The sequence below is a fragment of the Scyliorhinus canicula genome, chromosome 21 (assembly GCF_902713615.1).
Source record: "Scyliorhinus canicula chromosome 21, sScyCan1.1, whole genome shotgun sequence".
NCBI lineage: Eukaryota > Metazoa > Chordata > Chondrichthyes > Carcharhiniformes > Scyliorhinidae > Scyliorhinus > Scyliorhinus canicula.
In genome coordinates this window covers 8376722-8520900 of record NC_052166.1, presented here as the reverse complement: position 1 = coordinate 8520900, position 144179 = coordinate 8376722, and positions in this window count along the sequence as shown.

Below are 144179 nucleotides of genomic sequence, written 5' to 3'. Positions count from 1 at the left end.
ATAAAACTGAGTCTGCAGGCTTCGTCAAGTGGAGGTCATGTATTACTCATCTATTTATGTTCTTTGAGGAATTAATAAGGAGGTTAGAAAAAGGAGAATCAGTGGACGTGATTGATTTAGATTTACAGAAGGCCTATGACAAGGTGCCGCGGAGGAGATTGTTAAATAAATTAATAGTTCATTGGTTTTAATGGTAGGATCCTGGCATGGACAGAGGATTGGCTGAATGGCAGAAGGCAGAGAGTGGGCATAAAGGGGTATTTTAAGCATGACAGCCGGTGACTAGTGGTCTGCCTCAGGGGTCGTTTCTGGGACCACTGCTTTTCACAATATGAATTAATTATCTGGAAGAAGGAGCTGAAGGCACTGTTGTTCAGTTTGCCAATGATACAAAGATCTATGGAGGGACAGGTAGTATTCAGGAAGCAGGGGGCCGGCAGAAGGACTTGGACAGACTCGGAGAGTGGGCAAAGAAATTGCAGATGGAATGCAATGTGGGAAAGTGTGAGGTTATGCACTTTGGCGGGAGAAATGGAGGCATAGAATGTTTTCTAAATGAAGAGGTACATGGGAAATCAGAAGCACAAAGCGCCTTGGGAGACCTTGTTCGCAGTCCAAAAGTAGCGATTTAAATTGGCTGGCTGGCGCCCAACACAGCGCAGTTTCCAAAGACATAGGTCTTCTCGGAAAATGTCTGGTATCCCTAACGTGGGACATCCGGAGAGAGCCCATTGCATCATAGTGGTACATGAAACTCTCCATTATGCATCGGAGTCCACACTCCTACCAGGATCAAGAACTATGACAACAAATGTCAGAGAAACTGAATAGTTACTTTATATGAGTCTTCACGGTAGAAGGCATCAGTGGGATGCCAGTGCTCCAGGAGAATTAGGCGCAGAGGTGAGTGCAGTGACCATCACTGAAGAGACGGTTCTGAGGAAACTGGAATGTCTGCAGGTCGATGAATCAACTGGACCGGTTCGACTATAATCAAGAGTTAGAAAAGTGTGAGCTGAGGAGATGGTGGAGGCATTGATGGTGATCTTTCAGCATCACTGGAGGCAGGAAAGGTCGCAGAGGACTGGAAAGTGGATAATGTAACACCGCTGTTTAAGTTGGGAGGGAGGCAGAAGATGGGATATATTAGGCTGGTTAGCCTGACCAATCATTGGGAAGATTTTAGAGTCCGTTCTTAAATAGGAAATTGCGGAGTACTTGGAAGTGCATGATAATGCAGGACCGAGTCAGCATGGCTTCTTCAAGCGGCGGCCATGCCTTTCAGATCTGTTACTGTTCTTTGAGGAAGTAATAACGAAATTAAACAAAGTAGAACCAGTGTACATGATTTATTTAGATATCCAGAAGATCTATGACAAAGTGCCGCATATGAGACGGTGAAAGAAGTTGAATCCATGGTGCTATGGGTAAGATCCTGGCATGGATCGGGGATCGGCTGACTGGCAAAAGGGGATAAAGGGGTATGTTTTAACTTGCAGCTGGTGACAAGTGGTGTGCCTCAGGGGTCGGTGCTCGGACCACAACGCTTCACAATATACATTTATGATCTGTAAGAAGCAACTGAAGGCACTGCTGTTATGTCTGCAGATGATACAATGATCTGTGGAGGGTCAGAGAGTGCTGAATAACCAGGCGGGCTGCAAAAGGACTTGGGCCGGTTAGGACAGTGGGCAAAGAAATTGCATATTGAATGCAATGTGGAAAAGTCTGATCTTATGCACGTTGGAGAGAGAAATGGAGGCATCGAATATTTTCCAAATGGGGAGATGTTCAGGAAATCAGAAGCATAGAGGGACTTGGGAGTCATTGTCATTATTTTCTGAAGGTTAACGTGCAGGTTCAGTCGGCAGTTAGGAATAGAGATGGAATGTCTGTATTCATGTACAGTGAGCTAGAAAACAAGACCAGGGATGTAAGTCTGTTACTATATCAGGCTCGAGTCAAACCCCGTTTGCAGTATTGTGAGCAGTTCTGCGCCGCGGATGTAACGAAATATGTGTTGGCCTTGGAAAGGGTCCAGAGGAGGTTCACAAGAATGATCTCTGGAATGAAGAGCTTGTCGGATGAGGAAAAGTTAACAACTCTGGGTCTGCGCTCGTTGGAGTTTAGAAGGATGAGCGGGGATCTTACTGAAACTGACAGGATACTGCGAGGCCTGGATTTGGTGAGCGTGGAGAATGTTTCAACTTGTAGGAAAACCTCTCAGCAGAGGACACAATCTCAAACTGAAGGTATGATGCTTTAAAATAGAGATGAGGAGGACATTCTTCAATCGCAGGTTGGTGAATCTGTGGAACTCTGCCGCAGAAGGATGTGGAGGCGAAATCACTGATTGTATTTAAGACAGAGACAGATAGGTTCTTCACTAAAAAAGGGATCAGGGGTTAAGGGGAGAGGGCAGGAGATTGGGGATGAGAAATAGATCAGCCATCGAAGCAGATTCGATGGGTCGATTGGCCTTGTTATGCTCCTATATCTCATGGTCTTATGATGACACTGGGCAGGGGAATGGATCACTGGAGCCGAAAACTTCGGTTGGCCAATAAGCGGCAACGCACACAGTCACTGGTTAATGTTATTGCCATTAATCATAATCAAAGGCATTGCTCTGCTGAATACGGGACTCTCCCATTGGTTGTATTTGAAAGATGCATTGTCATTGTTCCTAGACTTTCCAGGGCGGTGGCAGCACTCTGGATGATCATAACAGCTGCCTGTCTCTCAGTACAAAAATCGAATTGATGCCTCCTCAGTTGATGGACACCTTACTTGCTTCATCAGCTGTCAGTCAAAAATCGCACACTATGAGTTGACCATTGGAAATTACTCTGGGAGTCATGCTAATTTAAGGACTTGTCACTCGTCGCTGTTAAATTACTGATTGGTGACTGGCTCTCTCAGTGTTTGGACTGAACTCCCTTTTCGTCACAAATAAAACACCGTAATTGGCGGAATCAAAGTAAAGCTCCGTGATTAGATCACCCAAAATCAGTTGGGAGAATTAATTGATTGGATACTCAGTTTCAGTCACAAGGCGGTTTCCTAATAGGCTGTAGTTGGTGTCCGCGGCTGGCTCTCCCTGCCTGGTTAAGGTGACATTCATTCACTTTATTAGCTCCTTCATTGAATTAATAATTAATGCAACCGGATATTTCACTGCATTCTTGATCTGTTCTCTGAACTTAGACTGAGTAACCACATAAATAAATGTGTTTGTGCAGCAATTTACATTTCGCAGCATCAATCCGACTCTTTGTACAGTATATTCAGCCACAGTGATCATAATTATTCCTGCAAATTTATTATAAAAGAATTCTAAAATATATACCGACCAGAGGAGTACAAAACTGCCAGATATGGCGAAGAGCAAAATTATCGACTTCCTTCTGCTCTCCATCTCTGGATCCATGCGATTTTCCCCGTTACTCTGAGCTCTCAGTCCCTTACGAACTCGACTAGTCACTAAAATATGCCTGACTGTCAGAGCGTTGATCAACAAAACTAAGCCAAACGGGAGCAATGGTGTTAAAACCTGGTCAAACCAGGAAAATCCAACCCATGCTGGGTTTATAAAATAGCTTGTCTTTGTGGAACAGAACCACTGAACACCGTTGAATATCACTGCTGGTTCCATTGTAAAATACAATGGAAGGTTTTTCAAAAAAAGCAGTGTGCTGATTGTTGCGAGGACAACACACGCAGTTTTCCCTGTGCAATATTTAAGTTTTAACTTCCGGCAAGTAATTGTCACAAAGCGATCAAAGGAGAAAGCGACGGTGAACCACACAGAACAGTCTGTGGCTGCATACAGCAGGACAGATTTAAAACTGCACACAGGGGTGAGGTTGAGGAAATTCACTGGGAAATAATAATTGAAGATATGTGACAGAATAATGTTAACGATGATGACCAGTAAATCTGCCATTGCCATGCCCACCAGGTAGCAAGTTGTGCAGGTAGAAAGGCCACACTTTCCCCGAGCAAGAATCACAATTCCCAGCAAATTAACTGTCAGCGTGAGAAAGGAGAGAAGACTTCAAATTACTGATCAAACATTATCTTTGTCTCGGGCGGCATGTGCCACAATAGTTAGCACTGGGACTGCGGTGCTGAGGACCTGGGTTCGACTGCCGGTCCTGGGTCACTGTCTGTGTGGGGCCCTGGGTCACTGTCCATGTGGAGTTTGTACATTCTCCACATGCCTGCGTGGGTTTTACCCCCACAACACAAATATGTGTAGGTTAGGTGGATTGGCCTCGCTAAATTGCCCCTTAATTGGAAAAAAAATAATTGAGTACTCTCAAGATATTAAAAATAAACATTATCTTTGTCTGTAATACAATGCACTGAAATTATTTGCGGATAAAGAAAAGTGTTGGCAGTGAGGGGTGGTGGTATTAGAGATTGAAATTGGCGGCTGGGACACAATAAAGGTAACACCACTGCCCGATTATAGAGAGGGAGGCAGTACAGTGGCACGCTGCTGCCTCTCGGCGACAAGATCCCAGGCTCGATCCTGGCTCTGGGTCACTGTACTTGTGAAGTTAACGCATTTTTCCCGTGATTGCGTGGGTCTCACCAGCACAAGTATGTGCAGGGTGGATTGGCCACGCTAAATTGCTCCTTAATTGGAAAAAATAAATTAAATTTAATTAAAAAAAAGAGAATGGAGAGTGAGAGAGGAGGAGAGAGAGAAAGAAAGAGGGAGAGAGAGAGAGAGAGGGAGAGACTGAGAAGCACAGATATGTTTGTTTTACGACAGCAGTTGGAAAATAATCATTATTTAATATTTTAGTGAGGTACGTTCTCTCCTACTTGACTTCTTAAAGAGCAAATAATCTGCACTGCCTGTTTTTCAGCAGAATACATATCTCACACAAACAAGCGTTGCATGGAATGGCGATCGGTAATATAATCACTCATCTCACAAAATCATTACACCCCACCTGCCATTGGACATTTCTGGACACAGATTTTTAGTGCATCTCAATGCCACAACCATAATAATGGACTCCCCAATGATTGCCACCTTCAATCTGTATTCAGCTCACTCTCCACCTTAACTAACAATGCATTTTCAGTCCCTCCCCACACATATCCAAGAAGTTCACTCTTGCCAAATTAGAAACATCCCCGGGCAGCATTCTTTTGAGAGTGGACTCTGTACAAATGATGAATATCCCAAGGTTTCAAATTTCAAAATAATAGTCTGTCCCCTTTCGAACGCCAAAGAAGCCCTGGAGTCATATAAAGTTGATGTGGAAATTTGCATTTTTCGTGATTGGGAAGGTGTTAGAATTCAGCCTGGGAAGACCAAGGGATTGTTAACACAGCGAGAATGGAATATGACAGTAAGATAACAAGGTATACATGAGTGAACAGCACCGGCTTATGTCAGCATGCAAAGAGACATCTTTGAGTTATTCCCTCTCGTTTATTGCCCATTCGAATGTGCTTGTGAGATTTATTCTTGAACTTCTGGAGTGCATTCGGTGCATTGAAAAGGACGGTCAGCACTTTGACGCGGTAACAGTGATAGCGTGTTAAGTCAGTATGGTGTGTGCTTTCAAGGGGAAAATCGAGGCCGCTGTTGGCTTAGTGTCGACCAGCTTTACAATATACCATCTCATTTAATACACTAGCCCTTAATATTCACAGATTATCAGAAATGCAGCATTAAATGATTGAAGTAGCGGCGTTGAAACTCATAAATGTAATAACCGAATGATACAAAATTAATATTGTACTTATAATATATGCGGATTGCATGAGGACTCTTGACTTTGCAGAATTTTACAAGAAATGCCATTTTGAAACATATTACGAACTTAATTGCTTGAACCAACGTACATTCTAATTTACTGAATACATAAAATAACATGAGAGGTCAAAGGTCTACGGATGGTTGGTGGAACAGAGGGGGAGGCGGTGACATTCGTAAAAAGAGTGGAGGATGATACATTTGGTAAGAAAGATGGCAGCGTGAAAGTTAAGGTTAAGGGTAAATTGTTATCCAGAAAGTTGAAGGATTGAAATACGTAATGTACGCAATGGAATGGACAAATGTCTGCATGTAATGGACGATGAAGTGAAATCTGGGATAACAAATAGTGCAGAATTTGCATCAGCACTGGTCTGGGAGGGAGCATCCACACAATCGGTGGAGGCGATGTGATATGGAACAGTTTCAGTATAGGAAGTAGGGTGGGAAGGCGTAAATTCGATGGAGCTTTTGTTGTCTGTGAGCCAATAGACTACTTCTCTTCAATTCAGGTAGCTGACTGGGACAAGGGGAGTGAAGAGCCAGATACCGACCGCGCGAACACGAAGTTTGGTTGAAATGGAAAGCAATGTTCATAGTATATTGCAAATCAAAGCAAAAGATGGAAATGGCATTGACAGTCATGAAAATGCCGGAGGACCATCATCCAGTCATAAATAATACCGAAAAACGTAAATAATATCAGATTAAAGAATGGTTCGCATATTCTGCACACAGACAGAATAGCTGGGCAGGGGTTAGATTCGTGGTATTGACGCTGGATTAGTAATTCAGAGACACAAAGTAATGATCTAAGGACCCTACTCGAATCCAACTACGCGGGTCTTGTATTTAAACTCAATAAAATGTCTGCAATTAAATATCTAATGATGACCACGGAAAGTGTCACTTAAAATATCATCTCGCTCCCAAACGTCGTTTAAGGAAGGAAATCTTCCATCCTAACCTGGTCTGGCCAACATCTGACTCCAGACCAACAAAGGCGGTTGATTCTTAAATTGGCTGTGAAAACAGAAAAATAATATAACTGTGTGGACCACGAGGTATCGACCCAGGTACTAGAAATGACAAAGGCAAACTTAGCCCGATCAACCCTGCTAAGTCTATCTTACTGGACGCTTATGCCAACATTGGAACTGTTGTCTCACAGGCTAGTCAACCTAAGGCCTGACATTGTCAAACTCACAGAATGATATCTTCCAGACAAGGTCCAAGATACCACGATCACCATTCTTCGGTATGTCCGCTTTCAGTGTAAGGATAGCACCGCTGAGGTGGCAGAACAATGGTATATAGTAGGGACGTACTTTCCCTGGGAGACAGAAATGGAAATCAGGGGAATAAACGCTCCATTGGTTTGATTCCCACCTGACACAAAGAAAGATTTGTGTAATGGTTTGAGGTCAATCGTCCCAGCTCCAGGCACCACTAAAATATGTTCTCAGAATAGTGAACGATGCCAAACCGTATTCAACAGCTTTATCAACGGCCTCCCTGCCATCATAAGTTACGAAGAGGGGATGTTCGCAGTTGACTACACAATGTTCATAGAATCATTCAATCTCTGCAGTGCAGAATGAACCAATTATTTCCAACGTGTCTGCACAAATTCTCCGAAAATGCACCCAGACAGTCCCACTCCTCCGCCCCATCCCCAGAGCCCTGTAATGCCACCTATCCTTTTGGACACGAAAGGAAAATTTAGATTGGCCAATACCTATCCTGCCCATGTCAAGACTCTGTGTGGAAACCGGAGTATCCGGAGGGGACCGACGCAAACACGACGAGAACGTGAAAACACTTCACAGGCAGTCACCAATCCTGGAACCAGTCCTGGTCCCTGACGCTCTGAGGCAGCCGTGCTAACACCTATGCTTTCCTGTCGGCCCTGTTTGTTTAGCACCATTCCGTATCATTCTTGACTCCTCAGATAAGGAAGCATTCCATGTCAAAATGCTGGAGGACCTGGCCAATGTCCAGGCTTAGGCTGACAAGTTGCAAGCTCCATATGCGCCACACAAATGTCAGGCAGTGACTATCTCCGAGAAGAGAAGGTCGAACCATCTCTTTGTGGCATTGAATGGCATTACTGACAATGAATCGCCAACAGTCAACATCCTGGGAGTAACTGTTCATCAGAATCTGAACGGGATGAGCTAAGTTAATACTGTGGCAACCAAAGCAAATCAAAGTCGAGGTATTATACGACGACATCCTCACGTCTCGACCTCCAAAGTCTTCCCACCATCTACAATGCACAGGTCAGCTGTATAATGGAATACGCTCCAGTTGCTTGACTGAATGCAGCTCCAACAACACTCAAGAAGCTCGACAACATTCCGAACAAGGCAGCCCGCTTGATTTCTACCACTTCAACAAACAGTGAAACCCTCCACCACCGACAAATAATAGCAGCAGTATGTACTATATTCAAGATGCACTGTTGTAACTCACCAAGGTCCCTGAAGCAGCACATTCCATACCCACGACCGCTACCATCTGCAAGGACAAGAGCAGAAGATACCTGGGAACCCCAACAGCTGGTGGTTCCCATCCAAGTCACTCACCATTCCAAATTGAAATGATATCGCCGCCCATTCACGGTCGCTGTGGCAAAATCCTGGAACTCACTCGTTCAGACAGTTTTGGCTGTATCCACACGTCAGTCGCTCATGGCGAGCTTCATGGAGGCATCTCACCAGCAACCTCTGACGGGCTACTCAGAATTGGCAATACATGCTCTACTAACCAGCGAGGCCCATACCCATAAATGTTTTTTGGAAACCGGGCGCACATAGAAGACTATTAATTGCGTGTGGAATAGCCCAATGTGCTTACGGCAGAAGTCCACCTGTCCATTCGTCCCAAAGGACGTCCTGAATCATGGGTTATTTCTAAGGAAAGTAACTGAATACTTTTAGAAAATCAAAGCTCTTAACATATATGTTATACTCAGCAAAACGACAGTTTTTGATAGTCATTCAAATCAGCAATACCTTATGACCGTACTTTTTGAAACAAGTGTTACCAATTTCGATTAACATAAATCACATGGGGTCCTCACATAGTGAGTTGCGATGGATGGAAGGTGTCTGGATAACAGCCTCAAGGGTAACAAGCAACATTAATTTCACTGTGACCATCAGGGAACCTGGCGTTCAAATGACTTCACAGAAGAGGACAGGCTGACGATAGAGACAGATATAGAAATAAAGTTCTGAAACGGAGTTTGAGCTCAGAAGGAAGCATTCTGTCTTGGCTTTGGTGAATGGAGGCAGAAGGAACCAATGGATGAGCATTTGGAGGTAGACGAACGGAAACAAAACTCTCAGAGCAGGAAATAGAAAAGACAAATAACAGTGAAAAAATCAAACGAAATACTTCCAGACCTCAAATCAAAATAAAAAAACCTCTGATTTGGACGCATTGAATTAATACATGTTTCAGCAGCTGAGATATTTGCATCTGGTCATTAATAATCATTAGAACATTAGAAAATACCAGAAACACAGCATTCATTTTGTGTTACTCCTATGTTTGAAACAGCAAGTAAAATACGTGCAAGAATACATACAAGTAACGATAGACCAGTTGCCACAGCATCAATGGTCAGAAACAGAATGGAATCAAAATATTACAGAAATAAGTCAGGAAACACACAAAATGCTAGAGATGAATGAGGAGAAATAGCAAATTCAAGACGATTTGTTCGATTAAATCGAATTATTTCAATAAACATCAGAAATTAAAGATGATGTTAGGGTGGTCAATATTAAGCACTTTATTTTCTCAAGACCCTTTGTTGTCTGATTCATAACAGATCTCATCATAAGTGGGGGTTAAGAAACTGCAGCAGAATAGAAAGCAAGTTTACAAAAAGAGGAAACAGCTATTTGCAATTAAAATGGTTTACTTAGATTGGTGGATATTGGGAATTGGTGTTCCACAAGAATGAGCGCTGGAATTACTGCTCTTTCACCAGAAACAGAAGCAATGTGGAATCGGGAAGCAAAAGTATACTTTTTAAAGTGATATATTAACCCAAATTGAGAGCACAGCGAATGCAGATGAACAACTTAAAAGCGTACCTGAACCCGTTAACAATCATTCACCCACTTAAACAGTGGGAAACACAATGTTAAAATAATTTCAGGATTGCTGAGCTCCAGGTGCCGTATTTTGAATGAATCAATAGGTTTCCCAAATACCTCTTTGAATTAAGAGTCTGAAAGCTGTCAAACAATTTAGGCGTTCAGGCAAAGAGACTGACTTATAATTTAAAGAAGCAACTCAGGTTCAGAAGACCATAAAAGTACATAAACTCGTTGGAGCTAATTTCGAAATGAAATAAGTAAGAAAAAAGTTGCAAACAAAATTAGAATGGTGGATTGGTTTAATGTCCGAATATTTTAACTGTGTTTCCGTTCGAACGGCACTATAGAGGACAGAGAGGTTTCGAAATATTTTACTTTATATTTTCATTGTTAAAGTCGTCACAAAACATCAAAACGCTTCCTGTTTTAAATCCATTTCTCTGGAAAAGCTCCTCAGCAGAGTCATGCTTTAAACAAATTACCCCGACACATGGTTCCAAAATACAACCAACTGACTTAATTCTTGTCCATGAAACGAAATGAAATGAAAATCGCTTATTGTCACGAGTAGGCTTCAATTAAGTTACTGTGAAAAGCCCGTAGTCGCCACATTCCGGCGCCTGTCCGGGGAGGCTGGTACGTGAATCGAACCGTGCTGCTGGCCCGCTTGGTCTGCTTTAAAAGCCAGCGATTTAGCTGAGTGAGCTAAACCAACTCCATTGTGACCCATGTTGTGTACAATTCTACAGTGACAGATACTCCTGATAACACATGGTCACTGTGGTCAGTGTTTTCCGTCTGGTTAGTGATCTAGATGCATTGCATTTCTACGCTGACAGATATTCCCTGTAATACAGGCTCACTAGAGTGTGGTATTCCATCCTGGTAATTGACGCACAGACAACTCAATTCTACGTTGACACAAACTTCCTGTAATTCATGTCCACTTGTTTCAGCTATAACATTCTAGTTCGTGACCCACAGTTAGCACGATACACATTGACAGATATATCCGCTAACAGATAACCACTGACGCCTGCTCTTCGACTCCGGTCAGTGTGATTTGTATTTTGAGTGTAATTTTAATTGATAACCACCTAAAATCTTCCTTCCGAAATCTTACCTTCAATGGGAACCAATCAAATATCACAGGAAACTCCACCAAACACAATAACTTAATTTGTTCACAGAGTTTGTGAGTTACTAACAAACCTTTGGTACCTGTTGTGGAAATATAAAAAGAAGGCAGAGAAATGTTTAACTATTTGACTTAAGCAATCTAGACTATTATACCAAGAAGAAGGTCAACTGTCTGGATGGGAGTAATCCCGACGTCATCTTGAAATATATTTCGGAATTTGGTTTTAAATCAGAGAATCTGTCACTCGTAGCTTTACAGAACGTCTGATCTTATCGTCTCTTACCAGGAACACCAATAGCAGCAAGGATTGGGTAGAATATTTTCTCCGCCATTTTTATTGTTTCATGCATTTTCGGCGTGGAGTGATGTGTCCCTTCGTACTGCTGGCAGAGTCTATGGCAGAAAAAATCCAATGTTGGATATTCACAAATGCTGTAATTTATACCCAGTGGAGGCACCTCAGGGATATTGAGATTACAATATCGTTTTTTTTTTTGTTTTTTGTTCTGTGAAAAAAACAGATGACGACATTAATTTCCATGGTAAAAAAATGAATGGATATTTTTAGTTTACTCTGCCACATTCCAATTTCTGGATAAGCCTGATCACATGAACTAACTAATTTAAAAAAAACAAGCTATATTCACTTGGAAAAGACTCGGTCCATTCACACACTACCGGTCCTGTTGTAGATTTCATATTGATTCAGTGATTTCCTTCACTCGAATTTGACGATTCCGTCGTTGAAGTTCAAATATGAACACTGGGATTTAGTTTTTGTTATTTTCTGTGGAGATTCAGTTATGGTTTAAAGTAACTTGGGTGACTGTTCATTGCAACATTCAGCAATTTAAATATCTGAAACAATTCCAATATCCAGAAACGTATAGCACGTCAGCATCGGAGAGAAATTCATACTTTAAAACATTTTAATGCAACAGAACACCTAATAAAAAAACAGATCGTACAACAGATTAAATTTTGAAAACAGCAACAAACGATGAAGCTGTGACAACTAATGGTGACTGTTTTTGTGGAGTTTACATTTTCTCCCCGTGTCTGCATGAATTTACTCCGGTAGTCCGGTTCAATTGTACAGTCCACATAGGTGCAGTGCAATTGGATTCGCCATGCCAAATTGCCCAGAAGTGTCCAACGGTTAGGTAGGATTTCAGGGATACGGACGTGATCGGTTCTGTATGGGCTTTTCTTTCAAACGGTCGGTTTAGTCTCGATTGGCCGAAAGGCTTCATTGTGTAATGTAGGGATTCTATCATTCTATGATTCTAAGACATCAACAGCTATATATACTGCACTTGATACATTTCCGTTACCTGATGCCGATGCACCATTTGATACATAAGAACATAAGAACATAAGATCTGGGAGCAGGAGTAGGCCATCTGGCCCCTGGAGCCTGCTCCGCCATTCAATGAGATCATGGCTGATCTTTTGTGGACTCAGCTCCACTTTCCGGCCCGAACACCATAATCCTTAATCACTTTATTCTTCAAAAAACTATCTATCTTTACCTTAAAAACATTTAATGAAGGAGCCTCAACTTCTTCACTGGGCAACGAATTCCATAGATTCACAACCCTTTGAGAGATGCAGTTCCTCCTAAACTCTGTCCTAAATCTGCTTCCCCTTATTTTGAGGCTATGCCCCCCTAGTTCTGCTTTCACTCGCCTGTGGAAACAACCCACCCGCATCTATCCTATCTATTTCCTTCATAATTTTAAATGTTTCTATAAGATCCCCCCTCATCCTTCTAAATTCCAACGAGTACAGTCCCAGTCTACTCAACCTGTCCTCGTAATCCAACCCCTTCAGCTCTGGGATTATCCTAATGAATCTCCGCTGCAGACCCTCCAGTGCCAGTACGTCCTTTCTCAAGTACGGAGACCAAAACTGAACGCAATACTCCAGGTGTGGCCTCACTAACACCTTATACAATTGCAGCATAACCTCCCTATTCTTAAACTCCATCCCTCTAGCAATGAAGGACAACATTCCATTTGCCTTCTTAATCACCTGTTGCACCTGTAAACAACCTTTCTGTGACTCATGCACCAGCACACCCAGGTCTCTCTGTACTGCAGCATGCTTTAATATTTTATCGTTTAAATAATAATCCCGTTTTCTGTTATCCTACAAAAATGGATAACCTCACATTTGTCAACATTGTATTCCATCTGCCAGACCGTAGCCCATTCACTTAACCTATCCAAATCCCTCCGCAGACTTCCAGTATCCTCTACACTTTTCGCTTTACCACTCATCTTAGTGTCATCTGCAAACTTGGACACAATGACCTTGGTCCCCAACTACAAATCGTCCATGTAAATTGTGAACAATACAGAGTCCACCTGAAAGAGAAACGCAACCTGATACATATCCTGCAACCTTTCGAGATCTTGATTTGTTGTCCAAGCTTTTCTCCAACAAAGCCTTCCAAAGTTAGAGTCAAAGAACAGAGCAGAACCTGCAACGGGCCCAATCGTTTCAACTAGTAGAGATCATCCAACAAGCACTGACCTCCAACCAATACTCTTCAACTGATACAAACTCTGCAATGGCTATAAACCTTTCATCTGAGTCACGATTTCCAACCAACTGATATGGACCCTCAACCTTCTCAGGACCCTCCTAAAGATAGGCACTCTGGAACCCCAGGGCGTTGCAGCTGAGACACGTGCCCTTAAAACAAGATGTGCCTCCCACTCAATGTAAACGCTGGAAGAGACATCGAATTTCCAAAAATACAACTTACCTGCTGCTCCAACCACCTCCCCACAATGTGGACAAACAATTTAACTGAGACAGGTGCTTTAACTGACATATTAGCTGTCTCATATACAGATACAGACGCTCAAACGGATGCAAACCATCCAGGCCACACAATATCTCCAGTTTATACATTCTGACTAATTGATTCATACAGACCATCACATGCATAACTTCCTGCCGGTCGAGAGCTTCAAAACGATACAGAGCCAGCATGGTATCCAGATCCTCCAATGGATGCAGACGATGGAAATCTTTCTCCCTCTCCAATTTACGGTAAAACGTTTTACAACACCAGGTTAAAGTCCTACTGATATGGACCCTCAACCTTCTCATGATCCTCCAAAAGATAGGCACTCTGGAACCCCAGGGCGTTCCACCTGAGACACATACTCTTGGAGATCAAACCCTTAAAACAAGATGTGTCTCTCACTCAATATAAACGCTGGAAGCGACATCGAATTTCCCAAAATACAACTTACCTGCTGCTCCAACCACCTCCCCCCCCCCCCCCAATTGTGGACAAACAATTTAACTGAGGCATGTGCTTTGACTGACATATTCGTTGCCTCATATACAGGGACAGGCGCTCAAACGGATGCAGACCGTCAGGCCACACAAAATCTCCAGCTTAACAATTCTGACTAATTGATTCATACAGACCATCACATACATAAGTTCTTGCCGGGCGAGAGCTTCAAAACGACACAGAGCCACCACGGTATCCAGATCCTCCAATGGCTGCAGACGTTGTAATTCTTTCTCCCTCTCCAATTTACAGTAAAACGTTTTACAAAACCAGGTTACAGTCCAACCGGTTTGTTTCAAATCACCAACTTTCGGAGCACAGCTCTTTCCTCAGGTGAATAAAGAGGTAGGTTCCAGAAGCATTTATATATACAGAGTCAAAGATGCAAGACGATACTTTGAATGTGAGCATTTGCATGTAATGAAATATTTCCAGAGCCAGAAAGAGGGGTAACCCCAGGTTAAAGAGGTGTGAATTGTCTGAAGCCAGGGCAGTTGGTAGGATTTCGCAAGCCCAGGTCAGATGGCGGGGGAAGAATGTAATGCAGCATGAATCCAAGGTCCCGTTTGAGGTTGTACTCGTGTATGCCGAAATTTGCTACATGTTTCAGCTCGGCAATGCTGCGTTGTCGCCCGTCCTCAAGGCTGCCTTAGTGAATGCTTACCCAAAGGTCAGAGGCTGTATGCCTTTGACTGCTGAAGTGTTCCCTGACCGGAAGGAAACATTACTGCTTGGTGATTGTCGTGCAATGTCCGTTCATCCATTGTCGCACTGACTCCATGGTCTCGCCACTGTACCGAGCTTCGGTACATCCTTTACTGCGTTGTATGAGGTAGACAATGTTGGTCCAGCCACACAAGTATGTACCGCATATTTGGAGAGTTGTTTTATTATGTGTAAGGGTGGTACCCATGTCGATGATCTGGCACGTTTTTCAGAGATTGCCATGGCAGGGTTGTGTGCTGAAGGCTGGGTACTTTGATGCAAACAATGTTCTGTTTGAGGTTGCGCGGTTGTTTGAAGGCAAGTAGTGGGGGTGTGGGGATGACCATGGCAAGATTTTTGTCTTCAGTGATGTCGTTTTGAATGCTTCGAAGAAGATGTTGTAGATTCTCTGCTCCAGGGAAATACTGGACAATGAAGGTTACACTGTTTGTTGTGTTCTGTATTTGTCTTCTGAGGGGGTACTGGCGTTTTTTTTAGCTGTTACGCATTAGAACTGTCGATCGATGAGTCGAGTACCATATCCCATTCGTACGAGGGCACCTTTCAGCGTCTGTGGATGTCGGTTACTCTCTTTCTCGCCTTAACATATCCTGTGTATACAGAGGGCTTGTCCAGAAGGGATGGCATGTTTAATGTGTTTAGGGTGGTAGCTGGAGAAGTACAGAATCTTGAGGTTATCTGTGAGCTTGCGGTAAAGGGAGGTGCTGAGGAGGCCGTACTTGATGGAGATGAGTGTGTCCACGAATGCAACAGATTTTGGAGAGTAGTCAATGGTGAATCTGATGGTGGGATGGAATGTATTGATGCCATTGTGTAGTCATTTCACTGATTCTTCGCTGTGGATCTAATGGACAAAAATGTCATCAATGTATGTGGAGTATAAAGTCGCTTGATGGTCCTGTGCGGTGAGCAGGTCTTGTTTAAACTTGCATATGATGATGTTGGCATATTGAGGTATGCATTTGGTTTCCATGGCTGTTCCGTGTGTCTGGATGAAGAAGTTATTGTCAAAGGTGAAGACGTTGTGGTACGGCCTCAACCAGAACCTTGGATTCATGTCACATTACATTCATCCGCCACCATCTGACCTGGGCTTGCGAAATCCTCCCAACTGCCCTGGCTTGAGACAATTCACACGTCTTTAACCTGTGGTTACCTCTATCTCTGGATTTGTAAATACATAAAGGCTCTGCAAATGATAGCATTCAATGCATTGTCTTGCATCTTCAACTTTGTCTTGATATATGTTTCTGGAAGATACCTCTTCATTCACCTCAGGAAGGAGCAGTGCTCCGAAAGCTAGTGTTTGAAAAACACCTGTCGGACTTTAACATGGTATTGGAAGCCTTCTTACGGTGTTAACCCCAGTCCAACGCCGGCATCTCCACATTTATTGTGAGGGAAAATTAGGGAGCTGCCGATTGAGTTGTAAAGAGCATTGGCGAAGGTATATGTTTGAATTGCATACACTTTTTTGCGCATATCAGTAAATATGTAACTCCATTAGCAGCTGTTCAGAAATGATATCCTGGAAAATTATCTGGAATCGCCCGCTTGTTTTAAGAGTTTCTCTGAAGCTACCAGATTGGACATCACTCCCATTACGAGGAGAAAGAACATGTAAGCTAAATTGGCTGTTGGTTTAAAATAGACGAAACTCGTAATGAACCATACTTACCATAAACTAGAGTGCTCGAGATAAAGAAGTCATAGTATGTGAACTCAAACGCCTGTGTCAGTACACCTGGTTACCATTTTGGTTATCTTCAGCATGCACAATTTCCAACGCACCATGTGAAATTTGTTACAAGAATTACCCCGTGTTTTTGGAATATTTGGATAATTTATTTACCAGCTCTACAGAAGAAAAGCGTTAAGCAAGTTAGGAAGAAGTGCAGAAAAGGTTTAGGATCTCTAGAGTGGGTTTCACAAGAGATAAATGTACGTTGTGGACACGCAAAATAATCTATTGGTGTCATAGAGTTGACGCAAAAGGGATGCATCCCAGGGAAGATTAAGCAGGAGCAAGATCCTAATGACACGACATAATTCTAATCTTCAGTTGAATAATGAACAGCTGAGTTATTCGATATTTGGCGACCTTGCTCGCTCCTCTGCACTCCTTACTGAGAAATCGCCAGAAGAGGATTTCCAAAACAACTGCCTTAGTCAACAGGTCTTCTGGTTCATTCCGACGCTAAAAAATAATTTGTTCTGACTGTGACACACGCCTCTATATGGAATTGAAGCCGTTCTTTGCTTTCGAGCGAATTATGGAGCTGAAAGTCCAATAGTTTACTCCTCGCGGATTCTCAATGTCGTGGAGAAGGCAACCACAAATCGAAAAAGAAGGGTTGACAATACTATAATAAGTGTATTGGAGGCATTCTGCACTATTAATAGAGTATAAACAAAAGGTTTAAAGAAGGTGAGATAATTCGAAGCATTGCCTCCGCTACGATAAAAGAATGGGTATTATTCTTCTCAACATATGAATACACCTTGCACCACAGACCTGGAACGCAAATAACAAATGCTGATGCTTTCAGTCATCTCCCATTGCCTGAAAGTGCTACACCCTCACCCGTACAATTATGATGCTTATGAACGTTTCAGCAAAGCTCTGGGTAAACGCACAATACAACTTGAAAGCAGAGGTACCCGATACAATCAAAAATCAAAAGAATGATATTTAATGCGGAATTTAATGATCCAGCTTCAGAGGCTGTGAAACCTTCCTTTTCTCAAAAGGATAAATTGACCGTCGTGGATGCTATGATCCTTTGTGGATCACAATTGTATTTTAGCAAATCTGGCAGTTAAATATTATTGGAAGAATTACAGCATGCCCACCCGGACACATGCAAGATTAAAGTCTTGGCGAGCAGTTCCGTGTCATGACCAGCATTGACGCCGATACAGTGGACATGATTAAACAATGTGACTTCTGTCTAGCACAGTACAATTTACATGCTTCTGTCTTCCTGCTGCCCCGCAAAATTCCAGGTTGAACATGCGTAACGTGCATTTTCACTATGTAGAACACAGAACAGAGAACATAGAAAAATACAGCACAGAACAGGGCCTTCGGGCCTCGATGTTGTGCCGAATTTTTGTCCAAGATTATAACAAATTAATCTACACCCCCTCATTCTACAGTAATCCATGTACCTATTCAATGGCCGTTTGAAGGTCCCTAATGTTTCCGACTCAACTACTTCCACAGGCAGTACATTCTATGCCCTCACTACTTTATGGGTAAAGAACCTACCTCTGACATCCCCCCTATATCTTACACCATTCACCTTAAATTTATGTCCCCTTGTAATGGTTTGTTCCACCCGGGGAAAAAGTAGCTGACTCTCTATTCTATCAATAACCCTATTCATCTTATAAACCTCTATCAAGTCGTGCATCATCCTTCTCCGTTCTAATGAGAAAAGACCTAGGACCCTCAACCTTTCCTCGTAAGACCTACTCTCCATTACAGGAAACATCCTGGTAAATCTCCTTTGCACCTTTTCCAAACCTTCCACATCCTTCCTAAAGTGAGGCGACCAGAACTGCACACAGTACTCCAAATGTGGCCTTACCAAAGTTTTTTAGAGCTGCATCATCACGTCACGGCTCTTAAATGGACTCCATCTGCTAATGAACGCTATTACGTCATAGGCCCTCTTCACAGCTCTATCCACTTGAGCGGCAATTTTCAAAGATCTCTGAACATAGACCCCAACACCTCTCTGCTCCTCCATATTGCCAAGGATCCTACCGTTAACCCTGCATTCCGCATTCATATTTGTCCTTCCAAAATGGACAACATCGCACTTTTCAGTGTTAAACCCCATCTGTCACTTCTCAGCTCCATCCTATCTATGTCTCTTTGCAGGCGACAACATTCCTCACTGTCCACAACTCCACAAATGTTCGTATCGACTGCAAATTTACTGACCCACCCTACAACAGCATGGTAGCATGGTGGTTAGCATAAATGCTTCACAGCTCCAGGGTCCCAGGTTCGATTCCTGGCTGGGTTACTGTCTGTGTGGTGTCTGCACGGCCTCCCCATGTGTGCATGGGTTTCCTCCGGGTGCTCCGGTTTCCTCCCACAGTCCAAAGATGTGCGGGTTAGGTGGATTGGCCATGCTAAATTGCCTGTCGTGTCCTAAAAAGTAAGGTTAAGGGGGAGGGGGGGTGTGTTGGGTTACGGGTATAGGGTGGGTTTGAGTAGGGTGATCATTGCTCGGCACAACATGGAGGGCCGAATGGCCTGTTCTGTGCTTTACTGTTCTATTCTATCTGACTCCCTTATCCAAGTCATTAATGATGATAACAAACAGCAGAGGACCCAGAAGTGATCCCTGCTGTCCGCCACTGGTAACATGGGCTCCAGGCTGAATATTTGCCATCACTTCGATCGGTTTGCCAGTTCGTTATCCAACTGGCCATATTTCCCACTATCACATGCCACCTTACTTTCTGCATAAGCCAACCATGGGAAACTTATCTATAACCTTAATAAAATCCATGTACACTACATCCACTGCTTTACCTTCATCCACTTGCTTGGTCACCTCCTCAAAGAATTCAATAAGACTTGTGACGCAAAACCTACCCTCACAAATCCGTGCTTATCACCAAGTAGTGTCTTTCCAGATGCTCTGAAATCCTATCCCTCAGTACCCTTTCCATTACTTTGCCTACCACTGATGTAAGACTAACTGGCCTGTAACTCCCAGGATTATTCCTCTTCCCTTTTTTGAACAGGGACACGTTTTTTTCGCCACTCTCCAATCCACTGGTACCACCCCTGTTGACAATGGAGTTCGCATATTCTCCCCCTGTCTTCGTGGATTCCACCGACCCTCCCACGGCCCAACCAGCAACCCAAATAATGTGCATGTAGATTAACCACGCTGAAAATACCCTTATTTGGAAAAACAAAGAATCGGACGCTCCAAATCTTTTATTCAAAAAAAGGAAACGTAAATCAAGCCTGGCAAAAATAAATAAATTCACGATATGTAAGATCAAACAGTGCTTTGAGGACGCACTTTGTCCGCATTTACTCTGTAAAACCTGCTCAGGGACGCTCAGTTCACTTTCGGCAGGCGTCACTCAGCTTCTGACCTCATTACAGCCTTGGTTTACGCATGAACAAACGAGCTGGATACCAGAGATCAGATTGACTGCCCTTGACATCAAGGCAGCCTTTGGGGATGGTGACAAAGATCTCCAGCTATACTGTGTAATCATGACGTTTCAGAACAGGTTTCCCTTTTTAATTTTCTCTGAGACAAATAGAAAATCATTACTTTCTTAAGGTAGGTTTCTCTATTTGAAGAATATCTTCATTCTGTTCTATCAGTTGGGCAGTTGAGCGTCCCTGGACAGTTCGTAACTCCATAAATGTGATTTACACATTTAGTGATCAGAGCCCAGAACCTTGTGCACACATACTTTGAGTTTCTCTATCAGTATCCCTCTGAGAACTCCCTAAACTCGCTTCTGCCTTTGTAGTCTGTCGAAGCTGAAAATCCTCCTGCCCCCATCCCTTTTCGGGAGCCTATGTATTCACCAACACATTCACATACTCCCCTATACCCCTTCACCGCCAGCAACAACCCTTAATCTCTAAAACTGTTCCATGTGCTACAGTTTTCCGTATTTCTGTAACGTGGGGACTAAAAGCTGTGTCCTCTCCATTTCGGTCTGCTCTGTGTCTAACAGTCATTCTGACCATCGTGTTGTTGTGCATACCGGTCTGTTTCCTCTCAGCTTGTCAATGAGTTCTTAGGAGAAGGAAATGTGTTCTCACTGCTGGCCCTGACGTAAAAACAATGCCCATAAAAAAACAAAGATTCTCGCTGGTGTCTCATTCTTTATCGTCAGCAGTCCTGGATTTGTGGGGGTGAGACCTACGCAGACGCAATTAAAATGGGCAAACTCCATATGGACAGCGACCCGGGGCCGGGGCGGGATCCTCAGCGGTGCCTGCCACTGCTCTACCGTGCCCCTCCTTCAAGATGATTTTTTCTCCCTTAAGGTTCACTTAAATATCGATCTTCGGGATATGCCTCGTCATTTCTAAACCCACTCTCCTCGATAAATCCTCCCAAATTGCCGCACACATCATAAGATGAGGCTTCGCTCGACACAACTGGAATTTCCTCATTCAAGTATCTCCCTTAACATCTCCACATAGTACGATTCCTCTGTCATTGCCTGCTTAAAGCCCATTCTGCACCCGAATTCACCTTCCTCGCATCCATAGTCACGTGGCGGAAGCCCCATTCCTTTCAGCCCTGCCTACCTCCCCGGACAGCAACTGGGTCCAGTAGATGTTGCTCATTTTGTCCTCAGTGACGAATGCAACAATTCCTTCTGCCGTTATTCGGTCTTAAATGGGAACATGAGTCGGCCGTTCAGCTCGTCAAGCCTATCCTTAAACTCACTGAGATACTGGATGATCTATGATTTAATTCCATACAACTGCTTTTGGTCCAATGTCCTTAATATCTGTCCTGAACAAAACTCTATGCAGCTCATATTCAAAATTAACAACGGTACGCCAAGTGGTGTCTAACTAGGGTTTTGGATAGCCGCAGCATAACCCCTTTGTCTTTCTCTAAGAATCGTCTCAACACCAAGTCGAGTATCCGTTCACCTTTTGGTTATTTTCTGCACTTATTCTTGGCATTTTGAGGACCTATTCACCTGAAATGTCAAATCGTTTTGGACATCTAATCTCTTTCATAGAACAGTACAGCACAGAACAGGCCCTTCGGCCCTCAATGTTGTGCCAAGCCATGATCACCCTACTCAAACCCACGTATCCACCCTATACCCGTAACCCAACAATCCCCCCCTTAACCTTACTTTTATTAGGACACTACGGGCAATTTAGCATGGCCAATCCACCTAACCCGCACATCTTTGGACTGTGGGAGGAAACCGGAGCACCCGGAGGAAACCCACGCACACAGGGGGAGGACGTGCAGACTCCGCACAGACAGTGACCCAGCCGGGAATCGAACCTGGGACCCTGGAGCTGTGAAGCATTTATGCTAACCACCATGCTACCCTGCTGCCCTTGCTACCCTGCTGCCCTAGGAGGTTCACTTTCAGAAGGTTCACTGCTCCATCATTCTCTGGTGCAAACTAGAAACTCATAATTGCTTCAATTAAATCCCTTCTGCCACAATGTTGTCCATTCAACTAGCCTGTCAACATCTACTTGCAATGTCATGCTGTTCACTGTGCCACTCACAATGCCACTTGACATTGTAACATCCGAAAATTGGACATCTTATTTTCTATGGCTGTATACAAGTCATTAATTAGTAGTATAAGTAATTGAGGCACGACCACATATCCCGATGGTACATCACCTGTCACCTACTGACAATTCGCGCGTCATGGATTGGGTTGGAATGGATTTGTTTATTGTCACGTGTACCGAGGTACAGTGAAAAGTATTTTTCTGCAAGCAGCTCAACAGATCATTCAGTACACGGGAAGAAAGGGAAATTAAACAAAATTCAAGAAAATACATAATAGAGCAACACAACATATAAAACATAACTACATAAGCATTGGCATGGGATGAAGCCTACAGGGTGTAGAGTTAACGAGGTCAGTCAATAAGAGGGTCATTCAGGAGTCTGGTGACAATGGAGAAGAAGCTGTTTTTGAGTCTGTTCCTGCCTGTTCTCGGACTTCTGTATCTCCTGCCCGATGGAAGAAGTTGGAAAAGTGAGTAAGCCGGGTGGGAGGGATCCTTGATTATGCTGCCCGCTTTCCCCAGGCAGCGGGAGGTGTAGATGGAGTCCAAGGATGGGAGGCAGGTACGTGTGATAGACTGGCCAATATTCACGACTCTCTGAAGTTCCTTGCGGTCATTACCCATTATCCTCACTCTGTCGTCTACCCGTCAACCAATTTTCTATGTCCTCAACTCCTTGCGTTTCCATCGTGGTTAGCATGCCCTTGTGATGGACTTCATCAAATGTCTTCTGGAACGGCATCCTTACACAGAGTTATCTCTGTCCACTACTTTATGCATGTCTTCAGAAAATGAGTAAGATTAGTCAAGACATGACGATCCCTTCACGCATTCATGCTGGCACTCGCTTATCGACCAAATGTTTTTCAGGTGTTCAGTTGTTTCATCCCTAGTGATAAACCTCAGTAATATACCCGCCACATATCTTACACCTTTCTTAAAAGGAGAGACATGTGCAATTTTCCACTCGTGGATTAATTAGTCCGACATCTGTTCGCCACATTACCAGAAGGATGTGCATGCTTTAGAGAGGGTGCAGAGGAGGTTCACCAGGATGTTGCCTGGTAAGGATGGTGCTAGCTATGAAGAAAGGTTGAGTAGATTAGGATTGCTTTCGTTGGAAACATGGAGGTTGAGGAGGGACCTGATTGAGGTCTACAAAGATATGAGAGGTATGGACAGGGTGGATAGCAACAAGCTTTTTCCAAGAGTGGGGGTGTCAATTACAAGGGGCCACGATTTCAAGGTCAGAGGTGGAAAGTTTAAGGGAGATGTGCGTGGAAAGAGTTTTACGCAGACGGTGGTGGGTGCCTGGAATGCTTTGCTAGCGGAGGTGGTAGAGGCGGGCACGATAGAATTATTTAAGATGCATCTGGACAGATATATGAACGGGCGGGGAACAGAGAGAAGTAGGTCATTGGAAAGTAGGCGAAAGGTTTACATAAAGGATCTGGATCGGCGCAGGCTGGGAGGGCCGAAGGGCCTGTTACTGTGCTGTAATTTTCTGTGTTCTTTGTTCTACTCCTGAATCTGGGAACTCTGGAAGATTATAGATAGGTCATCTATAATGTGCTCCTCTACGTTTTCTAACAGCCTAAGATGGAAAGCGTCAGGTTCTGGTGATTTGTTACTGTTTGATTCCACTCATTTCCTCGTTAGCAATGCTGCACGTCGGTCAATCGAGTATATATTTTTGGAATTTCCAACAAGTTATCCTCCTTTTCTACTCCAAATACAGAGGCAAAGTATTGTACACTGGCCAATAGCCTAACACACCTTCCAAACCCACAATATCCTGACTTACAGTGCATAAACTCCAGTTCACATCTGCGCAGCCGTAAGAGTCCGCATACATCTCCCACTTCCATTGGCTATTCATCATGCATACCCACCCGAATGCGACACAGTTGCTTCCCAAACACACGTAACCCCTATTTCCAATTTCCATTCTAACCTGCAGAATGTATTTCAAAATTTCGTTCAAACATGGTGAGCGTACCCATACCCATACAAGAAATGACAACCCCGTTCAAACAATTACGTTGCACACTGCATACCCCGCTACCACTACACAGCACACCCAAAATAGCCGATCGAATGTGCAGGAGCCCCACGTTCCCCATGCAGATGCACAACGGAAACATACCATCAAATTGTGCTACATACCTGCATGACCCACTGTCCATGCACACAAGCTCCCCGCGAATGACCATTCACATTTGCAGCCGACCAATGTCCATTGACATTTACACCCTGTGATTTCACATGCACATGCACAATGTATTTTGTCATACGCAACAGCACACAGTCATTGCCCCGACAGACCACGAGACCGCCAGTGCCTGTACAAAGCTGCAAACCGCTAATGCTCTTACACATGTGCACAACTTCAATGCCTGGACAGACATCCCCAAACCCCATGTTCGCCTACACCTACACACACATACCCGTGCACATACATATATGCACGACAGTTCAACTAATTTATGCACAAGAATATGAACTGGCGCTTACTTGCTAAATTTACTAAAATAACACCGCAGAAGAATATATCGGTATTTAATTGTTTTTTGGGACATAATTAATGATCACAGTTCAATATTTACATCTTATTTAAAAGAGTAAATGTGATAACCACTGACTGCGGGAGAAAACACTGTGTGTTGGAGGTGGTAAGAAATGCACAGCATTGAATTATACTATTGAACTGGAATTATTACAAAAGGGGTCATCAAGCGAATTCTGAACTGAACAACATAAGCAACAAAATCTGATGCATTATTCACTAGAGGAAGGATTGTATTTCATTGTTAACTCATTTTTACAGCAAGAGGGCTGCACTGTCTATGCCAGCGTTTATTGCCCAATTCTATTTGCCATGTGGAAGATGCTGGGGATATGCCTTTTTGAACACCTACAATTCATGTCGTGTACACCCACTGTTCTATAATAATAACGATATCTATTGTCACAAGATGGCTTACGTTAACACTGCAATGAATTTACTGCGAAAAGCCCCTAGTCGGCACACTCCGGCACCTGTTCGGTTACACAGAGGGAGAATTCAGAATGTTCAAATTACCTAACAGCAAGTATTTCCGGATTTGTGGGAGGAACGCGGATCACCCGGTCGAAATCCATACAGTGACCAAAGCTGTGAACCGAACCGGGACCCTGGAGCTGTGAAGCAACTGTGCCAACCACCGTGCTGCACATTAGGGGTGGAATTGTACCATTTTGGCAGAGGAGGCACGGCGATAGATTTCCAAGTCAGGATATTGAGTGACTTGGAGGGGAACTTCCACGTTGTTTGTCCCCCTATATCTACTACCGTGGACTTCGATGGTGCTTCGGAATGAGTCAATGTGTTTATGCAGGACATCGGAATAATGGTACACACTGCTGCGACTAGGCATGGTGTTAGAGGGTGTGAATGGTTTCGGAAGGGGAAGCATACAAGTGAGCTGCTTTTTTCCGAGACTGAGTCGAGATTATTGTGTTGTTGGAGCTCCTTTCATCCAGGCAAGTGGCGCGATTTCTATCACACTTCTGAATTACGCAATACATTCTCAAGTCAGGATTAAGAGTGACTTGAAGGAGGGGCTCCATGTACCGGATGCCCTTGTGCGTCAAGGTGGTCATGGCTGTGAGATGAGAAGATACTGCGTAAAAAATGAATAATTTCAGTGCACCTTGTAGATGTGACACACGGATGTTGCTCTGCGTCAGTGGTGCAGGTATTAAATGTTTGTGGAATGGACACGAAATAAGTGGGCTGCTTTGTCCCGGATGGTGTCGAGCACCTTGAGTTTTGTTGGATATGTACTCACCCAAGCAAGTGAGGAGTATGCCATCACCTTCGTAGCTTGTGACTTGTCACTATATGTAGGCTTTGGGGAGTAAAAATGTAAATTAGCAACTGCGTGATTCCCAGCACTTGACCCGTCCTTGTAGCCAGCGTATTTATGCGACGTCCAGTTCAGTTTATTTTCAATAGAAACCCACAGGATGTTGAGAGTTGGGTTACGGGTATAGGGTGGATACGCGGGTTTGAGTAGGGTGATCATGGCTCAGCACAACATCGAGGGCCGAAGGGCCTGTTCTGTGCTGTACTGTTCTATGTTCTATGTTCTATGATCCAATTACAATTCAATCACTCCTGGGTTTAATTTCCCAGTTTATTTGAGGGTTTGGAGGTGGTTTCACTTCTTCAGCCTTGATTGTTCATTTCACGGCTGGTCCATAACAGAAATTCAACCTTCAGAAATGGTTCATGCCGACCCTTACATTGGAGTCCTGCAATCAATTGCTAATAGCTTGCACAGAAAGATAGAGGTAATACAAAATGAAAGGTTCGGTTTAATGTTCACTCACACAAACACGCATACTCACACACAGTAATAAAAACAAATCGGAGGAGTGATTTGAAAAAGTTTGTTTTCCATTTTTGCAGTCATAGAATACAACGAGAGTTAAAGAAAGGTGTTCATGACTCAACCACGAAAAAAAGCACGGATTATTGTTTTCCATATGATTAGATTTTCAGAATCAAACGTGTAATTCCGTACACCTTCGGATTTTTTTGTCTGACTTTTGTCGGTTTACTTCCCTGTCTAAAAACGCATGTGAAATCTCCAAGCGGAGAGTCACGGCTAGATTTTAGTCACAGGCAAAATGGAGGCGCAGAGAGCAGTACCACGATTTTCGGGACGGGGAGCAAGAGACCTTCCTGGACACCGTGAACGATAAGAGGCTGATATTAGACCCGGAGTTGGTCTGCAGGACAGCACGCATCATCGTTCACCGTGCGCGGGCGGGGGTGGTCAACTCCATGAGATCCATTAGGGAGATGGCCCGGACAGCTCACCAGTGTCGAAAGAAGCTGCACGACCTCATCAGGGCAGCCAGGCTGAGTACCCAGCCCTGTCCACCTGGCCATAATCCCCCTCTCCCCCCCCCCCCCCACCGTTTACACACATGTGACCTCCCCTCCCCCACCCAGGGGGACGGTCGGACCCCCACTCTGACCCACATGGCTGCAGCCAACCATGCAAGCCACAACGGCCGGATGCCCTGTGCTCCAATGCCATCTGAGACCCAGGCCCTGGGGTGCATGCATTGGGTTGTCTAACACTGTTGCTGTAGTCCCAGCACAAGACTGCTCATAAACGTCCGAAGCGGGAGAACAACGGAGGGGGACCAGTGAACCTGCATCCCTTCACTGTAGGGCACTCAACATCATTGGTAGGCCAGAGGAGAGGGAGGTCGCCGAGGTGGAGGTCAGAAACGTGCCACCAAGTGAAACCTCCTATCTGGTTGCGGGTCCTGACCATACATTTGTGCAGAAACCTCAGCCCTCACCTCACATCCCCCCAGCCCAGCCCACACCACCCCTCCCCTTCACCCTTCCCCCTCAGCCCACACACCTCCACCCTCCATGCCACAGCTTCCACAATTACAGTCCTCACCACTCCACGCCTCACCGTTGTCTGCCTCTCTAACCATACATGCTGCCTTGTCGTATGCAGGAACGGCTGCCGATGGGCCGGCTCATCCGCCCCCACCACCGCCACATCCAGCACCAGGTCCGTTGCCTCCTAAGAAGTGAGGCACGGGCGACCAGAGCAGCCAGAACACCTGCCCAGCAGGAGACTACCCAGAACTCTACAACCCAGGTGACAGAAAGAAAGCACACCACGACCCAGGGGACCGACACATAGCACAGCAAAACCCAGGGGACAGATGCACAGCACACCACGACCCAGGGGACAGAAGCACAGCACACCACGACACAGGGGACAGAAACAAAGCACACCACGGCCCACGGAACGAACACACTGGTCACCACGAACCCGTAGACAGACACACAAGAAACCATGACCCAGGGGACAGATACACATCACACAACGTCTCAGGGGACAGACCTACAGAACACCACGACCCAAGGGATACAAACACAGGGGACAGACACACAGAGCATCACGATCCAAGGGACAGAAATGCTGGGGACAGACACTAAGTACACCAAGACGCAGGAGACCCAGTATTCCGGGTCCGATTATGACATTGATATTCCGGCACTGCTGTCTCCTACACCATCCACCATCTCAGAGACTATCAACTCGGTTGGGCACTTTATTTGAGAGGCTTCTGGGACACTCACTGGTGCGAATCAACAGCTGTACCAGTACAGCAGGTGGTGATAGGAGCACCCAGGTGCCAGACGGTCGGGGTAGCCTGCCTCCGCAAACAGCTGCCGCCCAGATGGGTCCCAGGCGCCTGGAAGATCTATTCCTACCCATAGTGCAGGTGCAGTCGGAGACCCAGGGGCTAGAGGAGGGGACGATGGCCGGCTATCAGCAACGTCCGGACACAAGTGGAGGAGTCCAACCATCTGCCGGAGCAGAGATTGGTGCCAGTCTGCGTGCCACCCAGGCCGAAACTGCACGGCTGGCGTATGCAGTGGAGGCAACGAGAGCGACGGTGTTGGACATGGTTCGGGTTTTGAAAGGCCTGGCGTATTCTACGCAGGCGGGAACCGTGGCCCAGGACAGTGCTACACACTCAGGCAGCTATGTGCCAGTGCAGATTGCAAAGACGCTCCACAGTGTGGCGCAGTCATAGTAGCCATGGCAGAGAGCATCAGTGCCATTGCTCAGGTGCTGGTTGGTGCCGCAAAACCCCAGGGGGAGATGGACCGATCCCAGAGGGAGGTGGCCCAATCCCAGAGGGAGGGGATCCAGTCCCAGATGGAGGTGGCTCAGTCCCAGATTTGGATGGGCCACTCCTGTGTTCCATGGCCACAAAAATACGTCGATGCCAGACCGGGAATCCAGGATTGGCAGCGCCAGGTGTCCGGGATACTCGTGGTTTGGCTCCGCACACACCCCGTTCCATGGGCCCGGGGCCATTGGCACCTCGAGGGAGGAGGAGATTCTGGGGCATGTGCCGGTGACTCCTGCACGGAAGGTGTCGGAACAGTGCAGCACCTCGGACTCCCTCCCCACTCCTGATCCCGATACATCTGATGGGCAGTGGGTAGAACACGCACGCACGAGACCATCCAGACGCGTGAGGAGAAGCCTGGCCCATCCAGGCCCAGCTATCACAGGAGACACGCGCCATCGGGCACCTAATTCGTGAGGCAGGAGTCACAGCATTCAACCTCAACTTCTGCTGAACCGCCTGGATAATCATCTAGATGTAGTGTTAGGGCCTGTGCGGCCATAATAGTAGACACACACTAAGTCGGCACGGGTGCAATGCACAATTTAGTTATAGGGGCTCGGGTGTAGTCAGTATATTCATCTTCATGTTAAATTCATATTCTCAACGTTAACGTCACGTCTGTGCTCTGTCTGATGGGCGTGGAGGTGTGGCCGTCGGTGATGGCCACTGAGGATGACGGGTGGTGGACGAGTGAGGCCCATCGGGTGGGTTGTGCAGCCGCTCCCCTCCCACGACAGTCACCTACACCCCGTCCCCATCTCTTCAACAGGCCCATGAGATGGAATCACCAGCCGGCATGCAGCGATCTCCCAGGTGGAGAGTCTTCCTTGAGCATAAGTCAGGCATTGTCTAATGATGTGGAGCACGGAGAACATCGCAGAGCGGGCTGTCATCATTCTCCATCCCAAGGACCAGACCCACTGCTGGTGTCAACCCAGTGCCCCCAGCTCTTTGTGCCGCAAGTATATATAATGGAAAGTGTCAGCATGCTGGCGGTTCAGTGGTGTGTGTGTGATGTGAGGGTGTTCGGAGGTGTGGGAGGTGAGAGTTTCTGGTGATGTAGGAGGTGCCGGTCTCTGGTATGTGTTGGAGGTGAGGGTGTCTGGTGGTGAGGAGGTGTGGTTTTGTGGCATGCGTGCTGAGCAACCCTATCCCCCTACCCCCCACCTCCCCCCCCCCACCCTAGGTGGTGAAACATGTGCCGACTAATGTGTCCCGTGCTCGCTGGCCCTGCTGTGGTATTGTGTGAAGCAAATAATGGCATGATGGGAAAACTAGTCAAGTCTTCTTGGTACAATTGAATTTAACCTAAGACACAGATACAGAATACACAGAGACAGCATGTCCTGAGAACTGGGTGACTCTGAGAGTCTAGATAAGGCTTGAACTTAGAAGCAGTCTCAATACATAACAAGCTGAACAACTATCTCTTCCTGTTCCTAAACAAATTCTTCCCTTTCTTAAAACAAAGACAAGATAATGATATGAAACTCCAGTCCCCTAAAGGTCAGCAAGGTGACGCCAATGTAACGATTATTACTTATGTTTTACTTTCAATCAAATTCCTGACCAAGCTGTATTCATGTTATCTTGATCCTATAATGTATAAAAATCGCCTTCTATTTCTGTAATATCGCAGACTTGGGACGGACTCAGCAGTTTGTACTCACTGCCTTCTGACTTCAAAAGTCTCAGCCATTTACTGCTAGCAGTCAGTTCTAATTCGGAAATAAAGTTCAGTTTTGCTTACCTAATGAATCATGTTTGTATTTCTCTATCACAGTCAAGACGCAGGGAAAATATTGAATACGACATTTGGCGCTGCGAGAAAAAATCCAATATCCTGAAGTGAGCTTCCATGAGGGACTGAGAAAAAGACCCGCACATCTTTGGACTGTGGGAGGAAGCCGGAGCACCCGGAGGAAACCCACGCACACACGGCGAGGACGTGCAGACTCCCGTTTCCTCTTCATCACCCCTGTGTGCAGTTTTAAATCTGTCTTGCTGTATGCAGCCATAGCTTGTTCTGTGCAGTTCACCATGACTTTCACCTTTGATCGCTTTGTAGCAATTCATTGCCAGAGGTTAAAAATTAAACATTGCACAGGGAAAACTGCATGTGTTGTCCTAGCAACAACCGGCATACTGATTTTTTGGCAAAACCTCCCCTTGTACTTTGCACGGGAACCAGAAGTGATCATCAACAATGTTCCATGGCTATGCTACACAAAGATAAGCTATTTTAAAAATCCAGTATGTGTTGGATTTTCCAGGATTGACCAGGTGTTGCCGGCACCATTGCTCCCGTCTGCGTAAGGGAGTGAGAGCCCACAGCAAGGGGGGAAATCGCATGGACCCAGAAATGGACCCAGGTGTACGCTTTTGAATTCATTTAATATAAATTCACAGGAGTACTTTTCATCTCAGAAGCTGAATATGTTGTACAAAAAGTCGGATTGATGCTGCAAAGTTTAAATTCCTGCACAAACACATTTAATTATGTGGTTACTCAGTCCAAGTTCAGAGAACAGATCAAGATTGCGTTGAAATATACGGTTGCATTAATTTTCATTTAACAAAGAAGCAAATCAGTTGAATGAATGCCACCACAACCCTCATGGAAAGTCACCCTCTTGATATCTACGACAGCCAATTAGGAAAGTCCGCATTGTGACTGACAGACTGAATATCCAATCAATTAATTCTCTCCACTGACTTTGGCTGATAGAATCATGGATCTTTACTCTGCAACCGCCAATTACGATGTTTTATTTCTGACCAGGAGGGAGTAGAGTTCGAACACTGAGAGCGCCAGTCGCCAGTCAGCAATTTATCAGCTGCGAGTGACATTTCCTGAAATTAGCATGAATCCCACTAAGAGACAGGTAGCTGTCATGTCCATCCAGACTGCTGCTACCGCCCTGGAAACTCTTGGGACAATGGCAATGCATCTTCAAAATACGACCAATGGCAGAGTGTCTTACTGTGCAGAGCAATACTTTTCCTCCCCCTTATTATTCATGACAATAACATTACCCATTCACGGAATGCATTGCCGTTTATTAGCCAACCGAAGTTCGGCTCCATTGATCCATTCCTTTGCCCATTCTCATGATGTCATGCTTCTTGAGCAGAAAGCAGAGTATCTGGTACCCCTCTGATGCAATGGGATCTATTTCGCCTGTTCCCACCTGAGAGAAAGAGGACAATTCCCAGAATAGCTTACTGCATCTGGCAACAGCGTTCGCTTGGGCGATATCCAGGCAATTTAACTCGCTAACCTTTAATGTGGTTTGCCACTTTTCACTGAATCGTCATTCTGAAATAGATAGGTGAAAGAAAACCTTAGAACTCCAGTTTAATTATTTCAACACCCAAGCCCTTCATCGCGCAGGGCACGACACTGCACACATGAACGAAAATATGATGAATAATCTGAACACACACAGAGCAACTAAACCAGCATTAATAAACTGTTCAAAAACTCGAAACTAAGGTAGCATCAAATCACTCACCAAACATGGAAAAACGAAAGAAAAATTGATTAACTGTTCGCACACAGAGACATTAAACCTGCATTAATAAACGACCCGAACATACGTAAATTAAAATAGATTAATAAACTGAACAAAAACACAGTTATGGAAGCAAAGTTGCTGACAGAGACAAAACATACAGACAAAGCAGCATTAATATATTGACCAAATAAAGAACTAAAACAACATTAATTATGTGATCAATTACGCATACATGAAAGCAGCATTCAAAGAACAGATAAAACAGACAGAAAAGCAGCATGAATACACTGAGAAGGCACACGCACACCAAATCAGCATTAACAAACTGCCCAAAGACATGGACACTGAAGCAGCATTAATGAACTAACCCTACGCACCGACACTATTTAGCTGTTCAGCTATTCAGCGCCTGTTTAGCACACTGGGTTAAATCACTGGCTTTGCAAGCAGACCAAGCAGGCCAGCAGCTCGATTTAGGCGCCGGAATGTGGCTTTTCACACTAACTTCATTGAAGTCTACTCGTGACACTAAGCGATTTTCATTTCATTTCATTTCACTAAAACAGCATTAATAAACAGAAAAAACGCACAGTTACGAAACCGACATGAATAAACAGGCCAAACATTCAGCAGAAAAGGCAGCATTAATGCAATATCCAAAAACAAAAACAAATAATTTAAGCCAGCATTAATAAAAGATCAACACACAGGAACTCAACCAGCTTTAATAAAGGGCTAAACACACAAAAAGTAAAGCAGCTTTAATAAACTGACCAAACACAAAGAAAGTAAAGCAGCATCAATAAACTTACCAAACACAGAGAAATGACAGCAGCGTTAATAAATTGACCAATCACACAGACACTAAAACATTAATAAACACAGAAACAAAACAAGTATTAATAAACTGAACAACCACATAGAAACGGTAGCAATATTTATTTTTAAACTCTCCCCGAATTACATTTGTTTGCACTCTGAGTGCTGAGCTTGTTGTATTTGAGTGCTGCAGTGAGAGTTTGGTGACTGAGGGAGTATAAAGGTTCATTTTTATTTAAAGTCTAGTATTTCTTTTATTTAGTTAATTAACATAAAAGTTGCTGTTTGGTCTTTCAGAAGGTGAATTTTGAATCAGCTTTAAACAAGGTTCTATTTCGATAGAAATAGGTTCGATTCCCGGCTGGGTCACTGTCTGTGTGGAGTCTGCACGTCCTCCCCCTGTGTGCGTGGGTTTCCTCCGGGTGCTCCGGTTTCCTCCCACAGTCCAAAGATGTGCGGGTTAGGTGGATTGGCCATGCTAAATTGCCCGTAGTGTCCTAATAAAAGTAGGGTTAAGGGGGAGGTTGTTGGGTTACGGGTATAGGGTGGATACGTGGGTTTGAGTAGGGTGATCATGGCTCGGCACAACATTGAGGGCCGAAGGGCCTGTTCTGTGCTGTACTGTTCTATGTATTTGTAGGTTCTTGCAGCTGGAGCTTGTTAATTAGTTAATTGGATAAGGCCAGTTTTCAGAGGCTTGAGTCACAGGATAAATCTGAGCTAATTATAGTGCAGACATAGTTTGCACTGGAGTACAGAGCTTGTTGCATTTGAGTGCTTCAGTTAGCGTTTGGTGACTGAAGGAGTTAGGTGAGGAGGGAGTAAGGTGCTCCTTACATTTCATTTTCTATATATTTTTTAAAATAAATTTAGAGTACCCAATTATCTTTTTCAATTAAGGGGCAATTTTAGTGTGGCCAATCCACCTAGCTTGCACATGTTTGGGTTGTGGGGGTGAAACCCAGGCAAACACGGGGAGAATGTGTAAACTCCACACGGACAGTGACCCAGAGCCTTGATCGAACCTGGGACCTCAGCGCCGGAGTCAGCAGTGCTAACAACTGTGCCACCGTGCTGCCCTCGTTTCCTATATTTATCAGAGCGTGAAGGGAGCCACGAGTTTAGAGTACAGCTGACTGGAAGTAGAGTCGGAGTGCGAAGGTCCAGTTGGACTACGGGGCAGCTAATTCTGTAAAGTAAGAGGGGATGGAGGCTAGGACAGTTCCATGCTCCTCCTGTAGAATGTGCGTGGTGAGGGATACCACTGGAGTCTCCGCTGACTATACCTGCGGGAAGTGCACCCAACTCCATCTCCTCAGAGACCGTTTGGAAACTGGAGCTGGAGCTGGATGAACTTCGGATCATCCGGGAGGCAGAGGGGGTTATCGAGAAGAGTTACAGGGAGGTAGCCTCAGCCAAGGTACTGGACAAGAGTTGATGGGTTCCAGTCAGCGGAAATAAAACTAACAGGCAGACAGTGCAGGGATCCCTCGTGGCCATTTCCCTTCAAAACAAGTATACCGTTTTGGATGCTGTTGGGAGGATGACCTACCGGGGGAAGGCCATAACGGCCATGTCTCTGGCACTCTGTCTGTCTCAGGGGCTCAGAAGGGAATGGGGCAGCATAGAAAAGCAATAGTAATAGGAGATTCAATGGTTAGGGGAATAGATATGAGATTCTGTGGTCGCGAGCGAGACTCCCGAAAGGTATGTTGCCTCCCGGGAGCCAGGGCAAGGGATGTCTCGGATCGTGTCTTCAGGATCCTGAAGGGGGAGGGTGAACAGCCAGAAGTCGTGATGCACATTGGTACCAATGACGTAGGTAGGACAAGGGGTGTGGAGGTAACAAAAAATTTAAGGGAGTTACGCTGGAAGTTAAAGGCCAAGACAGACAGAATTTTTATCTCTAGTTTGTTGCCTGTGCCACGTGATAGCGAAGCTAGGAATAGTGCAGTTGAACACGTGGCTGCAGGAATGGTGTAGGAGGGAGAGCTTCAGGTATTTGGAAAATTATAGCGCATTCTGGGGAAGGTGGGACCTGTGCAAGCAGGACGGGTTGCATCTGAACCGGAGGGGCACCAATATCCTGGGGGGGGGGGGGGGGGGAGGTTTTCTAGTAGTCTTCGGGAGGGTTTAAACTAATTTGGCAGGGGAATGGGAACCGGATATGTAGTCCAGCAATTAAGGAAGCCGATATTCAGGACGCCAAAGCACGTAGTGATGCAATGGGGAAGGTAACACTGACAAAGGAGAGTACTTGCATTCAAGGAGATAGGTTGAAGTGTGTATACTTCAATGTAATAAGCATCAGGAATAAGGTGGATGAACTTAAGGCATTGATCGGTACTTAGGACTTCGATGTGGTGGCCATCACGGAAACTTGGACAGAAGAGGGACAGAAATGGTTGTTGGAGGTCCTTGGCTATAGATGTTTCTACAAGATTAGGGAGGATGGTAAAAGAGGTGGGGGAGGGGGTGGCATTGTTGATTAGGGATAGTATAACAGCTGCAGAAAGGCAGTTCGAGGGGGATCTGCCCACTGAGGTAATATGGGTTGAAGCCAGAGATAGGAAGGGAGCAGTCACCTTGTTGGGAGTTTTCTATCGGCCCCCCAATAGCAGCAAAGATGTGGAGGAACAGATTGGGAAACAGATTTTGGAAAGGTGCAGGAGTCACAGGGTAGTAGTCATGGGTGACTTCAACTTCCCAAACATTGAGTGGAAACTCTTTAGATCAAATAGTTTGGATGGGGTAGTTTTTGTGCAGTGTGTCCAGGAGGATTTTCTAACACAGTATGTAGATTGTCCGACCAGAGGGGAGGCCATATAGGATTTGGTACTTGGTAATGAACCAGGGCAGGTGATAGATATGTTAGTGGGGGAGCATTTTGGAGGTAGTGACCACAATTCTGCTACTTTCACTTTAGTAATGGAGAGGATAGGTGCGTGCAACAGGGTAAGGTTTACAATTGGGGGGAGGGTAAATCCAATGCTGTCGGACACGAACTGAAGTGCAGACGTTGGGAAAATCGGCTGTCAGGGAAGGACACAAGTGAAATGTGGAACTTGTTCAAAGAACAGGTACTGCGTGTTTTTGATATGTATGTCCTTGTGAGGCGGGGAAGAGATGGTCGAGTGAGGGAACCATGGTTGACAAGAGAGGTTGAATGTCTTGTTAAGAGGAAGAAGGAGACTTACTTATGTAAGGCTGAGGAAACAAGGTTCAGACAGGGCGCTGGAGGGATACAAGATAGCCAGGAGGGAACTGAGGAAGAGGATTAGGAGAGCTAAGAGAGGGCATGAAAAATCTTTGGCGGGTAGGATCAAGGAAAATATGACAATGACTAGAGCGAGGGTAGGTCCGACCAAGGACAGTAGCGGAAGGTTGTGTATTGAGACTGAAGAGATAGGAGAGGTCTTGAAAAAGCACTTTTCTTCAGTATTTACATATGAGAGGGGCCATATTGTTGGAGAGGACAGTGTGAAACAGACAGGTAAGCTCGAGGAGATACTTGTTAGGAAAGGAGATCTGTTGGGAATTTTGAAAAACTTGAGGATAGACAAGTCCACCGGGCCTGACGGGATTTACCCAAGGATTCTACGGGAGGCATGAAATGTAATTGCAGAGCCGTTAACAATGATATTTTCATCCTCGCTGTCAACAGGGGTGGTACCAGAGGATTGGAGAGTGGCGAATGTCGTGCCCCTGTTCAAAAAAGGGAATTGGGATAACCCTGGGATTTAAAGGCCAGTTAGTCTTACTTCAGTGGTAGGCAAAGTAATGGAAAGGGTACTGAGGGATAGGATTTCTGAGCATCTGGAAAGACACTGCTTGATTAGGGATAGTCAGCACGGATTTGTGAGGGGTATGTCTTGCCTTACAAGTTTTATTGACTTCTTTGAGGGGGTGACCAAGCATGTGGATGAAGGTAAAGCAGTGGATGTAGTATACGTGGATTTTAGTAAGGCATTTGGTAAGGTTCCCAATGGTCGGCTTATGCAGAAAGTAAGGAGGTATGGGATAGTGGGAAATTTGGCCAGTTGGATAGCGAACTGGCTAACCGATAGAAGACAGAGATCTTCTATGGTGGATGGCAAATATTCAGCTGGAGCCCAGTTACCAGTGCATACCACAAGTATCAGTCCCAGGTCCTCTGCTGTTTGTGATTTTCATTAACGACTTGGATGAGGGAGTTGAAGGGTGGGTCATTAAATTTGCAGATGGTACGAAGATTGGTGTAGCTCTGGATAGTGAGGAGGGCTGTTGTCGGCTTCAAAGAGACATAGATAGGATGCAGAGCTGGGCTGAGAAGTGGCAGATGGAGTTTAACCCTGACAAGTGTGAGGTTGTCCATTTTGGAAGGACAAATATGAATGCGGAATACAGGGTTAACGGTAGGGTTGTGGGCAATGTGGAGGAGCAGAGAGCTCTTGGGGTCCATGTTCTTGGATCTTTGAAAGCTGCCACTCAAGCGGATAGAGGTGTGAAGAAGGCCTATGGTGTGCTAGCGTTCATTAGCAGAGGGATTGAATTTAAGAGCCGTGAGGTGTAGATGCAGACGTACACAACCTTGGTACAGCCACGTTTGGAGTATTGTGCGCAGTCCAGGTCGCCTCATTTTAGGAAGGATATGGAAGCTTTGGAAAAGGTGCAATGGAGATTTGCCAGGATGTTGCCTGGAATGGAGAGTAGGTCTTATGGGGAAAGGTTGAGGGTGCTAGCCCTTTTGTCATTAGAACGGAGAAAGATGAGGGGTGACTTGATAGCGGTTTATTAGATGATCAGGTGAATAGATAGAGCAGAGAGTCAGAGACTTTTTCCCAGAGTGGAACAAACCATTACAAGGGGACATAAATTTAAGGTGAATGGTGGAAGATATAGGAGTGATGTCAGAGGTATGTTCTTTACCCAGAGAGTAGTTGGGCCATGGAATTCACTCCCTGTGGAAGTAGTTGAGTCGGAAACATTAGGCACCTTCAAGCGGCTATTGGATAGGTACATGAATTATGGTAGAATAATTGAGTGTAGATTCATTTGTTATTGAAGTCAGCACGGTAGAATTGTGGATAGCACAATTGCATCACTGCTCCAGGGTCCCAGGTTTGATTCCGGATTGGGTCACTGTCTGTGCAGAGTCTGCACATACTCCCCGTGTCTGCGTGGGTTTCCTCCGGGTGCTCCGATTTCCTCCCACACTCCTATGACGTTCAGGTTAGGTGGATTGGCCATAAATTGCCCATAGTGTCCAAAATGGCCCTTAGTGTTGGGTGGGTTACCGGGTTATGTGGATAGGGTGGAGGTGTTGACCTCGGGTAGGTGCTCTTTCCAAGAGCCGGTGCAGACTCGATGGGCTGAGAGGCCTCCTTCTGCACTCTAAATTCTATGATAATCTATGATTAATCTAGGACAAAGTTTCGGCACAACATCGTGGGCCAAAGGGCCTGTTCTGTGCTGTATTTTTCGATGTTCTATGTTCTATCTTCGTGATGCTGGCAGCACCCTGTCTTTAATTAGACCGTTATATAATCACGAATACTGTAAGTTATATCCTGTGGCGGCAGCTCAGGGATATTGTGATTGCAATATCGTTTAATTGTTTTTTGTCCATGAAGAAACAGATGACGACAAATATATATATATTATAGTTTACTGTGCCACATTCCAAATGTTGGATGAGCCAGGTCACATAAGCTAAATAATAAAATCACAAGTTATATTCATCTGGATCTATCCACACACCATCAGTCCTGTTATAGATTTCAAATTGATTCAGTGATGTCCTTCATTAAACTCTGACGATTCTGTAGTTGCATTCCAAATATAAACTGTGGAATTCTGCTTTTCACGTTATCTGTGGACATCGAGTTACTGTTTCAAGTGACTTGGAGTGACTGTTCTATGCAACATTCAGCAACCTAAATATCTGAAATAATTCCAATAACAAGAAACATATAAAATGTCAGCCTCGGAGAGCAACTCATACTTTAAAACATTTAAATCCAAAAGAATACCTCATGAAATACAGATCTACATGAGATTAACTTGACGTTTCAACTGATATCAGCAACAGACTATAAAGCTGTGACAACTGATGTACGCACTCCAAGTAAATCAAGATGGCACGGTGTCTCACTGATTAATACTGCTGCCTCACAGCGTCCGGCACCCATTCTGACTTTGGGTGTCTGTCTTTGTTGTGTTTACAATTTCTTCACGTGCCTACGTGGATTTTCTCTGGTCGTCCGGTTCCATCGTATAATCCAAATAGGTGCAATGTAGGTGGATTCATCAGGCCAAATTGTCCTTGTGTCCAAAGGTTAGGTAGGGAGACAGGGATAGGGAGGTGATTGTGTCTGTCGTGGCTCGTCTTTCCAATGGTCGGTGTAGACTCGATGGGCCGATCGGCCTCATTGTGCACTATAGTTATTCAATGATTCTACTACATCAACAGCTTCATATTTATGGCCCTCGATACATATCCTGAACCATCTGATGCAAAGCCTCAACGTGAAAGAGAAACTCAACCTGATACATATCATGCAACCTTTAGAGATGCTGATTTGTTGTACAGGCTTTTCTCCGACAAAGCATCCAAAGATGGTGTCATAAAATAGGGAAGAATCTACAACAGGTCTGTACGTTTCAATAGAGACCATCCAACAGGCAGCGACCCTCCAACCAACACTCTTCAACTGATACAGAGTCCTCAATGAATACCAATCTTTCATCTGAGTCACGATTTCCAACCAACTGATATGGGTCCTCAACCAGCTCGGGACCCTCCTAAAGAGGGGCAATTTGCAGCCCCAGAGCGCTCAAGCTGAAACAAGCACTTCACGTGATTCAGCACTTAAAACAAGATGTGTCTCCCATTCAGCAAAAAGGTTGTATCCAACATCGATTTTCCCAAAATTACAGCTTATGAAATGAAATGAAAATGAAAATCGCTTATTGTCACGAGTAGGCTTCAATGAAGTTACTGTGAAAAGCCCCTAGTCGCCACATTCCGGTGCCTGTCCGGGGAGGCTGGTACGGGAATGAACTGCTACAACCCACTTCTCCCACTCCATGTGGACAGATCGTGTATTTTTTTCTTCCTCGACAATTTACAGACATGACGAATACTTGAACACGTGAGAGCGATAGCATCAATGCACTGCAAATATTGCAACTGAAGCAGGTCGTCCACTTGACACTTGCCCTGCAAATAGTATAGACATTCCAACAGAGACAGCCTCATTGATTGTTTCTGCACCTCTGGCTAATGCAGAACATCGAACATACCCTCACTGCCAAAAGAAACTTATCCTGAAAAGAAAGAGCCCTTTAACTCGTGGAAATTTTCCTTCTGCTGCAGGCTCTTCAAATTACACACGGCGTAAAAATGTGTCATGAGAATGTCATTTTAAGAAACTTTTGTTTTCTCAAGTGGCTGCAGTGATGTAATTGTATGGGTGGATGTGAGCTCTGGCTCTGCTTTTTACTTTCGTTTGGAGCTGGAAGCTGTTTTTGCCTCTGAGTTTTAGTTTCTTTTTCAGTTTGGAGAGCTGCATTCAAACCAAGGAGGTGTACATTGGTCTCTCTCTCCCGGCATGCTAAAGAATATCTCCAGATCACTTGATTATTTCAGAGGAATACCTTTTTCTGTAAGGCAAGCAAATCTACTGCATTTGTGAAAAAAGGTGAATGGATATTGTAAGCTCAGTTACTAAGGGTTACCTATCTTTGGAGTGGTTATCAGTGTTGGCAGTTGATAAAATGTTTACTGTGTATTTATAAAATGTTAACTGCATTAATAGAATGAACATTTTTTTTGTTTTAAAATACTTTTGATCCCTGTTGCGTCACGCCTATAAAGTGGGCCCTTGTTCTCCCCATAAGCAAAATCTATTAAAAGCTGTGGTTCGGGTGAACTCCATGATATACTTTGGTGTTCTCTAATCCTTGGCCCATGCTGAATTTAACTGATGCAGAAAACTGACATCGACCGACATTTCCGCCAACAGATTTCTCCAATTGATACTTAATCGTTCCATGATAGAAATGCGCTCACTGATGCCGTGTCAGCAATGGAGATATAATACCAACAGATAGAGGCACTCAAGAAAAATGTGTAAATTAATCAGTTGGTTAAGAGAGACTCTCAGGAACATTTTGATCACGTATAAAGTGGAAATGAGTAAAATGCTGGGAGTGCGAGCTCACAAATCAGCTGGCCCAGATGGATTACATCCTTAGGTTTTTAAATAAGCAATTGTCGAGAGAGTTAATGCATTTGTTTAAATTATCCAATATTCCGCAGATTGCTTCAGGTGCTGCATTTGAGTGGAAGGTGGCCAATGTAACTTCTTCATTCAAAAATGGAGAGAGATTAAAATTATAAATTCCAGGCCTTTTCCGAATATTTCTCTGAGAAAAGTGGAAACCATTATTAAACATATTATGGCAGAGCACGTTGACAAATTCCAACTTTTATGGCAGAGTCAACCTGTTTTTCTGAAAGGTAAAACATGTTTAATCAATTTATTGCAGTTTCCCTCTGGGATTTCATATGCTGTGGAAGAAGGGAAACAGGTCGATGTGCGGCGCTTCTCTTTCCAGTAGGCATTTAGAAAGGTGACACATCAAAGGTTGTTACGGAAAATAAAAGTTCGTGGTGTAGAGGATCAGTTTTTTTTCGATGGATTGAGGGTTGGCTGGCTTGCAGGAATGAGGTCGTTGACATGAATGAGACTGTTATTTCCATTAGATGGCCTTGACCAATATCGTGTCACTGGAACATTGCTGGGGCATCATATGTTTTATTTGGATGAAGGAGCTGAAGATATGAATGTTTGATGTACTGCCAGAACAGTGAGATGCCGGAAGGTAAGCTGTGAAAACGTTGAATGGAGCCTCCAAGGAATATAGATAGGGTAAAGGAGTTTAATATAATCTGGAAATTCGAATGTAATATCAGCAAATGTGGAAATGCATATTTTGGTATGACCAATAACAAAAACAGAGTCATACGCATGAATAGATTCAGACCTTCGGTGTCCAAGCGGTTTGGTTCACGACTGCATGCATCACAAAGCTCTGGTATGTAGGTACAGCAAGCAATTTCGGAAGCGGATAGTTTATTGTGAGGGAAAATTAGCGAGCTGCCGATTCAATTGCAAAGAGCATTGGCGAGAGCGCATAATGAATTGCATACACTTGTATGGGCATAGTAGTAAATAAGTAACTCCGTTAGAGGCTGTTCAGAAAAAGTATCCTGGAATATTACCAGGAATGGCTCGCTTGTCTTCAGAGATTCTCTGAAGTTACCAGATTGGACACCTGCCCCATTCCGTGGAGGAACAACATGTGAGCTCAATTGGCCGTTGGTTTAACAAAGACGAAATGAGCCATATTTTCCACAATCTAAAGGGCTCAAGTTAGCAAATTCAGAGTATGAACTCAAAGGCCTGTATCAGTACACGTGGTTACACATTTGGATATCTTCAACATGCACAATTTCCAACGCACCATTTTAAATTTGTTACACGAATTACCCTAAGTTTTGAAATGTTTGGACAATTTAATTACCAGCTCTGCAGAAGGGAAGCATTGAGCAAGTTTGGAATATGTGCAGAAAAGGTTTAGGATCTCTGGAGTGGATTTGAAAGGAGACAAATGTACGGTTCGGACACGCAAAATAATCTATCTGGGGTTCCGATTAGACGCAAAAGGGCTGAATCACATAGAGGATTAAAGTACTGCCATAAAGCAAGTGCAAGATCCCGATGACACGGCATAATCATAATCAGTGGAATGACGAAGTGTTACGGTTGGTTTATTCGATATTTTGCTACCTTGCTCCCTCCTCTGCACTGCTTACTGATAAAACACCAGAAGAGTATTTCTAAGGCACCCAGACAGAAGCGTTCAATAACGTGAAGCAACTGTCTTCGATCATTCCGACGCTAAAAACCAATTTGTTCACACTGAGACACGCGTCTTTTTACGTAATTAATTGTTTACTCTTCGGGGATCCTCAATGTAGCGGAGAAGGTTACCCCAAATGAAAAAAGAAGGATTAATAATACTATAATACGTGGAGGGGTGGCATTCCATACTATTAACATATTATACACAGGAGCTTGAATTATTGAAAGAAGACAAGCATCGCCTCCGCTACGACGAATGAATGGGCATCATTCTTCTCACATATGAGTACACCTTGCATCACAGACCTGGAAAGCAAGTATCAAATGCTGACAATTCCAGCCATCTGCCATTGGCTGAGAGTGCAACAACCCTCACCAGTACCCATGGAAATTGAGATATCTATGGATGTTTCAGAAACGCTCTGTGTAACCTCACAATAGAACTTGAAAGCAAAGATACCCGATACTATCGAAGATCAAGAGGATGACATTTAAAGCGGTTCAATGTTCCAGGTTCAGAGACTGTGAAACCTTCCTTTACTCAAAAGGACGAATTGAGCTTCGTGGATGTTATGAACCTTTGTGGATCACAATTTTGTTTTTAGACAACCTGGTAGCCAAATGTTATTGGAAGAATTACATCGTGCCCACCCGGGAACATACAAGATTAAAATGTTGGCGAGCAGTTCCGTGTCATGACCAGCATTGACGCCAATATAGTGGACACGATTAAAATATGGAACTTGAGTGCAGCACAGCACACTGTAGTCATACTGCTGGGCGGTAAAGGCCAGGTTGACCGTGCACAAAGTGGATTTAGACTGTGCGGCTCCTTTCGTGGGCTCAGTGTTCGTTTTCTTGGAGGACATGTGCCAGATGAATTGGACAATCACATTCAACGGTGAAACAATTCGTCACTGTTTCTGCATCAATGGAATGGCCTGTGATCTGATTTCGGATTATGGTATTGCAACCATCAGGATTAAATTTTTGAAATTCATGGCCTTTAATGGTATTAGGCATACTGTGACATGTCTATTATCTAATGCTTGTCTGAACAGATCGTAAAAACGTTCACATTTGGAAAGCAGGCACCAATGTCCACAGTTATAAAGTTTACATTATTTTTTGTGAAAGATAAATCATGGCCTCATGGTGGTGCATTCATTAGCACAGCATCCTCATGCGCTGACAAACCGCATCCGATCCCGACCGCGGTGTCACTGTTCACGTGGAGTTTGCTTATTCTCTCCCTGCCTGCTTGGACCTCAACATCCCGACCCCAGTAAAGCCACCAACCCATAACAACGTGCAGGTAGATGAATTAGCCACTATAAATTGACCCTTATTTGGAAACAAAAACAATCGGACGCTCAAAATCTGCTTTCAAAAAAGGGAAACGTAAATGAAACCTGGCAAAAAGAAAGAAATGCACAATATGTAAGACCAAACAGTGCTTTCAAGCGAAACGTACTTCGTACTTACGCTACAAAACCTGCTCAGGGACGCTGAGTTTTGTTTCGGCCAGCAGCACTCAGCTTCTGACCTCATTATAGCCTTGATTCACTAATGGACGAAAGTGTTGTATACCACAGGTGAGAGTAACTGCCCTTAACCTCATGGAAACATTTGTAGGCAACATCAAAGAACACTAGCCAAACTGTGTATTCGTAGGGTTTTAGAAGATGGTTCCTTATTTAGTTTTCTTTGCGACAAATACAAAATCATCACTTTCAGGGAAAATATCTTTTTCTATTTGAAGAATGTTTTTATTCCGTTCTATTACTTGGTTGCTTGAGCTTTCCTCCAGTGTATAAATTGTGCTGTGCAAGACACAAGTCATACACTTTAATCTCGTCCACAATATTGGCGTCAATGCTGGTCATGACACGGAACTACTCGCCAATATTTTAATCTCGTATATGCCCGGGTGGGCACGATGTAATTCTTCCACTTACATTTGGCTGCCAGGTTTTCTAAAAACATAATTGTGATCCACAAAGGTTCATTGCGTCCACGAAGCTCAATTCATCCTTTTGAGTAAGGAAGGTTTCGCAGCCATAGTCTACCATTGCGCTACCGTTCCGTCCCTTCGACAAGCTTATTTTTGCTCCCTTCAGTCTCACTCATTAAATTTCCCAGTTCTGGATACGTCTCGCCATTTCAAAAACCCGCACTGCGCGATAAATCCTCGCCAATTGCCACGCACATACCTAGATGAGGCCTCGCTCTGCACAGCTAGACTTGCCTCGTTCATGTTGCCCCCCTTCATATCTCCACACAGTACTCTCACTGTCGTCGCCTGCTAAAACCCCGTTCTGTTTCACAATTCACGTTCTTCGCATCTATAATCTTGTGGCAGAAGCCCCATTCAGGACAGAGACTGGGTCCAGGACATGTTGCTCATTTTGGCCTCAGCGACGAATGCAACAATCCCTTCTGTAGTCTTACATAGGAACAGGAAACGGCCATTCACTGAAATCATGCCTGGTGGATGATCTAATTGCTTATAACTGCCTTTGGCGTCACTTGACAACAGCTCCTCCACAAACCACCTTCAAGATACGGTGAACGCAATGCACTGATACAAATTTTCCCCAGAACAGCCAATCAGCAGCTCCGCTCTACTGCCCTCTGCTGGATGAAGGGAGAGGGAAGTATTACAAAAACAGATCTAACATCTCCCCCTCCCCTCAGTCTGAAAAAGCTGACCCGTGAATCAGTAGAAAATTGTACGCACACCATTTATTTTTCGCAAGTATATGAAACTATGCATTGAAACCTGCCCTGTCTTTGCTCTATTCTTTGTATGCTGGGATGTATATCACCTAGGTGAAATTTTATAAAGCTTCAAGTATTTCTGTAATACCATTCTTCCTGCGTGTGTTGAAAATCCAGCAGCAGATCTTCATTCTTGGTTATCCACAGCTGTCCTGGTGCTCCGGGTAGCCACACAAATCCCAACAGCCACTATGTTCCCCGCATTGGAATAGATAGTCATCCGAAATGTTAAAGAACAAGATCCTGGACGTCACCGAGTGTTAGGTTTTGCCCGTAAAACATTATTACTGTTTGAACAGAGCACGTCCTGTTATTTAGATGTTACTAGTTCCAATAGATTACAACCTTAAAATTTCTAATTCCTAGAGGCCGTGCACTTGAAACTGGCCCCAACTTGCTTGTGTCTGTTTAATTATCCACATTACTATGCAACAAATACATCTTCAGTTCTCTACGCAATGCATAACTTGGTCAGTGAAAGCTGCAGTTTATCAACCAATAACTTTGTTTCCCCTACCTTGAGTCTGTGATTGTCTGGGTATTCAATGCCCCAAATACTAGCTCTACTGCTGAGTACCTTTTCTTAATTGTGATTCATCCTACGTGTGGGTTCTAGACTCGCTTCACCTGTGTCACGGTAACGCACAAATCATTGAAAACAAATAACATTTGACGAGTTGTTATCTTGTTAATGTCTTGATTTTCATCATCTATCCTCAATTACTTAACCCTATCCCAATCCTGGAGATATTTTACAGTCCAATGATATATCTTAATAACATCTTTAAAACGGAAATCAAACATTTATGTCTGAAAAGCCACATAAGTTTTTGAGATTTGTTAAAATAACTAAGCCCCTCACCAGTGATTACACCAGATTCTTTGGAGTATTTTGTTATAAAGAGCTGTCCTTCTGAATAAGACAATTTTATGTTTGACGTTATCATACAATATTTCACCCTTATTAAAAAGTACGACCTCGTAATCCACTAATAATTGGGTGACATGGCATGGGTTTGGTCTCAATACTGTTGGCCCAGTAACGCAAAAGTAATAATTTCCAATATTATTGTGGAAGGGTCAAGTCAAATGGCAACCCTACTGCCGTGGCTGTTACTGGGACGTGTTTATCACTCGTGAATGCGAACACGATCTCCTCCATCTACCTATATGTTTGAAGCTTCTGCCGAGATGTCCGCCCCTTTCACGAAATTTTCAATCGGGCAAACTATTGTGGTAATATCGAAAGTGTAAAATAAATTCTTGAAGCGACCACAAATCTTGCAATTACTTGGAAAGCAAAATAAAATATATAAATTCGGGTTATCTTAAAGTGGGTAAATTAATATGAACAGGTATGACAATTCAATACTTATAGTTTATACTTACCAATAGAAAATAAAAACAAACAAAGGTTATTTTTCTGCTGCTTTGAAAAGGGATGGAATAAGAGTCCTCAATCGGATGTCATTTCATCTTCACCCTTCTATTGCTTCAACAGAAACATGTTTTGGAATACTTTTTGTTTACCCATCTTTCCTTCACATTTCGTTCAGCAATTTCAAAATTATTCCTTCTGCATTGCACGAGTTGTGTCAGGGACACCGCTTTGGATATGACGGATTTAACCCTGGGCCAATCAAACACCGGATTGCCCTGAAGCATTTCAAATCTCCCAAATTCCAATAAACCCTATCAAATTAATATTATATTATCCTGACATGTGTGAATTTGTCTCCAAATGAAAATATCGGGTGTTTATCAAAAACACCCGAAAATAATCGGTAAACATAGCTCTTGGTTGATAACTTTTGAAAAGAAGGATTCGTTAAATACGTTTCCCTTTGGTAGCTGTTTGCCTCAAATCACGTTAGCTCTGTGATATCAAAACCACAGGCCGAGAAAGTGGAACATTGCGCTTCAGTGCTTTGATCAAAATTAATTGTGTAAACGTCCTTGTGGTTTCTGTTCAATTAAAAACTCAAGGTTACTTCTCCGCAAAGATACAATTAGAAAATATACGGTCGCACAGTTGTTAGCTCAGTTCCTTCACAGCTCCAGGGTCCCATGTTCGATTCCCGGCTTGGGTTATTGTCTGTGCAGAGTCTGCACGTTCACCGCGTGTGTCCATGGGTTTCCTCCGGGCATTCCGGTTTCCTCCCAGAGACCAAATATGTGCTGGTTAGGTGGATTGGCCATGATCAATTGTTCTTGGTGTCCAAAAAATGTTTGGTGGCGTTCCAGGAATAGGTTGGATGCATGAGCTTAAGTAGGGTGCTCTTTCCAAGAACAGGTGAACACTCTATGGGCCGAATGGATCACAATCCTTCTGCATTTTAAATTCTATGCTTCTGTAATGCGAACACCCACGTAAAACAAATGAAACACACGGATTCTCACAGCTGGCAAATATAACAGTTAACCTTTAGTCTTCATTTATGGCTACAGATTCTTAAAGAGGCAGAGCAATTTCACAATCGCTTGATTGAAATACGAAAAAATATTTATTTCAACAATTGCATTCCATTTATGTCAATTTCCAATGGTTGATTTTATCGGCATCAGCCATTCTTGGTGGAATTCAAACCAATTGCCTCCAGATTATGTTTAACATTTCCACATTAACTAGCTGTGCTGAGCCCCCATCAATTCATAAATAAAGCTACATAAATTGATCATAGAAACATCATTTTTGGGCGGCAACTTAGAACAAATTAACTGTCTGCTTAAATGATTAATTTTCCTCCTGAACCGGAAGGGCCGGAGAGTGGGCGGAGAAACTTGGAACCCACTCCGTTCCTTTACGTTAAAAAAAAACGTATGTTGTTAAATTACTTTCTTTCTGTTCGAATTTCTTGCATTTACACTGATTTCAACTCCCGATCTTGAAAGATGCCTTACTCGATTATTTTTAACTCGAATTTTTGAGAAAATCAAATTCAAGAACTATCCTTCCCAGAAATACCAGCACAAAAGAAGAACAAGGTAGCTGCATCAACGACGATTGACCGGTGGCCCTGTAACACTATGCAAAACAGCTGTTCATCGATTACACCTTCAACACCATTATCCCGACAGGATTAATAACCAAACTCTGGAATTTTTACTTGACTCTTCCCTTTGCAATTGGATCCTTGACTTCCTCACCATCAGCATCACAGCAATCTGTCACGATAGGCAACAATACCCCCTCCACATTAGTCCAAAACAAGGATATCCCACAAGGATGTGTGCTGAGCCCTCTACTGCTCTCGCTACACACACGACTGTGTGGCAAGATTCAACTCCAACTCAATCAATAAATTTGTGGATGATACAACTGTGGTAGGCCGTGTCTCAATCAGACAAGAGGAGGGAGATAAATCACTTGGTTGCCACATGTACAGAAAACAACCTCTTTCTAAATGTCGGAAAGACCAAGGAACTGATAAGTGACTGCAGGAAGCGTAGCACGGCACACGCTCGCGTATGCATCAATGGCTCCGAAGAGGAGATGGTTGGTGGCTTTAAATTCCTGAGGGTCACTATCAGCAACTATCAGTCCTGGTCCACTCACGTTGACACAACAGTGATGAAAGCCCCAAAACGTCTCGACTTCCGACGGAAGCAAAATAAATTTGACATGTCTTAGAACATAAAACATTACAGCGCAGTACAGGCCTTCCGGGCCTCGAAGTTGCGCCGACACGTGAAACCATCTGAAGCCCATCTGACCTACACTATTCCATTTTCATCCATATGACTATCCAGTGACCACTTAAATGCCCTTAAAGTTGGCGAGTCTACTGCTGTTGCAGGCAGGGCGTTCCACACCCCTACTACTCTCGAAGTAAAGAAGCTGCCTCTGACATCTGTCCTATATCTACCACCCCTCAATTTAAAGATGTGTCCCCTCGTGTTTGTCATCCCCATCCGAGGAAAAAGACTCTCACTGTCGACCCTATCTAACTCTCTGACTATCTTATATGTCTCTATTAAGTCACCTCTCAGCCTTCTTCTCTCTGACGAAAACAACTTCAAGTCCCTAAGCCTTTCCTCGTAAGACCTTCCCTCCATACCAGGCAGCATCCTAGTAAATCTCCTCTGAACCCTTTCCAAAGCTTCGACATCCTTCCTATAATGTGGTGACCTGAACTGCACGCAGTACTCCAGGAGCGGCCGCACCAGAGTTATGTACAGCTGCATCATGACCTCGTGGCTCCGAAACTCAATCCCCCTACTGATAAAGGCTAGCACACCAAATGCCTTCGTAACAGTCCTATTAACCTGGGTGGCAACTTTCAGGGATTTATTACCTGGATGCCGAGATCTCTCTGTTCATCTACACTACCAAGAATCTTGCCATTAGCCCAGTACTCTGCATTCCTCTTACTCCTTCCAAAGTGAACCACCTCACACGTTTCCGCATTAAACTCCATCTGCCACCTCTCAGCCCAGCTCTGTAGCTTATGAATGTCCCTCTCTATCCTGTAACATCCGTCAGCACTATCCACAACTCCACCGACCTTCGTGTCATCTGAAAATTTACTAACCCATCCTTCTACACCCTCTTCCAGGTCATTTATAAAAATGACAAACAGCAGTGGCCCCAAAACAGATCCTTGCGGTACACCACTAGTAACTGAACTCCAGGATGAACATTTGCCATCAGTCACCACCCCTGTCTTCTTTCAGCTAGCCAATTACTGATCCAAACCGCTAAATCGCCTTCAATCCCATACTTCCGTATTTTCTGCAATAGCCTAACGTGGGGAATCTTATCAAACGCCTTACTGAAATCCATATACACCACATTAACCGCTTTACCCTCATCCACATGTTTGGTCATCTTCTCAAAAAAATCAACAAGGTTTGTGAGGCAGGACCTATCGTTCACAAAACCGTGATGACTATCGCTAATCAACTTGTTCTTTTCAAGATGATTATAAACCCCTATCTCTTCTAACCTTTTCCAACATTTTACCCACAACCGAAGTAAGGCTCACTGGTCTATAATTACCAGGGTTGTCTCTACTCCCCTTCTTGAACAAGGGGACAACATTTGCTATCCTCCAGTCTTCCGGCACTATTCCTTTCGACAAAGACGACATAAAGATCAAGGACAAAGGCATCTGCAATCTCCTCCCTGGCTTCGCAGAGAATCCTAGGATAAATCCCATCTGACCCAGGGGACTTATCTATTTTATCGAAGCAATTAATAATGATGGATGTCAGAGCCACTGGACGATATTCATTAAGGCACGGTGCTGTGCTTTTCATTTGTACAGGGATGATGGTCGTCTTCTTGAAGCAGATAGGGACCTCAGATTTTTGCATAGAGAGGTTGAGGATTTCTGCGAACAGGGGAATTCATTAAGGATTATACATGTCTTACAGCGTGTGGTCGATGTTTGTAATTGATAAAACATCTTGTTGTTTGTTTATATATAAATGTTAATTCAGTTATTCGAATAAAACTTGTTTGTTTCATTAAAAGCGCCGAATAAGTCCTTTGACAAACAGGCTCTAATGCTCATCCTAGCCAAATTCAACAAAAAGTTCGAGGTCAGGTGAATTCCACAATAAACTTTGGGTTTTTAAACCCCGACCCATAACATTGGTCAGTTAATTAATGTTGATTTAGTTTTTGCGTGTAGTCTGTAGATTAATCCTGTTTTAGTTGTTGTGCATTTCGTCAGTTTACTAATCCTAGTTTAGTTTGTGTCTGTTTGGTCAGATTATTAATACTGCATTAGTTGCTCTGTGGTTGGTCAGTTTATTGCGCTGTTTCAGTTGCTCTGTAATTGGTCAGTTTATTAGTGCTGATTTAGTTTCAGTGTATTTGATCAATTTATTCATGCTGCTGATTTGCTGTGTGTTTCATCAGTTTGTTAATGTTGCTTTAGTGTCTGTGTGTTTGGTCAGTTTATTAAAGCTGGTTTGTCTGTGTGTTTGGTCAGTTTAGTAATCCTGGTTTAGTTGCAGTGTACATGGTCATTTATTTAGGTGTGCTTTGTTATTTTAATAATGCTTCTTTAACTGTTGTGTTTTTGGTCAGTGTTTTAATGCTGATTTGCGTGTGTATGTCATCGGTTTATTAATGCTGGTTTAGCTGTTGTGCATATCGTTCGTTTGTTAATGCTGCATTATAGTCTTTGTGTTGTGTCAGTCTTTTCATGACCTTTGAGATGCTGTGTTGTTGAGTTTATTAATGATGCTTTATTTTCCGTCTGTTCGGTCAGTTTATAAATGCTGTTCAGTTGGTGTGAGTTTGGTCAGTATATTAATTCTGTTTTCGTTGGTGTGCATTTAGTCAGTTTTTAAATTATGGTTTAGTTACTGTGGTGGGAGACGCAGCATTGCAGCGACAATTGAATCTGTAATTGGTGCCCCAACGCGCTGAATCCCAAAAAAGACTCAATGTGGACACGGAGCAGCAGGGAATCGGCACTGCGCCTTCGTGCTCATCATACCTTGCTCAGCATCCATATTGAGCAGTTATGGTCGTCACTTGGTGGTCAACTACAGTTGCCATGGGAGATGGTCGGCGTCTATCTTGAGTTGCCAGGGGCAATATCATCGGTGAGGTGGTGCCCGTGCTGGGAGAGAGAGCATCAGCACATATGCACAGGCAACTATCTTTGAATATACATTTTATTAAATGGTTATTAGCAGCACTGTAGCAAAGTGGTTAGCATAGTTGCTTCACAGTTCCAGTTTCCCAGGTTCGATTCCCAGCTGTGTCACTCTGTGCGGGGTCTGCACATTCTCCCCGTGTTTGCGTGGGTTTCCTCTAGGTGCTTCAGTTTACTTCCTCAGTCCAAAGATGTGCGCGTTACTTGGATGGAGTTTGCTGAATTGGCCTTAGTATCCAAAAAATGGTAAGAGGGTCTTAATGGGTTACGGGGATGGGCTAATACGCGACCTCTGGTGGCCAGGAAGGGAACATTAGCATGTTTGGAGTGAGTGTGAGATGTGGGTCACATCTGTCTTTGTGTGATTCTGTCCTTCTCTCTGTGGGAGCTTCTGCTGGGGATTGTGTGTGTTTTAGTCCGAATCAAACAGATCCAGCTGATTAGATTTAGGGGCATCACAGAGAACCAGCGGATTGGCAATGGAAAATCACACACTTCTAGCTCATTGGCTGTCAAGGAGACACGACAATAATTTCTCTGGCTGCAGACCGGACAGATGGATGTTGTGTCACAACACTGTTTCCCGAGTTAATTGTGTCACTGAAAGGTTGCAGGCAACTAGAAGGGGTCGGGGAGCATTTAGATGCCGTGGTTCACGTTAGTGTCAATGATCTTCATTTAATAAATAGTGATGAGGTCATGCAACTGGTTCTGTCTTCACAAACGAGAACACAAATAAATTCCAATAAATATTGGAGAATGAAAGGTTTAGTGAGAGAGAAGAACGTGGGGCAGCACGGTAGCATTGTGGTTGGCACAAATGCTTCACAGCTCCAGGGTTCCAGGTTCGATTCCGGCTTGGGTCACTGTCTGTGCGGAGTCATCACATCCTCCCCGTGTGTGCGTTGGTTTCCTCCGGGTGCTCCGGTTTCCTCCCACAGTCCAAAGATGTGTGGGTAGGTGGATTGGCCGTGATAAATATCCCTTAGCCTCCAATATTGCCCTTCGTGTTGGGTGGGGTTACTGGGTTATGGGTATAGGGTGTTGACCTTGGGTAGGGTGCTCTTTCCAAGAGCCAGTGCAGACTCGATGGGCCGAATAGCCTCCTTCTGCACTGTAAATTGTATAATTCTATAAGAACTGAGGGATCAAAATTAGTAGAGTAATCGTGCTGGAACAACTTATGGCATTGAAGGCGGATAAATCCCTAGGGCCTGAGAATCAGCATCCGAGATAACGAGGTGACTCTGGGAATGGTGGATGCATTGGTTGTCATCTTCCGGGATCCTATAAACTCTGGAACTTTCCCTGCAGATTGGTGGACTTTTTAGCGGAACATTAAAGAAAGCAGCAGCAGAATCAGTCAGAGCCAGCATAGATTTATGAAGGGCGAATGAATTATGATGAGGATGCAGGCATCCTACAGCGAGATCAGACAGGTTGGGAGAGTAGGCAAATCAATGGCAGATGTAGAATAATTTGGATAAATGTGACGTTATTCACTTTCGAAGCAAAAACAGGAAGGCAAATTACTGCGTGAACAGTTGTAAATTGGGAGAGGGGAGTGTGCAGCGGGCTTGGGTGGCCTTGTGCACCATTCGCTGAAGGTAAGCATGCAGGTGCAGCAGGTGGTAAAGAAGGCTAATGGTATGTTGACCTTCATTGCGAGGGGTATCGCGTATAGAAGCAGGGATGTGTTGCTGCAATTTGACAGTGCCTTGGTGAGGCCACATTGTGTCTACTTTGGTCTCCTTCTCTGAGGAAGGATGTTCTTGCTCTCGAGGAAATGCAGCGAAGGTTTACCAGACTGATTCCAGGGATGGAAGGACTGTCATATGAGGAGAGATTGACTTGGTTGGGATTCTTCTCACTGGGGTTTAGAAGAATGAGGGGGGATCGCATAGAGACTTATAAAGTTGTACCAGTACTATGCAGGGTAGATAGAGGGATAATGGTGTCAAAGATGGGTGTGTCCAGAACCAGGTATCACAGTCTGAAGATTCAGGGTAAACCGTTTCGGACAGAGATAAGGAGACATTTCTTCACATAAAGAGTGGTGAGCCTGTGAAATTCATTACCATAAGAAGTAGTATAAAGTAAAATGGGAAAGATGTCATTTGAAACATGAAGCTCTAAAAAAACCCGAAAAAATATGAGAAAACACAAGCAAAAATCCCACAATGGGTTAACAGCATTCAGAAAAGAGGGTTTGAAATGCAAATACCCTTTATCAGCTTAACAGCCTGTTTGAGACAGTTTATGCTGTAATTTGATGCTGTCCTTTAAAATTTAAGAAATACTAGCGAATAACGTTTTTTGTTACATAGAGGAAACAATAGTTCACACTTTCACAGAAGTTAGTAATTTCAGGAAGTTGATTGAGAATTGCCAGAATCTTAAGTAAATTACGTGAAATAATGTGCATTTGTGAATAATACAAATTTCATGACAACACTTAGAAGTGGAAGTTTAGAGATAATGCTTGAGTCCACAAAGGCGTAAATTAGTACCAAGCAGGTCTCAGTTTAAACATGACGAGAACCGAATGAATCACTCCTTTAAGATTTGACAAGCATCAAAGCATTTTTCACCAATGCTTATAATTGAAACATATAATAAAATGTAACCAGCACGGCTGTGAGAAGGGTCATAAATGTCCTGCATCGCCAACAGCCATCCAGCTCTCAGTGCTGCTTTGGTAGATGGGAGTGACTGAATGCAGGAACCGAACAAGGGATCGAAGCTCTACTAAGAGCAGCCACAGACAAGAAGAGAGATTGTCAAGGGGGCCACGAAGGACCGAACAACCAGAACGGAAAATCCAGAAGCAAGATCTTTTTTCGTTGTTGAACAGACAGTGATATCTTTTGAAGTAAAATAAAGTAAATTAAAAATTACCCTTTGCCCGAAACAAAACATCCCTAAGTCTCCTACACTTTCTTAGCGAGGCGGGATCCAGGATCGAAGCTCCGAAGTGGTATGTAAATAAAACCTTATTTAAAGATATAGTTTATACCGGGGATAATTTGAAATGCTACATTGACCTGAATTAAAATGCTACATTGACACCTAGGATTGCAAAGGAGTCAAGGGGAGAAAATCTGGTTCACCATTTAGAACATATTTTTGACGCTTTTTGATTTAGTGGACGATTTCTAAGAATATGGTGATTTAACTTCAGTAGTGATTCTAAAACTTTGAATGTCTTCAAGAGGCAGCTGAATGCAGCACTTAGGGAGAATGGGATCAAAGGCATTGCGGAGAAAGCAGGATTAGGCAATTGTGTTGAAATGATCAGACATGATCGTGATGAATGGCAGAGCAGGCTCGAAGGACCAGAAGGCCTCCGCCTGTTCCGATCTTATATGTATCTATGTGATTGTGTAACAAGAATGTAGGCTGATTGCTAGCAGCTTAAAATCAGCACATCAAAAATTGTGATTACTGGATCACTCTCGGTGCCACATGTTAGTGAATTAAGCATTAAAAGGATGGAGCAGATGAAAATATGGTTCTCGAGTTTGTGCAGAAGTAAGGCCTTTCGTTTCCTGAACCACCTGTTCTCTCGTGGGAAAAGAGGGACCGGTAGGTTCGAGCAGCACGGTGGTGCAGTTATTAACACGGCAGTTATTTCCCCATAGCGCCAAGGTCCCAGGTTCGATCCCGGCTCTGGGTTACTTCCCTTGCGGCATTTGCCCACTCTCTCCGTGTTTGCATGGATTTCGCCCCACAGCCCAAAGATGTGGCAAGGTAGGTGAATTGGCCACGCTTAATTATACCTTAGTTGGAAAAAATGAATTGGGTGCTCTAAATTTATGTTTTTTAAACAACGGGTGGGTTACATTTGTCAGAAACGTGAGATTTGCGAGGCTTTTGTTGCATTGTAATGGGGAGGTAGTCTCCATCGGCATGGCAGCGGGATAAAGAATGGAGATAAATTAGGCAGCGACATATGGGCACGCATGAAATGAAAACCATATCAGGCTGAATGTCTGGGCGAAGGTACAAGAGAATATGACACAGATATATAGCAATGACTTCAATATAATGTGTCTTATGGGTAAGGCAGATGGATTAAAAGTGTTAATAACACATGGGAGCATGACGTTATTGCTCGGAAGGGAATACAGTTTCGGGAGGGGCAGAATTGGCAGCACAATCTTCTCGCGCAACGGGGTTGCGGGAGAGGGTTAGATACATGTCTAAAAGGGGTGTTTGGTCGCATTATTGAACAACGAGTCAGTTGCTGCAGCGCAGAGGACTGATATCTCAGCAGGCTCCTCACTGAAACCATATGGGGGACCTTAAATGCAAAAGGGGACAATCACTTTGCTTTCACTTTACAATAGAGTCCCAATCAAACAGAGATTGATTCAAAAGCACACAGGTCGGCAATTCCTAGAGTTGCCTAAAAACAATAGGCGAACATCCGTCGGGGAATTCAACACCAGATATTATTTAGGATTATCAACGACTGAAATGCCGCGAGGGAGACGATTTACTAAACTGCATCCAGAATAGATTTTTGAGCCAGGATGTAGACAGCGTGACAAGGGGAGGATACTGCACCTAATTTTATTGAAGGAATTGGACCCGGATGCAGAGGTGTCACTATCATTTCAGTGATAGCGAGCTCAACTGGTGCAGCATCTCAAATTATTGGATGCATTAAAAGTGCATGGAGGTGCACATTAAAATGATATTGTGAGAGCACAGAGAGAAGCATGACAAAGTACCGCCACGCAAACGTAAGGAAAGTAAAGGTGCATATATATATATATTAACTGGAATAGCGTGCCAGGGAAAATTTAGGGCCCATTAGGGACCGAGCGGCAATCTGTGTTCAGCCGAAAGACATTGGTGAGATTTTAAATTAGGTTTTGGTATTTGTGTTCACTGTGGAGCAGGACGATGTAGGTCTCGAAATCAATGAGTGGGTCTGTAATATAATTAAAGAAATTAGGTTTGGATGGGAGATCAGCTGTTTTAGCAGACTTCAATTATGTGTTCCCGGCATGTGGGAGGTAAGAGAAGTGATTTTGGAATATCTGATGATAATTTTTAAATCCTCTATTGCCACAGGAGAATGGCCAGAGGACTGGGCAAGATTTAATCATTCGACAGGGGACGTGGGGATAAATTATATAACTATAGGCCAATGAACCTAAAATCAGTGATAGTATGACTGGAATTATTGAATTATCTTCTCAGGGACCGATTGACATTCCATTTTGAAAGGCAAAATTTAATCCCGGCTGGTCAGCCATCGTTTGTGAGGAGGAGCTCATGTCTCACAAAATTGATTGAATATTTCGGTGTGTTTATAATGAAAATGCAATTTATGTAATCCACACTGACTTTAGTTTCTCAAGTTCCGCATCTTGCGCTCCACTGGTTTATTTACAATAATAATTAGAAAGACAGTCTTTAATTCAATACTCCATTTTGAACGTATTCAGTATTACATTCCCGAACAAGAACATTGCAAACTTTATATATTGGTGCACTTTATCAAACAATAAGTGGAATCTTGTAAACAATCTTGTAAACTAACCTTAATGAATATATATACATATAATATATATTGGGAAGTAATAAAATTTACCATATCCCCCTTTTTATCACACACACAACATGATATAACTACAGGTTACTGAATCTAAAATCAGTGAATTATTGGCATTATTGAAAAATCTTCTCAGGGACAGATTAACCTCAGTCCTGGGAGGGAGGTTTGCTAGTACTCTTCGGGAGGGTTCAAACTAATTTTTCAATGGAATGGGAACCGGACTTGCAGTTCAGCACCTAAGGCACCTGATGTTCAGCACGTCAAAGCGTCTAGTGAGGCAGTGGGGAAGGTAACACTGACAAAGGAGAGTACTTGCAGGCACGGAGATGGGTTGAAGTGTGTATACTTTAACGTAAGAAGTATCAGGAATAAGGTGGGTGAATTTAAGGCATGGATTGGTACTTGGGAGTCCGATGTGGTGGCCATCATGGAAACTTGGATAGAAGAGGGGCAGAAATGGTTGTCAGAGGTTCGTGGTTGTAGATGTTTCAATAAGATTAGGGAGTGTGTAAAAAGAGGTGGAGGGGGTTGCATTGTTTATTAAAGAAAGTATAACAGCTGCAGAAAGGCAGTTCTAAGAGGATCTGCGAACTGAAGTAGTATGGGTTGAAGTCAGAAATAGGAAAGGAGCAGTGAACTTCTTGGGAGTTTTCTATAGGCCCCCCAATAGCAGCAGAGATGCAGAGGAACAGGTTGGGAAACAGATTTTGGAAAGGTGCTGAAGTCACAGGGTAGTAGTCATTGGTGACTTCAACTTCCCAAATATTGTCTGGAAACTCTTTAGATCAAATAGTTTGAGTTGGTGGTGTTTGTGCAATGTGGCCAGGAAGCTTTTCTAACATAGTGTGTAGATTGTCCGACCAGAGGGGAGGCCATATTGGATTTGGTACTTGGTAATGAACCAGAGCAAGTGATAGACTTGTTGGTGGGGGAGCATTTTGGAGACAGTGACCAGAATTCTGTGACTTTCAGTTTAGTAATGGAGAGGGATATGTGCGTGCAACAGTCCAAGTTTTACATTGGGGTAGGGTAAATACGATGCTTTTAGACAAGAACTGAAGTGCATAAGTTGGGAACATAGGCTGTGAGAGAAGGGCACAATTAAAATGTGGAACTTGTTCAAGGATACGTGTCCTTGATATGTCAGGCAGGGAACAGATGGTCGAGTGAGGAAACCATGGTTGACAAGAGAGGTTGAATGTCTTGTTAAGAGGATGAAGGATACTTATGGAAGGCTGTGGAAACAACGTTCAGACAGGGCGTTGGATGAATACAAGATGGCTAGGCGGGAACAGAAGAAAGGGATTAGGAGAGCTAAGAGAGGGCATGAAGAATCATTGGCGGGTAGAATCAAGGTAACTCAAAGGCCTTTTTCACATATGTGGGAAATATGTGAATGATTAGAGCGAGATTGGGTCCGCTCAACGGCAGAAGGGGGAGATTGTGCATTGAGTCTGAAGAGATAGGAGAAGTCTTGAACGAGTACATTTCTTCAGTATTTACGAATGAGAGCGGCCATATTTTTGGACAGGACAGTGTGAAACAGACTGGTAAGCTCGAGGAGATACCTATTAAGAAGAAGATGTTTTGGGCAATTTGAAAAACATGAGGATAGGGAAGTCCCCCGGGCCTGACGGGATATATCCAAGGATTCTATGGGAAGCAAGAAACGAAATTGCAGAGCCGTTGGCAATTATCTTTTCGTCCACACTGACAATTGGGGCGTGAGCAGGAGATTGGAGAGTGGTGAATGCTGTGCCCGTGTTCAAAAAAGGTAATAGGGATAGCCCTGGGAATTACAGGCCAGTCCGTCTTACTTCAGTGGTACGCAAAGTAATGGAAAGAGTACGGAGGTATAGGATATCTGAGCATCTGGAAATACACTGCTTTATTAGAGACAGTCAGCACGGATTTGTGAGGGGTAGGTCTTGCCTCACAAGGCTTATTAAATTATTTGAGGAGGTGACCAAGATGAAGATAAACCAGTGCATGTAGTGTACATGGATTTTGGTAATGCATTTGATAAGGTTCCCCATGATACGCTTCTGCAGAACGTAAGGAGGCATGGGATAGTGGGAAACTTGGCCAGGTGGATAACGAACTGGCTAACGGATAGAAGCCAGAGAGTGGTGGTGGATGGCAAATATTCAGCCTGGAGCCCAGTTACCAGTGGCGTACCGCAGGGATCAGTTCAGGGCCCTCTGCTGTTTGTGATTTCCATTAATGACGGACGAGGGAGTTGTAGGGTGGGTCAGTAAATTCGCAGACGATCTGAACATTGGTAAATTGTAGACAGTGAGGAGGGCTGTTGCCGGCTGCAAGGAGACAGATTGGATGCAGAGCTGGGCTGAGAAGTGACAGATGGAGTTTAAACCTGGGAAGTGTGAGGTTGTCCATTTTGGAAGGACAGATATGAATGCGGAATACCGGGTTAACGGTAGTGTTCTGGTAATGTGGAGGAGCAGAGGAATCTTGTGGTCTATGTTCATAGACCTTTAAAAGTTGCCACTCAAATAGATAGAGCTGTGAAGAAGACCTGTGGTGTACTGGCGTTGATTAGCAGAGGGATTGAATTGAAGAGCCGTGAGGACATGATGCAGCTGGGCAAAACCTTGGTAATGCCACATTGGGACTGCTGCGGGCAGTTCTGGTCGCCTCATTTTAGGAAGGATGTGGAAGCTTTGGAAAAGATGCAAAGGAGATTTACAAGGATGTTTCCTGGAATGGAGAGTAGCTTGAGGGTGCTTGGCCTTTTCTCATTGGAACGGAGAAGGATGTGGGGCGACTTGATAGAGGTTTCTAAGATGATCAGGGCTATAGATAGTGGAGACAGTCAGAGACTTTTTCCCCGGGTGGAACAAACCATTGCAATGCGACATAAATTTAAGGTGAATGGTGGAAGATATAGGCTGGATGTCAGATGTAGATTCTTTACCCACAGAGTAGTGGGGACAAGGAATGCACTGCCTGTGGAAGTAGTTGAGTCGGAAATATTCGGGATCTTCAAGCGGCTATTGGATAGGTACATCGATTACAGTAGAATGATGGGGTGTAGATTAATTTGTACTTAATCTGGGACAAAGGTTCGGCACAACATCGTGGGCCGAAGAGCCTGTTTTGTGCTGTATTTCTCCATGTTCGATATTTTCGGAAGTGAAAAATGTCCTCTTTAACTTTTCCGATAACCTCTTCGAGCTAGCTGCCCTTTTTGTGGAACAGTCAGATAATTGGTAACCAATCGACCCGTGATTTTGTGAAACCCCCTATTCTCTAGCATTGTTTTAATGGTCGCTATGTCATCTATCAGCTCTTTTGCTCAATGGAGTTCGTAAAAAAACTCCAAAAATGACTCTGTGCCTCCCTGGCATGGTATGGAATCTAGTCCAGATTACTCGTCTCATTTAAAATTTATTCCCGATTCTGTATTTTAAAGAAAATATGACTTATGAAAGGTAACATTTTCCTTTCTCTGGCAGGAGAAATTTGCGGTGCTCTGTCTCGCTGTGACTTTTTCCGGTGGACTGTGATGCTCGTTCGAGGGTGCTTTTCCACTGATGTGGGACGACGTATGGGTTTCCGGTGGAATTGGGGAGGGGGAATGGTGGGGGAAGAGAAAGTGTTGGTTTGGATGCTGTTGGTTCCGTTACGTTATTGATTTTTTCTTGTTTTCTGTCATGAGCATGCCCTGTATCTTGTTTTGTCTCTATTGTAGAATGGACTGTTGTTAACCTAAAGCAAACTCAGCAATTCTCACCTGAACACGCTTCCTCCATGTCTGGTTGAGACAAACATCAGTCTTTTTCTAATTGTGGGGAGGGGGTGTTGTGTGTAATTACCAGCGAGATGTATTATCCCAGTGCTTTGTCTGCCTCTCTCTCCCTTCCCACAAATTAAACGTCCCCAATAATGGATATCAAAGGAAGTCCCATTAGAAACGGATCATGTAGCCATGGAAAGAGAGGAAGAGACCGGCTTTAACTGTGAATTCTTCATTTTACAGCATGTTCATTCTGGACTACGGCAGCTAGACCATATCATGATTTTCTGGTGTATTTTTCATTTACGTTAATGTGAAGAGATTCCAACTGTGTCGTTAGATTTTAATGATTAGAATTGAAAGGTAAAGTGTGAGGCTTTTATGAATAGTGCTGGACTGTACAATGTGAGGTTTTAGCGAACAGAGCTGGACTGCACAGGGAAACATTCTAGTGAATCGAGCTGGACTGTACAGTGTGATGTTTTAGTGAATAGCGCTGGAGTGTACAGTGTGAGGGCTCAGTCAAACGAGCTGGACTGTACAGTGGGAGGTTTTAGTGAATAAAGCTGGACTGTACAGTGTGAGGGTTTAGTGAATGGAGCAGGACTGTACAGTGAGAGGTTTTAGCGAATTGTGCTGAACGGCACAGTGAGAGGTTTTAATAAATAGAATTGGACTGTACGGTGTGAGGTGTTTGTGAATAAAGCTGGAATGTCTTACGCGGTTTCAGTGAATAGAGCTGGACTGTATTGTGTGAGGTTTTCGTGAATAGAGCAGGACTGTACAGTGTGATGTTTTACTGAATAGTGCGGCAATGCACAGTGTGCGTTTTCCTTGAGGAGACTTCGAGTGTCAGGAGTAAAATTTCGGAGAGAAGACTAGGAGCGTGCGGAATGAGTTGTCATTGAGGTAGGGAGTCTGTCAATGATAAACCTTCAGACATGTGACGATACATCCTAGAAATCATTGGTTTTTCAATTCTGCAGTGTCAATCTCCAGCGGTTTGCCAGAATCAGGCAGCAAGGCAAGCAATTCTGTTCCGGAAGGACTGAGGGGTGTCAGTCCAGTAGGTGGTGCTGGGTCGGACCTGGTATAGGGTTGGAGAGGAGGTCGAAGCAGGATAGAGGTCAGGTCGTCAGTCTTGGATTTTGGGGTGATACTCATGTCAGTTGACTGGAGTGGTGGAGACCAGCCTGGATTCCCTGCAGGGCGTTTCAAATGTGGAAGTGCTGTGTTTGGTTCCGTGAGAGTCGGCTTTTGTGCTTAGTGTCAGTGTGATGAACGGCTTGTATTTTTAAATAATTTTGCTGCAGTTATAAAGTTTTCCCCCTATCTCTTTCACAGTGACTGTCAAGTCAAACGTGGTAAAACCATCAAAAGGTAGCGATTTAAAGTTGCTGGATGGCGCCCAACACAGCTGATTTTCTAGAGGCAGTTAAGTCTTCAGGCAGCTGTCTGGTATCCCTAAAGTGGGAACATCAGAGAGGAATCTCACTGCAGCATAGGGGTTCATGAAACTCTGCGTTATGCATCGGAGTCCAAGGTCCTACCGAGATCAAGAAGCATGACATGAAATGTCAGAGAAACTGAATAGTTACTTTACATCAGTCCTCACGGCAGAAGACACCAATGGGATGCCAGTGCTCCAGGAGAATCAGGCGGCAGATGTACAGTTGCCATCACTAACGAAAAGGTTCTGGGGAAACTGGACGGTCTTAAGGTCGACAAATCACCTGGACCGGAGGGACTACACAGCAGGGTTCTAAAAGGGTTAGCGGAGGAGATTGTTGAGGCATTGGTGGTGATCTTTCAGGAATCACTGGAGGCAGGAAGGTCTCAAAGGACTGAAAAGTGGAAAATGTAACACCGCTGTTTAAGTTGGGAGGTAGACAGAAGACGGGATATTATAGGCTGGTTAGCCTGACTTCAGTCATTGGTAAGATTTTAGAGTCCGTTATTAAATATGAATTTGTGGAATACCTGGAAGTGCATGATAAAATAAAACTGAGTCTGCAGGCTTCGTCAAGTGGAGGTCATGTATTACTCATCTATTTATGTTCTTTGAGGAATTAATAAGGAGGTTAGACAAAGGAGAACCAGTGGACGTGATTGATTTAGATTTACAGAAGGCCTATGACAAGGTGCCGCGGAGGAAATTGTTAAATAAATTAATAGTCCATTGGTTTTAATGGTAGGATCCTGGCATGGACAGAGGATTGGCTGAATGGCAGAAGGCAGAGAGTGGGCATAAAGGGGTATTTTAAGCATGACAGCCGGTGACTAGTGGTCTGCCTCAGGGGTCGTTTCTGGGACCAAAGCTTTTCACAATATGAATTAATTATCTGGAAGAAGGAGCTGAAGGCACTGTTGTTCAGTTTGCCAATGATACAAAGATCTATGGAGGGACAGGTAGTATTCAGGAAGCAGGGGGCCTGCAGAAGGACTTGGACAGACTCGGAGAGTGGGCAAAGAAATTGCAGATGGAATGCAATGTGGGAAAGTGTGAGGTTATGCACTTTGGCGGGAGAAATGGAGGCATAGAATGTTTTCTAAATGAAGAGGTACATGGGAAATCAGAAGCACAAAGCGCCTTGGGAGACCTTGTTCGCAGTCCAAAAGTAGCGATTTAAATTGGATGGCTGGCGCCCAACACAGCGCAGTTTCCAAAGACATAGGTCTTCTCGGCAAATGTCTGGTATCCCTAACGTGGGACATCCGGGAGAGAGCCCATTGCATCATAGTTGTACATGAAACTCTCCATTATGCATCGGAGTCCACACTCCTACCAGGATCAAGAACTATGACAACAAATGTCAGAGAAACTGAATAGTTACTTTATATGAGTCTTCACGGTAGAAGGCATCAGTGGGATGCCAGTGCTCCAGGAGAATTAGGCGCAGAGGTGAGTGCAGTGACCATCACTTAAGAGACGGTTCTGAGGAAACTGGAATGTCTGCAGGTCGATGAATCAACTGGACCGGTTCGACTCTAATCAAGATTTAGAAAAGTGTGAGCTGAGGAGATGGTGGAGGCATCTTTCAGCATCACTGGAGGCAGGAAAGGTCGCAGAGGACTGGAAAGTGGATAATGTAACACCGCTATTTAAGTTGGGAGGGAGGCAGAAGATGGGATATATTAGGCTGGTTAGCCTGACTTCAATCATTGGGAAGATTTTAGAGTCCGTTATTAAATAGGAAATTGCGGAGTACTTGGAAGTGAATGATAATGCAGGACCGAGTCAGCATGGCTTCTTCAAGCGGCGGGCATGCCTTTCAGATCTGTTACTGTTCTTTGAGGAAGTAATAACGAAATTAAACAAAGTAGAACCAGTATACATGATTTATTTAGATATCCAGAAGATCTATGACAAAGTGCCGCATATGAGACGGTGAAAGAAGTTGAATCCATGGTGCTATGGGTAAGATCCTGGCATGGATCGGGGATCGGCTGACTGGCAAAAGGGGATAAAGGGGTATGTTTTAACTTGCAGCTGGTGACAAGTGGTGTGCCTCAGGGGTCGGTGCTCGGACCTCAACGCTTCACAATATACATTTATGATATGGAAGAAGGAACTGAAGGCACTGCTGTTATGTCTGCAGATGATACAATGATCTGTGGAGGGTCAGAGAGTGCTGAATAACCAGGCGGGCTGCAAAAGGACTTGGGCCGGTTAGGACAGTGGGCAAAGCAATTGCATATTGAATGCAATGTGGAAAAGTCTGATCTTATGCACGTTGGAGAGAGAAATGGAGGCATCGAATATTTTCCAAATGGGGAGATGTTCAGGAAATCAGAAGCACAGAGGGACTTGGGAGTCCTTGTCATTATTTTCTGAAGGTTAACGTGCAGGTTCAGTCGGCAGTTAGGAATAGAGATGGAATGTCTGTATTCATGTACAGTGAGCTAGAAAACAAGACCAGGGATGCAAGTCTGTTACTATATTCCCGGCTGGGTCACTGTCTGTGTGGAGTCTGCACGTCCTCCCCCTGTGTGCGTGGGTTTCCTCCGGGTGCTCCGGTTTCCTCCCACAGTCCAAAGATGTGCGGGTTAGGTGGATTGGCCATGCTAAATTGCCCGTAGTGTCCTAATTAAAAAGTAAGGTTAAGGGGGGGTTGTTGGGTTACGGTTATAGGGTGGATACGTGGGTTTGAGTAGGGTGATCATGGCTCGGCACAACATTGAGGGCCGAAGGGCCTGTTCTGTGCTGTACTGTTCTATGTTCTATGTTCTATATCAGGCTCGAGTCAAACCCCGTTTGGAGTATTGTGAGCAGTTCTGCGCCGCGGATGTAACGAAATATGTGTTGGCCTTTGAAAGGGTCCAGAGGAGGTTCACAAGAATGATCTCTGGAATGAAGAGCTTGTCGGATGAGGAAAAGTTAACAACTCTGGGTCTGCGCTCGTTGGAGTTTAGAAGGATGAGCGGGGATCTTACTGAAACTGACAGGATACTGCGAGGCCTGGATTTGGTGAGCGTGGAGGATGTTTCAACTTGTAGGAAAACCTCTCAGCAGAGGACATAATCTCAAACTGAAGGTATGATGCTTTAAAACAGAGATGAGGAGGACATTATTCAACCGCAGGTTGGTGAATCTGTGGAACTCTGCCGCAGAAGGATGTGGAGGCGAAATCACTGATTGTATTTAAGTCAGAGACAGATAGGTTCTTCACTAAAAAAGGGATCAGGGGTTAAGGGGAGAGGGCAGGAGATTGGGGATGAGAAATAGATCAGCCATCGAAGCAGATTCGATGGGTCGATTGGCCTTGTTATGCTCCTATATCTTATGGTCTTATGATGACACTGGGCAGGGGAATAGATCACTGGAGCCGAAAACTTCGGTTGGCCAATAAGCGGCAACGCACACAGTCACTGGTTAATGTTATTGCCATTAATCATAACGGGAAGCAAAGGCATTGCTCTGCTGAATACGGGACTCTGCCATTGGTCGTATTTGAAAGATGCATTGTCATTGTTCCTAGACTTTCCATGGCGGTGGTAGCACTCTGGATGATCATACCAGCTGCCTGTCTCTCAGTACAAAAATCGAATTGATGCCTCCTCAGTTGATGGACACCTTACTTGCTTCATCAGCTGTCAGTCAAAAATCGCACACTATGAGTTGACCATTGGAAATTACTCTGGGAGTCATGCTAATTTAAGGACTTGTCACTCGTCGCTGTTAAATTACTGATTGGTGACTGGCGCTCTCAGTGTTTGGACTGAACTCCCTCTTCGTCACAAATAAAACACCGTAATTGGCGGAATCAAAGTAAAGCTCCGTGATTAGATCACCCAAAGTCAGTTGGGAGAATTAATTGATTGGATACTCAGTTTCAGTCACAAGGCGGTTTCCTAATAGGCTGTAGTTGGTGTCCGCGGCTGGCTCTCCCTGCCTGGTTAAGGTGACATTCATTCACTTGATTTGCTCCTTCATTGAATTAATAATTAATGCAACCGGATATTTCACTGCGATCTTGATCTGTTCTCTGAACTTGGACTGAGTAACCACATAAATAAATGTGTTTGTGCAGCAATTTACATTTTGCAGCATCAATCCGACTCTTTGTACAGTATATTCAGCTACAGTGATCATAATTATTCCTGCAAATTTATAATAAAAGAATTCTAAAATATATACCGACCAGAGGAGTACAAAACTGCCAGATATGGCGAAGAGCAAAATTATCGACTTCCTTCTGCTCTCCATCTCTGGATCCATGCGATTTTCCCCGTTACTCTGAGCTCTCAGTCCCTTACGAACTCGACTAGTCACTAAAATATGCCTGACTGTCAGAGCGTTGATCAACAAAACTAAGCCAAACGGGAGCAATGGTGTTAAAACCTGGCCAAACCAGGAAAATCCAACCCATGCTGGGTTTATAAAATAGCTTGTCTTTGTGGAACAGAACCACTGAACACCGTTGAATATCACTCCTGGTTCCATTGTAAAATACAATGGAAGGTTTTTCAAAAAAAGCAGTGTGCTGATTGTTGCGAGGACAACACACGCAGTTTTCCCTGTGCAATATTTAAGTTTTAACTTCCGGCAAGTAATTGTCACAAAGCGATCAAAGGAGAAAGCGACGGTGAACCACACAGAACAGTCTGTGGCTGCATACAGCAGGACAGATTTAAAACTGCACACAGGGGTGAGGTTGAGGAAATTCACTGGGAAATAATAATTGACGATATGTGACAGAATAATGTTAACGATGATGACCAGTAAATCTGCCATTGCCATGCCCACCAGGTAGCAAGTTGTGCAGGTAGAAAGGCCACACTTTCCCCGAGCAAGAATCACAATTCCCAGCAAATTAACTGTCAGCGTGAGAAAGGAGAGAAGACTTCAAATTACTGATCAAACATTATCTTTGTCTCGGGCGGCATGTGCCACAATAGTTAGCACTGGGGCTGCGGTGCTGAGGACCTGGGTTCGACTGCCGGTCCTGGGTCACTGTCTGTGTGGGGCCCTGGGTCACTGTCCATGTGGAGTTTGTACATTCTCCACATGCCTGCGTGGGTTTTACCCCCACAACACAAATATGTGTAGGTTAGGTGGATTGGCCTCCCTAAATTGAACCTTAATTGGAAAAAAAATAATTGAGTACTCTCAAGATATTAAAAATAAACATTATCTTTGTCTGCAATACAATGCACTGAAATTATTTGCGGATAAAGAAAAGTGTTGGCAGTGAGGGGTGGTGGTATTAGAGATTGAAATTGGAGGCTGGGCCACAATAAAGGTAACACCACTGCCCGATTATAGAGAGGGAGGCAGTACGGTGGCACGCTGCTGCCTCTCGGCGACAAGATCCCAGGCTCGATCCTGGCTCTGGGTCACTGTACTTGTGAAGTTAACGCATTTTTCCCGTGATTGCGTGGGTCTCACCAGCAGAAGTATGTGCAGGGTGGATTGGCCACGCTAAATTGCTCCTTAATTGGAAAAAATAAATTTAATTTAATTTAAAAAAAAGAGAATGGAGAGTGAGAGAGAAGGAGAGAGAGAAAGAAAGAGGGAGAGAGAGAGCGAGAGGGAGAGACTGAGAAGCACAGATATGTTTGTTTTACGACAGCAGTTGGAAAATAATCATTATTTAATATTTTAGTGAGGTACGTTCTCTCCTACTTCACTTCTTAAAGAGCAAATAATCTCCACTGCCTGTTTTCCAGCAGAATACATATCTCACACAAACAAGCGTTGCATGGAATGGCGATCGGTAATATAATCACTCATCTCACAAAATCATTACACCCCACCTGCCATTGGACATTTCTGGACACAGATTTTTAGTGCATCTCAATGCCACAACCATAATAATGGACTCCCCAATGATTGCTACCTTCAATCTGTATTCAGCTCACTCTCCACCTTAACAAACAATGCATTTTCAGTCCCTCCCCACACATATCCAAGAAGTTCACTCTTGCCAAATTAGAAACATCCCCGGGCAGCATTCTTCTGAGAGTGGACTCTGTACAAATGATGAATATCCCAAGGTTTCAAATTTCAAAATAATAGTCTGTCCCCTTTCGAACGCCAACAAAGCCCTGGAGTCATATAAAGTTGATGTGGAAATTTGCATTTTTCGTGATTGGGAAGGTGTTAGAATTCAGCCTGGGAAGACCAAGGGATTGTTAACACAGCGAGAATGGAATATGACAGTAAGATAACAAGGTATACATGAGTGAACAGCACGGGCTTATGTCAGCATGCAAAGAGACATCTTTGAGTTATTCCCTCTCATTTATTGCCCATTCGAATGTGCTTGTGAGATTTATTCTTGAACTTCTGGAGTGCATTAGGTGCATTGAGAAGGACGGTCAGCACTTTGACGCGGTAACAGTGATAGCGTGTTAAGTCAGTATGGTGTGTGCTTTCAAGGGGAAAATCGAGGCCGCTGTTGTCTTAGTGTCGACCAGCTTTACAATATACCATCTCATTTAATACACTAGCCCTTAATATTCACAGATTATCAGAAATGCAGCATTAAATGATTGAAGTAGCGGCGTTGAAACTCATAAATGTAATAACCGAATGATACAAAATTAATAATGTACTTATAATATACGCGGATTGCGTGAGGACTCTTGACATTGCAGAATTTTACAAGAAATGCCATTTTGAAACATATTACGAACTTAATTGCTTGAACCAACGTACATTCTAATTTACTGAACACATAAAATAACATGAGAGGTCAAAGGTCTACGGATGGTTGGTGGAACAGAGGGGGAGGCGGTGACATTCGTAAAAAGAGTGGAGGATGATACATTTGGTAAGAAAGATGGCAGCGTGAAAGTTAAGGTTAAGGGTACATTGTTATCCCAAAAGTTGAAGGATTGAAATACGTAACATACGCAATGGAATGGACAAATGTCTGCATGTAATGGACGATGAAGTGAAATCTGGGATAACAAATAGTGCAGAATTTGCATCAGCACTGGTCTGGGAGGCAGCATCCACACAATCGGTGGAGGCGATGTGATATGGAACAGTTTCAGTATAGGAAGTAGGGTGGGAAGGCGTAAATTCGATGGAGCTTTTGTTGTCTGTGAGCCAATAGACTACTTCTCTTCAATTCAGGTAGCTGACTGGGACAAGGGGAGTGAAGAGCCAGATACCGACCGCGCGAACACAAAGTTTGGTTGAAATGGAAAGCAATGTTCATAGTATATTGCAAATCAAAGCAAAAGATGGAAATGGCATTGACCGTCATGAAAATGCCGGAGGACTATCATCCAGTCATAAATAATACCGAAAAACGTAAGTAATATCAGATTAAAGAATGGTTCGCATATTCTGCACACAGACAGAATAGCTGGGCAGGGGTTAGATTCGTGGTATTGACGCTGGATTAGTAATTCAGAGACACAAAGTAATGATCTAAGGACCTACTCGAATCCAACTACGCGGGTGTTGTATTTAAACTCAATAAAATGTCTGTAATTAAATATCTAATGATGACCACGGAAAGTGTCACTTAAAATATCATCTCGCTACCAAACGCCGTTTAAGGAAGGAAATCTTCCATCCTAACCTGGTCTGGCCAACATCTGACTCCAGACCAACAAAGGCGGTTGATTCTTAAATTGGCTGTGAAAACAGAAAAATAATATAACTGTGTGGACCACGAGGTATCGACCCAGGTACTAGAAATGACAAAGGCAAACTTAGCCCGATCAACCCTGCTAAGTCTTTCTTACTGGACGCTTATGTCAACATTGGAACTGTTGTCTCACAGGCTAGTCAACCTAAGGCCTGACATTGTCAAACTCACAGAATGATATCTTCCAGACAAGGTCCAAGACACTACGATCATCATTCTTCGGTATGTCCGCTTTCAGTGTAAGGATAGCACCGCTGAGGTGGCAGAACAATGGTATATAGTAGGGACGTACTTTCCCTGGGAGACAGAAATGGAAATCAGGGGAATAAACACTCCATTGGTTTGATTCCCACCTGACACTAAGAAAGATTTGTGTAATGGTTTGAGGTCAATCATCCCAGCTCCAGGCACCACTAAAATATGTTCTCAGAATAGTGAACGATGCCAAACCGTATTCAACAGCTTTATCAACGGCCTCCCTGCCATCATAAGTTACGAAGAGGGGATGTTCGCAGTTGACTACACAATGTTCATAGAATCATTCAATCTCTGCAGTGCAGGATGAACCAATTATTTCCAACGTGTCTGCACAAATCCTCCGAAAGTGCACCCAGACAGTCCCACTCCTCCGCCCCATCCCCAGAGCCCTGTAATGCCACCTATCCTTTTGGACACGAAAGGAAAATTTAGATTGGCCAATACCTATTCTGGCCATGTCAAGACTCTGTGTGGAAACCGGAGTATCCGGAGGGGACCGACGCAAACACGACGAGAACGTGAAAACACTTCACAGGCAGTCACCAATCCTGGAACCAGTCCTGGTCCCTGACGCTCTGAGGCAGCCGTGCTAACACCTATGCTTTCCTGTCGGCCCTGTTTGTTTAGCACCATTCCGTATCATTCTTGACTCCTCAGATAAGGAAGCATTCCATGTCAAAATGCTGGAGGACCTGGCCAATGTCCAGGCTTAGGCTGACAAGTTGCAAGCTCCATTTGCGCCACACAAATGTCAGGCAGTGACTATCTCCGAGAAGAGAAGGTCGAACCATCTCTTTGTGGCATTGAATGGCATTACTGACAATGAATCGCCAACAGTCAACATCCTGGGAGTAACTGTTCATCAGAATCTGAACGGGATGAGCTAAGTTAATACTGTGGCAACCAAAGCAAATCAAAGTCGAGGTATTATACGACTACATCCTCACGTCTCGACCTCCAAAGTCTTCCCACCATCTACAATGCACAGGTCAGCTGTCTAATGGAATACGCTCCAGTTGCTTGACTGAATGCAGCTCCAACAACACTCAAGAAGCTCGACAACATTCCGAACAAGGCAGCCCGCTTGATTTCTACCACTTCAACAAACAGTGAAACCCTCCACCACCGACAAATAATAGCAGCAGTATGTACTATATTCAAGATGCACTGTTGTAACTCACCAAGGTCCCTTAAGCAGCACATTCCATACCCACGACCGCTACCATCTGCAAGGACAAGAGCAGAAGATACCTGGGAACCCCAACAGCTGGTGGTTCCCATCCAAGTCACTCACCATTCCAAATTGACATGATATCGCCGCCCATTCACGGTCGCTGTGGCAAAATCTTGGAACTCACTCGTTCAGACAGTTTTGGCTGTATCCACACGTCAGTCGCTCATGGCGAGCTTCATGGAGGCATCTCACCAGCAACCTCTGACGGGCTACTCAGAATTGGCAATACATGCTCTACTAACCAGCGAGGCCCATACCCATAAATGTTTTTTGGAAACCGGGCGCACATAGAAGACTATTAATTGCGTGTGGAATAGCCCAATGTGCTTACGGCAGAAGTCCACCTGTCCATTCGTCCCAAAGGACGTCCTGAATCATGGGTTATTTCTAAGGAAAGTAACTGAATACTTTTAGAAAATCAAAGCTCTTAACATATATGTTATACTCAGCAAAACGACAGTTTTTGATAGTCATTCAAATCAGCAATACCTTATGACCGTACTTTTTGAAACAAGTGTTACCAATTTCGATTAACATAAATCACATGGAGTCCTCATAGTGAGTTGCGATGGATGGAAGGTGTCTGGATAACAGCCTCAAGGGTAACAAGCAACATTAATTTCACTGTGACCATCAGGGAACCTGGCGTTCAAATGACTTCACAGAAGAGGACAGGCTGACGATAGAGACAGATATAGAAATAAAGTTCTGAAACGGAGTTTGAGCTCAGAAGGAAGCATTCGGTCTTGGCTTTGGTGAATGGAGGCAGAAGGAACCAATGGATGAGCATTTGGAGGTAGACGAACGGAAACAAAACTCTCAGAGCAGGAAATAGAAAAGACAAATAACAGTGAAAAAATCAAACGAAATACTTCCAGACCTCAAATCAAAAATAAAAAAACCTCTGATTTGGACGCATTGAATTAATACATGTTTCGGCAGCTGAGATATTTGCATCTGGTCATTAATAATCATTAGAACATTAGAAAATACCAGAAACACAGCATTCATTTTGTGTTACTCCTATGTTTGAAACAGCAAGTAAAATACGTGCAAGAATACATACAAGTAACGATAGACCAGTTGCCACAGCATCAATGGTCAGAAACAGAATGTAATCAAAATATTACAGAAATAAGTCAGGAAACACACAAAATGCTAGAGATGAATGAGGAGAAATAGCAAATTCAAGACCATTTGTTCGATTAAATCGAATTATTTCAATAAACATCAGAAATTAAAGATGATGTTAGGGTGGTCGATATTAAGCACTTTATTTTCTCAAGACCCTTTGTTGTCTGATTCATAACAGATCTCATCATAAGTGTGGGTTAAGAAACTGCAGCAAAATAGAAAGCAAGTTTACAAAAAGAGGAAACAGCTATTTGCAATTAAAATGGTTAACTTAGATTGGTGGATATTGGGAATTGGTGTTCCACACGAATGAGCGCTGGAATTACTGCTCTTTCACCAGAAACAGAAGCAATGTGGAATCGGGAAGCAAAAGTATACTTTTTAAAGTGATATATTAACCCAAATTGAGAGCACAGCGAATGCAGATGAACAACTTAAAAGCGTACCTGAACCCGTTAACATCCATTCACCCACTTAAACAGTGGGAAGCACAATGTTAAAATAATTTCAGGATTGCTGAGCTCCAGGTGCCGTATTTTGAATGGATCAATAGGTTTCCCAAATACCTCTTTGAATTAAGAGTCTGAAAGCTGTCAAACAGTTTAGGCGTTCAGGCAAAGAGACTGACTTATAATTTAAAGAAGCAACTCAGGTTCAGAAGACCATAAAAGTACATAAACTCGTTGGAGCTAATTTCGAAATGAAATAAGTAAGAAAAAAGTTGCAAACAGAATTAGAATTGTGGATTGGTTTAATGTCCGAATATTTTAACTGTGTTTCCGTTCGAACGGCACTATAGAGAACAGACAGGTTTCGAAATATTTTACTTTATATTTTCATTGTTAAAGTCGTCAAAAAACATCAAAACGCTTCCTGTTTTAAATCCATTTCTCTGGAAAAGCTCCTCAGCAGAGTCATGCTTTAAACAAATTACCCCGACACATGGTTCCAAAATACAACCAACTGACTTAATTCTTGTCCATGAAACGAAATGAAATGAAAATCGCTTATTGTCACGAGTAGGCTTCAATTAAGTTACTGTGAAAAACCCGTAGTCGCCACATTCCAGCGCCTGTCCGGGGAGGCTGGTACGTGAATCGAACCGTGCTGCTGGCCCGCTTGGTCTGCTTTAAAAGCCAGCGATTTAGCTGAGTGAGCTAAACCAACTCTATTGTGACCCATGTTGTGTACAATTCTACAGTGACAGATACTCCTGATAACACATGGTCACTGTGGTCAGTGTTTTCCGTCTGGTTAGTGATCTAAATGCGTTGCATTTCTACGCTGACAGATATTCCCTGTAATACAGGCTCACTAGAGTGAGGTATTCCATCCTGGTAATTGACGCACAGACAACTCAATTCTACGTTGACACAAACTTCCTGTAATTCATGTCCACTTGTTTCAGCTATAACATTCTAGTTCGTGACCCACAGTTAGCACGATACACATTGACAGATATATCCGCTAACAGATAACCACTGACGCCTGCTCTTCGACTCCGGTCAGTGTGATTTGTATTTTGAGTGTAATTTTAATTGATAACCACCTAAAATCTTCCTTCCGAAATCTTACCTTCAATGGGAACCAATCAAATATCACAGGAAACTCCACCAAACACAATAACTTAATTTGTTCACAGAGTCTGTGAGTTACTAACAAACCTTTGGTACCTGTTGTGAAATATAAAAAGAAGGCAGAGAAATGTTTAACTATTTGACGTAAGCAATCTAGACTATTATACCAAGAAGAAGGTCAACTGTTTGGATGGGAGTAATCCCGACGTCATCTTGAAATATATTTCGGAATTTGGTTTTAAATCAGAGAATCTGTCACTCGTAGCTTTACAGAACGTCTGATCTTATCGTCTCTTACCAGGAACACCAATAACAGCAAGGATTGGGTAGAATATTTTCTCCGCCATTTTTATTGTTTCATGCATTTTCGGCGTGGAGTGATGTGTCCCTTCGTACTGCTGGCAGAGTCTATGGCAAAAAAAATCCAATGTTGGATATTCACAAATGCTGTAATTTATACGCAGTGGAGGCACCTCAGGGATATTGAGATTACAATATCGTTTTTTTTTTGTTTTTTGTTCTGTGAAAAAAACAGATGACGACATTAATTTCAATGGTAAAAAAAGAATGTATATTTTTAGTTTACTCTGCCACATTCCAAATTCTGGATAAGCCTGATCACATGAACTAACTAATTAAAAAAAAACAAGTTATATTCACTTGGAAAAGACTCGGTCCATTCACACACTACCGGTCCTGTTGTAGATTTCATATTGATTCAGTGATTTCCTTGACTCGAATTTGACGATTCCGTCGTTGAAGTTCAAATATGAACACTGGGATTTAGTTTTTGTTATTTTCTGTGGAGATTCAGTTATGGTTTAAAGTAACTTGGGTGACTGTTCATTGCAACATTCAGCAATTTAAATATCTGAAACAATTCCAATATCCAGAAACGTATAGCACGTCAGCATCGGAGAGAAATTCATACTTTAAAACATTTTAATGCAACAGAACACCTAATAAAAAAACAGATCATACAACAGATTAAATTTTGAAAGCAGCAACAAACGATGAATCTGTGACAACTAATGGTGACTGTCTTTGTGGAGTTTACATTTTCTCCCCGTGTCTGCATGAATTTACTCCGGTAGTCCGGTTCAATTGTACAGTCCACATAGGTGCAGTGTAATTGGATTCGCCATGCCAAATTGCCCAGAAGTGTCCAACGGTTAGGTAGGATTTCAGGGATACGGACGTGATCGGTTCTGTATGGGCTTTTCTTTCAAACGGTCGGTTTAGTCTCGATTGGCCGAAAGGCTTCATTGTGTAATGTAGGGATTCTATCATTCTATGATTCTAAGACATCAACAGCTATATATACTGCACTTGATACATATCCGTTACCTGATGCCGATGCACCATTTGATACATAAGAACATAAGAACATAAGATCTGGGAGCAGGAGTAGGCCATCTGGCCCCTGGAGCCTGCTCCGCCATTCAATGAGATCATGGCTGATCTTTTGTGGACTCAGCTCCACTTTCCGGCCCGAACACCATAATCCTTAATTACTTTATTCTTCAAAAAACTATCTATCTTTACCTTAAAAACATTTAATGAAGGAGCCTCAACTTCTGCACTGGGCAACGAAATCCATAGTTTCACAACCCTTTGAGAGATGAAGTTCCTCCTAAACTCTGTCCTTAATCTGCTTCCCCTTATTTTGAGGCTATGCCCCCCCTAGTTCTGCTTTCACTCACCTGTGGAAACAACCCACCCGCATCTATCCTATCTATTTCCTTCATAATTTTAAATGTTTCTATAAGATCCCCCCTCATCCTAAATTCCAACGAGTACAGTCCCAGTCTACTCAACCTGTCCTCGTAATCCAACCCCTTCAGCTCTGGGATTATCCTAATGAATCTCCGCTGCAGACCCTCCAGTGCCAGTACGTCCTTTCTCAAGTACGGGGACCAAAACTGAACACAATACTCCAGGTGTGGCCGCACTAACACCTTATACAATTGCAACATAACCTTCCTAGTCTTAAACTCCATCCCTCTAGCAATGAAGGACAAAATTCCATTTGCCTTCTTAATCACCTGTTGCACTTGTAAACCAACCTTCTGTGACTCATGCACCAGCACACCCAGGTCTCTCTGTACTGCAGCATGCTTTAATATTTTATCGTTTAAATAATAATCCCGTTTTCTGTTATCCTACAAAAATGGATAACCTCACATTTGTCAACATTGTATTCCATCTGCCAGACCGTAGCCCATTCACTTAACCTATCTAAATCCCTCCGCAGACTTCCAGTATCCTCTGCACTTTTCGCTTTACCACTCATCTTAGTGTCATCTGCAAACTTGGACACAATGACCTTGGTCCCCAACTACAAATCGTCCATGTAAATTGTGAACAATACAGAGTCCACCTGAAAGAGAAACGCAACCTGATACATATCCTGCAACCTTTCGAGATCTTGATTTGTTGTCCAAGCTTTTCTCCAACAAAGCCTTCCAAAGTTAGAGTCAAAGAACAGAGCAGAACCTGCAACGGGCCCAATCGTTTCAACTAGTAGAGATCATCCAACAGGCACTGACCTCCAACCAATACTCTTCAACTGATACAAACTCTGCAATGGCTATAAACCTTTCATCTGAGTCACGATTTCCAACCAACTGATATGGACCCTCAACCTTCTCAGGACCCTCCTAAAGATAGGCACTCTGGAACCCCAGGGCGTTGCAGCTGAGACACGTGCCCTTAAAACAAGATGTGTCTCCCACTCAATGTAAACGCTGGAAGAGACATCGAATTTCCAAAAATACAACTTACCTGCTGCTCCAACCACCTCCCCCCAATGTGGACAAACAATTTAACTGAGACAGGTGCTTTAACTGACATATTAGCTGCCTCACATACAGATAGAGACGCTCAAACGGATGCAAACCATCCAGGCCAATATCTCCAGTTTATACATTCTGACTAATTGATTCATACAGACCATCACATGCATAACTTCCTGCCGGTCGAGAGCTTCAAAACGATACAGAGCCAGCATGGTATCCAGATCCTCCAATGGATGCAGACGATGGAAATATTTCTCCCTCTCCAATTTACGGTAATACGTTTTACAACACCAGGTTAAAGTCCTACTGATATGGACCCTCAACCTTCTCATGATCCTCCTAAAGATAGGCACTCTGGAACCCCAGGGCATTCCACCTGAGACACATACTCTTGGAGATCAAACCCTTAAAACAAGATGTGTCTCTCACTCAATATAAACGCTGGAAGCGACATCGAATTTCCCAAAATACAACTTACCTGCTGCTCCAACCACCTCCCCCCCCCCCCCCCCTCAAATGTGGACAAACAATTTAACTGAAGCATGTGCTTTGACTGACATATTCGTTGCCTCATATACAGGGACAGGCGCTCAAACGGATGCAGACCGTCAGGCCACACAAAATCTCCAGCTTAACAATTCTGACTAATTGATTCATACAGACCATCACATACATAAGTTCCTGCCGGGCGAGAGCTTCAAAACGACACAGAGCCACCACGGTATCCAGATCCTCCAATGGCTGCAGACGTTGTAATTCTTTCTCCCTCTCCAATTCACAGTAATACGTTTTACAAAACCAGGTTAAAGTCCAACCGGTTTGTTTCAATTCACCAACTTTCGGAGCACAGCTCTTTCCTCAGGTGAATAAAGAGGTAGGTTCCAGAAGCATTTATATATACAAAGTCAAAGATGCAAGACGATACTTTGAATGTGAGCATTTGCATGTAATGAAATATTTCCAGAGCCAGAAAGAGGGGTAACCCCAGGTTAAAGAGGTGTGAATTGTCTGAAGCCAGGGCAGTTGGTAGGATTTCGCAAGCCCAGGTCAGATGGTGGGGGAAGAATGTAATGCAGCATGAATCCAAGGTCCCGTTTGAGGTTGTACTCATGTATGTCGAAATTTGCTACATGTTTCAGCTCGGCAATGCTGCGTTGTCGCCCGTCCTCAAGGCTGCCTTAGTGAATGCTTACCCAAAGGTCAGAGGCTGTATGCCTTTGACTGCTGAAGTGTTCCCTGACCGGAAGGAAACATTACTGCTTGGTGATTGTCGTGCAATGTCCGTTCATCCATTGTCGCACTGACTCCATGGTCTCGCCACTGTACCGAGCTTCGGTACATCCTTTACTGCGTTGCATGAGGTAGACAATGTTGGTCCAGCCACACAAGTATGTACCGCATATTTGGAGAGTTGTTTTATTAAGTGTAAGGGTGGTACCCATGTCGATGACCTGGCACGTTTTTCAGAGATTGCCATGGCAGGGTTGTGTGCTGAAGGCTGGGTACTTTGATGCAAACAATGTTCTGTTTGAGGTTGCGCGGTTGTTTGAAGGCAAGTAGTGGGGGTGTGGGGATGACCATGGCAAGATTTTTGTCTTCAGTGATGACGTTTTGAATGCTTCGAAGAAGATGTTGTAGATTCTCTGCTTAGGGAAATACTGGACAATGAAGGTTACACTGTTTGTTGTGTTCTGTATTTGTCTTCTGAGGGGGTACTGGCGTTTTTTTAGCTGTTACGCATTAGAACCGTCGATCGATGAGTCGAGTACCATATCCCATTCGTACGAGGGCACCTTTCAGCGAGTGTGGATGTCGGTTACTCTCTTTCTCGCCTTAGCATATCCTGTGTGTACAGAGGGCTTGTCCAGAAGGGATGGCATGTTTAATGTGTTTAGGGTGGGAGCTGGAGAAGTACAGAATCTTGAGGTTATCTGTGAGCTTGCGGTAAAGGGAGGTGCTGAGGAGGCCGTACTTGATGGAGATGAGTGTGTCCACGAATGCAACAGATTTTGGAGAGTAGTCAATGGTGAATCTGATGGTGGGATGGAATGTATTGATGCCATTGTGTAGTCATTTCACTGATTCTTCGCCGTGGATCTAATGGACAAAAATGTCATCAATGTATGTGGAGTATAACGTCGCTTGATGGTCCTGTGCGGTGAGCAGGTCTTGTTTAAACTTGCGTATGATAATGTTGGCATATTGAGGTATGCATTTGGTTTCCATGGTTGTTCCGTGTGTCTGGATGAAGAAGTTATTGTCAAAGGTGAAGACGTTGTGGTACGGCCTCAACCAAAACCTTGGATTCATGTCACATTACATTCATCCGCCACCATCTGACCTGGGCTTGCGAAATCCTCCCAACTGCCCTGGCTTGAGACAATTCACACGTCTTTAACCTGTGGTTACCTCTATCTCTGGATTTGTAAATACATAAAGGCTCTGCAAATGATAGCATTCAATGCATTGTCTTGCATCTTCAACTTTGTCTTGATATATGTTTCTGGAAGATACCTCTTCATTCACCTCAGGAAGGAGCAGTGCTCCGAAAGCTAGTGTTTGAAAAACACCTGTCGGACCTTAACATGGTATTGGATGCCTTCTTACGGTGTTCACCCCAGTCCAACGCCGGCATCTCCACATTTATTGTGAGGGAAAATTAGGGAGCTGCCGATTGAGTTGTAAAGAGCATTGGCGAAAGTATATGTTTGAATTGCATACACTTTTTTGCGCATATCAGTAAATATGTAACTCCATTAGCAGCTGTTCAGAAATGATATCCTGGAAAATTATCTGGAATCGCCCGCTTGTTTTAAGAGTTTCTCTGAAGCTACCAGATTGGACATCTGTCCCATTACGAGGAGAAAGAACATGTAAGCTAAATTGGCTGGTGGTTTAAAATAGACGAAACTCGTAATGAACCATACTTACCATAAACTAGAGTGCTCGAGATAAAGAAGTCATAGTATGTGAACTCAAAAGTATGTGAGCCTGTGTAAGTACACCTGGTTACCATTTTGGGTATCTTCAGCATGCACAATTTCCAACGCACCATGTGAAATTTGTTACAAGAATTACCCCGTGTTTTTGGAATATTTGGATAATTTATTTACCAGCTCTACAGAAGAGAAGCGTTAAACAAGTTAGGAAGAAGTGCAGAAAAGGTTTAGGATCTCTAGAGTGGGTTTCACAAGAGATAAATGTACGTTGTGGACACGCAAAATAATCTATTGGTGTCGTAGAGTTGACGCAAAAGGGATGCATTCCAGGGAAGATTAAGCAGGAGCAAGATCCTAATGACACGACATAATTCTAATCTTCAGTTGAATAATGAACAGCTGAGTTATTCGATATTTGGCGACCTTGCTCGCTCCTCTGCACTCCTTACTGAGAAATCGCCAGAAGAGGATTTCCAAAACAACTGCCTTAGTCAACAGGTCTTCTGGTTCATTCCGACGCTAAAAAATAATTGTTCTGACTGTGACACACGCCTCTATATGGAATTGAAGCCGTTCTTTGCTTTCGAGCGAATAATGGAGCTGAAAGTCCAATAGTTTACTCCTCGCGGATTCTCAATGTCGTGGAGAAGGCAACCACAAATCGAAAAAGAAGGGTCGACAATACTATAATAAGTGTATTGGAGGCATTCTGCACTATTAATAGAGTATAAACAAAAGGTTTAAAGAAGGTGAGATAATTCGAAGCATTGCCTCCGCTACGATAAAAGAATGGGTATTATTCTTCTCAACATATGAATACACCTTGCACCACAGACCTGGAACGCAAATAACAAATGCTGATGCTTTCAGTCATCTCCCATTGCCTGAAAGTGCTACACCCTCACCCGTACAATTATGATGCTTATGAACGTTTCAGCAAAGCTCTGTGTAACCGCACAATACAACTTGAAAGCAGAGGTACCCGATACAATCAAAAATCAAAAGAATGATATTTAATGCGGAATTTAATGATCCAGCTTCAGAGGCTGTGAAGCCTTCCTTTTCTCAAAAGGATAAATTGACCGTCGTGGATGTTATGATCCTTTGTGGATCACAATTGTATTTTAGCAAATCTGGCAGTTAAATATTATTGGAAGAATTACAGCATGCCCACCCGGACACATGCAAGATTAAAGTCTTGGCGAGCAGTTCCGTGTCATGACCAGCATTGACGCCGATATAGTGGACATGATTAAACAATGTGACTTCTGTCTAGCACAGTACAATTTACATGCTTCTGTCTTCCTGCTGCCCCGCAAAATTCCAGGTTGAACATGCGTAACGTGCATTTTCACTATGTAGAACACAGAACAGAGAACATAGAAAAATACAGCACAGAACAGGGCCTTCGGGCCACGATGTTGTGCCGAATTTTTGTCCAAGATTATAACAAATTAATCTACACCCCCTCATTCTACAGTAATCCATGTACCTATTCAATAGCCGTTTGAAGGTCCCTAATGTTTCCGACTCAACTACTTCCACAGGCAGTACATTCTATGCCCTCACTACTTTATGGGTAAAGAACCTACCTCTGACATCCCCCCTATATCTTACACCATTCACCTTAAATTTATGTCCCCTTGTAATGGTTTGTTCCACCCGGGGAAAAAGTAGCTGACTCTCTATTCTATCAATAACCCTATTCATCTTATAAACCTCTATCAAGTCGTGCATCATCCTTCTCCGTTCTAATGAGAAAAGACCTAGGACCCTCAACCTTTCCTCGTAAGACCTACTCTCCATTACAGGAAACATCCTGGTAAATCTCCTTTGCACCTTTTCCAAGCCTTCCACATCCTTCCTAAAGTGAGGCGACCAGAACTGCACACAGTACTCCAAATGTGGCCTTACCAAAGTTTTTTAGAGCTGCATCATCACGTCACGGCTCTTAAATGGACTCCATCTGCTAATGAACGCTATTACGTCATAGGCCCTCTTCACAGCTCTATCCACTTGAGCGGCAATTTTCAAAGATCTCTGAACATAGACCCCAACACCTCTCTGCTCCTCCATATTGCCAAGGATCCTACCGTTAACCCTGCATTCCGCATTCATATTTGTCCTTCCAAAATGGACAACATCGCACTTTTCAGTGTTAAACCCCATCTGTCACTTATCTATCCTGCTCCATCCTATCTATGTCTCTTTGCAGGCGACAACATTCCTCACTGTCCACAACTCCACAAATGTTCGTATCGACTGCAAATTTACTGACCCACCCTGCAACAGCATGGTAGCATGGTGGTTAGCATAAATGCTTCACAGCTCCAGGGTCCCAGGTTCGATTCCTGGCTGGGTTACTGTCTGTGTGGTGTCTGCACGTCCTCCCCATGTGTGCATGGGTTTCCTCCGGGTGCTCCGGTTTCCTCCCACAGTCCAAAGATGTGCGGGTTAGGTGGATTGGCCATGCTAAATTGCCTGTCGTGTCCTAAAAAGTAAGGTTAAGGGGGAGGGGGGTGTGTTGGGTTACGGGTATAGGGTGGGTTTGAGTAGGGTGATCATTGCTCGGCACAACATGGAGGGCCGAATGGCCTGTTCTCTGCTGTACTGTTCTATTCTATCTAACTCCCTTATCCAAGTCATTAATGATAATAACAAACAGCAGAGGACCCAGAAGTGATCCCTGCTGTCCGCCACTGGTAACATGGGCTCCAGGCTGAATATTTGCCATCACCACCACTCTCTGACTTCGATCGGTTTGCCAGTTCGTTATCCAACTGGCCATATTTCCCACTATCACATGCCACCTTACTTTCTGCATAAGCCTACCATGGGGAAACTTATCTATAACCTTAATAAAATCCATGTACACTACATCCACTGCTTTACCTTCATCCACTTGCTTGGTCACCTCCTCAAAGAATTCAATAAGACTTGTGACGCAAAACCTACCCTCACAAATCCGTGCTTATCACCAAGTAGTGTCTTTCCAGATGCTCTGAAATCCTATCCCTCAGTACCCTTTCCATTACTTTGCCTACCACTGATGTAAGACTAACTGGTCTGTAATTCCCAGGATTATTCCTCTTCCCTTTTTTGAACAGGGACACGTTTTTTTCGCCACTCTCCAATCCACTGGTACCACCCCTGTTGACAATGGAGTTCGCATATTCTCCCCCTGTCTTCGTGGATTCCACCGACCCTCCCACGGCCCAACCAGCAACCCAAATAATGTGCATGTAGATTAACCACGCTGAAAATACCCTTATTTGGAAAAACAAAGAATCGGACGCTCCAAATCTTTTATTCAAAAAAAGGAAACGTAAATCAAGCCTGGCAAAAATAAATAAATTCACGATATGTAAGATCAAACAGTGCTTTGAGGACGCACTTTGTCCGCATTTACTCTGTAAAACCTGCTCAGGGACGCTCAGTTCACTTTCGGCAGGCGTCACTTAGCTTCTAACCTCATTACAGCCTTGGTTTACGCATGAACGAACGAGCTGGATACCAGAGATCAGATTGACTGCCCTTGACATCAAGGCAGCCTTTGGGGATGGTGTCAAAGATCTCCAGCTATACTGTGTAATCATGGCGTTTCAGAACAGGTTTCCCTTTTTAATTTTCTCTGAGACAAATAGAAAATCATTACTTTCTTAAGGTAGGTTTCTCTATTTGAAGAATATCTTCATTCTGTTCTATCAGTTGGGCAGTTGAGCGTCCCTGGACAGTTCGTAACTCCATAAATGTGATTTACACATTTAGTGATCAGAGCCCAGAATCTTGTGCACACATACTTTGAGTTTCCCTATCAGTATCCCTCTGAGAACTCCCTAAACTCGCTTCTGCCTTTGTAGTCTGTCGAAGCTGAAAATCCTCCTGCCCCCATCCCTTTTCGGGAGCCTATGTATTCACCAACACATTCACATACTCCCCTATACCCCTTCACTGCCAGCAGCAACCCTTAATCTCTAAAACTGTTCTATGTGCTACAGTTTTCCGTATTTCTGTAACGTGGGGACTAAAAGCTGTGTCCTCTCCATTTCGGTCTGCTCTGTGTCTAACAGTCATTCTGACCATCGTGTTGTTGTGCATACCGGTCTGTTTCCTCTCAGTTTGTCAATGAGTTCTTAGGAGAAGGAAATGTGTTCTCACTGCTGGCCCTGACGTAAAAACAGAGTGAGATGGCCATAAAAAAACAAAGATTCTCGCTGGTGTCTCATTCTTTATCGTCAGCAGTCCTGGATTTGTGGGGGTGAGACCTACGCAGACGCATTTAAAATGGGCAAACTCCATATGGACAGCGACCCGGGGCCGGGGCGGGATCCTCAGCGGTGCCTGCCACTGCTCTACCGTGCCCCTCCAAGATGATTTTTTCTCGCTTAAGGTTCACTTAAATATCGATCTTCGGGATATGCCTCGTCATTTCTAAACCCAGTCTCCTCGATACATCCTCCCAAATTGCCGCACACATCCCAAGATGAGGCTTCGCTCGACACAACTGGACTTTCCTCATTCAGGTATCTCCCTTAACATCTCAACATAGTACGATTCCTCTGCCATTGCCTGCTTAAAGCCCATTCTGCACCCGAATTCACCTTCCTCGCATCCATAGTCACGTGGCGGAAGCCCCATTCCTTTCAGCCCTGCCTACCTCCCCGGACAGCAACTGGGTCCAGTAGATGTTGCTCATTTTGTCCTCAGTGACGAATGCAACAATTCCTTCTGCCGTTATTCGGTCTTAAATGGGAACATGAGTCGGCCGTTCAGCTCGTCAAGCCTATCCTTAAACTCACTGAGATACTGGATGATCTATGATTTAATTCCATACAACTGCTTTTGGTCCAATGTCCTTAATATCTGTCCTGAACAAAACTCTATGCAGCTCATATTCAAAATTAACAACGGTACGCCAAGTGGTGTCTAACTAGGGTTTTGGATAGCCGCAGCATAACCCCTTTGTCTTTCTCTAAGAATCGTCTCAACACCAAGTCGAGTATCCGTTCACCTTTTGGTTATTTTCTGCACTTATTCTTGGCATTTTGAGGACCTATTCACCTGAAATGTCAAATCGTTTTGGACATCTAATCTCTTTCCTTTCAGAAGGTTCACTGCTCCATCATTCTCTGGTGCAAACTAGAAACTCATAATTGCTTCAATTAAATCCCTTCTGCCACAATGTTGTCCATTCAACTAGCCTGTCAACATCTACTTGCAATGCCATGCTGTTCACTGTGCCATTCACAATGCCACTTGACATTGTAACATCCGAAAATTGGACATCTTATTTTCTATGGCTGTATACAAGTCATTAATTAGTAGTATAAGTAATTGAGGCACGACCACATATCCCGATGGTACATCACCTGTCACCTACTGACAATTCGCGTCATGGATTGGGTTGGAATGGATTTGTTTATTGTCACGTGTACCGAGGTACAGTGAAAAGTATTTTTCTGCAAGCAGCTCAACAGATCATTCAGTACACGGGAAGAAAGGGAAATTAAACAAAATTCAAGAAAATACATAATTGAGCAACACAACATATAAAACATAACTACATAAGCATTGGCATGGGATGAAGCATACAGGGTGTAGAGTTAACGAGGTCAGTCAATAAGAGGGTCATTCAGGAGTCTGGTGACAATGGAGAAGAAGCTGTTTTTGAGTCTGTTCCTGCCTGTTCTCGGACTTCTGTATCTCCTGCCCGATGGAAGAAGTTGGAAAAGTGAGTAAGCCGGGTGGGAGGGATCCTTGATTATGCTGCCCGCTTTCCCCAGGCAGCGGGAGGTGTAGATGGAGTCCAAGGATGGGAGGCAGGTGCGTGTGATAGACTGGCCAATATTCACGACTCTCTGAAGTTCCTTGCGGTCATTACCCATTATCCTCACTCTGTCGTCTACCCGTCAACCAATTTTCTATGTCCTCAACTCCTTGCGTTTCCATCGTGGTTAGCATGCCCTTGTGATGGACTTCATCAAATGTCTTCTGGAACGGCATCCTTACACAGAGTTATCTCTGTCCACTACTTTATGCATGTCTTCAGAAAATGAGTAAGATTAGTCAAGACATGACGATCCCTTCACGCATTCATGCTGGCACTCGCTTATCGACCAAAAGTTTTTCAGGTGTTCAGTTGTTTCATCCCTGGTGATAAACCTCAGTAATATACCCGCCACATATCATACACCTTTCTTAAAAGGAGAGACATGTGCAATTTTCCACTCGTGGATTAATTAGTCCGACATCTGTTCGCCACATTACCAGAAGGATGTGCATGCTTTAGAGAGGGTGCAGAGGAGGTTCACCAGGATGTTGCCTGGTAAGGATGGTGCTAGCTATGAAGAAAGGTTGTGTAGATTAGGATTGCTTTCGTTGGAAACATGGAGGTTGAGGAGGGACCTGATTGAGGTCTACAAAGATATGAGAGGTATGGACAGGGTGGATAGCAACAAGCTTTTTCCAAGAGTGGGGGTGTCAATTACAAGGGGTCACGATTTCAAGGTCAGAGGTGGAAAGTTTAAGGGAGATGTGCGTGGAAAGAGTTTTACGCAGACGGTGGTGGGTGCCTGGAATGCTTTGCTAGCGGAGGTGGTAGAGGCGGGCACGATAGAATTATTTAAGATGCATCTGGACAGATATATGAACGGGCGGGGAACAGAGAGAAGTAGGTCATTGGAAAGTAGGCGAAAGGTTTACATAAAGGATCTGGATCGGCGCAGGCTGGGAGGGCCGAAGAACATAGAACATAGAACAGTACAGCACAGAACAGGCCCTTCAGCCCTCGATGTTGTGCCGAGCAATGATCACCCTACGTAACCCGTATCCCAACAATCCCCCCATTAACCTTACACTACGGGCAATTTTAGCATGGCCAATCCACCTAACCTGCACATCTTTGGACTGTGGGAGGAAACCGGAGCACCCGGAGGAAACCCACGCACACACGGGGAGGACGTGCAGACTCCACACAGACAGTGACCCAGCCGGGAATCGAACCTGGGACCCTGGAGCTGTGAAGCATTGATGCTAACCACCATGCTACCGGTGCTACTGTTACTGTGCTGTAATTTTCTGTGTTCTTTGTTCTACTCCTGAATCTGGGAACTCTGGAAGATTATAGATAGGTCATCTATAATGTGCTCCTCTACGTTTTCTAACAGCCTAAGATGGAAAGCGTCAGGTTCTGGCGATTTGTTACTGTTTGATTCCACTCATTTCCTCGTTAGCAATGCTGCACGTCGGTCAATCGAGTATATATTTTTGGAATTTCCAACAAGTTATCCTCCTTTTCTACTCCAAATACAGAGGCAAAGTATTGTACACTGGCCAATAGCCTAACACACCTTCCAAACCCACAATATCCTGACTTAGAGTGCATAAACTCCAGTTCACATCTGCGCAGCCGTAAGAGTCCGCATACATCTCCCACTTCCATTGGCTATTCATCATGCATACCCACCCGAATGCGACACAGTTGCTTCCCAAACACACGTAACCCCTATTTCCAATTTCCATTCTAACCTGCAGAATGTATTTCAAAATTTCGTTCAAACATGGTGAGCGTACCCATACCCATACAAGAAATGACAACCCCGTTCAAACAATTACGTTGCACACTGCATACCCCGCTACCACTACACAGCACACCCAAAATAGCCGATCGAATATGCAGGAGCCCCACGTTCCCCATGCAGATGCACAACGGAAACATACCATCAAATTGTGCTACATACCTGCATGACCCACTGTCCATGCACACAAGCTCCCCGCGAATGACCATTCACATTTGCAGCCGACCAATGTCCATTGACATTTACACCCTGTGATTTCACATGCACATGCACAATGTATTTTGTCATACGCAACAGCACACAGTCATTGCCCCGACAGACCACGAGACCGCCAGTGCCTGTACAAAGCTGCAAACCGCTAATGCTCTTACACATGTGCACAACTTCAATGCCTGGACAGACATCCCCAAACCCCATGTTCGCCTACACCTACACACACATACCCGTGCACATACATATATGCACGACAGTTCAACTAATTTATGCACAAGAATATGAACTGGCGCTTACTTGCTAAATTTACTAAAATAACACCGCAGAAGAATATATCGGTATTTAATTGTTTTTTGGGACATAATTAATGATCACAGTTCAATATTTACATCTTATTTAAAAGAGTAAATGTGATAACCACTGACTGCGGGAGAAAACACTGTGAGTTGGAGGTGGTAAGAAATGCACAGCATTGAATTATACTATTGAACTGGAATTATTACAAAAGGGGTCATCAAGCGAATTCTGAACTAAACAACATAAGCAACAAAATCTGATGCATTATTCACTAGAGGAAGGATTGTATGTCATTGTTAACTCATTTTTACAGCAAGAGGGCTGCACTGTCTATGCCAGCGTTTATTGCCCAATTCTATTTGCCATGTGGAAGATGCTGGGGATATGCCTTTTTGAACACCTACAATTCATGTCGTGTACACCCACTGTTCTATAATAATAACGATATCTATTGTCACAAGATGGCTTACGTTAACACTGCAATGAATTTACTGCGAAAAGCCCCTAGTCGGCACACTCCGGCACCTGTTCGGTTACACAGAGGGAGAATTCAGAATGTTCAAATTACCTAACAGCAAGTATTTCCGGATTTGTGGGAGGAACGCGGATCACCCGGTCGAAATCCATACAGTGACCAAATCTGTGAACCGAACCGGGACCCTGGAGCTGTGAAGCAACTGTGCCAACCACCGTACTGCACATTAGGGGTGGAATTGTACCATTTTGGCAGAGGAGGCACGGCGATAGATTTCCAAGTCAGGATATTGAGTGACTTGGAGGGGAACTTCCACGTTGTTTGTCCCCCTATATCTACTGCCGTGGACTTCGATGGTGCTTCGGAATGAGTCAATGTGTTTATGCAGGACATCGGAATAATGGTACACACTGCTGCGACTAGGCATGGTGTTAGAGGGTGTGAATGGTTTCGGATGGGGAAGCATACAAGTGAGCTGCTTTTTCCGAGACTGAGTCGAGATTATTGTGTTGTTGGAGCTCCTTTCATCCAGGCAAGTGGCGCGATTTCTATCACACTTCTGAATTACGCAATACATTCTCAAGTCAGGATTATGAGTGACTTGAAGGAGGGGCTCCATGTACCGGATGCCCTTGTGCGTCTAGGTGGTCATGATTGTGAGATTAGAAGATACTGCGTAAAAAATGAATAATTTCAGTGCACCTTGTAGATGTTACACACGGATGTTGCTCTGCGTCAGTGGTGCAGGTATTAAATGTTTGTGGAATGGACACAAAATAAGTGGGCTGCTTTGTCCCGGATGGTGTCGAGCACCTTGAGTTTTGTTGGATATGTACTCACCCAAGCAAGTGAGGAGTATGCCATTTCCTTCGTAGCTTGTGACTTGTCACTATATGTAGGCTTTGGGGAGTAAAAATGTAAATTAGCAACTGCGTGATTACCAGCACTTGACCCGTCCTTGTAGCCAGCGTATTTATGCGACGTCCAGTTCAGTTTATTTTCAATAGAAACCCACAGGATGTTGAGAGTTGGGTTACGGGTATAGGGTGGATACGCGGGTTTGAGTAGGGTGATCATGGCTCAGCACAACATCGAGGGCCGAAGGGTCTGTTCTGTGCTGTACTGTTCTATGTTCTATGTTCTATGATCCAATTACAATTCAATCACTCCTGGGTTTAATTTCCCAGTTTATTTGAGGGCTTGGAGGTGGTTTCACTTCTTCAGCCTTGATTGTTAATTTCACGGCTGGTCCATAACAGAAATTCAACCTTCAGAAATGGTTCATGCCGACCCTTACATTGGAGTCCTGCAATCAATTGCTAATAGCTTGCACAGAAAGATAGAGGTAATACAAAATGAAAGGTTCGGTTTAATGTTCACTCACACAAACACGCATACTCACACACAGTAATAAAAACAAATCGGAGGAGTGATTTGAAAAAGTTTGTTTTCCATTTTTGCAGTCATAGAATACAACGAGAGTTAAAGAAAGGTGTTCATGACTCAACCACGAAAAAAAGCACGGATTATTGTTTTCCATATGATTAGATTTTCAGAATCAAACGTGTAATTCCGTACACCTTCGGATTTTTTTGTCTGACTTTTGTCGGTTTACTTCCCTGTCTAAAAACGCATGTGAAATCTCCAAGCGGAGAGTCACGGCTAGATTTTAGTCTGAAAGCACAAGTTCCAATGTTCCATTCATTCGCAGTTTTGATGAGAGTCCAGAGATCTTCCTCCTGTCACAGCTTGTTTTCATCGGACGTTCCACAGTAACTGCCTCAGCGCGTGTCCATCAGGCAATATTGCAAGTTCTAGTAGCTTGGGGAAGGTTATTTGCTGTACACTCCACCCCCCCAGCCTGCCCAGATGTTAGAAAATGGATCATTCTTTGCAAAGCTGGAAATGTAAGGGTCTGGATTCTTCAGAATTGCGGCTAATTGTTCAGCCACCGTGAAAACCGTAGAGTTGCACACCGGCGATATCAGGCCTACAGGTGGAGCCATTAAGCGGCCCTGAAAAGGCTTGCGGGGGCGCATTGTGCAAAGCCCGATGGATCGGCCGCTGATTCGCCTGTTCCGTCATTGACGCGCCAGAGCAGCTGGTATTAAGTATTCTATCCTAACCCACCCGCTCCCCCCCCCCCACCCCCCACCCCCAGAAAAAAAATGACAAAGTTTCACAGGCAAAATGGAGGCGCAGAGAGCAGTACCACGATTTTCGGGACGGGGAGCAAGAGATCTTCCTGGACACCGTGAACGATAAGAGGCTGATATTAGACCCGGAGTTGGTCTGCAGGACAGCACGCATCATCGTTCACCGTGCGCGGGCGGGGGTGGTCAACTCCATGAGATCCATTAGGGAGATGGCCCTGACAGCTCACCAGTGTCGAAAGAAGCTGCACGACCTCCTCAGGGCAGCCAGGCTGAGTACCCAGCCCTGTCCACCTGGCCATAACCCCCCCCTCCCCCCCCCACCGTTAACACACATGTGACCTCCCCTCCCCCACCCAGGGGGACGGTCGGACCCCCACTCTGACCCACATGGCTGCAGCCAACCATGCAAGCCACAACGGCCGGATGCCCTGTGCTCCAATGCCATCTGAGATCCAGGCCCTGGGGTGCATGCATTGGGTTGTCTAACACTGTTGCTGTAGTCCCAGCACAAGACTGCTCATAAACGTCGGAAGCGGGAGAACAACGGAGGGGGACCAGTGAACCTGCATCCCTTCACCGTAGGGCACTCAACATCATTGGTACGCCAGAGGAGAGGGAGGTCGCCGAGGTGGAGGTCAGAAACGTGCCACCAAGTGAAACCTCCTATCTGGTTGCGGGTCCTGACCATACATTTGTGCACAAACCTCAGCCCTCACCTCACATCCCCCCAGCCCAGCCCACACCACTCCTCCCCTTCACCCTTCCCCCTCAGCCCACACCCCTCCACCCTCCATGCCACAGCTTCCACAATTACAGTCCTCACCACTCCACGCCTCACCGTTGTCTGCCTCTCTAACCATACATGCTGTCTTGTCGTATGCAGGAACGGCTGCCGATGGGCCGGCTCATCCGCCCCCACCACCGCCACATCCAGCACCAGGTCCGTTGCCTCCTAAGAAGTGAGGCACGGGCGACCAGAGCAGCCAGAACACCTGCCCAGCAGGAGACTACCCAGAACTCTACAACCCAGGTGACAGAAAGAAAGCACACCACGACCCAGGGGACCGACACATAGCACAGCAAAACCCAGGGGACAGATGCACAGCACACCACGACCCAGGGGACAGAAGCACAGCACACCACGACACAGGGGACAGAAACAAAGCACACCACGGCCCACGGAACGAACACACTGGTCACCACGAGCCCGTAGACAGACACACAAGAAACCATGACCCAGGGGACAGATACACATCACACAACGTCTCAGGGGACAGACCTACAGAACACCACGACCCAAGGGACACAAACACAGGGGACAGACACACAGAGCATCACGATCCAAGGGACAGAAATGCTGGGGACAGACACTAAGTACACCAAGACGCAGGAGACCCAGTATTCCGGGTCCGATTATGACATTGATATTCCGGCACTACTGTCTCCTACACCATCCACCATCTCAGAGACTATCACCTCGGTTGGGCACTTTATTTGAGAGGCTTCTGGGACACTCACTGGTGCGAATCAACAGCTGTGTACCAGTACAGCAGGTGGTGATAGGAGCACCCAGGTGCCAGACGGTCGGGGTAGCCTGCCTCCGCAAACAGCTGCCGCCCAGATGGGTCCCAGGCGCCTGGAAGATCTATTCCTACCCATAGTGCAGGTGCAGTCGGAGACCCAGGGGCTAGAGGAGGGGACGATGGCCGGCTATCAGCAACGTCCGGACACAAGTGGAGGAGTCCAACCATCTGCCGGAGCAGAGATTGGTGCCAGTCTGCGTGCCACCCAGGCCGAAACTGCACGGCTGGCGTATGCAGTGGAGGCAACGAGAGCGACGGTGTTGGACATGGTTCGGGTTTTGAAAGGCCTGGCGCATTCTACGCAGGCGGGAACCGTGGCCCAGGACAGTGCTACACACTCAGGCAGCTATGTGCCAGTGCAGATTGCAAAGACGCTCCACAGTGTGGCGCAGTCATAGTAGCCATGGCAGAGAGCATCAGTGCCATTGCTCAGGTGCTGGCTGGTGCCGCAAAACCCCAGGGGGAGATGGACCAATCCCAGAGGGAGGTGGCCCAATCCCAGAGGGAGGGGATCCAGTCCCAGATGGAGGTGGCTCAGTCCCAGATTTGGATGGGCCACTCCTGTGTTCCATGGCCACAAAAATACGTCGATGCCAGACCGGGAATCCAGGATTGGCAGCGCCAGGTGTCCGGGATACTCGTGGTTTGGCTCCGCACACACCCCGTTCCATGGGCCCGGGGCCATTGGCACCTCGAGGGAGGAGGAGATTCTGGGGCATGTGCCGGTGACTCCTGCACGGAAGGTGTCGGAACAGTGCAGCACCTCGGACTCCCTCCCCACTCCTGACCCCGATACATCTGATGGACAGTGGGTAGAACACGCACGCACGAGACCATCCAGACGCGTGAGGAGCAGCCTGGCCCATCCAGGCCCAGCTATCACAGGAGACACGCGCCATCGGGCACCTAATTCGTGAGGCAGGAGTCACAGCATTCAACCTCAACTTCTGCTGAACCGCCTGGATAACCATCTAGATGTAGTGTTAGGGCCTGTGCGGCCATAATAGTAGACACACACTAAGTCGGCACGGGTGCAATGCACAATTTAGTTATAGGGGCTCGGGTGTAGTCAGTATATTCATCTTCATGTTAAATTCAGATTCTCAACGTGAACGTCACGTCTGTGCTCTGTCTGATGGGCGTGGAGGTGTGGCCGTCGGTGATGGCCACTGAGGATGACGGGTGGTGGACGAGTGAGGCCCATCGGGTGGGTTGTGCAGCCGCTCCCCTCCCACGACAGTCACCTACACCCCGTCCCCATCTCTTCAACAGGCCCATGAGATGGAATCACCAGCCGGCATGCAGCGATCTCCCAGGTGGAGAGTCTTCCTTGAGCATAAGTCAGGCATTGTCTAATGATGTGGAGCACGGAGAACATCGCAGAGCGGGCTGTCATCATTCTCCATCCCAAGGACCAGACCCACTGCTGGTGTCAACCCAGTGCCCCCAGCTCTTTGTGCCGCAAGTATATATAATGGAAAGTGTCAGCATGCTGGCGGTTCAGTGGTGTGTGTGTGATGTGAGGGTGTTCGGAGGTGTGGGAGGTGAGAGTTTCTGGTGATGTAGGAGGTGCCGGTCTCTGGTATGTGTTGGAGGTGAGGGTGTCTGGTGGTGAGGAGGTGTGGTTTTGTGGCATGCGTGCTGAGCAACCGTATCCCCCTACCCCCCACCTCCCCCCCCCCCATCCTAGGTGGTGAAACATGTGCCGACTAATGTGTCCCGTGCTCGCTGGCCTTTCTGTGGTATTGTGTGAAGCAAATAATGGCATGATGGGAAAACTAGTCAAGTCTTCTTGGTACAATTGAATTTAACCTAAGACACAGATACAGAATACACAGAGACAGCATGTCCTGAGAACTGGGTGACTCTGAGAGTCTAGATAAGGCTTGAACTTAGAAGCAGTCTCAATACATAACAAGCTGAACAACTATCTCTTCCTGTTCCTAAACAAATTCTTCCCTTTCTTAAAACAAAGACAAGATAATGATATGAAACTCCAGTCCCCTAAAGGTCAGCAAGGTGACGCCAATGTAACGATTATTACTTATGTTTTACTTTCAATCAAATTCCTGACCAAGCTGTATTCATGTTATCTTGATCCTATAATGTATAAAAATCGCCTTCTTTTTCTGTAATATCGCAGACTTGGGACGGACTCAGCAGTTTGTACTCACTGCCTTCTGACTTCAAAAGTCTCAGCCATTTACTGCTAGCAGTCAGTTCTAATTCGGAAATAAAGTTCAGTTTTGCTTACCTAATGAATCATGTTTGTATTTCTCTATCACAGTCAAGACGCAGGGAAAATATTGAATACGACATTTGGCGCTGCGAGAAAAAATCCAATATCCTGAAGTGAGCTTCCATGAGGGACTGAGAAAAAGACCCGCACATCTTTGGACTGTGGGAGGAAGCCGGAGCACCCGGAGGAAACCCACGCACACACGGCGAGGACGTGCAGACTCCCGTTTCCTCTTCATCACCCCTATGTGCAGTTTTAAATCTGTCTTGCTGTATGCAGCCATAGCTTGTTCTGTGTAGTTCACCATGACTTTCACCTTTGATCGCTTTGTAGCAATTCATTGCCAGAGGTTAAAAATTAAACATTGCACAGGGAAAACTGCATGTGTTGTCCTAGCAACAACCGGCATACTGATTTTTTGGCAAAACCTCCCCTTGTACTTTGCACGGGAACCAGAAGTGATCATCAACAATGTTCCATGGCTATGTTACACAAAGATAAGCTATTTTAAAAATCCAGTATGTGTTGGATTTTCCAGGATTGACCAGGTGTTGCCGGCACCATTGCTCCCGTCTGCGTAAGGGAGTGAGAGCCCACAGCAAGGGGGGAAATCGCATGGACCCAGAAATGGACCCAGGTGTACGCTTTTGAATTCATTTAATATAAATTCACAGGAGTACTTTTCATCTCAGAAGCTGAATATGTTGTACAAAAAGTCGGATTGATGCTGCAAAGTTTAAATTCCTGCACAAACACATTTAATTATGTGGTTACTCAGTCCAAGTTCAGAGAACAGATCAAGATTGCGTTGAAATATACGGTTGCATTAATTTTCATTTAACAAAGAAGCAAATCAGTTGAATGAATGCCACCACAACCCTCATGGAAAGTCACCCTCTTGATATCTACGACAGCCAATTAGGAAAGTCCGCATTGTGACTGACAGACTGAATATCCAATCAATTAATTCTCTCCACTGACTTTGGCTGATAGAATCATGGATCTTTACTCTGCAACCGCCAATTACGATGTTTTATTTCTGACCAGGAGGGAGTAGAGTTCGAACACTGAGAGCGCCAGTCGCCAGTCAGCAATTTATCAGCTGCGAGTGACATTTCCTGAAATTAGCATGAATCCCACTAAGAGACAGGTAGCTGTCATGTCCATCCAGACTGCTGCTACCGCCCTGGAAACTCTTGGGACAATGGCAATGCATCTTCAAAATACGACCAATGGCAGAGTGTCTTACTGTGCAGAGCAATACTTATCCTCCCCCTTATTATTCATGACAATAACATTACCCATTCACGGAATGCATTGCCGTTTATTAGCCAACCGAAGTTCGGCTCCATTGATCCATTCCTTTGCCCATTCTCATGATGTCATGCTTCTTGAGCAGAAAGCAGAGTATCTGGTACCCCTCTGATGCAATGGGATCTATTTCGCCTGTTCCCACCTGAGAGAAAGAGGACAATTCCCAGAATAGCTTACTGCATCTGGCAACAGCGTTCGCTTGGGCGATATCCAGGCAATTTAACTCGCTAACCTTTAATGTGGTTTGCCACTTTTCACTGAATCGTCATTCTGAAATAGATAGGTGAAAGAAAACCTTAGAACTCCAGTTTAATTATTTCAACACCCAAGCCCTTCATCGCGCAGGGCACGACACTGCACACATGAACGAAAATATGATGAATAATCTGAACACACACAGAGCAACTAAACCAGCATTAATAAACTGTTCAAAAACTCGAAACTAAGGTAGCATCAAATCAGTCACCAAACATGGAAAAACGAAAGAAAAATTGATTAACTGTTCGCACACAGAGACATTAAACCTGCATTAATAAACGACCCGAACATACGTAAATTAAAATATATGAATAAACTGAACAAAAACACAGTTATGGAAGCAAAGTTGCTGACAGAGACAAAACATACAGACAAAGCAGCATTAATATATTGACCAAATAAAGAACTAAAACAACATTAATTATGTGATCAATTACGCATACATGAAAGCAGCATTCAAAGAACAGATAAAACAGACAGAAAAGCAGCATGAATACACTGAGAAGGCACACGCACACCAAATCAGCATTAACAAACTGCCCAAAGACATGGACACTGAAGCAGCATTAATGAACTAACCCTACGCACCGACACTATTTAGCTGTTCAGCTATTCAGCGCCTGTTTAGCACACTGGGTTAAATCACTGGCTTTGCAAGCAGACCAAGCAGGCCAGCAGCTCGATTTAGGCGCCGGAATGTGGCTTTTCACACTAACTTCATTGAAGTCTACTCGTGACACTAAGCGATTTTCATTTCATTTCATTTCACTAAAACAGCATTAATAAACAGAAAAAACGCAGAGTTACGAAACCGACATGAATAAACAGGCCAAACATTCAGCAGAAAAGGCAGCATTAATGCAATATCCAAAAACAAAAACAAATAATCTAAGCCAGCATTAATAAAAGATCAACACACAGGAACTCAACCAGCTTTAATAAAGGGCTAAACACACAAAAAGTAAAGCAGCTTTAATAAACTGACCAAACACAAAGAAAGTAAAGCAGCATCAATAAACTTACCAAACACAGAGAAATGACAGCAGCGTTAATAAATTGACCAATCACACAGACACTAAAACATTAATAACACAGAAACAAAACAGTATTAATAAACTGAACAACCACATAGAAACGGTAGCAATATTTTTTTTTAAACTCTCCCCGAATTACATTTGTTTGCACTCTGAGTGCTGAGCTTGTTGCATTTGAGTGCTGCAGTGAGAATTTGGTGACTGAGGGAGTATAAAGTTTCATTTTTATTTAAAGTCTAGTATTTCTTTTATTTAGTTAATTAACTTAAAAGTTGCTGTTTGGTCTTTCAGAAGGTGAATTTTGAATCAGCTTTAAACAAGGTTCTATTTGTAGGTTCTTGCAGCTGGAGCTTGTTAATTAGTTAATTGGATAAGGCCAGTTTTCAGAGGCTTGAGTCACAGGATAAATCTGAGCTAATTATAGTGCAGACTTAGTTTGCACTGGAGTACAGAGCTTGTTGCATTTGAGTGCTTCAGTGAGCGTTTGGTGACTGAAGGAGTTATGTGAGGAGGGAGTAAGGTGCTCCTTACATTTCATTTTCTATATATTTTTTAAAATAAATTTAGAGTACCCAATTATCTTTTTCAATTAAGGGGCAATTTTAGTGTGGCCAATCCACCTAGCTTGCACATTTTTCGGTTGTGGGGGTGAAACCCAGGCAAACACGGGGAGAATGTGTAAACTCCACACGGACAGTGACCCAGAGCCTTGATCGAACCTGGGACCTCAGCGCCGGAGTCAGCAGTGCTAACAACTGTGCCACCGTGCTGCCCTCGTTTCCTATATTTATCAGAGCGTGAAGGGAGCCACGAGTTTAGAGTACAGCTGACTGGAAGTAGAGTCGGAGTGCGGAGGTCCAGTTGGTCTACGGGGCAGCTAATTCTGTAAAGTAAGAGGGGATGGAGGCTAGGACAGTTCCATGCTCCTCCTGTAGAATGTGCGTGGTGAGGGATACCACTGGAGTCTCCGCTGACTATACCTGCGGGAAGTGCACCCAACTCCATCTCCTCAGAGACCGTGTTTGGAAACTGGAGCTGGAGCTGGATGAACTTCGGATCATCCGGGAGGCAGAGGGGGTTATCGAGAAGTGTTACAGGGAGGTAGCCTCAGCCAAGGTACTGGACAAGAGTTGATGGGTTCCAGTCAGCGGAAATAAAACTAACAGGCAGACAGTGCAGGGTTCCCTCGTGGCCATTTCCCTTCAAAACAAGTATACCGTTTTGGATGCTGTTGGGAGGATGACCTACCGGGGGAAGGCCATAACGGCCATGTCTCTGGCACTCTGTCTGTCTCAGGGGCTCAGAAGGGAATGGGGCAGCATAGAAAAGCAATAGTAATAGGAGATTCAATGGTTAGGGGAATAGATATGAGATTCTGTGGTCGCGAGCGAGACTCCCGAAAGGTATGTTGCCTCCCGGGAGCCAGGGCAAGGGATGTCTCGGATCGTGTCTTCAGGATCCTGAAGGGGGAGGGTGAACAGCCAGAAGTCGTGATGCACATTGGTACCAATGACGTAGGTAGGACAAGGGGTGTGGAGGTAACAAAAAAGTTAAGGGAGTTACGCTGGAAGTTAAAGGCCAAGACAGACAGAGTTTTTATCTCTGGTTTGTTGCCTGTGCCACGTGATAGCGAAGCTAGGAATAGTGCAGTTGAACACGTGGCTGCAGGAATGGTGTAGGAGGGAGGGCTTCAGGTATTTGGAAAATTATAGCGCATTCTGGGGAAGGTGGGACCTGTGCAAGCAGGACGGGTTGCATCTGAACCGGAGGGGCACCAATATCCTGGGGGAGGGGAAGGTTTTCTAGTAGTCTTCGGGAGGGTTTAAACTAATTTGGCAGGGGAATGGGAACCGGATATGTAGTCCAGCAATTAAGGAAGCCGATATTCAGGACGCCAAAGCACGTAGTGATGCAATGGGGAAGGTAACATTGACAAAGGAGAGTACTTGCATTCAAGGAGATAGGTTGAAGTGTGTATACTTCAATGTAATAAGCATCAGGAATAAGGTGGATGAACTTAAGGCATTGATCGGTACTTAGGACTTCGATGTGGTGGCCATCACGGAAACTTGGACAGAAGAGGGACAGAAATGGTTGTTGGAGGTCCTTGGCTATAGATGTTTCTACAAGATTAGGGAGGATGGTAAAAGAGGTGGGGGAGGGGGTGGCATTGTTGATTAGGGATAGTATAACAGCTGCAGAAAGGCAGTTCGAGGGGGATCTGCCCACTGAGGTAATTGGGTTGAAGTTAGAAATAGGAAAGGAGCAGTCACCTTGTTGGGAGTTTTCTATCGGCCCCCCAATAGCAGCAGAGATGTGGAGGAACAGATTGGGAAACAGATTTTGGAAAGGTGCAGGAGTCACAGGGTAGTAGTCATTGGTGAGACTTAAACATCCCAAACATTAAGTGGAAACTCTTTAGATCAAATAGTTTGGATGGGGTAGTTTTTGTGCAGTGTGTCCAGGAAGATTTTCTAACACAGTATGTAGATTGTCCGACCAGAGGGGAGGCCATATTGGATTTAGTACTTGGTAATGAACCAGGGCAGGTGATAGATATGTTAGTGGGGGAGCATTTTGGAGGTAGTGACCACAATTCTGCTACTTTCACTTTAGTAATGGAGAGGATAGGTGCGTGCAACAGGGTAAGGTTTACAATTGGGGGGAGGGTAAATCCAATGCTGTCGGACACAAACTGAAGTGCAGACGTTGGGAAAATCGGCTGTCAGGGAAGGACACAAGTGAAATGTGGAACTTGTTCAAAGAACAGGTACTGCGTGTTTTTGATATGTATGTCCTTGTGAGGCAGGGAAGAGATGGTCGAGTGAGGGAACCATGGTTGACAAGAGAGGTTGAATGTCTTGTTAAGAGGAAGAAGGAGACTTACTTATGTAAGGCTGAGGAAACAAGGTTCAGACAAGGCGCTGGAGGGATACAAGATAGCCAGGAGGGAACTGAGGAAGAGGATTAGGAGAGCTAAGAGAGGGCATGAAAAATCTTTGGCGGGTAGGATCAAGGAAAACCCCAAGGCTTTTTACACATATGTGAGAAATATGACAATGACTAGAGCGAAGGTAGGTCCGATCAAGGACAGTAGCGGAAGGTTGTGTATTGAGACTGAAGAGATAGGAGAGGTCTTGAAAAAGCATTTTTCTTCAGTATTTACATATGAGAGGGGCCATATTGTTGGAGAGGACAGTGTGAAACAGACAGGTCAGCTCGAGGAGATACTTGTTAGGAAAGGAGATCTGTTGGGAATTTTGAAAAACTTGAGGATAGACAAGTCCACCGGGCCTGACGGGATTTACCCAAGGATTCTACGGGAGGAATGAAATGTAATTGCAGAGCCGTTAGCAAGTGATATTTTCATCCTCGCTGTCAACAGGGGTGGTACCAGAGGATTGGAGAGTGGCGAATGTCGTGCCCCTGTTCAAAAAGGGAATTGGGATAACCCTGGGATTTAAAGGCCAGTTAGTCTTACTTCAGTGGTAGGCAAAGTAATGGAAAGGGTACTGAGGGAAGGATTTCTGAGGCATCTGGAAAGACACTGCTTGATTAGGGATAGTCAGCACGGATTTGTGAGGGGTATGTCTTGCCTTACAAGTTTTATTGACTTCTTTGAGGGGTGACCAAGCATGTGGATGAAGGTAAAGCAGTGGATGTAGTATACGTGGATTTTAGTAAGGCATTTGGTAAGGTTCCCAATGGTCGGCTTATGCAGAAAGTAAGGAGGTATGGGATAGTGGGAAATTTGGCCAGTTGGATAGCGAACTGGCTAACCGATAGAAGACAGAGATCTTCTATGGTGGATGGCAAATATTCAGCTGGAGCCCAGTTACCAGTGCATACCACAAGTATCAGTCCCAGGTCCTCTGCTGTTTGTGATTTTCATTAACGACTTGGATGAGGGAGTTGAAGGGTGGGTCATTAAATTTGCAGATGGTACGAAGATTGGAGTAGCTCTGGATAGTGAGGAGGGCTGTTCTCGGCTTCAAAGAGACATAGATAGGATGCAGAGCTGGGCTGAGAAGTGGCAGATGGAGTTTAACCCTGACAAGTGTGAGGTTGTCCATTTTGGAAGGACAAATATGAATGCGGAATACAGGGTTAACGGTAGGGTTGTGGGCAATGTGGAGGAGCAGAGAGCTCTTGGGGTCCATGTTCTTGGATCTTTGAAAGCTGCCACTCAAGCGGATAGAGGTGTGAAGAAGGCCTATGGTGTGCTAGCGTTCATTAGCAGAGGGATTGAATTTAAGAGCCGTGAGGTGTAGATGCAGCTGTACAAAACCTTGGTACAGCCACGTTTGGAGTATTGTGCGCAGTCCAGGTCGCCTCATTTTAGGAAGGATATGGAAGCTTTGGAAAAGGTGCAATGGAGATTTGCCAGGATGTTGCCTGGAATGGAGAGTAGGTCTTATGGGGAAAGGTTGAGGGTGCTAGCCCTTTTGTCATTAGAACGGAGAAAGATGAGGGGTGACTTGATAGCGGTTTATTAGATGATCAGGTGAATAGATAGAGTAGAGAGTCAGAGACTTTTTCCCAGAGTGGAACAAACCATTACAAGGGGACATAAATTTAAGGTGAATGGTGGAAGATATAGGAGTGATGTCAGAGGTATGTTCTTTACCCAGAGAGTAGTTGGGCCATGGAATTCACTCCCTGTGGAAGTAGTTGAGTCGGAAACATTAGGCACCTTCAAGCGGCTATTGGATAGGTACATGAATTATGGTAGAATAATTGAGTGTAGATTCATTTGTTATTGAAGTCAGCACGGTAGAATTGTGGATAGCACAATTGCATCACTGCTCCAGGGTCCCAGGTTTGATTCCGGATTGGGTCACTGTCTGTGCAGAGTCTGCACATACTCCCCGTGTCTGCGTGGGTTTCCTCCGGGTGCTCCGATTTCCTCCCACACTCCTATGACGTTCAGGTTAGGTGGATTGGCCATAAATTGCCCATAGTGTCCAAAATGGCCCTTAGTGTTGGGTGGGTTACCGGGTTATGTGGATAGGGTGGAGGTGTTGACCTCGGGTAGGTGCTCTTTCCAAGAGCCGGTGCAGACTCGATGGGCTGAGAGGCCTCCTTCTGCACTCTAAATTCTATGATAATCTATGATTAATCTAGGACAAAGTTTCGGCACAACATCGTGGGCCAAAGGGCCTGTTCTGTGCTGTATTTTTCGATGTTCTATGTTCTATCTTCGTGATGCTGGCAGCACCCTGTCTTTAATTAGACCGTTATATAATCACGAATACTGTAAGTTATATCCTGTGGCGGCAGCTCAGGGATATTGTGATTGCAATATCGTTTAATTGTTTTTTGTCCATGAAGAAACAGATGACGACATCGAATTCTGCGGTAACAAATATATATATATTATAGTTTACTGTGCCACATTCCAAATGTTGGATGAGCCAGGTCACATAAGCTAAATAATAAAATCACAAGTTATATTCATCTGGATCTATCCACACACCATCAGTCCTGTTATAGATTTCAAATTGATTCAGTGATGTCCTTCATTAAACTCTGACGATTCTGTAGTTGCATTCCAAATATAAACTGTGGAATTCTGCTTTTCACGTTATCTGTGGACATCGAGTTACTGTTTCAAGTGACTTGGAGTGACTGTTCTATGCAACATTCAGCAACCTAAATATCTGAAATAATTCCAATAACAAGAAACATATAAAATGTCAGCCTCGGAGAGCAACTCATACTTTAAAACATTTAAATCCAAAAGAATACCTCATGAAATACAGATCTACATGAGATTAACTTGACGTTTCAACTGATATCAGCAACAGACTATAAAGCTGTGACAACTGATGTACGCACTCCAAGTAAAATCAAGATGGCACGGTGTCTCACTGATTAATACTGCTGCCTCACAGCGTCCGGCACCCATTCTGACTTTGGGTGTCTGTCTTTGTTGTGTTTACAATTTCTTCACGTGCCTACGTGGATTTTCTCTGGTCGTCCGGTTCCATCGTATAATCCAAATAGGTGCAATGTAGGTGGATTCATCAGGCCAAATTGTCCTTGTGTCCAAAGGTTAGGTAGGGAGACAGGGATAGGGAGGTGATTGTGTCTGTCGTGGCTCGTCTTTCCAATGGTCGGTGTAGACTCGATGGGCCGATCGGCCTCATTGTGCACTATAGTTATTCAATGATTCTACTACATCAACAGCTTCATATTTATGGCCCTCGATACATATCCTGAACCATCTGATGCAAAGCCTCAACGTGAAAGAGAAACTCAACCTGATACATATCATGCAACCTTTAGAGATGCTGATTTGTTGTACAGGCTTTTCTCCGACAAAGCATCCAAAGATAGTGTCATAAAATAGGGAAGAATCTACAACAGGTCTGTACGTTTCAATAGAGACCATCCAACAGGCAGCAACCCTCCAACCAACACTCTTCAACTGATACAGAGTCCTCAATGAATACCAATCTTTCATCTGAGTCACGATTTCCAACCAACTGATATGGGTCCTCAACCAGCTCGGGACCCTCCTAAAGAGGGGCAATTTGCAGCCCCAGAGCGCTCAAGCTGAAACAAGCACTTCACGTGATTCAGCACTTAAAACAAGATGTGTCTCCCATTCAGCAAAAAGGTTGTATCCAACATCGATTTTCCCAAAATTACAGCTTATGAAATGAAATGAAAATGAAAATCGCTTATTGTCACGAGTAGGCTTCAATGAAGTTACTGTGAAAAGCCCCTAGTCGCCACATTCCGGTGCCTGTCCGGGGAGGCTGGTATGGGAATGAACTGCTACAACCCACTTCTCCCACTCCATGTGGACAGATCGTGTATTTTTTTCTTCCTCGACAATTTACAGACATGACGAATACTTGAACACGTGAGAGCGATAGCATCAATGCACTGCAAATATTGCAACTGAAGCAGGTCGTCCACTTGACACTTGCCCTGCAAATAGTATAGACATTCCAACAGAGACAGCCTCATTGATTGTTTCTGCACCTCTGGCTAATGCAGAACATCGAACATACCCTCACTGCCAAAAGAAACTTATCCTGAAAAGAAAGAGCCCTTTAACTCGTGGAAATGTTCCTTCTGCTGCAGGCTCTTCAAATTACACACGGCGTAAAAATGTGTCATGAGAATGTCATTTTAAGAAACTTTTGTTTTCTCAAGTGGCTGCAGTGATGTAATTGTATGGGTGGATGTGAGCTCTGGCTCTGCTTTTTACTTTCGTTTGGAGCTGGAAGCTGTTTTTGCCTCTGAGTTTTAGTTTCTTTTTCAGTTTGGAGAGCTGCATTCAAACCAAGGAGGTGTACATTGGTCTCTCTCTCCCGGCATGCTAAAGAATATCTCCAGATCACTTGATTATTTCAGAGGAATACCTTTTTCTGTAAGGCAAGCAAATCTACTGCATTTGTGAAAAAAGGTGAATGGATATTGTAAGCTCAGTTACTAAGGGTTACCTACAAAGCACTCTATCTTTGGAGTGGTTATCAGTGTTGGCAGTTGATAAAATGTTTACTGTGTATTTATAAAATGTTAACTGCATTAATAGAATGAACATTTTTTTTGTTTTAAAATACTTTTGATCCCTGTTGCGTCACGCCTATAAAGTGGGCCCTTGTTCTCCCCATAAGCAAAATCTATTAAAAGCTGTGGTTCGGGTGAACTCCATGATATACTTTGGTGTTCTCTAATCCTTGGCCCATGCTGAATTTAACTGATGCAGAAAACTGACATCGACCGACATTTCCGCCAACAGATTTCTCCAATTGATACTTAATCGTTCCATGATAGAAATGCGCTCACTGATGCCGTGTCAGCAATGGAGATATAATACCAACAGATAGAGGCACTCAAGAAAAATGTGTAAATTAATCAGTTGGTTAAGAGAGACTCTCAGGAACATTTTGATCACGTATAAAGTGGAAATGAGTAAAATGCTGGGAGTGCGAGCTCACAAATCAGCTGGCCCAGATGGATTACATCCTTAGGTTTTTAAATAAGCAATTGTCGAGAGAGTTAATGCATTTGTTTAAATTATCCAATATTCCGCAGATTGCTTCAGGTGCTGCATTTGAGTGGAAGGTGGCCAATGTAACTTCTTCATTCAAAAATGGAGAGAGATTAAAATTATAAATTCCAGGCCTTTTCCGAATATTTCTCTGAGAAAAGTGGAAACCATTATTAAACATATTATGGCAGAGCACGTTGACAAATTCCAACTTTTATGGCAGAGTCAACCTGTTTTTCTGAAAGGTAAAACATGTTTAATCAATTTATTGCAGTTTCCCTCTGGGATTTCATATGCTGTGGAAGAAGGGAAACAGGTCGATGTGCGGCGCTTCTCTTTCCAGTAGGCATTTAGAAAGGTGACACATCAAAGGTTGTTACGGAAAATAAAAGTTCGTGGTGTAGGGGATCAGTTTTTTTTCGATGGATTGAGGGTTGGCTGGCTTGCAGGAATGAGGTCGTTGACATGAATGAGACTGTTATTTCCATTAGATGGCCTTGACCAATATCGTGTCACTGAAACATTGCTGGGGCATCATATGTTTTATTTAGATGAAGGAGCTGAAGATATGAATGTTTGATGTACTGCCAGAACAGTGAGATGCCGGAAGGTAAGCTGTGAAAACGTTGAATGGAGCCTCCAAGGAATATAGATAGGGTAAAGGAGTTTAATATAATCTGGAAATTCGAATGTAATATCAGCAAATGTGGAAATGCATATTTTGGTATGACCAATAACAAAAACAGAGTCATACGCATGAATAGATTCAGACCTTCGGTGTCCAAGCGGTTTGGTTCACAACTGCATGCATCACAAAGCTCTGGTATGTAGGTACAGCAAGCAATTTCGGAAGCGGATAGTTTATTGTGAGGGAAAATTAGCGAGCTGCCGATTCAATTGCAAAGAGCATTGGCGAGAGCGCATAATGAATTGCATACACTTGTATGGGCATAGTAGTAAATAAGTAACTCCGTTAGCGGCTGTTCAGAAAAAGTATCCTGGAATATTACCAGGAATGGCTCGCTTGTCTTCAGAGATTCTCTGAAGTTACCAGATTGGACACCTGCCCCATTCCGTGGAGGAACAACAGGTGAGCTCAATTGGCCGTTGGTTTAACAAAGACGAAATGAGCCATATTTTCCACAATCTAAAGGGCTCAAGTTAGCAAATTCAGAGTATGAACTCAAAGGCCTGTATCAGTACACGTGGTTACACATTTGGATATCTTCAACATGCACAATTTCCAACGCACCATTTTAAATTTGTTACACGAATTACCCTAAGTTTTGAAATGTTTGGACAATTTAATTACCAGCTCTGCAGAAGGGAAGCATTGAGCAAGTTTGGAATATGTGCAGAAAAGGTTTAGGATCTCTGGAGTGGATTTGAAAGGAGACAAATGTACGGTTCGGACACGCAAAATAATCTATCTGGGGTTCCGATTAGACGCAAAAGGGCTGAATCACATAGAGGATTAAAGTACTGCCATATAGCAAGTGCAAGATCCCGATGACACGGCATAATCATAATCAGTGGAATGACGAAGTGTTACGGTTGGTTTATTCGATATTTTGCTACCTTGCTCCCTCCTCTGCACTGCTTACTGAGAAAACACCAGAAGAGTATTTCTAAGGCACCCAGACAGAAGCGTTCAATAACGTGAAGCAACTGTCTTCGATCATTCCGACGCTAAAAACCAATTTGTTCACACTGAGACACGCGTCTTTTTACGTAATTAATTGTTTACTCTTCGGGGATCCTCAATGTAGCGGAGAAGGTTACCCCAAATGAAAAAGAAGGATTAATAATACTATAATACGTGGAGGGGTGGCATTCCATACTATTAACATATTATACACAGGAGCTTGAATTATTGAAAGAAGACAAGCATCGCCTCCGCTACGACGAATGAATGGGCATCATTCTTCTCACATATGAGTACACCTTGCATCACAGACCTGGAAAGCAAGTATCAAATGCTGACAATTCCAGCCATCTGCCATTGGCTGAGAGTGCAACACCCCTCACCAGTACCCATGGAAATTGAGATATCTATGGATGTTTCAGAAACGCTCTGTGTAACCTCACAATAGAACTTGAAAGCAAAGATACCCGATACTATCGAAGATCAAGAGGATGACATTTAAAGCGGTTCAATGTTCCAGGTTCAGAGACTGTGAAACCTTCCTTTACTCAAAAGGACGAATTGAGCTTCGTGGATGTTATGAACCTTTGTGGATCACAATTTTGTTTTTAGACAACCTGGTAGCCAAATGTTATTGGAAGAATTACATCGTGCCCACCCGGGAACATACAAGATTAAAATGTTGGCGAGCAGTTCCGTGTCATGACCAGCATTGACGCCAATATAGTGGACACGATTAAAATATGGAACTTGAGTCTAGCACAGCACACTGTAGTCATACTGCTGGGCGGTAAAGGCCAGGTTGACCTTGCACAAAGTGGATTTAGACTGTGCGGCTCCTTTCGTGGGCTCAGTGTTCGTTTTCTTGGAGGACATGTGCCAGATGAATTGGACAATCACATTCAACGGTGAAACAATTCGTCACTGTTTCTGCATCAATGGAATGGCCTGTGATCTGATTTCGGATTATGGTATTGCAACCATCAGGATTAAATTTTAGAAATTCATGGCCTTTAATGGTATTAGGCATACTGTGACATGTCGATTATCTAATGCGTGTCTGAACAGATCGTAAAAACGTTCACATTTGGAAAGCAGGCACCAATGTCCACAGTTATAAAGTTTACATTATTTTTTGGGAAAGATAAATCATGGCCTCATGGTGGTGCATTCATTAGCACAGCATCCTCACGGCGCTGACAAACCGCATCCGATCCCGACCGCGGTGTCACTGTTCACGTGGAGTTTGCGTATTCTCTCCCTGCCTGCTTGGACCTCAACATCCCGACCCCAGTAAAGCCACCAACCCATAACAACGTGCAGGTAGATGAATTAGCCAATATAAATTGACCCTTATTTGGAAACAAAAACAATCGGACGCTCAAAATCTGCTTTCAAAAAAGGGAAACGTAAATGAAACCTGGCAAAAAGAAAGAAATGCACAATATGTAAGACCAAACAGTGCTTTCAAGCGAAACGTACTCCGCACTTACGCTACAAAACCTGCTCAGGGACGCTGAGTTTTGTTTCGGCCAGCAGCACTCAGCTTCTGACCTCATTATAGCCTTGATTCACTAATGGACGAAAGTGTTGGATACCACAGGTGAGAGTAACTGCCCTTAACCTCATGGAAACATTTGTAGGCAACATCAAAGAACACTAGCCAAACTGTGTATTCGTAGGGTTTTAGAAGATGGTTCCTTATTTAGTTTTCTTTGCGACAAATACAAAATCATCACTTTCAAGGAAAATATCTTTTTCTATTTGAAGAATGTTTTTATTCAGTTCTATTACTTGGTTGCTTGAGCGTTCCTCCAGTGTATAAATTGTGCTGTGCAAGACACAAGTCATAAACTTTAATCTCGTCCACAATATTGGCGTCAATGCAGGTCATGACACGGAACTACTCGCCAATATTTTAATCTCGTATATGCCCGGGTGGGCACGATGTAATTCTTCCACTTACATTTGGCTGCCAGGTTTTCTAAAAACATAATTGTGATCCACAAAGGTTCATTGCATCCACGAAGCTCAGTTCATCCTTTTGAGTAAGGAAGGTTTTGCAGCCTTAGTCTACCATTGTGCTACCGTTCCGTCCCTTCGACAAGCTTATTTTTGCTCCCTTCAGTCTCACTCATTAAATTTCCCAGTCCTGGATACGTTTCGCCATTTCAAAAACCCGCACTTCGCGATAAATCCTCGCCAATTGCCACGCACATACCTAGATGAGGCCTCGCTCTGCACAGCGAGACTTGCCTCGTTCATGTTGCCCCCCTTCATATCTCGACATAGTACTCTCACTGTCGTCGCCTGCAAAAAACCCGTTCTGTTTCACAATTCACGTTCTTCGCATCTATAATCTTGTGGCAGAAGCCCCATTCAGGACAGAGACTGGGTCCAGGACATGTTGCTCATTTTGTCCTCAGCGACGAATGCAACAATCCCTTCTGTAGTCTTACATAGGAACAGGAAACGGCCATTCACTGAAATCATGCCTGGTGGATGATCTAATTGCTTATAACTGCCTTTGGCGTCACTTGACAACAGCTCCTCCACAAACCACCTTCAAGATACGGTGAACGCAATGCACTGATACAAATTTTCCCCAGAACAGCCAATCAGCAGCTCCGCTCTACTGCCCTATGCTGGATGCTAGCCTTCACTTGAACACGGAGGGTATCTTGGTCAGGTACACGTTATGGTGGCACTGGTTGCAAGGCACTGATGCAATTTTTTCCCGCAACAGCCAATCAGCAGCTCCGCTCTACTTCCTTCTGCTGGATGTTTGCCTTCACTTGAATACGGAGGGTGTCTTGCTCAGGTACACGTTATGGTTGAACTGACCGCAAGGTACTGCCGCATATTTTCCCCGCAACAGCCAATCAGCAGATCCGCTCTACTGCCCTCTGCTGGATGAAGGGGGAGGGAAGCATTACAAAAATAGATCCAACATCTCCCTCCCCTCAGTCTGAAAAAGCTGACCCGTGAATCAGTAGAAAATTGTACGCACACCCTTTATTTTTCGCAACAGTATATGAAACTATGCATTGAAACCTGCCCTGTCATTGCTCAACTAGAACATAGAACAGTACAGCACAGAACAGGCCCTTCGGCCCTCAATGTTGTGCCGAGCCATGATCACCCTACTCAAACCCACGTATCCACCCCATACCCGTAACCCAACAACCCCCCCTTAACCTTACTTTTATTAGGACACTACGGGCAATTTAGCATGGCCAATCCACCTAACCCGCACATCTTTGGACTGTGGGAGGAAACCGGAGCACCCGGAGGAAACACACGCACAGGGGGAGGACGTGCAGACTCCACACAGACAGCGACCCAGCCGGGAATCGAACCTGGGACCCTGGAGCTGTGAAGCATTTATGCTAACCACCATGCGACCCTGCTGCCCCAAATATTCTTTGTATGCTGGGATGTATATCACCTAGGTGAAATTTTATAAAGCTTCAAGTATTTCTGTAATACCATTCTTCCTGCGTGTGTTGAAAATCCAGCAGCAGATCTTCATTCTTGGTTATCCACAGCTGTCCTGGTGCCCCGGGTAGCCACACAAATCCCAACAGCCACTATGTTCCCCGCATTGGAATAGATAGTCATCCGAAATGTTAAAGAACAAGATCCTGGACGTCACCGAGTGTTAGATTTTGCCCGTAAAACATTATTACTGTTTGAACAGAGCACGTCCTGTTATTTAGATGTTACTAGTTCCAATAGATTACAACCTTATCATTTCTAATTCCTAGAGGCCGTGCACTTAAAACTGGCCCCAAATTGCTTGTGTCTGTTTAATTATCCACATTAATGTGCAACAAATACATCTTCAGTTCTCTACGCAATGCATAACTTGGTCAGTGAAAGCTGCAGCTTATCAACCAATAACTTTGTTTCCCCTACCTTGAGTCTGTGATTGTCTGGGTATTCAATGCCCCAAATACTAGCTCTACTGCTGAGTACCTTTTCTTAATTGTGATTCACCCGACGTGTGGGTTCTAGACTCGCTTCACCTGTGTCATGGTAACGCACAAATCATTGAACACAAATAACATTTGACGAGTTGCTATCTTGTTAATGTGTTGATTTTCATCATCTATCCTCAATTACTTAACCCTATCCCAATCCTGGAGATATTTTACAGTCCAATGATATATCTTAATAACATCCTTAAAACGGAAATCAAACATTTATGTCTGAAAAGCCACATAAGTTTTTGAGATTTGTTAAAATAACTAAGCCCCTCACCAGTGATTACACCAGATTCTTTGGAGTCTTTTGTTATAAAGAGCTGTCCTTCTGAATAAGACAATTTCATGTTTGACGTTATCAAACAATATTTCACCCTTATTAAAAAGTACGACCTCGTAATCCACTAATAATTGGGTGGGGATGGCATGGGTTTGGTCTCAATACTGTTGGCCCAGTAACGCAAAAGTAATAATTTCCAATATTATTGTGGAAGTGTCAAGTCAAATGGCAACCCTACTGCCGTGGCTGTTACTGGGACGTGTTTATCACTCGTGAATGCGAACACGATCTCCTCCATCTACCTATATTATTGAAGCTTCTGCCGCGATGTCCGCCCCTTTCACGAAATTTTCAATCGGGCAAACTATTGTGGTAATATCGAAAGTGTAAAATAAATTCTTGAAGCGACCACAAATCTTGCAATTACTTGGAAAGCAAAATAAAATATATAAATTCGGGTTATCTTAAAGTGGGTAAATTAATATGAACAGGTATGACAATTCAATACTTATAGTTTATACTTACCAGTAGAAAATAAAAACAAACAAAGGTTATTTTTCTGCTGCTTTGAAAAGGGATGGAATAAGAGTCCTCAATCGGATGTCATTTCATCTTCACCCTTCTATTGCTTCAACAAGAAACATGTTTTGGAATATTTTTTGTTTACCCATCTTTCCTTCACATTTCGTTCAGCAATTTCAAAATTATTCCTTCTGCATTGCACGAGTTGTGTCAGGGATACCGCTTTGGATATGACGGATTTAACCCTGGGCCAATCAAACACCGGATTGCCCTGAAGCATTTCAAATCTCCCAAATTCCAATAAACCCTATCAAATTAATATTATATTACCCTACACATGTGTGAATTTGTCTCCAAATGAAAATATCGGGTGTTTATCAAAAACACCCGAAAATAATCGGTAAACATAGCTCTTGGTTGATAACTTTTGAAAAGAAGGATTCGTTAAATACGTTTCCCTTTGGTAGCTGTTTGCCTCAAATCGCGTTAGCTCTGTGATATCAAAACCACAGGCCGAGAAAGTGGAACATTGCGCTTCAGTGCTTTGATCAAAATTAATTGTGTAAACGTCCTTGTGGTTTCTGTTCAATTAAAAACTCAAGGTTACTTCTCCGGAAAGATACAATTAGAAAATATACGGTCGCACAGTTGTTAGCTCAGTTCCTTCACAGCTCCAGGGTCCCATGTTCGATTCCCGGCTTGGGTTATTGTCTGTGCAGAGTCTGCACGTTCACCGCGTGTGTCCATGGGTTTCCTCCGGGCATTCCGGTTTCCTCCCAGAGACCAAAGATGTGCTGGTTAGGTGGATATGCCATGATCAATTGTTCTTGGTGTCCAAAAAATGTTTGGTGGCGTTCCAGGAATAGGTTGGATGCATGAGCTTAAGTAGGGTGCTCTTTCCAAGAACAGGTGAACACTCTATGGGCCGAATGGATCACAATCCTTCTGCATTTTAAATTCTATGCTTCTGTAATGCGAACACCCATGTAAAACAAATGAAACACACGGATTCTCACAGCTGGCAAATATAACAGTTAACCTTTAGTCTTCATTTATGGCTACAGATTCTTAAAGAGGCAGAGCAATTTCACAATCGCTTGATTGAAATACGAAAAAATATTTATTTCAACAATTTCATTCCATTTATGTCAATTTCCAATGATTGATTTTATCGGCATCAGCCATTCTTCGTGGAATTCAAACCAATTGCCTCCAGATTATGTTTAACATTTCCACATTAACTAGCTGTGCTGAGCCCCCATCAATTCATAAATAAAGCTACATAAATTGATCATAGGAACATCATTTTTGGGCGGCAACTTAGAACAAATTAACTGTCTGCTTAAATGATTAATTATCCTCCTGAACCGGAAGGGCCGGTGAGTGGGCGGAGAAACTTGGAACCCACTCCGTTCCTTTACGTTAAAAAAAAACGTATGTTGTTAGATTACTTTCTTTCTGTTCGAATTTCTTGCATTTACACTGATTTCAACTCCCGATCTTGAAAGACGCCTGACTCGATTATTTTTAACTCGAATTTTTGAGAAAATCAAATTCAAGAACTATCCTTCCCAGAAATACCAGGACAAAAGAAGAACAAGGTAGCTGCATCAACGACTATTGACCGGTGGCCCTGTAACACTATGCAAAACAGCTGTTCATCGATTACACCTTCAACACCATTATCCCGACAGGATTAATAACCAAACTCTGGAATTTGTACTTGACCCCTCCCTTTGCAATTGGATCCTTGACTTCCTCACCATCAGCATCACAGCAATCTGTCAGGATAGGCAACAATACCCCCACCACATTAGTCCAAAACAAGGATACCCCACAAGGATGTGCTGAGCCCTCTACTGCTCTCGCTACACACACGACTGTGTGGCAAGATTCATCTCCAACTCAATCAATAAATTTGCGGATGATACAACTGTGGTAGGCCGTGTGTCAATCAGACAAGAGGAGGGAGATAAATCACTTGGTTGCCACATGTACAGAAAACAACCTCTTTCTAAATGTCGGAAAGACCAAGGAACTGATAAGTGACTGCAGGAAGCGTAGCACGGCACACGCTCGCGTATGCATCAATGGCTCCGAAGAGGAGATGGTTGGTGGCTTTAAATTCCTGAGGGTCACCATCAGCAACTATCAGTCCTGGTCCACTCACGTTGACACAACAGTGATGAAAGCCCCAAAACGTCTCGACTTCCGACGGAAGCAAAATAAATTTGACATGTCTTAGAACATAAAACATTACAGCGCAGTACAGGCCCTCCGGGCCTCGAAGTTGCGCCGACACGTGAAACCATCTGAAGCCTATCTGACCTACACTATTCCATTTTCATCCTTAGGTCTATCCAGTGACCACTTAAATGCCCTTAAAGTTGGCGAGTCTACTGCTGTTGCAGGCAGGGCGTTCCACACCCCTACTACTCTCGAAGTAAAGAAGCTGCCTCTGACATCTGTCCTATATCTACCACCCCTCAATTTAAAGATGTGTCCCCTCGTGTTTGTCATCCCCATCCGAGGAAAAAGACTCTCACTGTCGACCCTATCTAACTCTCTGACTATCTTATATGTCTCTATTAAGTCACCTCTCAGCCTTCTTCTCTCTGACGAAAACAACTTCAAGTCCCAAAGCCTTTCCTCGTAAGACCTTCCCTCCATACCAGGCAGCATCCTAGTAAATCTCCTCTGAACCCTTTCCAAAGCTTCGACATCCTTCCTATAATGTGGTGACCTGAACTGCACGCAGTACTCCAGGAGCGGCCGCACCAGAGTTATGTACAGCTGCATCATGACCTCGTGGCTCCGAAACTCAATCCCCCTACTGATAAAGGCTAGCACACCAAATGCCTTCGTAACAGTCCTATTAACCTGGGTGGCAACTTTCAGGGATTTATGTACCTGGATGCCGAGATCTCTCTGTTCATCTACACTACCAAGAATCTTGCCATTAGCCCAGTACTCTGCATTCCTCTTACTCCTTCCAAAGTGAACCAACTCACACGTTTCCGCATTAAACTCCATCTGCCACCTCTCAGCCCAGCTCTGTAGCTTATGAATGTCCCTCTCTAACCTGTAACATCCGTCAGCACTATCCACAACTCCACCGACCTTCGTGTCATCTGAAAATTTACTAACCCATCCTTCTACACCCTCTTCCAGGTCATTTATAAAAATGACAAACAGCAGTGGCCCCAAAACAGATCCTTGCGGTACACCACTAGTAACTGAACTCCAGGATGAACATTTGCCATCAATCACCACCCCTGTCTTCTTTCAGCTAGCCAATTACTGATCCAAACCGCTAAATCGCCTTCAATCCCATACTTCCGTATTTTCTGCAATAGCCTAACGTGGGGAATCTTATCAAACGCCTTACTGAAATCTATATACACCACATTAACCGCTTTACCCTCATCCACATGTTTGGTCATCTTCTCAAAAAAATCAACAAGGTTTGTGAGGCATGACCTATCGTTCACAAAACCGTAATGACTATCGCTAATCAACTTGTTCTTTTCCAGATGATTATAAACCCCTATCTCTTCTAACCTTTTCCAACATTTTACCCACAACCGAAGTAAGGCTCACTGGTCTATAATTACCAGGGTTGTCTCTACTCCCCTTCTTGAACAAGGGGACAACATTTGCTATCCTCCAGTCTTCCGGCACTATTCCTTTCGACAAAGACGACATAAAGATCAAGGACAAAGGCTCTGCAATCTCCTCCCTGGCTTCGCAGAGAATCCTAGGATAAATCCCATCTGACCCAGGGGACTTATCTATTTTATCGAAGCAATTAATAATGATGGATGTCAGAGCCACTGGACGATATTCATTAAGGCACGGTGCTGTGCTTTTCATTTGTACAGGGATGATGGTCGTCTTCTTGAAGCAGATAGGGACCTCAGATTTTTGCATAGAGAGGTTGAGAATTTCTGCGAACAGGGGAATTCATTAAGGATTATACATGTCTTACAGCGTGTGGTCGATGTTTGTAATTGATAAAACATCTTGTTGTTTGTTTATATATAAATGTTAATTCAGTTATTCGAATAAAACTTGTTTGTTTCATTAAAAGCGCCGAATAAGTCCTTTGACAAACAGGCTCTAATGCTCATCCTAGCCAAATTCAACAAAAAGTTAGAGGTCAGGTGAATTCCACAATAAACTTTGGGTTTTTAAACCCCGACCCATAACATTGGTCAATTAATTAATGTTGATTTAGTTTTTGCGTGTAGTTTGTAGATTAATCCTGTTTTAGTTGTTGTGCATTTCGTCAGTTTACTAATCCTAGTTTAGTTTTTGTCTGTTTGGTCAGATTATTAATACTGCATTAGTTGCTCTGTGGTTGGTCAGTTTATTGCGCTGTTTCAGTTGCTCTGTAATTGGTCAGTTTATTAGTGCTGATTTAGTTTCAGTGTATTTGATCAATTTATTCATGCTGCTGATTTGCTGTGTGTTTCATCAGTTTGTTAATGTTGCTTTAGTGTCTGTGTGTTTGGTCAGTTTATTAAAGCTGGTTTGTCTGTGTGTTTGGTCAGTTTCGTAATCCTGGTTTAGTTGCAGTGTACATGGTCATTTATTTAGGTCAGTAAGAAGTCTTACAACACCAGGTTAAAGTCCAACAGGTTTGTTTCAAACACGAGCTTTCGGAGCACGGCTCCTTCTTCAGATTCACCTGAAGAAGGAGCCGTGCTCCGAAAGCTCGTGTTTGAAACAAACCTGTTGGACTTTAACCTGGTGTTGTAAGACTTCTTACTGTGCTCACCCCAGTCCAACGCCGGCATCTCCACATCATGGCTACCATTTATTTAGGTGTGCTTTGTTATTTTAATAATGCTTCTTTAACTGTTGTGTTTTTGGTCAGTGTATTAATGCTGATTTGCGTGTGTATGTCATCGGTTTATTAATGCTGGTTTAGCTGTTGTGCATATCGTTCGTTTGTTAATGCTGCATTATAGTCTTTGTGTTGTGTCAGTCTTTTCATGACCTTTGAGATGCTGTGTTGTTGAGTTTATTAATGATGCTTTATTTTCCGTCTGTTCGGTCAGTTTATAAATGCTGTTCAGTTGGTGTGAGTTTGGTCAGTATATTAATTCTGTTTTCGTTGGTGTGCATTTAGTCAGTTTATTAATTATGGTTTAGTTACTGTGGTGGGAGACGCAGCATTGCAGCGATAATTGAATCTGGAATTGGTGCCCCAACGCGCTGAATCCCAAAAAAGACTCAATGTGGACACGGAGCAGCAGGGAATCGGCACTGCGCCTTCGTGCTCATCATACCTTGCTCAGCATCCATATTGAGCAGTTATGGTCGTCACTTGGTGGTCAACTACAGTTGCCATGGGAGATGGTCGGCGTCTATCTTGAGTTGCCTGGGGCAATATCATCGGTGAGGTGGTGCACGTGCTGGGAGAGAGAGCATCAGCACATATGCACAGGCAACTATCTTTGAATATACATTTTATTAAATGGTTATTAGCAGCACTGTAGCAAAGTGGTTAGCATAGTTGCTTCACAGTTCCAGTTTCCCAGGTTCGATTCCCAGCTGTGTCACTCTGTGCGGGGTCTGCACATTCTCCCCGTGTTTGCGTGGGTTTCCTCCAGGTGCTTCAGTTTACTTCCTCAGTCCAAAGATGTGCGCGTTACTTGGATGGAGTTTGCTGAATTGGCCTTAGTATCCAAAAAATGGTAAGAGGGTCTTAATGGGTTACGGGGATGGGCTAATACGCGACCTCTGGTGGCCAGAAAGGGAACATTAGCATGTTTGGAGTGAGTGTGAGATGTGGGTCACATCTGTCTTTGTGTGATTCTGTCCTTCTCTCTGTGGGAGCTTCTGCTGGGGATTGTGTGTGATTTAGTCCGAATCAAACAGATCCAGCTGATTAGATTTAGGGGCATCACAGAGAACCAGCGGATTGGCAATGGAAAATCACACACTTCTAGCTCATTGGCTGTCAAGGAGACACGACAATAATTTCTCTGGCTGCAGACCGGACAGATGGATGTTGTGTCACAACACTGTTTCCCGAGTTAATTGTGTCACTGAAAGGTTGCAGGCAACTAGAAGAGGGCGGGGAGCATTTAGATGCCGTGGTTCACGTTACTGTCAATGATCTTCATTTAATAAATAGTGATGAGGTCATGCAACTGGTTCTGTCTTCACAAACGAGAACACAAATAAATTCCAAGAAATATTGGAGAATGAAAGGTTTAGTGAGAGAGAAGAACGTGGGGCAGCACGGTAGCATTGTGGTTGGCACAAATGCTTCGCAGCTCCAGGGTTCCAGGTTCGATTCCGGCTTGGGTCACTGTCTGTGCGGAGTCATCACATCCTCCCCGTGTGTGCGTTGGTTTCCTCCGGGTGCTCCGGTTTCCTCCCACAGTCCAAAGATGTGTGGGTAGGTGGATTGGCCGTGATAAATTTCCCTTAGCCTCCAAAATTGCCCTTCGTGTTGGGTGGGGTTACTGGGTTATGGGTATAGGGTGTTGACCTTGGGTAGGGTGCTCTTTCCAAGAGCCAGTGCAGACTCGATGGGCCGAATGGCCTCCTTCTGCACTGTAAATTGTATAATTCTATAAGAACTGAGGGATCAAAATTAGTAGAGTAATCGTGCTGGAACAACGTATGGCATTGAAGGCGGATAAATCCCTAGGGCCTGAGAATCTGCATCCGAGATAACGAGGTGGCTCTGGGAATGGTGGATGCATTGGTTGTCATCTTCCGGGATCCTATAAACTCTGGAACTTTCCCTGCAGATTGGAGGACTTTTTAGCGGAAAATTAATGAAAGCAGCAGCAGAATCAGTCAGAGCCAGCATAGATTTATGAAGGGCGGATGAATTATGATGAGGATGCAGGCATCCTACAGCGAGATCAGACAGGTTGGGAGAGTAGGCAAATCAATGGCAGATGTAGAATAATTTGGATAAATGTGACGTTATTCACTTTCGAAGCAAAAACAGGAAGGCAAATTACTGCGTGAACAGTTGTAAATTGGGAGAGGGGAGTGTGCAGCGGGCTTGGGTGGCCTTGTGCACCATTCGCTGAAGGTAAGCATGCAGGTGCAGCAGGTGGTAAAGAAGGCTAATGGTATGTTGACCTTCATTGCGAGGGGTATCGCGTACAGAAGCAGGGATGTGTTGCTGCAATTTGACAGTGCCTTGGTGAGGCCACATTGTGTCTACTTTGGTCTCCTTCTCTGAGGAAGGATGTTCTTGCTCTCGAGGGAATGCAGCGAAGGTTTACCAGACTGATTCCAGGGATGGAAGGACTGTCATATGAGGAGAGATTGACTAGGCTGGGATTCTTCTCACTGGGGTTTAGAAGAATGAGGGGGGATCGCATAGAGACTTATAAAGTTGTACCAGTACTAGGCAGATAGAGGGATGATGGTGTCAAAGATGTGTGTGTCCAGAACCAGGTATCACAGTCTGAAGATTCAGGGTAAACCGTTTCGGACAGAGATAAGGAGACATTTCTTCACATAAAGAGTGGTGAGCCTGTGAAATTCATTACCATAAGAAGTAGTATAAAGTAAAATGGGAAAGATGTCATTTGAAACATGAAGCTCTAAAAAAACCCGAAAAAATATGAGAAAACACAAGCAAAAATCCCACAATGGGTTAACAGCATTCAGAAAAGAGGGTTTGAAATGCAAATACCCTTTATCAGCTTAACAGCCTGTTTGAGACAGTTTATGCTGTAATTTGATGCTGTCCTTTAAAATTTAAGAAATACTAGCGAATAACGTTTTTTGTTACATAGAGGAAACAATAGTTCACACTTTCACAGAAGTTAGTAATTTCAGGAAGTTGATTGAGAATTGCCAGAATCTTAAGTAAATTACGTGAAATAATGTGCATTTGTGAGTAATACAAATTTCATGACAACACTTAGAAGTGGAAGTTTGGAGATAATGCTTGAGTCCACAAAGGCGTAAATTAGCACCAAGCAGTTCTCAGTTTAAACATGACGAGAACCGAATGAATCACTCCTTTAAGATTTGACAAGCATCAAAGCATTTTTCACCAATGCTTATAATTGAAACATATAATAAAATGTAACCAGCACGGCTGTGAGAAGGGTCATAAATGTCCTGCATCGCCAACAGCCATCCAGCTCTCAGTGCTGCTTTGGTAGATGGGAGTGACTGAATGCAGGAACCGAACAAGGGATCGAAGCTCTACTAAGAGCAGCCACAGACAAGAAGAGAGATTGTCAAGGGGGCCACGAAGGACCGAACAACCAGAACGGAAAATCCAGAAGCAAGATCTTTTTTCGTTGTTGAACAGACAGTGATATCTTTTGAAGTAAAATAAAGTAAATTAAAAATTACCCTTTGCCCGAAACAAAACATCCCTAAGTCTCCTACACTTTCTTAGCGAGGCGGGATCTAGGATCGAAGCTCCGAAGTGGTATGTAAATAAAACCTTATTTAAAGATATAGTTTATACCGGGGATAATTTGAAATGCTACATTGACCTGAATTAAAATGCTACATTGACACCTAGGATTGCAAAGGAGTCAAGGGGAGAAAATCTGGATCACCATTTAGAACATATTTTTGACGCTTTTTGATTTAGTGGACGATTTCTAAGAATATGGTGATTTAACTTCAGTAGTGATTCTAAAACTTTGAATGTCTTCAAGAGGCGGCTGAATGCAGCACTTAGGGAGAATGGGATCAAAGGCATTGCGGAGAAAGCAGGATTAGGCAATTGTGTTGAAATGATCAGACATGATCGTGATGAATGGCAGAACAGGCTCGAAGGACCAGAAGGCCTCCGCCTGTTCCGATCTTATATGTATCTATGTGATTGTGTAACAAGAATGTAGGCTGATTGCTAGCAGCTTAAAATCAGCACATCGAAAATTGTGATTACTGGATCACTCTCGGTGCCACATGTTAGTGAATTAAGCATTAGGAGGATGGAGCAGATGAAAATATGGTTCTCGAGTTTGTGCAGAAGTAAGGCCTTTCGTTTCCTGAACCACCTGTTCTCTCGTGGGAAAAGAGGGACCGGTAGGTTCGAGCAACACGGCAGTTATTTCCCCATAGCGCCACGGTCCCAGGTTCGATCCCGGCTCTGGGTTACTTCCCTTGCGGCATTTGCCCACTCTCACCGTGTTTGCATGGATTTCGCCCCACAGCCCAAAGATGTGGCAAGGTAGGTGAATTGGCCACGCTTAATTATACCTTAGTTGGAAAAAATGAATTGGGTGCTCTAAATTTATGTTTTTTAAACAACGGGTGGGTTACATTTGTCAGAAACGTGAGATTTGCGAGGCTTTTGTTGCATTGTAATGGGGAGGTAGTCTCCATCGGCATGGCAGCGGGATAAAGAATGGAGATAAATTAGGCAGCGACATATGGGCATGCATGAAATGAAAACCATATCAGGCTGAATGTCTGGGCGAAGGTACAAGAGAATATGACACAGATATATAGCAATGACTTCAATATAATGTGTCTTATGGGTAAGGCAGATGGATTAAAAGTGTTAATAACACATGGGAGCATGACGTTATTGCTCGGAAGGGAATACAGTTTCGGGAGGGGCAGAATTGGCAGCACAATCTTCTCGCGCAACGGGGTTGCGGGAGCGGGTTAGATATATGTCTAAAAGGGGTGTTTGGTCGCATTATTGAACAACGAGTCAGTTGCTGCAGCGCAGAGGACTGATTTCTCAGCAGGCTCCTCACTGAAACCATATGGGGGACCTTAAATGCAAAAGGGGACAATCACTTTGCTTTCACTTTACAATAGAGTCCCAATCAAACAGAGATTGATTCAAAAGCACACAGGTCGGCAATTCCCAGAGTTGCCTAAAAACAATAGGCGAACATCCGTCGGGGAATTCAACACCAGATATTATTTAGGATTATCAACGACTGAAATGCCGCGAGGGAGACGACTTACTAAACTGCATCCAGAATAGATTTTTGAGCCAGGATGTAGACAGCGTGACAAGGGGAGGATACTGCACCTAATTTTATTGAAGGAATTGGACCCGGATGCAGAGGTGTCACTATCATTTCAGTGATAGCGAGCTCAACTGGTGCAGCATCTCAAATTATTGGGTGCATTAAAAGTGCATGGAGGTGCACATTAAAATGATATTGTGAGAGCACAGAGAGAAGCATGACAAAGTACCGCCACTCAAACGTAAGGAAAGTAAAGGTGCATATATATATATTAACTGGAATAGCGTGCCAGGGAAAATTTAGGGCCCATTAGGGACCGAGCGGCAATCTGTGTTCAGCCGAAAGACATTGGTGAGATTTTAAATTAGGTTTTGGTATTTGTGTTCACTGTGGAGCAGGACGATGTAGGTCTCGAAATCAATGAGTGGGTCTGTAATATAATTAAAGAAATTAGGTTTGGATGGGAGATCAGCTGTTTTAGCAGACTTCAATTATGTGTTCCCGGCATGTGGGAGGTAAGAGAAGTGATTTTGGAATATCTGATGATAATTTTTAAATCCTCTATTGCCACAGGAGAATGGCCAGAGGACTGGGCAAGATTTAATCATTCGACAGGGGACGTGGGGATAAATTATATAACTATAGGCCAATGAACCTAAAATCAGTGATAGTATGACTGGAATTATTGAAAAATCTTCTCAGGGACCGATTGACATTCCATTTTGAAAGGCAAAATGTAATCCCGGCTGGTCAGCCATCGTTTGTGAGGAGGAGCTCATGTCTCACAAAATTGATTGAATATTTCGGTGTGTTTATAATGAAAATGCAATTTATGTAATCCACACTGACTTTAGTTTCTCAAGTTCCGCATCTTGCGCTCCACTGGTTTATTTACAATAATAATTAGAAAGACAGTCTTTAATTCAATACTCCATTTTGAACGTATTCAGTATTACGTCCTCCCCCTGTGTGCGTGGGTTTCCTCCGGGTGCTCCGGTTTCCTCCCACAGTCCAAAGATGTGCGGATTAGGTGGATTGGCCATGCTAAATTGCCCGTAGTGTCCTAATAAAAGTAAGGTTAAGGGGGGGGGGGTTGTTGGGTTACGGGTATAGGGTGGATACGTGGGTTTGAGTAGGGTGATCATGGCTCGGCACAACATTGAGGGCCGAAGGGCCTGTTCTGTGCTGTACTGTTCTATGTTCTATTCCCGAACAAGAACATTGCAAACTTTATATATTGGTGCACTTTATCAAACAATAAGTGGAATCTTGTAAACAATCTTGTAAACTAACCTTAATGAATATATATACATATAATATATATTGGGAAGTAGTAAAATTTACCATATCCCCCTTTTTATCACACACACATGATATAACTACAGGTTAATGAATCTAAAATCAGTGAATTATTGGCATTATTGAAAAATCTTCTCAGGGACAGATTAACCTCAGTCCTGGGAGGGAAGTTTGCTAGTACTCTTCGGGAGGGTTCAAACTAATTTTTCAATGGAATGGGAACCGGACTTGCAGTCCAGCACCTAAGGCACCTGATGTTCAGCACGTCAAAGGGTCTAGTGAGGCAGTGGGGAAGGTAACACTGACAAAGGAGAGTACTTGCAGGCACGGAGATGGGTTGAAGTGTGTATACTTTAACGTAAGAAGTATCAGGAATAAGGTGGGTGAATTTAAGGCATGGATTGGTACTTGGGACTCCGATGTGGTGGCCATCATGGGAACTTGGATAGAAGAGGGGCAGAAATGGTTGTCAGAGGTTCGTGGTTGTAGATGTTTCAATAAGATTAGGGAGTGTGTAAAAAGAGGTGGAGGGGGTTGCATTGTTTATTAAAGAAAGTATAACAGCTGCAGAAAGGCAGTTCTAAGAGGATCTGCGAACTGAAGTAGTAGGGGTTGAAGTCAGAAATAGGAAAGGAGCAGTCAACTTCTTGGGAGTTTTCTATAGGCCCCCCAATAGCACCTGAGATGCAGAGGAACAGGTTGGGAAACAGATTTTGGAAAGGTGCTGAAGTCACAGGGTAGTAGTCATTGGTGACTTCAACTTCCCAAATATTGTCTGGAAACTCTTTAGATCAAATAGTTTGAGTTGGTGGTGTTTGTGCAATGTGGCCAGGAAGCTTTTCTAACATAGTGTGTAGATTGTCCGACCAGAGGGGAGGCCATATTGGATTTGGTACTTGGTAATGAACCAGAGCAAGTGATAGGCTTGTTGGTGGGGGAACATTTTGGAGACAGTGACCAGAATTCTGTGACTTTCAGTTTAGTAATGGAGAGGGATATGTGCGTGCAACAGTCCAAGTTTTACATTGGGGGTAGGGTAAATACGATGCTTTTAAACAAGAACTGAAGTGCATATGTTGGGAACATAGGCTGTGAGAGAAGGGCACAATTAAAATGTGGAACTTGTTCAAGGATACGTGTCCTTGATATGTCAGGCAGGGAACAGATGGTCGAGTGAGGAAACCATGGTTGACAAGAGAGGTTGAATGTCTTGTTAAGAGGATGAAGGATACTTATGGAAGGCTGTGGAAACAAGGTTCAGACAGGGCGTTGGATGAATACAAGATGGCTAGGCGGGAACAGAAGAAAGGGATTAGGAGAGCTAAGAGAGGGCATGAAGAATCATTGGCGGGTAGAATCAAGGTAACTCAAAGGCCTTTTTCACATATGTGGGAAATATGTGAATGATTAGAGCGAGATTGGGTCCGCTCAACGGCAGAAGGGGGAGATTGTGCATTGAGTCTGAAGAGATAGGAGAAGTCTTGAACGAGTACTTTTCTTCAGTATTTACGAATGAGAGCGGCCATATTTTTGGACAGGACAGTGTGAAACAGACTGGTAAGCTCGAGGAGATACCTATTAAGAAGAAGATGTTTTGGGCAATTTGAAAAACATGAGGATAGACAAGTCCCCCGGGCCTGACGGGATATATCCAAGGATTCTATGGGAAGCAAGAAACGAAATTGCAGAGCCGTTGGCAATTATCTTTTCGTCCACACTGACAATTGGTGCGGGACCAGGAGATTGGAGAGTGGTGAATGCTGTGCCCGTGTTCAAAAAAGGGATAGCCCTGGGAATTACAGGCCAGTCCGTCTTACTTCAGTGGTACGCAAAGTAATGGAAAGAGTACGGAGGTACAGGATATCTGAGCATCTGGAAATACACTGCTTTATTAGAGACAGTCAGCACGGATTTGTGAGGGGTAGGTCTTGCCTCACAAGGCTTATTAAATTATTTGAGGAGGTGACCAAGATGAAGATAAACCAGTGCATGTAGTGTACATGGATTTTGGTAATGCATTTGATAAGGTTCCCCATGATACGCTTCTGCAGAACGTAAGGAGGCATGGGATAGTGGGAAACTTGGCCAGGTGGATAACGAACTGGTTAACGGATAGAAGCTAGAGCGTGGTGGTGGATGGCAAATATTCAGCCTGGAGCCCAGTTACCAGTGGCGTACCGCAGGGATCAGTTCAGGGCCCTCTGCTGTTTGTGATTTCCATTAATGACGGACGAGGGAGTTGTAGGGTGGGTCAGTCAATTCGCAGACGATCTGAACATTGGTAAATTGTAGACAGTGAGGAGGGCTGTTGCCGGCTGCAAGGAGACGGATTGGATGCAGAGCTGGGCTGAGAAGTGACAGATGGAGTTTAAACCTGGGAAGTGTGAGGTTGTCCATTTTGGAAGGACAGATATGAATGCGGAATACCGGGTTAACGGTAGTGTTCTGGTAATGTGGAGGAGCAGAGGAATCTTGTGGTCTATGTTCATAGACCTTTAAAAGTTGCCACTCAAATAGATAGAGCTGTGAAGAAGACCTGTGGTGTACTGGCGTTGATTAGCAGAGGGATTGAATTGAAGAGCCGTGAGGACATGATGCAGCTGGGCAAAACCTTGGTAATGCCACATTGGGACTGCTGCGGGCAGTTCTGGTCGCCTCATTTTAGGAAGGATGTGGAAGCTTTGGAAAAGATGCAAAGGAGATTTACAAGGATGTTTCCTGGAATGGAGAGTAGCTTGAGGGTGCTAGGCCTTTTCTCATTGGAACGGAGAAGGATGTGGGGCGACTTGATAGAGGTTTCTAAGATGATCAGGGCTATAGATAGTGCAGACAGTCAGAGACTTTTTCCCCGGGTGGAACAAACCATTGCAATGTGACATAAATTTAAGGTGAATGGTGGAAGATATAGGAGGGATGTCAGATGTAGATTCTTTACCCACAGAGTAGTGGGGACAAGGAATGCACTGCCTGTGGAAGTAGTTGAGTCGGAAATATTCGGGATCTTCAAGCGGCTATTGGATAGGTACATCGATTACGGTAGAATGATGGGGTGTAGATTAATTTGTACTTAATCTGGGACAAAGGTTCGGCACAACATCGTGGGCCGAAGGGCCTGTTTTGTGCTGTATTTCTCCATGTTCTATATTTTCGGAAGTGAAAAATGTCCTCTTTAACTTTTCCGATAACCTCTTCGAGCTAGCTGCCCTTTTTGTGGAACAGTCAGATAATTGGTAACCAATCGACCCGTGATTTTGTGAAACCCCCTATTCTCTAGCATTGTTTTAATGGTCGCTATGTCATCTATCAGCTCTTTTGCTCAATGGAGTTCGTAAAAAAACTCCAAAAATGACTCTGTGCCTCCCTGGCATGGTATGGAATCTAGTCCAGATTACTCGTCTCATTTAAAATTTATTCCCGATTCTGTATTTTAAAGAAAATATGACTTATGAAAGGTAACATTTTCCTTTCTCTGGCAGGAGAAATTTGCGGTGCTCTGTTTCGCTGTGACTTTTTCCGGTGGACTGTGATGCTCGTTCGAGGGTGCTTTTCCACTGATGTGGGACGACGTATGGGTTTCCGGTGGAATTGGGGAGGGGGAGTGGTGGGGGAAGAGCAAGTGTTGGTTTGGATGCTGTTGGTTCCGTTACGTTATTGATTTTTTCTTGTTTTCTGTCATGAGCATGCCCTGTATCTTGTTTTGTCTCTATTGTAGAATGGACTGTTGTTAACCTAAAGCAAACTCAGCTATTCTCACCTGAACACGCTTCCTCCATGTCTGGTTGAGACAAACATCAGTCTTTTTCTAATTGTGGGGAGGGGGTGTTGTGTGTAATTACCAGCGAGATGTATTATCCCAGTGCTTTGTCTGTCTCTCTCTCCCTTCCCACAAATTAAACGTCCCCAATAATGGATATCAAAGGAAGTCCCATTAGAAACGGATCATGTAGCCATGGAAAGAGAGGAAGAGACCGGCTTTAACTGTGAATTCTTCATTTTACAGCATGTTCATTCTGGACTACGGCAGCTAGACCATATCATGATTTTCTGGTGTATTTTTCATTTACGTTAATGTGAAGAGATTCCAACTGTGTCGTTAGATTTTAATGATTAGAATTGAAATGTAAAGTGTGAGGCTTTTGTGAATAGTGCTGGACTGTACAATGTGAGGTTTTAGTGAACAGAGCTGGACTGCACAGGGAAACATTCCAGTGAATCGAGCTGGACTGTACAGTGTGATGTTTTAGTGAATAGCGCTGGAGTGTACAGTGTGAGGGCTCAGTCAAACGAGCTGGACTGTACAGTGAGAGGTTTTAGTGAATAAAGCTGGACTGTACAGTGTGAGGGTTTAGTGAATGGAGCAGGACTGTACAGTGAGAGGTTTTAGTGAATAGTGCTGAACGGCACAGTGAGAAGTTTTAATAAATAGAATTGGACTGTACGGTGTGAGGTGTTAGTGAATAAAGCTGGAATGTCTTACGCGGTTTCAGTGAATAGAGCTGGACTGTATAGTGTGAGGTTTTCGTGAATAGAGCAGGACTGTACAGTGTGATGTTTTACTGAATAGTGCGGCAATGCACAGTGTGCGTTTTCCTTGAGGAGACTTCGAGTGTCAGGAGTAAAATTTCGGAGAGAAGACTAGGAGCGTGCGGAATGAGTTGTCATTGAGGTAGGGAGTCTGTCAATGATAAACCTTCAGACATGTGACGATACATCCTAGAAATCATTGGTTTTTCAATTCTGCAGTGTCAATCTCCAGCGGTTTGCCAGAATCAGGCAGCAAGGCAAGCAATTCTGTTCCGGAAGGACTGAGGGGTGTCAGTCCAGTAGGTGGTGCTGGGTCGGACCTGGGATAGGGTTGGAGAGGAGGTCGAAGCAGGATAGAGGTCAGGTCGTCAGTCTTGGATTTTGGGGTGATACTCATGTCAGTTGACTGGAGTGGTGGAGACCAGCCTGGATTCCCTGCAGGGCGTTTCAAATGTGGAAGTGCTGTGTTTGGTTCCGTGAGAGTCGGCTTTTGTGCTTAGTGTCAGTGTGATGAACGGCTTGTATTTTTAAATAATTTTCCTGCAGTTATAAAGTTTCCCCCCTATCTCCTTCACAGTGACTGTCAAGTCAAACGTGGTAAAACCATCAAAAGGTAGCGATTTAAAGTTGCTGGATGGCGCCCAACACAGCGCATTTGCTAGAGGCAGTTAAGTCTTCAGGCAGCTGTCTGGTATCCCTAAAGTGGGAACATCAGAGAGGAATCTCACTGCAGCATAGGGGTTCATGAAACTCTGCGTTATGCATCGGAGTCCAAGGTCCTACTGAGATCAAGAAGCATGACATGAAATGTCAGAGAAACTGAATAGTTACTTTACATCAGTCCTCACGGCAGAAGACACCAATGGGATGCCAGTGCTCCAGGAGAATCAGGCGGCAGATGTACAGTTGCCATCGCTAACGAAAAGGTTCTGGGGAAACTGGACGGTCTTAAGGTCGACAAATCACCTGGACCGGAGGGACTACACAGCAGGGTTCTAAAAGGGTTAGCGGAGGAGATTGTTGAGGCATTGGTGGTGATCTTTCAGGAATCACTGGAGGCAGAAAGGTCTCAAAGGACTGAAAAGTGGAAAATGTAACACCGCTGTTTAAGTTGGGAGGTGGACAGAATGCGGGATATTATAGGCTGGTTAGCCTGACTTCAATCATTGGTAAGATTTTAGAGTCCGTTATTAAATATGAATTTGTGGAATACCTGGAAGTGCATGATAAAATAAAACTGAGTCTGCAGGCTTCGTCAAGTGGAGGTCATGTATTACTCATCTATTTATGTTCTTTGAGGAATTAATAAGGAGGTTAGAAAAAGGAGAACCAGTGGACGTGATTGATTTAGATTTACAGAAGGCCTATGACAAGGTGCCGCGGAGGAGATTGTTAAATAAATTAATAGTCCATTGGTTTTAATGGTAGGATCCTGGCATGGACAGAGGATTGGCTGAATGGCAGAAGGCAGAGAGTGGGCATAAAGGGGTATTTTAAGCATGACAGCCGGTGACTAGTGGTCTGCCTCAGGGGTCGTTTCTGGGACCACTGCTTTTCACAATATGAATTAATTATCTGGAAGAAGGAGCTGAAGGCACTGTTGTTCAGTTTGCCAATGATACAAAGATCTATGGAGGGACAGGTAGTATTCAGGAAGCAGGGGGCCGGCAGAAGGACTTGGACAGACTCGGAGAGTGGGCAAAGAAATTGCAGATGGAATGCAATGTGGGAAAGTGTGAGGTTATGCACTTTGGCGGGAGAAATGGAGGCATAGAATGTTTTCTAAATGAAGAGGTACATGGGAAATCAGAAGCACAAAGCGCCTTGGGAGACCTTGTTCGCAGTCCAAAAGTAGCGATTTAAATTGGCTGGCTGGCGCCCAACACAGCGCAGTTACCAAAGATATAGGTCTTCTCGGAAAATGTCTGGTATCCCTAACGTGGGACATCCGGGAGAGAGCCCATTGCATCATAGTGGTACATGAAACTCTCCATTATACATCGGAGTCCACACTCCTACCAGGATCAAGAACTATGACAACAAATGTCAGAGAAACTGAATAGTTACTTTATATGAGTCTTCACGGTAGAAGGCATCAGTGGGATGCCAGTGCTCCAGGAGAATTAGGCGCAGAGGTGAGTGCAGTGACCATCACTGAAGAGACGGTTCTGAGGAAACTGGAATGTCTGCAGGTCGATGAATCAACTGGACCGGTTCGACTATAATCAAGAGTTAGAAAAGTGTGAGCTGAGGAGATGGTGGAGGCATTGGTGGTGATCTTTCAGCATCACTGGAGGCAGGAAAGGTCGCAGAGGACTGGAAAGTGGATAATGTAACACCGCTGTTTAAGTTGGGAGGGAGGCAGAAGATGGGATATATTAGGCTGGTTAGCCTGACCAATCATTGGGAAGATTTTAGAGTCCGTTCTTAAATAGGAAATTGCGGAGTACTTGGAAGTGCATGATAATGCAGGACCGAGTCAGCATGGCTTCTTCAAGCGGCGGCCATGCCTTTCAGATCTGTTACTGTTCTTTGAGGAAGTAATAACGAAATTAAACAAAGTAGAACCAGTGTACATGATTTATTTAGATATCCAGAAGATCTATGACAAAGTGCCGCATATGAGACGGTGAAAGAAGTTGAATCCATGGTGCTATGGGTAAGATCCTGGCATGGATCGGGGATCGGCTGACTGGCAAAAGGGGATAAAGGGGTATGTTTTAACTTGCAGCTGGTGACAAGTGGTGTGCCTCAGGGGTCGGTGCTCGGACCACAACGCTTCACAATATACATTTATGATCTGGAAGAAGCAACTGAAGGCACTGCTGTTATGTCTGCAGATGATACAATGATCTGTGGAGGGTCAGAGAGTGCTGAATAACCAGGCGGGCTGCAAAAGGACTTGGGCCGGTTAGGACAGTGGGCAAAGAAATTGCATATTGAATGCAATGTGGAAAATTCTGATCTTACGCACGTTGGAGAGAGAAATGGAGGCATCGAATATTTTCCAAATGGGGAGATGTTCAGGAAATCAGAAGCATAGAGGGACTTGGGAGTCTTTGTCATTATTTTCTGAAGGTTAACGTGCAGGTTCAGTCGGCAGATAGGAATAGAGATGGAATGTCTGTATTCATGTACAGTGAGCTAGAAAACAAGACCAGGGATGTAAGTCTGTTACTATATCAGGCTCGAGTCAAACCCCGTTTGCAGTATTGTGAGCAGTTCTGCGCCGCGGATGTAACGAAATATGTGTTGGCCTTGGAAAGGGTCCAGAGGAGGTTCACAAGAATGATCTCTGGAATGAAGAGCTTGTCGGATGAGGAAAAGTTAACAACTCTGGGTCTGCGCTCGTTGGAGTTTAGAAGGATGAGCGGGGATCTTACTGAAACTGACAGGATACTGCGAGGCCTGGATTTGGTGAGCGTGGAGAATGTTTCAACTTGTAGGAAAACCTCTCAGCAGAGGACACAATCTCAAACTGAAGGTATGATGCTTTAAAATAGAGATGAGGAGGACATTCTTCAATCGCAGGTTGGTGAATCTGTGGAACTCTGCCGCAGAAGGATGTGGAGGCGAAATCACTGATTGTATTTAAGACAGAGACAGATAGGTTCTTCACTAAAAAAGGGATCAGGGGTTAAGGGGAGAGGGCAGGAGATTGGGGATGAGAAATAGATCAGCCATCGAAGCAGATTCGATGGGTCGATTGGCCTTGTTATGCTCCTATATCTCATGGTCTTATGATGACACTGGGCAGGGGAATGGATCACTGGAGCCGAAAACTTCGGTTGGCCAATAAGCGGCAACGCACACAGTCACTGGTTAATGTTATTGCCATTAATCATAATCAAAGGCATTGCTCTGCTGAATACGGGACTCTGTCATTGGTTGTATTTGAAAGATGCATTGTCATTGTTCCTAGACTTTCCAGGGCGGTGGCAGCACTCTGGATGATCATAACAGCTGCCTGTCTCTCAGTACAAAAATCGAATTGATGCCTCCTCAGTTGATGGACACCTTACTTGCTTCATCAGCTGTCAGTCAAAAATCGCACACTATGAGTTGACCATTGGAAATTACTCTGGGAGTCATGCTAATTTAAGGACTTGTCACTCGTCGCTGTTAAATTACTGATTGGTGACTGGCGCTCTCAGTGTTTGGACTGAACTCCCTTTTCTTCACAAATAAAACACCGTAATTGGCGGAATCAAAGTAAAGCTCCGTGATTAGATCACCCAAAGTCAGTTGGGAGAATTAATTGATTGGATACTCAGTTTCAGTCACAAGGCGGTTTCCTAATAGGCTGTAGTTGGTGTCCGCGGCTGGCTCTCCCTGCCTGGTTAAGGTGACATTCATTCACTTTATTAGCTCCTTCATTGAATTAATAATTAATGCAACCGGATATTTCACTGCATTCTTGATCTGTTCTCTGAACTTAGACTGAGTAACCACATAAATAAATGTGTTTGTGCAGCAATTTACATTTCGCAGCATCAATCCGACTCTTTGTACAGTATATTCAGCCACAGTGATCATAATTATTCCTGCAAATTTCTTATAAAAGAATTCTAAAATATATACCGACCAGAGGAGTACAAAACTGCCAGATATGGCGAAGAGCAAAATTATCGACTTCCTTCTGCTCTCCATCTCTGGATCCATGCGATTTTCCCCGTTACTCTGAGCTCTCAGTCCCTTACGAACTCGACTAGTCACTAAAATATGCCTGACTGTCAGAGCGTTGATCAACAAAACTAAGCCAAACGGGAGCAATGGTGTTAAAACCTGGTCAAACCAGGAAAATCCAACCCATGCTGGGTTTATAAAATAGCTTGTCTTTGTGGAACAGAACCACTGAACACCGTTGAATATCACTGCCTGGTTCCATTGTAAAATACAATGGAAGGTTTTTCAAAAAAAGCAGTGTGCTGATTGTTGCGAGGACAACACACGCAGTTTTCCCTGTGCAATATTTAAGTTTTAACTTCCGGCAAGTAATTGTCACAAAGCGATCAAAGGAGAAAGCGACGGTGAACCACACAGAACAGTCTGTGGCTGCATACAGCAGGACAGATTTAAAACTGCACACAGGGGTGAGGTTGAGGAAATTCACTGGGAAATAATAATTGAAGATATGTGACAGAATAATGTTAACGATGATGACCAGTAAATCTGCCATTGCCATGCCCACCAGGTAGCAAGTTGTGCAGGTAGAAAGGCCACACTTTCCCCGAGCAAGAATCACAATTCCCAGCAAATTAACTGTCAGCGTGAGAAAGGAGAGAAGACTTCAAATTACTGATCAAACATTATCTTTGTCTCGGGCGGCATGTGCCACAATAGTTAGCACTGGGACTGTGGTGCTGAGGACCTGGGTTCGACTGCCGGTCCTGGGTCACTGTCTGTGTGGGGCCCTGGGTCACTGTCCATGTGGAGTTTGTACATTCTCCACATGCCTGCGTGGGTTTTACCCCCACAACACAAATATGTGTAGGTTAGGTGGATTGGCCTCGCTAAATTGCCCCTTAATTGGAAAAAAAATAATTGAGTACTCTCAAGATATTAAAAATAAACATTATCTTTGTCTGTAATACAATGCACTGAAATTATTTGCGGATAAAGAAAAGTGTTGGCAGTGAGGGGTGGTGGTATTAGAGATTGAAATTGGCGGCTGGGACACAATAAAGGTAACACCACTGCCCGATTATAGAGAGGGAGGCAGTACAGTGGCACGCTGCTGCCTCTCGGCGACAAGATCCCAGGCTCGATCCTGGCTCTGGGTCACTGTACTTGTGAAGTTAACGCATTTTTCCCGTGATTGCGTGGGTCTCACCAGCACAAGTATGTGCAGGGTGGATTGGCCACGCTAAATTGCTCCTTAATTGGAAAAAATAAATTTAATTTAATTTAAAAAAAAGAGAATGGAGAGTGAGAGAGGAGGAGAGAGAGAAAGAAAGAGGGAGAGAGAGAGCGAGGGGGAGAGACTGAGAAGCACAGATATGTTTGTTTTACGACAGCAGTTGGAAAATAATCATTATTTAATATTTTAGTGAGGTACGTTCTCTCCTACTTGACTTCTTAAAGAGCAAATAATCTGCACTGCCTGTTTTTCAGCAGAATACATATCTCACACAAACAAGCGTTGCATGGAATGGCGATCGGTAATATAATCACTCATCTCACAAAATCATTACACCCCACCTGCCATTGGACATTTCTGGACACAGATTTTTAGTGCATCTCAATGCCACAACCATAATAATGGACTCCCCAATGATTGCCACCTTCAATCTGTATTCAGCTCACTCTCCACCTTAACAAACAATGCATTTTCAGTCCCTCCCCACACATATCCAAGAAGTTCACTCTTGCCAAATTAGAAACATCCCCGGGCAGCATTCTTTTGAGAGTGGACTCTGTACAAATGATGAATATCCCAAGGTTTCAAATTTCAAAATAATAGTCTGTCCCCTTTCGAACGCCAACGAAGCCCTTGAGTCATATAAAGTTGATGTGGAAATTTGCATTTTTCGTGATTGGGAAGGTGTTAGAATTCAGCCTGGGAAGACCAAGGGATTGTTAACACAGCGAGAATGGAATATGACAGTAAGATAACAAGGTATACATGAGTGAACAGCACCGGCTTATGTCAGCATGCAAAGAGACATCTTTGAGTTATTCCCTCTCGTTTATTGCCCATTCGAATGTGCTTGTGAGATTTATTCTTGAACTTCTGGAGTGCATTCGGTGCATTGAAAAGGACGGTCAGCACTTTGACGCGGTAACAGTGATAGCGTGTTAAGTCAGTATGGTGTGTGCTTTCAAGGGGAAAATCGAGGCCGCTGTTGTCTTAGTGTCGACCAGCTTTACAATATACCATCTCATTTAATACACTAGCCCTTAATATTCACAGATTATCAGAAATGCAGCATTAAATGATTGAAGTAGCGGCGTTGAAACTCATAAATGTAATAACCGAATGATACAAAATTAATATTGTACTTATAATATATGCGGATTGCATGAGGACTCTTGACTTTGCAGAATTTTACAAGAAATGCCATTTTGAAACATATTACGAACTTAATTGCTTGAACCAACGTACATTCTAATTTACTGAATACATAAAATAACATGAGAGGTCAAAGGTCTACGGGTGGTTGGTGGAACAGAGGGGGAGGCGGTGACATTCGTAAAAAGAGTGGAGGATGATACATTTGGTAAGAAAGATGGCAGCGTGAAAGTTAAGGTTAAGGGTAAATTGTTATCCAGAAAGTTGAAGGATTGAAATACGTAATGTACGCAATGGAATGGACAAATGTCTGCATGTAATGGACGATGAAGTGAAATCTGGGATAACAAATAGTGCAGAATTTGCATCAGCACTGGTCTGGGAGGGAGCATCCACACAATCGGTGGAGGCGATGTGATATGGAACAGTTTCAGTATAGGAAGTAGGGTGGGAAGGCGTAAATTCGATGGAGCTTTTGTTGTCTGTGAGCCAATAGACTACTTCTCTTCAATTCAGGTAGCTGACTGGGACAAGGGGAGTGAAGAGCCAGATACCGACCGCGCGAACACGAAGTTTGGTTGAAATGGAAAGCAATGTTCATAGTATATTGCAAATCAAAGCAAAAGATGAAAATGGCATTGACAGTCATGAAAATGCCGGAGGACCATCATCCAGTCATAAATAATACCGAAAAACGTAAGTAATATCAGATTAAAGAATGGTTCGCATATTCTGCACACAGACAGAATAGCTCGGCAGGGGTTAGATTCGTGGTATTGACGCTGGATTAGTAATTCAGAGACACAAAGTAATGATCTAAGGACCCTACTCGAATCCAACTACGCGGGTGTTGTATTTAAACTCAATAAAATGTCTGCAATTAAATATCTAATGATGACCACGGAAAGTGTCACTTAAAATATCATCTCGCTCCCAAACGTCGTTTAAGGAAGGAAATCTTCCATCCTAACCTGGTCTGGCCAACATCTGACTCCAGACCAACAAAGGCGGTTGATTCTTAAATTGGCTGTGAAAACAGAAAAATAATATAACTGTGTGGACCACGAGGTATCGACCCAGGTACTAGAAATGACAAAGGCAAACTTAGCCCGATCAACCCTGCTAAGTCTTTCTTACTGGACGCTTATGCCAACATTGGAACTGTTGTCTCACAGGCTAGTCAACCTAAGGCCTGACATTGTCAAACTCACAGAATGATATCTTCCAGACAAGGTCCAAGATACCACGATCACCATTCTTCGGTATGTCCGCTTTCAGTGTAAGGATAGCACCGCTGAGGTGGCAGAACAATGGTATATAGTAGGGACGTACTTTCCCTGGGAGACAGAAATGGAAATCAGGGGAATAAACGCTCCATTGGTTTGATTCCCACCTGACACAAAGAAAGATTTGTGTAATGGTTTGAGGTCAATCGTCCCAGCTCCAGGCACCACTAAAATATGTTCTCAGAATAGTGAACGATGCCAAACCGTATTCAACAGCTTTATCAACGGCCTCCCTGCAATCATAAGTTACGAAGAGGGGATGTTCGCAGTTGACTACACAATGTTCATAGAATCATTCAATCTCTGCAGTGCAGAATGAACCAATTATTTCCAACGTGTCTGCACAAATCCTCCGAAAATGCACCCAGACAGTCCCACTCCTCCGCCCCATCCCCAGAGCCCTGTAATGCCACCTATCCTTTTGGACACGAAAGGAAAATTTAAATTGGCCAATACCTATCCTGCCCATGTCAAGACTCTGTGTGGAAACCGGAGTATCCGGAGGGGACCGACGCAAACACGACGAGAACGTGAAAACACTTCACAGGCAGTCACCAATCCTGGAACCAGTCCTGGTCCCTGACGCTCTGAGGCAGCCGTGCTAACACCTATGCTTTCCTGTCGGCCCTGTTTGTTTAGCACCATTCCGTATCATTCTTGACTCCTCAGATAAGGAAGCATTCCATGTCAAAATGCTGGAGGACCTGGCCAATGTCCAGGCTTAGGCTGACAAGTTGCAAGCTCCATTTGCGCCACACAAATGTCAGGCAGTGACTATCTCCGAGAAGAGAAGGTCGAACCATCTCTTTGTGGCATTGAATGGCATTACTGACAATGAATCGCCAACAGTCAACATCCTGGGAGTAACTGTTCATCAGAATCTGAACGGGATGAGCTAAGTTAATACTGTGGCAACCAAAGCAAATCAAAGTCGAGAATTATACGACGACATCCTCACGTCTCGACCTCCAAAGTCTTCCCACCATCTACAATGCACAGGTCAGCTGTATAATGGAATACGCTCCAGTTGCTTGACTGAATGCAGCTCCAACAACACTCAAGAAGCTCGACAGCATTCCGAACAAGGCAGCCCGCTTGATTTCTACCACTTCAACAAACAGTGAAACCCTCCACCACCGACAAATAATAGCAGCAGTATGTACTATATTCAAGATGCACTGTTGTAACTCACCAAGGTCCCTTAAGCAGCACATTCCATACCCACGACCGCTACCATCTGCAAGGACAAGAGCAGAAGATACCTGGGAACCCCAACAGCTGGTGGTTCCCATCCAAGTCACTCACCATTCCAAATTGAAATGATATCGCCGCCCATTCACGGTCGCTGTGGCAAAATCCTGGAACTCACTCGTTCAGACAGTTTTGGCATATCCACACGTCAGTCGCTCATGGCGAGCTTCATGAAGGCATCTCACCAGCAACCTCTGACGGGCTACTCAGAATTGGCAATACATGCTCTACTAACCAGCGAGGCCCATACCCATAAATGTTTTTTGGAAACCGGGCGCACATAGAAGACTATTAATTGCGTGTGGAATAGCCCAATGTGCTTACGGCAGAAGTCCACCTGTCCATTCGTCCCAAAGGACGTCCTGAATCATGGGTTATTTCTAAGGAAAGTAACTGAATACTTTTAGAAAATCAAAGCTCTTAACATATATGTTATACTCAGCAAAACGACAGTTTTTGATCGTCATTCAAATCAGCAATACCTAATGACCGTACTTTTTGAAACAAGTGTTACCAATTTCGATTAACATAAATCACATGGGGTCCTCACATAGTGAGTTGCGATGGATGGAAGGTGTCTGGATAACAGCCTCAAGGGTAACAAGCAACATTAATTTCACTGTGACCATCAGGGAACCTGGCGTTCAAATGACTTCACAGAAGAGGACAGGCTGACGATAGAGACAGATATAGAAATAAAGTTCTGAAACGGAGTTTGAGCTCAGAAGGAAGCATTCTGTCTTGGCTTTGGTGAATGGAGGCAGAAGGAACCAATGGATGAGCATTTGGAGGTAGACGAACGGAAACAAAACTCTCAGAGCAGGAAATAGAAAAGACAAATAACAGTGAAAAAATCAAACGAAATACTTCCAGACCTCAAATCAAAAATAAAAAAACCTCTGATTTGGACGCATTGAATTAATACATGTTTCAGCAGCTGAGATATTTGCATCTGGTAATTAATAATCATTAGAACATTAGAAAATACCAGAAACACAGCATTCATTTTGTGTTACTCCTATGTTTGAAACAGCAAGTAAAATACGTGCAAGAATACATACAAGTAACGATAGACCAGTTGCCACAGCATCAATGGTCAGAAACAGAATGGAATCAAAATATTACAGAAATAAGTCAGGAAACACACAAAATGCTAGAGATGAATGAGGAGAAATAGCAAATTCAAGACCATTTGTTCGATTAAATCGAATTATTTCAATAAACATCAGAAATTAAAGATGATGTTAGGGTGGTCGATATTAAGCACTTTATTTTCTCAAGACCCTTTGTTGTCTGATTCATAACAGATCTCATCATAAGTGGGGGTTAAGAAACTGCAGCAGAATAGAAAGCAAGTTCACAAAAAGAGGAAACAGCTATTTGCAATTAAAATGGTTTACTTAGATTGGTGGATATTGGGAATTGGTGTTCCACAAGAATGAGCGCTGGAATTACTGCTCTTTCACCAGAAACAGAAGCAATGTGGAATCGGGAAGCAAAAGTATACTTTTTAAAGTGATATATTAACCCAAATTGAGAGCACAGCGAATGCAGATGAACAACTTAAAAGCGTACCTGAACCCGTTAACTATCATTCACCCACTTAAACAGTGGGAAGCACAATGTTAAAATAATTTCAGGATTGCTGAGCTCCAGGTGCCGTATTTTGAATGGATCAATAGGTTTCCCAAATACCTCTTTCAATTAAGAGTCTGAAAGCTGTCAAACAATTTAGGCGTTCAGGCAAAGAGACTGACTTATAATTTAAAGAAGCAACTCAGGTTCAGAAGACCATAAAAGTACATGAACTCGTTGGAGCTAATTTCGAAATGAAATAAGTAAGAAAAAAGTTGCAAACAAAATTAGAATGGTGGATTGGTTTAATGTCCGAATATTTTAACTGTGTTTCCGTTCGAACGGCACTATAGAGGACAGAGAGGTTTCGAAATATTTTACTTTATATTTTCATTGTTAAAGTCGTCAAAAAACATCAAAACGCTTCTTGTTTTAAATCCATTTCTCTGGAAAAGCTCCTCAGCAGAGTCATGCTTTAAACAAATTACCCCGACACATGGTTCCAAAATACAACCAACTGACTTAATTCTTGTCCATGAAACGAAATGAAATGAAAATCGCTTATTGTCACGAGTAGGCTTCAATTAAGTTACTGTGAAAAGCCCGTAGTCGCCACATTCCGGCGCCTGTCCGGGGAGGCTGGTACGTGAATCGAACCGTGCTGCTGGCCCGCTTGGTCTGCTTTAAAAGCCAGCGATTTAGCTGAGTGAGCTAAACCAACTCCATTGTGACCCATGTTGTGTACAATTCTACAGTGACAGATACTCCTGATAACACATGGTCACTGTGGTCAGTGTTTTCCGTCGGGTTAGTGATCTAGATGCATTGCATTTCTACGCTGACAGATATTCCCTGTAATACAGGCTCACGAGAGTGTGGTATTCCATCCTGGTAATTGACGCACAGACAACTCAATTCTACGTTGACACAAACTTCCTGTAATTCATGTCCACTTGTTTCAGCTCTAACATTCTAGTTCGTGACCCACAGTTAGCACGATACACATTGACAGATATATCCGCTAACAGATAACCACTGACACCTGCTCTTCGACTCCGGTCAGTGTGATTTGTATTTTGAGTGTAATTATAATTGATAACCACCTAAAATCTTCCTTCCGAAATCTTACCTTCAATGGGAACCAATCAAATATCACAGGAAACTCCACCAAACACAATAACTTAATTTGTTCACAGAGTCTGTGAGTTACTAACAAACCTTTGGTACCTGTTGTGGAAATATGAAAAGAAGGCAGAGAAATGTTTAACTATTTGACTTAAGCAATCTAGACTATTATACCAAGAAGAAGGTCAACTGTCTGGATGGGAGTAATCCCGACGTCATCTTGAAATATATTTCGGAATTTGGTTTTAAATCAGAGAATCTGTCACTCGGAGCTTTACAGAACGTCTGATCTTATCGTCTCTTACCAGGAACACCAATAGCAGCAAGGATTGGGTAGAATATTTTCTCCGCCATTTTTATTGTTTCATGCATTTTCGGCGTGGAGTGATGTGTCCCTTCGTACTGCTGGCAGAGTCTATGGCAGAAAAAATCCAATGTTGGATATTCACAAATGCTGTAATTTATACCCAGTGGAGGCACCTCAGGGATATTGAGATTACAATATCGTTTTTTTTTTGTTTTTTGTTCTGTGAAAAAAACAGATGACGACATTAATTTCCATGGTAAAAAAATGAATGGATATTTTTACTTTACTCTGCCACATTCCAATTTCTGGATAAGCCTGATCACATGAACTAACTAATTTTAAAAAACAAGCTATATTCACTTGGAAAAGACTCGGTCCATTCACACACTACCGGTCCTGTTGTAGATTTCATATTGATTCAGTGATTTCCTTCACTCGAATTTGACGATTCCGTCGTTGAAGTTCAAATATGAACACTGGGATTTAGTTTTTGTTATTTTCTGTGGAGATTCAGTTATGGTTTAAAGTAACTTGGGTGACTGTTCATTGCAACATTCAGCAATTTAAATATCTGAAACAATTCCAATATCCAGAAACGAATAGCACGTCAGCATCGGAGAGAAATTCATACTTTAAAACATTTTAATGCAACAGAACACCTAATAAAAAAACAGATCGTACAACAGATTAAATTTTGAAAACAGCAACAAACGATGAAGCTGTGACAACTAATGGTGACTGTTTTTGTGGAGTTTACATTTTCTCCCCGTGTCTGCATGAATTTACTCCGGTAGTCCGGTTCAATTGTACAGTCCACATAGGTGCAGTGTAATTGGATTCGCCATGCCAAATTGCCCAGAAGTGTCCAACGGTTAGGTAGGATTTCAGGGATACGGACGTGATCGGTTCTGTATGGGCTTTTCTTTCAAACGGTCGGTTTAGTCTCGATTGGCCGAAAGGCTTCATTGTGTAATGTAGGGATTCTATCATTCTATGATTCTAAGACATCAACAGCTATATATACTGCACTTGATACATTTCCGTTACCTGATGCCGATGCACCATTTGATACATAAGAACATAAGAACATAAGATCTGGGAGCAGGAGTAGGCCATCTGGCCCCTGGAGCCTGCTCCGCCATTCAATGAGATCATGGCTGATCTTTTGTGGACTCAGCTCCACTTTCCGGCCCGAACACCATAATCCTTAATCACTTTATTCTTCAAAAAACTATCTATCTTTACCTTAAAAACATTTAATGAAGGAGCCTCAACTTCTTCACTGGGCAACGAATTCCATAGATTCACAACCCTTTGAGAGATGAAGTTCCTCCTAAACTCTGTCCTAAATCTGCTTCCCCTTATTTTGAGGCTATGCCCCCCTAGTTCTGCTTTCACTCGCCTGTGGAAACAACCCACCCGCATCTATCCTATCTATTTCCTTCATAATTTTAAATGTTTCTATAAGATCCCCCCTCATCCTTCTAAATTCCAACGAGTACAGTCCCAGTCTACTCAACCTGTCCTCGTAATCCAACCCCTTCAGCTCTGGGATTATCCTAATGAATCTCCGCTGCAGACCCTCCAGTGCCAGTACGTCCTTTCTCAAGTACGGAGACCAAAACTGAACGCAATACTCCAGGTGTGGCCTCACTAACACCTTATACAATTGCAGCATAACCTCCCTATTCTTAAACTCCATCCCTCTAGCAATGAAGGACAACATTCCATTTGCCTTCTTAATCACCTGTTGCACCTGTAAACAACCTTTCTGTGACTCATGCACCAGCACACCCAGGTCTCTCTGTACTGCAGCATGCTTTAATATTTTATCGTTTAAATAATAATCCCGTTTTCTGTTATCCTACAAAAATGGATAACCTCACATTTGTCAACATTGTATTCCATCTGCCAGACCGTAGCCCATTCACTTAACCTATCCAAATCCCTCCGCAGACTTCCAGTATCCTCTACACTTTTCGCTTTACCACTCATCTTAGTGTCATCTGCAAACTTGGACACAATGACCTTGGTCCCCAACTACAAATCGTCCATGTAAATTGTGAACAATACAGAGTCCACCTGAAAGAGAAACGCAACCTGATACATATCCTGCAACCTTTCGAGATCTTGATTTGTTGTCCAAGCTTTTCTCCAACAAAGCCTTCCAAAGTTAGAGTCAAAGAACAGAGCAGAACCTGCAACGGGCCCAATCGTTTCAACTAGTAGAGATCATCCAACAAGCACTGACCTCCAACCAATACTCTTCAACTGATACAAACTCTGCAATGGCTATAAACCTTTCATCTGAGTCACGATTTCCAACCAACTGATATGGACCCTCAACCTTCTCAGGACCCTCCTAAAGATAGGCACTCTGGAACCCCAGGGCGTTGCAGCTGAGACACGTGCCCTTAAAACAAGATGTGTCTCCCACTCAATGTAAACGCTGGAAGAGACATCGAATTTCCAAAAATACAACTTACCTGCTGCTCCAACCACCTCCCCCCAATGTGGACAAACAATTTAACTGAGACAGGTGCTTTAACTGACATATTAGCTGCCTCATATACAGATACAGACGCTCAAACGGATGCAAACCATCCAGGCCACACAATATCTCCAGTTTATACATTCTGACTAATTGATTCATACAGACCATCACATGCATAACTTCCTGCCGGTCGAGAGCTTCAAAACGATACAGAGCCAGCATGGTATCCAGATCCTCCAATGGATGCAGACGATGGAAATCTTTCTCCCTCTCCAATTTACGGTAAAACGTTTTACAACACCAGGTTAAAGTCCTACTGATATGGACCCTCAACCTTCTCATGATCCTCCAAAAGATAGGCACTCTGGAACCCCAGGGCGTTCCACCTGAGACACATACTCTTGGAGATCAAACCCTTAAAACAAGATGTGTCGCTCACTCAATATAAACGCTGGAAGCGACATCGAATTTCCCAAAATACAACTTACCTGCTGCTCCAACCACCTCCCCCCCCCCCCCCCCCCCCAATTGTGGACAAACAATTTAACTGAGGCATGTGCTTTGACTGACATATTCGTTGCCTCATATACAGGGACAGGCGCTCAAACGGATGCAGACCGTCAGGCCACACAAAATCTCCAGCTTAACAATTCTGACTAATTGATTCATAC